Raw genomic sequence first — 144,179 nt, forward strand, 5'->3', positions numbered from 1 at the left:
TCCTCAGTAGCTCCACAAAACAGAATCCTGCAAATGCTCGTCTGACTGTGTTGTGGAGCTGATGCAGCGTTTGAGCTCTCTCTGTTTGTCATATCACACTTACTGCCTGACCTGACTCCCCCAGTAAAAAAAAAACATGAAAGACCAGCGAGTGGAAAAACCTTTCACCGGACTTGACTCTGTTGAGTCTGCTTTTCATCCAAACACTGTTCAAGAGCAGATAGATGCCGACAACAGTCCACTTCATATGTACAGTCACAATCAGCTGTTCACCTTCAATGTGGCTGAGACTCACAGTGCACAACCTCCACATGTATAACTGTGGACAACATAGGTGGCTAGAGGAAATGTCTTCTACCCATCAAGCAGCAACACTCAACTAAACTCGATCAGAAAAGACACATTTATGAATGTCAATGAACTTAAATGCATTTTAGTTAAGTTTTTTTGTTTTTAAACTGTCTTTTGTTTAAATTATTGTGTCTTTCTTTTAAACGTCTGAGTTTATTGGAAAGTACAATACAATTTAATTGAATCATATTATTATAATTATTAATAGTACTATTATTAGTATTATTATTATTGTGATATCAGTATAAAACATATGAGGACATATAATTTTAGACATCCTCCAGTGAAAATAATCTAGCAAACAGCACTGAAACACAGTGGTACTGCTTCAAATATTGCAAACAATATACTTTAGGTCCCCTCCACAGACACTTAACTTTAAACATTACATTACATCAGACCTTAAAGCCATCTGCAACATCTGTTGATGTCTCTGCAAGTCTTATCTCAAGAGCTGTTAATCTTATCACCCTTAAAATTCATACGTGTATATTTAAGGGCCTGATGAAGCGCTGTGTCGAATTTGGTGCATTTTAGACATATGATCCATTCAATGTCAATAAAATTTGAATGAACAGATGACGAGCCCCCGCAGGAGTGGCTTCTGGGATTTATCAATTTAAGTAATGCTCACAGTAATAACAACTGATCTTCCACTTCGGGGTTCTTCGTATAAGGTTGAGCTTCACTGAACTTTGAATAAACAGGTGAACAGCTCTTTGTGCAGCAGGGGTGGTGCATTATCAAGGTTCTGTGGACTGAGTCCTGCAGTTGTTCTTTACCTGCTATATTACTGCTGCTCACTTTTTTTAGTTTCAGAAAACAAGCAGCAACCAGGATTACCACAGGCCAAGCAAACAGCCCATTCCAAACAGACATGATAAGAACAGGCACTGCACTGGTAAGTTGAAAACCAGTTTAAGTACTAAAGCAGATACCCTGACCCAGGTACCCTAACCAAAGTGTTTAGGAACATCCAATAATAGCCCCTTTAATTAATTTGGGGGGTACAATGTCAGGGGAACACATGGAAGATGTGAAACTGTGGGAAAACTGTATCAATCAAACCACTGAGGGAGACAGGAGAGAAGATGTAGTGAAATAATAAAAGCTCAATATGGGTAGGATAGGGATGGTGAGGGACACGATAGATGCTCTTATTTTGTTGATTTTATCAAAAAGGATCAAACAAATCACAAAGCGGGAACATGCTCGTGGCTGGATTATTTAAGAGACAGTCAGTAAAATGAAGATGGAACCTGCCAATGTGTTTGTTGATGGTGATGATGAGATCATTTCAACAGGCATCCTCAGATTTTGAGCAGGACCATCAAGTTTTTCATTTGACCGACTTGTAGACAGGCAGTTGTGTGTTTTTCCACCTACACTCTGCTTGTTTACATTATCTCTTCACAGAACGAATGTCATTGTTTATTTAGGGAGATGACATGGATTTAAAAAAATTTTTGGTTTTAAGTGGAGCAGCAACTTCCAAGACACACTCACGTGTATCATTTAAACAGTTAACCATGTTATTCATATGTGAAGATGATGAGTCACTTTGATTCAACACAGAAAACATAGCACAGAATGTTAATGAAGCTACATTTTACAGTGCACTACTGAGTTAAAAGGTTTGGAAGTAAAACAGCATCAAGAGTAAAACATTTGTGACCTGAGATAAAATCATCAAGTTTTATAGAGCTGAGTGTCCAAGGTGAATACTCGGTCAAAAGAGTTGCCTTGGTAATGGCTGAGACACTTGACGTGTTGTAAAAAAATTTAAAGACTCAAGTTACACTAATAAATTCGCTTGCTTGGTATTTTGTTGCATCATCTGCATGGAGATTAAAATCATGAACCATAATGACTTCATCGTTCTTGACGACTGCAGCAGCAATAAACTCGAAGGACTCAAATAAAAAACATAGTGTTGGGTAGAGGCGGACCGTAAATGACAACGCAACATGCAGGAATAATGCATATGATTGGCAGCATGATGAACTCAAAGTTAATATATTTTTCAGAGGAGAGCAGTGAATTTGAATTTTAGCCAGGTTTCAGTTAAGAAAAAAAAAGAAATCTATATTCTGGGACTATTTAGGACAAATGTCTTTTTTCAGAGAGGGACCTAACATATAGCAAACACAAACTGACCAGCTTGACTGATCAGGCCTAACCAGATTATGTCTCTCTGTGTCGAGAATTATTTAAACTCTAGGTGGAGCTGTGTAAAATCTGGTGATGAACAGGTCACTGGGGACAAAAGAGCACAATCAGGGACTGATACGTAATCCCCTTGTTGAGTAGGTATGATTGGATTGGGGTTGAGAAGACAGGAGGGACCTGTGGGAGAAGCTCTTGTGGGAAACAGTTACATGAAGCTGGGATGAAGAGAGAAAGAGAGAGAGATGGTCCGGGGTGTGTGTGTGTGGGTGTGTGTGTGTGTGTGTGTGTGTTTGATATTAACAGCTGAATGGGAGGGACTGTAATGCATTCTACAATTTTGCTTATGTGTCACTTGGCTAACCTGTTTGTTGTTCTCTTTTTGTTTCAGGAGAAATGACGCCATACGAATACTATCAGTAGCTCTGATGTATGCATAGCGATGTAGCTCTGTAACCGAGGGCAGGGTTAGGTAAGTTGTTTAAAATGTTTAAAAAGAAATTCTAATATCTTTTGTGCACTCAGACTCCCGTACAGAGAGAGTCATTAGTCAATACATTAACTATTACTTTCACAATAGAGGTCTGGAGTGAAGGCCAGAAGTTGATCCATGATGTCAGGGAATGTGGCTCCAGGGAGAAACTGTGTTATTTCACTGCAGAAGTGGATGTTTTATGTTTATGGAAATCCCCAATAATTCATATTGTGGGTGTGAAGGGGGGTAAAGTGATGATGCAAGTCGGATACCAGGACGCGTAGAGGAGACGATGGCACGTTACCAGAGAGGAGTCCAGGTCAGATCATGGTAGTGGGGCTGTAGGGGCAACAAGTGGGGGCAACAGGTGGGCAGCTAGAGAAGGGTCAGCTGGGTGGGCCGACTGGTTCACGAAGCCAGCATCATATGTACATTCCTCTTGGAAACATTCAAAATGAGTTTCTCTTCTCTTGACAGTTTGTCTGTGATGACGTGGAGCAATGTGTTTGTGCGTGTTTTCATTCACCCTGACCTGGACCTCACAAACATACAGCCAGAAGTCCACTCTGCTAAAATAACACATTGAGTTTAATAATTTCATTTACAGTTAAGTTCAATGTTTAGGGTCACATTGAATAAAGTGTTTTCTATCATGTTGAGTCAGCGTGACTAAATCTAATAACTTCTGAGGGATTTAATTAAATAAAGTTCAATTTAAACATAAATATATATAATACATGCATTAAACACACAATTTATTTTAATGTTTTACGTTAACCCTAACTGGATTACAGCTGTGCTTAAACGATTATCATTGTCGGAAGTGATTTTTGTATATGTTGTGCTGTATCAGTATGTTATGAGGACAAATGACCACATTGGTTGTTTAGGCTGGAAGACAATTTGTTGTATTATTGTTTGTGCAAGTTTGATTCTGATTTGATTATATCATTGAAGAGGGACCTGCCTTTTGAATTGCACTCTGGCAGAGCTGAACAAATAAATGAAACTATATGAATGAGTAGGAGCCAAGAGGCACAGCTAAGAGGGAGTAAGAGGAAGACATATTTAACATGAAGTATTCTCCCAGACTAGACTGCCAGTAAGCTCTATTTATTCTTTTTTAACAGACCAGTGAATGAAAACCCAATGATGCAGGGAATGCCTGCTGTTATTCAAAGTTAAGGTAGAAGCTTTGCTGTTGTGTTTCACACCAATTAGCACAACAATTATATTTTATGTACACACGCAGTGTAGAAAAAGGAGTAGTGCAGAGATCCCTCCCTGAACTCCCTGAGTCATGAGCTGAAAGCCAACCATGAGCCGAGACGAGCTCCCGTCCAGAACTCCAGAACTGAAGAACCAGAGGACAGTATGATTGCATCTATAAATCCCTGAACCATGTACCTGACCATTCATACATTCACAGCTCAATGCTACAGTTGACCTGAATAGATAGAAAGGACCTGGAGTTTCTCACGGCACGTTCACCTCTGCACAACCGCTGCAAAGTGGCTTCTCTCTACAAATCTGTTGAAAGAAACAAAAACAATCCCCAGAAGTGTTGTCCGTGCATCCCAGCTTCCACTGAAATGTTCATCCAAATGATGTTGCCATAGTAACACATCAGTTTCTCATGCGCCAAAAATGTGGAGCATGAGATGTCGCAAATGGCTCAGCTTACATTGACGTGGTGTATGGTTGCCATGGTATATGAGCGAATCAAGAGCATAGATGTTATGACTATTTCATCTAAACTGGCCTCATGTGTAATGTGGCAGCAGCCACTCAACACACGCGTGAGAAGTGGCCATAATTCAGAGTGACATCTCGCACAAAATAACCTGGCGAATCAAATTAAAAGGCAACTTTGGAAAGTCATCTGCTACATGCACAAGCTTTTTTTCTTGATACATTTGTTTTCATCAGCACCTTGGAGAAATCCAGAGGTCAGCACAAACTGGCAGAAACAGAAACTATCAACTAAAAAATAAAGTCAGAATACATGTTCCCTCACACACTGTGGATATGAATCTATTCAGGATGATTGTGGTAATAAGATGATTCAAAACAGAGCTGTGTGTATTATGATTCAAAACATCGAGAAAATGTGCAGTAGCCTACTATAGACGTTTTCAGACATGAACTCAAGAGAATGTCCACACAATGGGGTCCAGACTTTCTGCAGAGTTTGCCTTTTCACATATAAAGCAGCAGCAGGTTCTCCGCTAAGCGGTGTTTAACACAGAAATGTCCGGAGCGTTCTGGTGAGAGTTGGCATGTTGAGGCAGGACGTAACTTATGAATCTGACTTCAGGGATCATGTGTTTATGTCTTTGCCAGCATCAACTGCTTGTATGGCTTCTCTTTTTCATCCTGAGATATTTGTTCTGTTTTTGTTTAGCTCCGTTTTGCGTCTGTCATGTGTTTGAAACATGATCAACACCTCACATCCCCCAAAGAATATCTACGCTTTATTCTCACATGGGCTCACTCTGAAATTATCTGAGTATTTACTAGAGGGCCAGCAGGAGAAACCCTAGAGAAAGTCTGTATCTGCTGACTCTGTGATTTAATTTAACAAGATAGTATAACAAGTATCATTGAGTCATATTAATGTATTTATCTCTTTACTTGAGCTCTGTTTAAGGACATTTTACGATTAACCTATCACTGACTGCATAATTGACCTAAATAAAACATGAAACTTGATCTGCACTTGAGGTATATTGCTATTTTTTGTTTGCTTTTAAACTATCCAGTAGTTTTAACCTGTATGACATGTGAGTGATTTTTTAACTTGCAGTTAAAATTATAAATTCAGCTTTATTTTAGGGCCTCAAACCATTTTACATTATAGATCAATTCACAATTATTTTTTTACGTAATCTTTATTGTTACTGCAAATGTAATTGAATTAAAATGGGCCATTGCACTTCAATATCAATCAATAAATACAGACCAACCTGTCCATCAAATGATTTAGATTCCCCTTCTAAAGTAGGGGCGATGTACTAAGTGGTATTATAAATGTAACTAAACTGTGTAATAGTGGCTGGTTAAATGGGTCTTTGCAGTGGAGATAGCTCCTGTGTAATCAAGCAAAAGCAAACCTGAAAAGCCGCCAAAACACTGGATTAAATGATTCTTATAACTGAAGCACATGGACCTGTGGTAGTGCTATCGGTCGACGAGAATCAACTCAATGCATTTTAACATTATTATTTATATATTATTCTGAATGTGCTCAGTTCACCCTGTAATGTAACGGCAGACTGCATTATCTAGCATGACATATAAAAAGCTGCTTTCTTATTCCCATTCATTCTAAAAGCCAATCTTACTGTAATATCAGTAAAATATAATCACATGAAAAGTCCCCACTGTCAACAGATTACAGATAGACCTGATTAGTCCCAATCCTTCCCTCAAGGTTCAAAAGCTCATATTTTAGTCACACTTGGATCAAAACTACATGTTTGCATTATAAATGATACAATATAATAAGGAGCTGTGTAGTTTCAGATGAGCAAAATGAGCACGGCTGTGTGAGTGTAATTACATCCAAACATTCAGACCGCTCCTGATGTAGTTAATTATGGTAACATTTTATTAACACAGTCTAGATGCTGTGTACTGCGTGTTAATGTATGTGTCAGTGTAATGGTAAACACAGTCTCTTTAGGAAGTACTAGTACTATAATCTGATTAGTTGTCAGCTGAAATAAAGTGTATGCCACTGTTTTTCTTCTTTCATAGTCCTGAGCAATATAAGGTGTACAGAGAAGTACTTGGAAAATAAATAGTAACAAAATCAAATTGATTTTTTTATTTATTACAGTAACTGTTGACTAAATTGTAGTAGAATTGATATTTATTATATTTGTCTGGTCTAATATGTCCTGTTTGATCGTGGTCTCATCCTCAGAGATAGTAGTCTCTCATCATTGTTTTTGGGCTGTGTATGAATAAGGCAGGCAGTCTGAAAGAACAACACATTTCCTGTTCAACTTTGTTCCCCAATTAGTTCTTTCTTTAACGCTGTGATTAGACTTAATCACTTGTGATTTTTTAAGGTCCCCCAACTGGGGATCCCCTCCCTCTGAAGTGACCCTCTTGTTAATTGTAGAGAAAAAATACACAAACTATGAATGATTTAATTTGATCATATAAATAAAGAGGTGTGGTCTATCCACTACAGAAGCAGAATAAATCCCACAACCTCGCTGCTTCCCTGGTTGAACCTCCACTGGCTGATCGGTGTGTAGCAGTCATCAGAGCGAGCAAGTCTAGCAGTGCTTTGCCTATTAAAGCTAAAAGTATACCTTTATTAGACCTAACCATACCTAGTGGAAGTGATGTCTCTCTTGCATCTAAATTTCTCTCCTTTAAATTATTAGATTTTGCTAGTTGCATTCATTTTATAATTTACTGCCCTCTTGTGGAAGAAGTTGTTTGTTGTCTAGCTTAATTGTCAGTCGTTGCATCTATTATATTACTTTTACTCACTGTCACAGTCGAGTGCGCTTGTTGATCCTTGACTCAGTTTCCACCATTCTGACATCAGGTATCTTACACACATCATCACACCCATGTGCAGATGTGTGTGGAAACTGTAGTTGCTCATTAGAAAATGACCTGGTTCTTTTCTTCCTAAGTGTTAAGAGGCAGCAGGAAATTAGCAAAATACATGGTTTTATCATCTCTGTGTTGAAGGTCTGCAGTAAGTTGGACAAATTTGAGAGAAAATATTGCTATGCAGGTTTGTGTGACTGCTTTAATGGAAAGTTCAGCAAGCAAGGGAGAGAGAGAGTTGGTGTGAGACAGTTTGGCTGTGACTGGAGCAGACGGTTTGCAGTGCGGCTGTGAAATAGCAGTAAAGTATATGTGCAGTTCAATGTGTTTGTCAGCAAATAAATGCTACAACTCCTCAGGACCCAAACCGAGCTCCTCTTCTTTCACACGTCCATCTGCCTCTCTTCTGTGAAATACTCAATAACTCTGCCCTCGGATGAATGGGCCACCTAACAAGTCAAGGATAACCTGGTGTATCTAGAGTAAATGACACCACCTCGGTATTTCATATCATGAAATATATTTACCTGGGGCTGACTACTGCACCACTTTCACTTCTTTAGTTGTCTTTATGGTTTTTAACTCTCACTCTGCATGAATGCTGCTGCTGTGGCAGTAACCAACATGAGTGTTTTTTCAATTGTTTTTCCAAATTTGCCATGGCTGTACCTAATTTAGCAACGGTTAGCCTGAGCTGCTTTACTTTTTAAATGTGAGCAGAGTTGACTCTTCTGTGCGATACCTCTCCTACCTCATTAGCCCTCCTCTCCACCGGGAAACCTGCAACTCTGAACGATTCCCCCTGTCCCTTCTTATACTATAAGTCTGTCTGGCGTGTTTAATGGTGTGTTTTCTTCTATTTCCATTGTCAATTGATAAATATTATTAAAAGATGGTTCAACAAACCCAAATTCCTCTTAGGTTGATTATATACTACTCTGTGGTAAAGGTAGGAAGTTTAATTCACCCAAGCCCTAAACATATTTAGCCTCTTCTTGGTTGACGTTTTGATTTGAAGGGCCTCACACTTTGCTCTTATCAACTGAGTTTCCAGCCACAGCAGGCTCACTATGTTTACTTCAGTCTTTAAAGGTGTAGTTCACAGAAAAATGAAAATTCTATCTACTCACCACTATGCTGATGGAGGGGTGGGTGAAGTGTTTTTGACCATAAAACACTTTTTGGTAAACAGTGTTGTAGCAAAATCCAATACAATTGAAGTTATTGGGGGAAAGATTCTTCGAACCTAAAGAAACGAAACAAACAAAAAATTAACATTAAATGCCTCCATACTGCTCCTGTGGTGTCATCCAAGTGTCCATAAGCACCGACATTCAAATTCAACTCGAAACAGCGTCAATTACAACATGTTTTTAGCCTAAATGTCCAATACTGGAAGTAGCGTTGCTACTGTTTACCATTTGCCTGCCCTTGGGTAAGAGCTTTTGTGCAGTGTGAGCAGTGCGTGCGTGCAAACGTAAAGACACAGTGTAAATGATGCCGTTTCGAGTCAAATTTGAAAGTTGGGGATTATGGACACTTAATTAAGTCAGCACATAAAAAATAAAATTAATAAATTACAAAATTTGATGATTAAAGCGCTAAAAATACTTTTGATTGACCTTCTTAGAGAAACAAATGTCAATAATGTCTTTAGTTCAAAAAAATGCACATCACTTTTGAAAAAATATAAATAAGCCATTATTGGTATAAATACAAATATATTATTATTATTACTATTATAATATGATGAAGAGAGTGAACATGTAATAATGACCAAACCCTGTTTTACTGATACTGTGTACTTGAGATTGCAGTGCAGAATAAAGCCTCCAACCAGCCTCTCCATGAGCCTCCCACAGTTAAATGAATGGGTTTTAAAGAATGACAGAAGGGACAGTTTACTGACAACAGAACAGACTGAACTCTCTCGCCCAATAAGAACCAAGTGAACTCACTCTATCCTCCATCTGCGACCCCAGCAAGAGCACGGTCTTAAACCCCCTCCACACCCTGCACACGTGAACCGTATACATCACAACTTCTGCTCAGAGTGACTCAGTCCAGCTTAGCAGATACACAGAAGCTCAAATCCCTCTTCCTTTTTAATTCGCACTCTGGCGGCGGGGTGTTAATGGCTTACACAGCAGATGTTTAGGATGCTTGCGTTTAGGTCTGTGTAAGCTGAAGCTGGCTGAGACATGCATGACAACCTGTGACTCCCATCTCTGAGGCAGAACGAGCCCCTTTCACACTGAATCACACTTGCGTCGCTCGCATGAAGCAACAGAGAACATGTGAGGACGAATGCACACACACGCACACACTCGAACTCGAACGCGTGAAGACGACATGCAAAACATTAAGTGTTAGAGAGGGGAGTGTGAAGGAGATGGAAGAGGTGACAAGAGAGAGAGTGAGCGAGCGGTGACAGCTTCCATCTGCTGAGGGGCTGCCGACAGTCTCCTCAGACAGAGGTATCCACTTGGATCATTGTGTACATATACACTCTAATGTTGTAATGATGGTATTTGACAGAAGTGTGCTCCATGGCAACAATTAGTGGGGGAGGAAAGTTGCCTCATCATGTATACGGCAATCAGCGTTATAAACAGCTGCGATTCATCTGATTGGGAGAAGAGAGGGGTTCATAACTGCAGTGAAGAGTGTGAAACCGGCAGAGCTTCACAGCCTCACCTGAGCTGAAGAGGCTGCTCTGTTTTGAAGGCTTAAAGAGATACTGAGATACCACAGTGGTTTTCTAAGTATTTTGCTCTGGATCAGTGTTGGACCAACGGACATCAATACATACAAGACATGCTGCATAGAATGTTCTTAATGAAACACATTTATACTGGTTTTAATATCACATTTACAACCAAATTGATAAAAAAAAAACATGTATGTGTGGAATATGGCTCATAGCACCACCTAGTGTGTCAAACTGTCTTTTCAGGGCCAATGCTTACGTAGATTCAACAGTTTGGGTTATCTCTTCTGGTATTTATACACATTTGAAAAGGTTAACACCCTCTGATCCCCCCCCCCTGCCCTGTCACCAGCAACCGCTCTTGAATGGGAATCTAGAAAAATCAATGCTAAAACCTCTTAACCGCCACATCTCCCACTTCCTCTCCTGCCCCCCCATGTCCTCAGACACGGCTGCTTTAGCCCCGGCTCACACACACACACACACACACAGCGTTTGAACCGCTGGCTGAGACAGGCAGCTCAGGACCACCACGCCTCAGCCCTGACTGTCTCAGCACCGACGACTGTGGTAGTGTTTCAAACCCCCTTACAGTTATCATCAAGGTGGAACTTTAGTCATTGAGACTAAAACCATTTTTTAGAACTAGGCTGTAAGCATGTTTAAATCTGCTGCAAAGTTGAGCATTTTAAAAGGGGAGTCAATGGGGATTGACTTGCTTCATCGCTCAGCCGCTGAGGTTGCCGTTTGGCACTGCTCATGCTAGGTATGTCTTAGCCCCGCCTCCAAGCACTACATTTTGAAGGCATGTTTTTTATTGTGAGCCAAAACTTGGGGCTGAAGTTACACTTTGAAATTGGAATCTGGAGAATTTGAACACAACACACAGCAAACATAAACTCCGTGGCCCTGTAATAGTTTTATTTTCCAGGAAACACTAGAGCACAGAGGGTAAAGCAGGTGTTAGGTTCTCATTGTTTTGACACTTTGACCCGGAGGTGGAGAAGGAAGGCCGCCACACTCTCTCTTTTCTCTCACGCAATAGCTGATCTTGTCATTGGTAATGTTTTCACCTGTCACAACAGCACATTGATTTTAATGAAATGGGATTTTGCCTACCACTGACAACGTGTAGTACAGGTGTGCAAAAAGCCTCCAGGATGACAGTTTAACGTCATATTCATGTCGTGTGGGAGCGATGGTAAATATGAGCTCCCCCCTCTCTAAGTACCTTTCACTTGGACGCTCAGCTGGTGAACATCACCAGAGAACACAGTCAACCTCTGCTCAGGGAGTTATCGCTGCTCTGAAGCTCAGGGTGATGTGATAGATCCTGATGTCTACGTTTTCCTGAGTTCTGACATCACTACACATTCATCTATAAATATACTGTAAAAACTGGCCCCGCACATTTTATAGAAGGTGACAAAATATGGAAATGCACTGAACTGATGTCAACTTTTATAGCAGCACACAGGGAAATATTTGATGATTTAAAATCGTATGTTGTCTGTACACAAAATAAATAAATCTATGTTCTTTTTTTAGTCCTTCAAAGACAAAGAAATGTACAAAATATTATCCTGTGTCGCAATGACGTCTTAAGTGGAAACCATTTGAAATATTCATATATAAAAATAATTTAATAACTCAAGGTAATTAAAGTCATTGTGTTTTTAATTGACTTTGTTCCTTAGTGTTATTTTAATTGATTCCTGTTGTGCACTTTTTTCAGTTATTTTGTAAAAGTGCGAAGTGATATTCAAAGCCTCTTTTTCCTGGTTTGTTCTTTCAGCCATTGCTAATGCCACAGCTTTTATCTGTCCGCATCAATTATAATAATAATGACTATAATAATAATTAGCTTAAGCTCTTTTCACTTAAATTTTTAGGAGTGGGCTGGAATAATATTTTGCAAAATCATAGTTGTCATAGGTTTAATGTGGTGGTTTTCAAACTTTTTTTTAAATCTAAAAAGATAAAGCTAAAATGCTAAAATCTTAACGCACAGCTGTATTCTTAGTCATGCGAAACCCTTGTATCCATTGTTTCTCTTTTTTAAATTTGCTCTCCTTCACACTGGCTGTCATTCAAGGTCTTCGATGTGTCTCACAATAAAAATTAATACCATCTGACAACTGCACCTACAGAGAAATTTGGGGTTTCACAGTTTTTTCAATGATTTTCAAAGGTAAAGAATTTAACTCTGTGTTGAGACTATTAGTTCATCAAAAAACATATATAAATTAAAAAGATATTCAAAATATCAGGGCTCAAGACGAACTTCTAACATTGGTTGCACTGGTGTGCTACGTTTTTCATTTAGGTGCACCAGCACATAATTTAGGTGCACACAAAATGTGTCAATTCGCCTTTAAAAGCTATAAATATCAGCAAGGAACCCTCTAAATTGGTGCTTTCTTAAAAATCTTAAGGTAGGCCCTTCACAATAATCAATGCTGTGTGTCTGCTTGTCACATTTTCAATGTGTGTAAACACATGATAAACTCTCCAGCAAATCACACAAACAGTAAATGTTGGTTCTCTTAAGGTCCTAATAACTTGATGAGTGTCAGTGGTTATTGTTAAACTGTCAAGTGAAGATGTTGAGAATGATGATGATGATGATGATGAAAATTATGAAAATGAAGAGGATGATGATGATGAACATGATGGTGATTATGAGGATGATGATGATGATGATGATGAAAATGAAGAGGATGATGATGGTGGTGATGATGATGAACATGATGATAGTGATGGTGGTGGTGATGATGACGGTGATAAAAATGATGATGATGTCATGAGGATGATGATGTGATGATGAGAATGATGAAAATGATGAGTATGATGATGATGACGATGATGATAATGGTGATAAAAATGATGATGATGATGATGATGATGATGGTAATACAAATGATGATGATGATGGCCATGATAATTATGATGGTGATAAAAATGATGATGATGATGATGATGATGTCCCTCCTGTCACACACCCAGCCTGAGGAGGAGCGCGCGCGGACGCATGACGTGAGCCCCCTCCGGCTACTGACATATCTTTTGGCTTTAAAGTGACGTCAGGGCGGATCGAGGCTGAGCAGGCAGGTCGTTCGTCAGTGTGAGGAAGAAGAGGAGCAGCAGGGGGAGACGGAGCAGCCTTCTCTCCTCTGTCAGTCACAGCCTCTCTCTATCCCCCTTCTCTCTCTCCAACTCCTCTGGAACAACTCTCATCCTCCAGGATTCTCCTCCGCCGCTTCTCCCTCGTCCTCTTTTTTCAGTTGCACCTCTTTTTCTTTCACTTTCTGCTCCTCCCTCCTCTTCCTCAACACCTCCAGAAATGTGAGTAGATAATGAGGACCCCCTGCCATCGGTGAGTTGTCTCCCGCGCGCTCCAGAGAACGGGAACATCTTCATCTGCGCCCCCTCCCCAATTCTTTCTCTTCTTCTATTCCTTTTTTTGGACTATCATCATCTTGCCTTTCAGCGATGTAGAAGAAGGTGCGCGGTCATTCCAGCGACAGGATGCCAACTACAGCAGCCTCGTGTTTCTCCAGCCGATGGTGATGAGGAGGGGGGAGACATGACAAATATGCGTAAAGGCAAAGTTTGAGGGCACCTCTTTAGGTCTCCGCTCACCTGTGCGCCCCCTCTTCTCCTTTTAAAACTGAGGAAGACCACCACCACCATCATCACCAGAACAATTATCAACTTCACAGAGACCTGACTCTTTTATTGCTCCGGCATCTTTTTTCTTTCTGTGGGATTTGTGCGCGACATTTGGAGGAATTTGATGTGCGCAACGTCGAAGGATATGTGGCGTAAACGATGTTTGCGTTAAAGACAGCTGGAGTAAGGTCCGTCTCTTGAGTGTGTGTGTGTGTGTGTGTGTGTGCCTCGTTATTTTTGATTTTGTTGTTTATGAGCTATAGTCGACTTTGGTGGAAGCCCGTGTCAATGGGAGGCTACCTGGAGGACTGAGACGGATTCGGGCAGTCGAGAAAAATGTGGATAAAACGGAGCGTTGCGCGCAGGTAAGACGCAAACATTTCTCTTTATCTGACTTTGATGTTGTAGCATTTGAATCGCACGCGCCTGTGGGGCAAGCGAAAAAAAATATTTTGCATCGTTTTGATCCTCCACTGGTCCGACAACATGTAGTGTCAGTATTTTTTTAATCTACGTCACTGCAAGTTATGAGAGTCTGCAGGAACTGGTGATTGGATTACACGCAGCAGTAATAAACACAAAACAAAACCATGTAGAGGTGAGTGTCAGTTTGCCAGAGGTGTTTAAACACACGCACTGTTTCCTCTGATACTGTTGACACCGTGGGTTATCAAGGCGCAGGCTTCATATAAGAAGCGTTTTGACCTGTTTCAAGGAAAGAAAATGATCGAAAATTCTCATCCTGTACGCTGGGGGTCGCCAGTAGTACGGCGCAGGCGGCACACACACACACACACACACATACACTCGCACACACTGCACACATGCACGCGCGCAGAGGCTCAAGCTTAGTGTCTGTCAGCTCCTCCCTACTTGTGAGAACAAACACATGCACGCGCTCTCTCTCATAGGCACCCACAAATAATTTGAGTGAAATTACACAATAAAAAACTTAGGCCAGAAAGCATGCACACAAATTAAAAAACATAAGTAAGTCTACCCCATCACACACGCACACACACACACACACATCAATAATGGAAGGAGTGGGTGTATATACACAGAGCAGTGCTTATCCGAGAAAGAGGAGAGGATGGCATGTAGACTGGGTGGATGGAGAGGTATATAAGCTTTACCCCATTCAACTAAATCCACTCACTCTGCCCCTCCTTTCCGCCTGCTCTCACACCACAATGACAGAGTCACAAAACCAAACAACAACCTGACTTTCTTTATATGATAAATAAAATCGCATCCCTAAACTGAAGCAGCAGGATGGAGACCACTCTGACTCTGACTGAGTCAGGAAGTCTCCAAACAAAAGCTCAAATTGAGCCTATTCATTCGGCGTAAAATAGGTTTAGAGGGAGGGAATGACACGCTGTGTAATGAGACCAAACCTGCCAGCGGTGAGGTTCTCTTGCCACCTGCTGGATCTCGTTCCCAACCGGTAGCTATAACTCCTGCCCCTTTCGCATTGGTGTGTTTATTATGCATGACACACACGCTGTACATCGAGGGGTTGACCCCGCAGGGTAAAGGCAGCACAGACAGAGCAGTTGTAAAAGGAGGTTAAGATAAAATGCACCCAGGTCCCACGTCTCTACCTGCATTGATCAGAGGTACAGACAAACCAATTTCCATCTGCAGGAATTTCCCTCAAATGTCAAAATGGGATGTGTGATGAGCAGCAGTGCAGCTATGGACTGAAGTCTTACAATTCACCATGTTTCAGATTTGGATTCTTGTATTGTATTCTTGTATTGTTTGTTATTATCACTTATCACCAGACATTGATGGGCGAGAGGGGGCAGGGGTGAGGGGGGGCATTGCTGAGATTGTTTTCCTCTTTATGGGTTGAGATTAATAAAAGACAAAATAAAGAGAACAAATGGGACAGTGAACATGTGCTGAGAGAGATATGTTCCTGTTGATACAGACAAAGAACAGACCACCTACTGCTCCTGTATACGTGGGCGTGAACGCTACAGCCCTGACTCCAGCAACACTGGAGAGGAGCGCTGATGAATAGATAACCGAGGAGTTTTAAAACCAAGGATTTTCAAGATGTGCTGCTGTTGTTGCTCCCCATGTATTCTGAAGCTCAAACAGAAACCGTACGGACCGGGGCAGGGTGATGAATCTGTGTTCAGTGATCAGATCGTATCTTGACATTGTTTAACCAATTCTTGTTATTTAAAACAACCATTCTTGCAAATTGTAATTAAAACATGTTTAAATATGTGAGTTTTTATGGGAATGCACAACACACAGTAAAAATAAAAAAATTTTTATACCTCTATCACTGCGCGGTTAACACATTTTAATGTTCCTGACCTTTAGGGCTGTAAATAAGTTTGAATAATCAATTAAATTGTTTATCAATTATATTAGAAGTGTCTTTAAAAATGTAAAAAGCACTTTTGCTTTATGATCAAAGTGGTGAAAACTGTAGATGTTTGCTCTTGACTGACATTTAAATATTGATTTAATGGGTAAGCACTTAGTTAAGGTGGGACTGTGGAACACAGACAGATGATTATTAGGTAAAATGAATAATCAAAATGTTGGCCTTTCAACAGTAACATTTGATTGTTCATCATTTGCTCAATGGCTTGAATAGTGTGAGTACTTCAGTAATCTCTATGGCTCTAAGCTATTACTGGGGTTGGAAATGAAAACCACGTATATTGCCGTAACATGTTTTTCATCAGCATGTCCTATAAATTGGAGTAAAATAGCACAATTAAATGTGACATTTAGTCAAAGTAATGGGTTTTCTTTAGTTTCATGAAAACACCATGCATCTCAATGAGGATACATTTAGATTTGATCTGATGTACATGCACCTGTAATGGTAGAAAATGATAATGAGCTTGAAACAGAGAGGGTCCTCACTTGAGAGTAACCTGGTTGGGATCCGTCTCTCCTTGGCTCGCAATATCTGCGCTTAATCTTTCATGGACGTCACACGGTTTTATGTTCCCCGCGGTGAGCTCTCATTCCGCTGAGACACTGGAGATGCTATCAGGCCTCGGTGCACTACAGCAGCAAAACTGAACTGGCACAGACACCAGATGCCTTTCATGAGGGCTTCATTTGTCTGTGTCCACTCACTTCCAGCAGGACTGTTCAGGACAGGTGGCTGTTTCCTTCATGTGTCCAGCTTTTTCTAGCCTGGATCAATTCTGGTATTAAATAGGGACAGAGAGGGAAACTGTGATATGTCAAGCATATCAGGTTCGTTCAAGAGACATCTAAGTCTATACTGCCACAAGAGGGGGGGCTTTGATGAATCATGAGCTTGGGTATTACATCCTCATATTGATATTTCCTGGTGATCATGTGCTTAGTATTCTGTGTGTTATCCCTGTGTTAAAAAAACTGACTAATGTCTATTCTGAATAATGTCATGGAGCAGGGCTTTGAATGTATTATACTTTATGCCGAGATGTTTTCTTCAATGAGAAAAAACTGCTCTTCCACGGCATCATTCGTCCAGTCATGATCCTCACAGCTCGCTCCACCAAAAACACCAGTAGTGGCACTGCTGTGCAAGGGGCCATCAGATATTCAGATATTCCTGTGATTTAGGTGCCATCTTAATAGCCTCGATGAGGCTTATTAACTGGGCCTCTCCGGAGCGTGATTAGCCTAATTTGCAGAGAAATAGGCTGTGTTGCTTCTCTGAGATCATATCCTCTGGAGATCCAGATGTACGTGTGTGTCTCTGTGTGTGTTTATGTGTGTGTGTGCATGTGCGTGCGTGTGGTAAACACCCTGTGCTCAGCAGTCTGTTAAATCCAGAAGGACCAGAACAGGTTGTCCCTGTGAAATACAGCGTATTAGACGAGGATGCTGGTTCATCTGACCATCGTGACAATACCACAGAGAGAGACAGACGAGAGAAGAAGAGAGAAGGTAGCTGTTTTTCAAAGACTTGTCTGTTCACTGGCATTACAGCTACTATATAGGAGATAAAGACGGGAATAACTGCGTTCAGTTCATTTTCCCACCATTATGCATAACTGCAAAGAGGATGCTTGAAATGAAAAGACTGGGATAAAGACTTGTATAGCGTTTGAAAAAAATACTAAAAGCAAAACACTCCAATTTGGGCTGTGAGCTGTTAAGTGGGCTAATAATGACACTTTCCAAACTTAAATACCCACGTTCAGATCTAATGAAATTCAAGTACAACATCCCATCACAGTTCCAACAACCCATCAGCCGGTTTGGGTTTAATGACAAGCTCTGTCCAGTTAGAGCTACAGGAGGAAAGTGTGCTTCTGTTGCACATCCATCCCACAGCGTGAGGAAACTAACAGCACAGAGCTCATACTTGATTCATGTAGTGAGGTTTGCTGGATCAATACTGCCTCTACAAAGGATCAGATTTATCCGTCATGGCCCTTTCCACTAACTGGCATTCTCAGGGCTTGGGGTGGGGCCGTCCCCGAGCTGGCAGCTTTCTACTAAAATTCTTTTTTGAAATTACTATGAAAAGAAAAAAGAAAAAAAAGAAAAGGTAATTGGTTTTAATTTTGACACAAGGCAAAACAAAAACGTTAGACGGTGAGGGCTTGGTTCGATTGGAACATTGTCTGCTTTCTCTGATTCCTTTTCTCCACATTCACATCCTCTATTCAACTCAGTTTATCTCTCTGAGAGTGTGGACTGTGAAGACTGTAGTGTGCAGTGGAAGTAATTAATGGGAAGATGCAGCACCCTTGGCTGTTACATCTTGGACCCTCACACCACATACATGTGCACACCCCTTTTTCTCTTTTGTTTGATTTCCTCTATGAGTTATGTTCCGACATATGCAGCCGTAGCAGCAGTAGATGCAACTCTGCTTTACAGGCATGTGTGTGTGTTTGTGTTTGTGCGTACGTATGTGTGTTTTGCACAGTCCAAAAACGTTTTGCAAGATTTCATAGTATATTTGCCTTCCAGAGGCCTGCACCACAGAAGCAATCCATAACTCTGTGGAACTCTTTGGAGAGCCAGCTGTGGTATTTATCTCCCTAATGCTGGATATCTACTGAGGAGAGCTTAACTTCTACACCTCAGAGCCTGCATCCTTCAACAACACAACCACATGCAGCTGATACCCTGGGAGCAAAGTAATAAACACAAGCAAGGCATAGAGACAATTCCAACTAGCACATTTTGATTTATGATGAAAGTGTGTTTAGAGGTCAAAATTATTGCACAAGTCCAGTGGAACATAGATCGTTTACTGCAGACACACACACACACACAATACTGAGTTACACCGTATGTGAATTTGATAGTTTCCTGAGGAGGGAAGTAAATCCAACAAGCTGCATTTCAGTTGAAATAAGTGTGTAATTGTAAAAAGGGATTTGTTCAAAGATTCAGAGCGACACGTCTGTCCCTTGTGTTTAGTTGTTAATCGGTGAGAGCAGGGATTGTGAACACCTGGCCAGTCTCAATGGTTATCACAGTCAGTGATATTAGTGGCATGCCACTTAGTTGCAGAAGGATCTAGGAGGATTTAGCGACCATAATCAACAAATTAGAAACACAACATATTGGGAATAAGAGATTTGGTTCCTGTGTATCTTGGCAATCGAGCTTGCCACCACAGAGCCATTTGCATGTGTGTGCGTATGTGTTTACATGCTGGGTTATATTTGCCCTGTCTCTTTGTCTGAGAGCTTGAGCACACAGCCCCCTCCAGTTCAGACAAAGACATGATTGCATATTCAACAGGCTGCAAATAGAAACACTGAGGTATCACAGCTCCTCCTGTTAGTGGATGGACGGTGAAGAACGCCCTCAGCTACACTGTTTCTTCCACAAATGTTGAAATGTAAAGCTATGAAGTTTCAATACGGGATATGAAAAGATTCAGACTTTGATTTTAACAAACACTTTTGAACCATATTCTCCAGCATTGACTTCATGCAATAATGTCGGGACTTAATCTTAAATCACAGACACCATCCTGCTGCTGTAAATACTCAAAAATGTCACAAATCTATTGATCTTAGCCAGAACATAGTGTCATTTTTTTTTAATAATGTTTACACTTGTGTTGGAATAATTGTGCTTGATAGAAAAGTATTGAGGGAAGGAAAAACCTATTGCAGATTGAGTGTCTAAATTTGTTTATTAATATATAATATGATGGCACTCAGTATCGTGCACTCCTTCCACCAAGGCCATAACAGTCCCCTTATGAAACCACATTAAAATTCACCATGCTAGTACACATTCATAAATATCAGTCCTATAAAAATGCCAGTCTTTTTTAAATTAAGATCCATGAATTATTCTCTGACAGATGAAGTAAAATGTTGAATACCCTATCTCACAATGTTACAGAAAGTGAAAAAAAAATCCTGGAACTGCCTCCTGATCTGGATCCACATCAAAATGTAATAGTTTATTCCCTGACCATCGTTACACCGCACTGTTCCACCAAGTTTCATCTGTCCAGTAGTTTTTATTATCCTACCAAGCAACAGACGGAATAATTATGTGTTACTGATATATGATAACCATATAATGCATTTTGACCAATATCTGAAGTGCTGCCAAATCACCAGCTGGTTCTGAAAAACACTCACACAAAACATGAGTTTCATCAGCTATGAATCAAACACCACGATAGTTTCCAGACATCAGGACCTTAACCTCCCCGATCTGCCCCTGTGATCTTCCCTCAGAGATGAAAGGAGCTTTATCCCTGAAAAATGTGATGAACAATGACAGAAGAGAGGTTTGAAAAAAAAGTGCAAAGCAATGGAAAAAAATAAGCAGAACTGGATTAAAATAACAATAGAGCATTTTGCTAATGGTCCTTTTTGAGCTTCTGCCACAATATGATACCGTGCGTGAGAATTGCAGTGGATAAGAAAGGTGCTGATGTCTCTGAAGAAGTCCTAATGCTTTGCATGCTGCACTGTGAGAGAACACTCATTTTTGATAACAGACGCATGCTGTCATTTTTTTCTCTCAAACTTATTAACAAACATTGAGGCCTGCAGACAGTTGTGATGAATTAGGCCTTGATTTCCTTTTGTGAATAATTCACTTTTGAGTCTAGCAAAAAGTGAAGCGCTACTTCAACATTGTGTTAAAGTTTGCTTTCAGTGTTGTAACAGATTCTATTGTGTCCAGCACTGCGGGCCAGGTGCCAGTTAAAATGAGTTTTAAATGGAATAAAAGGGACATGTAGCCTCATAATTCATAAATATGCAGCACGATTCATCCAGGTTGCAGAGAATAGCTTTCAGCATTTTGTATACTTTCTGACATTTTCAATTTGCTTTATCATTAACAGTTTATTGAGTTTATTGGTCTGGAAAGGCGGCCCTGCCATATTTTGCATGTGAATAACACATTTCTCTGAGGAGTTGGGCTTTTCTAATGGCTGTTTGTTTTCTTAAATGACAGTCGGGTGTTTCTTTCACACTGTAAGCACGAGTTTTCTCCCCTGTGTGGATTTTACTATCGTGAGCCAGTGGAGATGATTCCGGTCGATTTGGGATTATCTCTCAAGAGACCACCAGGTTAAACTAGACAGCAGTTCTGATCCACATGTGATGTGTCAATGATCAATGCATCAGAGCGGGGAGGGTTTTGAGGTGAGGTCAGGACAACTTCACATGATACTGTAGCATCGGTGAACACGTTGGACCGCTATGACTCCCAATTAATTGTACCAGCAGGGATATGCAGGTTTTTTGAAACACAAGTAAACACCCTTTCCACCTTTCTCTTTGCTAGTAGAGCAGGGAAACACAGCACACATCAGAAGAAAGCACCATGGAGACCAGAGTCAATGTTTCCATGGTTACCCTTTGGTTGTATCTTTTACTTCAGTCCCTCGTCCGAACTCAAGGATCCTGGACTATTTTTTTAAACACTTGCATCTTGCACAATATGAAGAAAGAAATTGCTGATGCACGTTGTAACCAAGAAGTAAAAAACAATAAAAAAGTAAATGTTTATTGCTGTTAACACACCGACACCCTGAAGTTCAATGTACGTCATAATGTCGCACAGGAAAAGGGGAAGCGTCAGCATCTACACTGCTAAAAAAAGAGGAAATTAGCACGTTCATCCCAGGGTCATGATTCTATCACTCGAGCTGGAGCCGATTTACTGCTTGGGACATTGATCTTTGCACTTTCTCATGTCATGTCACCATGACATCAATGTTTACGATTAACAATAAAAGAGCATATCAAGTTTGTTTATTTGTTAAAAAAATCTGTGACGGATCCGTATCAGATTTTCAATGGCACTGCATTCAGTCACTGTCCAGACACATGAGTCTGGAACAGAGTGGTAGACTGATCTGTCGACTGGGACGTCTTTGGTAAAACATCAGATGCAGATTCAGTAAAGCAGTAAGTGTCACTCAGGAAGAACATTGCTTTAAGCTATAGGTCTTGTTCTCTGGGTACACAGACAATGTGAGGTTATAAGACTTTGAAAGAGCCGAAAATACATATGGTGCTGCTACAAAAAAAGCAGTTTGTTTTCTCCCTCCGTGGTTTTATTTGTTTGCTGTCCCGAGTGTGTCAGTGTAGAAGGGGAAGGGGCACATGAGGGACAGGTGGATTAAGAGCAGCAGAGTAGTCAGGGAGTGTGTTTGAACAAGTGTCTTTCTGGAGCTTGTTGAACTGAAGCTTCTCCTCACCCCCCTTTTTTTTTTTCTTAAGTGCTTCACTTTTTCTCTGTAACCTGAAAGTCACAAACGTCCCCTAGAACTATCATCGGCTTTCTCCCGCACATGCACACAGGCGATAAAGCAGCACTGCAAAATATGTGCATATAATTCACATGCGTTAAAAGGCCACCAGAGTATTTCCATTTAATGTGCAATGTATGAAACAGTTCACAGTCAAAACAATCACATTCCATATATTGGTTAGACTGAATGCAGTACTTTCCCATTGATGCTGCTCAGATATCTGAAATAGTGTGATTACTGATGCCTTTAAATTCTACTGATCGTAATCTCTTTCTTTATGATGTTCATAGCAGCACCTGACAATCTGACTGTAAATACAATAACTCAGTTTTTCAGTTTAATATGATGGGTTACTGTCGATCTCAAACTCATTCTCTCATACTTAAAGGTTGAAACTCTCTTACCCAGTATCCCATCAATCTCAGCTGAAGGCACCAAATACTTACTATTCTTGAAGTAAGTCACCATGTCCTGTGACAGATTGGTCAACACCCACAGCTCCAACAGAGTAGAGACCAAATACTCACATACAAAAACTAACAGCATGTCAAAATGATCAGAGATTAAAATTATTATCTATTAATGATAGAAATATTAACCAGGGGTGGAAGTATTCTGTTCCTTCACTTCAGTTAATGGAACAATATAACCATGTAAAATACTCCATCACAAGTAATGGTTCTTTATGAAAAAAACACCAGTTAAAGTATGAGTATCAGCAGCAAAATGTAGTTAAATTAAAGTATAAGTGTGTTTTGGTCCAATTGACTGACATGTAATTGATATATATATCATATAGTAGTTTTGGAGTGGAGGCAGCGTAATACAGGAATGGATAGTAAAGTACAAGTACCTCCAAATTTTACTGAAGTATAGTACTAGGATAAACAGTCACTTTCCACTACTGATTTTAAAAGATTTCTTCCAATTATCCTGTCATGTGCTGCAGGTTAATTTTCCTTTGTTACCAGTGTTCAACAGTCCCTGTTCTAATTTGCACTAATTTGATCCCTAAAACATAGATATAGATATTCTAGTATCTAGAATCTGTCAGCAAAGATTTTGGGAAGGGACTCGCAGTTGCAGCCAAACCCCACTCGGGTGAGACCGCCATGACAAGCTTCAGCTTCAACTCAGTCCTTGTAATTCCTGACCAGTGAATCTGTCACGTCCGAACACTAAAGAAGCAAAGGGTTTGGAAAAAAAGTCTGTCTGAGGCGAGCCGCATGCTCTCTTTTCTGCTCATTCAACAGGGAAAACTTGATTTACTGAAAGTATTTGAAGCTGAAATGGAGAAGAAATGTGCAGTAAAAATGTAAAGTATCCTTTTTCTGTGGTTTCCTGCCTGAATCAATTTATTTTTATCCATTTGCAAATGAAAGTATGACTTTACCCCAGTGTAATACACACATCAAACACATTGCCCATGCTGATTGGTTGTAGTGCTTACAAAAAGAGCTGCAGTTCAATTGTTTGGAGCGTCCCTACTTGAGTCAATCTAGACTTTACAGCACATCTCTGCTGACCTCCTCTTGAAAACAATGATTATTCTAGGTCAAACTCTCTTAAAGCTACACACTGGAATTAATGGAAGTGGGAAGGGCAGAGAAGGACTGTTATCATGCCCTCATTTTCTCAATATGCTGCAGCAGAGGCAAAAAAAAAAAAAAAAACTGTTTTCCCACACTAATCCCTGAGGGGTCAGAGCAATTTTCACAAGATGTGAATTTATGTTTTCTATAGGACAGCAAGGCAATTATGTGATGTTAGTGTGTGTTTCAGAGTTGGTTCATGTTTACTTTGGTCAGTTTAGTATTCGGACTTTGGACAGCACAGATCCTAATACAGGATGAACCCTCCTCTACAATCGAAGGCTCAGGTCGACTGTGTGACAGTGCATGATGTCACTGACATACTGTACATCCATCAGTCTCAGCTGAGTGAGCAATGAGCTGCTGAGCAGAAGATGCATGTGCTTCCTGCTGCAGATATAAAGAGGTCCCTGCGATTTTATTTCTGCAATCAGCAATAATATGTCAGATTGTTAAAAATCTTTTATAGCTATAGATTTAGTAAAATAACTTTACTATGTTTTAGTGAAAGCTACATGTAGAGCATTAGGGGGAATTGACAGACATGCGTATACAATAATTAGGGCTTTAAAATAATACACTGTCAATAGATAACACTTGACTAGTGAAATAATAAAGACATACTATCACTTTATTAAATTTGCTCTCCAACTTATTGATTCCAAGATCATTTTCATACAGTGGGTTGTCCACTAACTAGAAGGTCGGCCATTTAATCCCAGTCTCCCCCTATTGCATGCTTAAGTGTCCTTGAGCAAGATACTGAACCCCATATTTCCCCTGACGGCTGTGCCAGCAGTGTATGATTGATGTATGATTATGCTGCACAAAGAGGCACTGTATGTGTGTGAATGGCAAAACAGTACTGTAAAGAGCTCTGAGTGGTCATCAAGACTACGAAAGCTCTATATAAATACAGACCATTTACCATATACAGCATAAAACGAGAAAAAGAAGGTTGTGGTCGGGAAGTAAGAAAACCACACAGGATTTGTATTGTATCATGTTGTGTCGTATCGTATTCTAGTGCAGTATTCTTGTGCAGTTTGATTATCTAAAGCGCACTTTTTCTCTCAGTATTCCTGTTTTATTGGTCAATTCCACATTTCCCACATGTTTTATTCAGTGGGGTCTGAGACCAGATTGTAAATCTCTAATATTTTCACATAAACCTGGAAATACTTAGAAAGTTTGAGCATTCAAAAGAATTTAAAAACACAACACAATTATGACATGAAAAATGAAGAAGAATTATTACTCTGTGATCAAATTAAAGCAAATTTAAGGCATTAGCCACTTTGACTGATGAAACTAAGGTGGATTCGTTCTACACTTGTAAGTAAATTAATCTTCATCAAGTGTTCACCTGATTTAAATAAGGCTGTGCCCGAAGTTTCCAGCACATCATTGTTGTCTAAGTGGCAAAAATCTGGAAATGTATAGCCTGTGTGTGTGTGTGTGTGTGTGTGTGTGTGTGTGTGTGTGTGTGTGCGTGTGTGTGTGTGTGTGTGTGTGTGTGTATGTTTATGTGTGCATGCAGCTTGCTTTGCCAGTGGTGCAAATCTGCACTCCTGTGTGCACTGCCCTCACAGTGAGTCATCTGGAAGAAGAGAAGTGTCCTTCTTCTATGGCCTGGATGTTATCAGAGAGTTTTTACGCCCCACAGGGGTAAGACTGCCACACAGCTTCTTCCCTGTTCTCTCTTTTCTTTCTCCATCTCTGTCGCTCTCTTAGGGTAATGCAAATGCATACTCCGTAACCCCCCACCCACCCCATCTCTATTTTAAGAGTCTTCTCCCCAGTGTGAACGGGTTGTGCTTAGGGCTGGCAGAATCAGGGAAGGTGGAATGAATGGAAACACATTGTATGTGCTCCCATCAGCACACCACTGTCTCTCTATGTATTCTCAATGCATGATCCTTTAAAGTTGTTCAGTCTAGCAACGAAGCTACTGGAGATACTTAATAGTAGATCTCAAAGTGTATGTATGAATTTAAAGAAAGACATAACCAACCCACACACCCCCTGGAGGCTTTTGAGAAAAGCAATGGCAGTATAACGTTTTACAGACAACTTAGCTATAAATAACATCTCATACAATGATCCACACAGGCACTGGAAGCCAGAGTGAATGTTTCCAGCTGGAAACATGTGTCTCTGCTGACACTATCAAAGACAAAATGAACATTGTGTTCTTACAGAGCTTCCCAATAGTCAATATAAAGTATATGGTGTTACTGTGAAGAGATGCTTGATGAATAAAAAATATAAATTCAGCATCATATTCCCAAAGTGGTTGGAAACATATGCATCATTTTCCTCATGTTCTGCTCTACTGGATTTAGTTTGTGTGCATTTAAGTGAATGTTATGTTGATGCAGAAATTGTGGGTTCAAAGTTCCTCTAAAGCAGAATTAAGACCTTAAAATTATCTCCACTGTAAACATAGCCATTGCTGAGCCGCTGATGAGCTAATCCTCACTGTGCTGAAACCAGCAGTCGAGTCTGTTTGGCTCCGTTCAAGTGTTTGGTTAAGCCCAGAGGCTTCACTCTCTGAAAGTGGTCATGATACAACAGTTGAAAACAAAAGTATGAATCACGGGTAGGTGGAGAATTCCTTTATGGTTTGTTCTTGAAGGCTTTCTTTCCATGAAAAGACGTATGCAGGAAAAGCCCCCCGTCTCTGCAAAGAAAATATTCCACGTGAAAACTGGCAACTAAACACAGCACAACCACAGTCAGTAGTGTAGTACACGATATACGCAGGTATACAGCAGATACCCACTTTTTTCAATCAGCATAGTGTGTACCCACTTCTAAATCGCCTCTTGAGTGCATCTTCCATTTGTGTCCTGCAAGCCAATTTTATGCTAAGACAGCGAAAGCATCACCCACCTTTCTCTGCCTCTGATTGGTTAGTTATAATAGGAACATCAGCGTAAGCCAATCAGAGGCAGAGTAGGGGCGGGTCATGTCTGTGTTTGTCTTCCTGGTAAAAACACTCACCTTCTCTTTACCTGATCGCCTGATTAACCAAACTCATTAAACACATGAAGCGAACTATCCAAACAAAATAATGTATGTTGATCTGCTACGTCTGTGCTGCCAGCAGCTCAGGTAGTGATGGTAGTTCAATGCCCGCCCGTCCCCCAGCCCCGTCAGAGAGGATGCTGATGGTGACAGAGATTGTACCTCTTGTATAACAATTTAAAGTGAAGACCTCTACCATGGTGAGCACTTTTTAATGGCAGAACCTTTTAAATTGTGATAATAACAAGCAGTGAAGTTATTTACTCAGTAATATTTGCAACTGTAACATTTATACTGTTATATTTACAAATTGCCCCATAACAAATAATGTTAATTTTATAATGGTGGCACTCTCTGGCCTACACTGGCCAAATACGACTGAGTGACTCAAAATGCATCATCATGTAGTTGCATCACCCTGAAGTCGGTGGGCCAGTACTGATGCAAAATCTGCATCAGAAATTAAGTGACAAATTACCCATTTCTTGGTGAACTAAATATGCAGGAGTAGTCTTACGTGTCACTGTTTATAACCCACAACAGTTATATTTTGCTGGATGGGCTGAAAAAATATTTTTCTAAGAGAATGCCCTTTTCTCCAAGCAGCACTACACAACTGACCGCAGTATTACAGACTATATCCATGTCCCCAGCGCCAGCTGTATACATTTGGCAGTGATGTGCAGCAATGAGTGGATTTGTCGGCTCATTACAGTTTGTGCATTCACAACTTTGCCTTTCTGTCGCCTGACTTACAAACACCCCTGTTGAGATCAAATGAAGTAATGGATTAGAGTTTAATGCATGTGTCTGCTTGTGTCCTTGTGTCAGGTGAAAAATGAATAAGGTTGCATGCCTGCACCACAAAATGTCTCACACTGTCTCTGCCAAAAATCAGTGTCTTTAAAAGCATACATTTTTACTGCCATAAGGAAAACAGGCAGTAAAAAGTTTTGGCATATTCATCTTAAATTTATTGCATATAATTTATTATAAAGACTCCAGAAAGCAGATGCATGCACTAGTCAGTCAAGTCCGTAAAAACAAGTTTGTTGTTGAGATGTGATCTGCCTGTGGGTGCTCATAAAGTCTCATTTTAACCTCTCGCTGTTTCTGTTTGGACCCACCAGAGAAAAACACCCACTGCAGCATGAAAGTTCATGAACTACAGTTGGCGAACCTTTTCCCCACAGGATCTTTTTTTTTTTAACTAAGGGCTGTTTTTAGAAGTGTGTGGGAGAGACATGGATACCATAGTTCACTGTGTAAATGCTCCATCAATTGCTAGTGCCACCCTGAATAAGAAACTCTGGTTAGTTTTTTGTACTCTGATATTGTTAACTTAAGGCTGAAATGCAGCACCTGTTCCAGGGCAGGGAAACCCCCACTGAGAGGTTAGAAGAAGCCAACCACTGATTCAGTCTAAATCCTGCCTGGCAGATTGCGTCTGGCATCACACGTAGCTTTTCAGCAGAGGTGGAGTCACCTTCAACAAGGCACTTTTCAATGGCACGAAAATGATCTGTACTCAGTGGCAGGGCTATGGAGACCACGCTGATAGAATTTGTGTTTATGGCAGCACGGGGACGCAGGGTGTGGGGATTGAACGAGGCATGCCTTCTTCACCTCCCTCAGGTGGGAGGCCCATCTGCTGAGGCTTCACTTCTGCAAACTCCCAAGAAGTTCTAATTAAGACCTACTTCGCACAAGTGATCACAGTGTGATGATGACACAAGAAGTGGGCCAGGGGTGCAGTGCAGGAGACAATTATTAGGTGCAATATCTGATTAGCTGCAGAGATAATAGTTTTGTTCTACTGGGTCTAAGATGATGCAAAGGAGTTCACGGAGTCAGACAATCCTTCATCAACCGCCTGTACTCACTGGAAATATGGCATTTGGCTCTAAATTTAGACTTTTTTTTCATTCCCAAATGTAGCGCTGCTTTAATGTATTCTTAACTGCTGTGCCACTTTTTGTTAAGGATGACATCTTGCGATTACTAAAACATAGAGGCTCTGTGAATCATTTTAAAAAGGCTTCAGATGAGCCTTTAAAGTTGACCTCGTTCAAACACAGACTATATCCTGCCCTTTGTTTCTTTGCTTATCTGTGCCCCACTGGCACATGGGTTGCAGAACTGCTGTGCATAAAAGCCTGCACAGCACTCGACTGCTTTGATCTTCTGTGGGGGGAAGAGCAGACTCATCAGCTACTGGGCGTTGCTGGTCTTTTTCAAGATGCCTGACATGATCCAAGCCTTGAGTACATGCATGGGATGAGTTTCCTCCTCTAGGAGATAAAATTAGCCCTGCAGTCAACAAAAGAAAATATGAGCAATCAATTGGTCAAGGGTAAAAAGAAAATCTGCACAGTTTCTAAAGATTATTTAAATAGACAACACTCCACCAAGTGAATACATTATAAATAAATATAAGAAGAATAGAATCTGCCGCATATTCATTTTAACTTTATTAGTAAGCCTAACATACTGAAATATGCCACTTCTGAGAGAGCTGATGGATTATCCTAGCACAGACAAGTTATCTTACTGTTTTTTGATGATAAGACTGATGTCGTTTCTTGAGCTGTGAAATTCAAATTGCTGCTTGCTCAGTTCTGTTAATAAGTTGGTCTGAGCTGTCTCCTTTAGATTGGGTTGAGTTGTGAAACAATTCTGTTCCGATGAAGCACTTTTCTCCATATCAATACAACACTGGTGATAGTCTGACCAAAATCTCATTGGTAGGACAAGAGCATATCGACCAACAATTCAACCAGTCCAATGGGAAACTACAGCCCAGAACAAATAGTAAATTCAATATTCTACTCCAGTCCTAAACACGTTGAACATTTCAACAACCTGAGGGCGCTCTGAACGCACTCTCACTCAAAGCAGTGTTTCCCATATGTAGACTATCTGTTCCTGCATTATACAGCCATATTCAGTACCATTTGCCACGTGCTCGCGTAACCACAAGTGGCATGAATGCATTTCTCTCTCTATCATGCTGAAAACGTGTCTTTCCCACTTTTGTCGGCGTACCTGTTTCAGAATCTTTTGTGTGGGAGAGTGATGTTCAAGTGCATGCATGTTCACCCCTGTTACCACCTTAGATTGAAAGAGTTATGTGGGAAACCCAACAGGGTAAGTTAAATGAATTTCCTGGATCGGCCGTTTATTCGGATACACAACAAAGTATAATAGGTTCTCTCCTGACCCATAATGCAAGTTGTTAACCCATCCAGTTGTTATTGCATAATCCTGCTAGTAGTACGTAACAGACAGACTAAAAAAACGAAAAACTTGACCTCATTTGCAGAAATAATAAAAACTGGGAAATATGTGTGACTGAGAACACCAGTCTAAAACTGGTCAGTGGATGACTGATAATAGAAAAGGTCATTCACATCTGACACTAAACACCATCTCTGAAGGGAGACGGGTTATGATCTATATCACCAACCACAATGCCTGACATCAGTTTCATTAGCTGAGTAAGACTGAGATAAGGAGGAAAAAGCTGGTCCGTGTGTTCTTGAGTGAAGATTATTTTTGTCACATACTGTTCCCTTGCTCACTCCACCGCAAAAATATGTTTATTACATATCAGATCGTATTGAAGCTGAGATTGTGAGATGATAAATCATCCATTTACAGACTCTGTGACTATTTTGATAATTGTTTTTCATGTGTCTCATGTGTTAGTAAAATTAATATTTTGGAAAGACAAAAAAAAAGCAATCAGAAACTGTCACTTTGACAAACATTTTCTTGAACTATTTTCTGACCTTTTACTGGCCAAAAAGGATAAATCCAAGATGTAGCTGCAGCAGATTAATCTACAATGAAAATAATAATTAGTTGCAAGCACATAATATATTCAACATAGATCAAATTATTCATTAGTAACAGTAATGTTACATTGGTGCTTCGTCTGATCGACTGTCCTGAATATACAGTAGATCTATAGTGAATGATACAGTGAGACATGTGATCCTTTATGAATTAGCATTTGCACATAAAGGTTAGTCAGCTTTGCACTGGATCACTGATGACTACATACATACACATGATGTGAGTCATACAGTGACTGAGTTTATACACTGAGAATCCTTTACTGTATTAGTAGAAAATTATACTGCATACAGTAAACTGTGTTGATGCTAAAGCACACCTAAAATTAAAAATAAGTCCTGTGTCATCATGTTTTTATAGGGTTTTTAAAAAAAATTGTTAAAATGTTAAAATTTAACTTTAATTAAGTAATGAACAGTTTAAAGTATACTTAATTTAAATTGCAACTATGAATAATTGAAAACTATAATTAAAAAAAGAACCTATTAACAATAATTTAACACTAAATAACAGTTTCAGTGCTTAATACAACAACATATTCAGGCTCCAAACCCGTCATCTACTGTGTCCCCAATGCCGGGGCCAGGGACGTCCACACTCCCAGCTAATGTGCTTGTCATAGGGTCACGCAACACAGGGCAACTATTACAGGTCACAGATCAGGCACCGCAGTGAGGCAACGGAATTGCAATTGTGGTCGTGTAGGAACTAGTGCCAGTTGGTACCTAACCCTAGCAATTTTGGTTTTAGCTTGGTGTTAACCCTTGACCAGGTGTTATTCAAACCAATTCAGGCTCTATTTGGCATTTTCCGCTTTCTTGATTCACATTATTAGAGCTGGGAGTTTTTGATTGTGTAAATCCCACATAAATTCACAGAGTGCAGACACAGCGATCCTCTAACTCTAACAGTATAGATGCCTTTTGCTGTCACAAAGCAATATAGCAGAGGAGCTGGGTGGGTGGGTGGTTGGGGGGATGTGTAATTATTTCATTGAGAGCGCCTTAGTCATTGTGCTGCTGGGAAGAAGAACACTCAGCTGCTGGTCTGGCTAAATTCACACTTCATCAAAGAGTGAAAGAGGCTGGAATCCGGCAACACTACAACAGCGGTAGAGCTCTTCACATGTCAACAATCTGACATGTGAGGTGTAGACAGCATCTCTCTTATGCAAAGCGGCCTGTATCTTCAAGGCAGAAGAGTCTGTATGAATGGCCTTTTTTTATTAATCCGCTCACTCTCTGCTCAGGCATTTGATTCGGGACTATGCTGTGAGTCTTTCACACACTTCAAAGGCTACTTTTCATTTTGGTCTTTTGATGGCTTTCTGTTGGTTATGTGAGGTTTCCAATTTCAAGGGCAGGTAAATGGTATTAAGTACTGTGTGCTATGGATTACTGAGTCATTTTTCCCCCTGTTTGCGCAGCAGCACAGTGTGGGTTTTGAAGAGGAAAGTGACAGGGAATCAAAAAAAAAAAAGTACCCTTGTTTGCAGCATTAGCGTGACGGACAGCGTTTGCTCTAACCGCTGGCAAAGTCTCCAGGTCTAAATCTTATATTAAAAGTTTTGTTTTAAAAGTTTTTACCCTCGTGTGCAAGTCTGCACTTTTTGGACAGCCCTTTTTTGGCCATAGGCATGTTGTAAATATTGTTGCAGAATGTTGTTCATTTATGACTAACTCTAAAATGCAATTTAGCTGTATAAATCAGAGCTTGAGTCATATGCCAATGATATTTTATTAAAGCGGGGAACCCTAATTATGTGCTGCAGACTGCGGTTCTCAACCGTGAAGTTCATGTGTTTAATTTGGAGTGCCTGTCAAGGACTAATCCTAACCCCCCTGACAGTGGCATTTGTAGGAAGCTGCAGAATAAGTTGGAAGTAGATTTACTGAATATAGTACAGCTTAAACTGGCACTGAAGAGAGAGAGAGAAGTCAAGCTTGGTGAACCCTCCTCCAGCGCTTTTTCGTATTTGGACTGAGAAGTATAATCCAAATATATTGCTCCGAAATATCACATCTTACACATACTGTTACATCACCAGCTCTCTGTTGAAACTGTACATGGCTGGAGTTTGATGAAGGACAGCAGAAACATACATTGCGCGCGCACACACACACAAGCACACACACAAGCACACACACATTTGGTGATATTAAACATATAAGGACCAACAATGTAGCTTTAGCGAACATGTTGCTTATTCTGCATCAAGGATCTGTGTCTTGCCTTTCTCTCTTTTATTGTTTCTCTTATTCTCTCCACCTTTACTTTTCTTCACGACCACAAGGACTGTCGATCTTACTGGGAGACTTGTGAAGTTTATCTGAATGGAGGCAGGACAATTGCTGCATCGCTAAGAGCCGATTTTTACACCACTATCCTTGATCGAACACTATTTAACTTCCTTTCACTGTGGACAGCCAAACCAAAACCATAACCTTAACTAATCTTAAACAGTAACTCAAATGTGACGTTTAACCTCATTGGGACCTGGCTTTGGTCCCCATGAGGTGAACTGGTCCTGACAAAGTCAGTGTTAATGCTGGAAAAGGTTCTAAAGAGGTAACAAAATGAGTTACAACCACACACACACACATACATTTCCAAGTATTCTGTTCAACACTGGCTGTATAGAAATATGTATGTGTAATTTGTTGCTAGACACTACAGGAGTGTATATGCATGTGATGCATTGAGATTTTAGTTTGTGTCTGTGAGCAGAAGCCCGGGCTGCTTCTTTCATCAGCTGTCCATCAACTGCAGGTTAAAAACATCACTCAGGCTCTTCTTTACCTGACCTTCACACCCAAGTCCTCCAGGGCAACAGAGAAGCCAATTAGTGGTTCGCTCCTCAACATCACAAAGTAACTGTATTCCTTGTACGTTTGCATCTGGAATGGCATTGGCATACTGACATCCGGGACCTGAATATAGCCCATTGGCTCACTGAATCCTTCCCACATAGTGCATGTAAAGTAGCTCAAAGTTAATTTTAACGTTGTCCAGTTCTCAAATTAACATGTGCATGGGAATATTCCCTCCTACACAACATTTCCTCCATGAATATCCATCAGCCTGGATTCACTGTAGGAACTGAATGTACAATCACAATGCTTTGTGTTGATAGAAATGTGAGGTGGGGGTTGTTGGAGCTCAGAATCGGGGGATGTCACAATCTCCACTAACGGGATTTCTTGCCATATTGTTAGGGCTTAACTATATTCCAAAGTTAGTAATAATGGTATGATGCAGCATGTGATCATAAAATAGGACACCAGACACACATTCCCACCAGAAAGCAATCTGCTATGCTGTGAATACTGCACTTTATCTGCCATCTGTGCCATATATTTCCAAATTATATTTTCATTATGTGGGATGTCAATGTGAATTACAGAGAGAGTTCTTACATTATGAAACTACAAGTCTCTGGGAATATTATTGGCAGTCCATTTTATCCACCCCATGTGCTGGAACTACATCACTTTTCTGTGTGTTTGTTTAAGTACCAAAACCAAGAGAGTACTTTACATTGCAAACTGGACAATCCAAGTAAAAATGTCTTACCATGTCCCTTGCTGGCTTATTTAAAATGAATTTTAGAAACAATTCAATAACTGTTCATTATAAATTTACAGATATGTATGTGAATGTATTTTGAACAAACATTTAATAATTGAAGATCATGACCAAAGAAAAAATAGTTGAGCTACTTATTTTAACATTATTCAGAACAGGATGAAAACCGTAGAGTCTCATGTTACTGGCACCAGACAGCTGGACTAACAGCTAGTGACATGCAGGAAAGGGAGCACTGTGTAGCCAAGATATAAAACATTGGACTGTGGACTGACAGAGTGGGGACCACAGTGAGCATCTTGCCCAGGTCAGTGCTCATGGCACAACATGGCGGCGAGGAACTGGAAATGTGAACATTATATCTAGTTTCTCTTATCACCACTTGTTACTGGCTAGCTTACACCCAAACAATGTACTGTATATATGATATACAATTTTTTTAGCATGTTACCAATTAGTGTCGTCAGTTAAATACTCTAAAACCACTGTGCACACAGACGTCCTTTACTCCTCAACTTGTTGGCTTTAACTTTAGATTGACTATCAGCTAATTAACATCTTATTGTGTAAATGCTGCACTACATCAGTAGCAATTTATTACAATGAGGATGCAAGCTGAACAAATAAACCAGAATAGTAAATGTTATCATCCTCCAGACCAAGTTTGAACATGAAAACAGATTAAAACATTGTGTTGTGAACAGAGGAATGGATAAAGCTTATTCACCATAAAGTACATGTTGAAGAACAATTAGTTGAAGTTTTTAAAACTGATGTTTGGCTTGAAGAGTGAACTAGAAGCTGTTATATTTGGTGCTGTGCTGGCCAACAGCTGTTATGATTTTGGATACATTCCTCAGCCTTTAATGGTGAGCTACTTGAGAGCTTTGATCTTGATTGTGACACTAAAGAATACGTTGGTGCAGCAGTAAAAAATGAATAAAACCAGTTACATCACTGCTTACTAGGCAAAAAGGGAAGTGTCACTTTTTTATTTGAAATTCTGTAGCACCAAAGATTCTTTCTATGATGTGTTCAAGAGAGTAAAAGTGACAAGTTTTTATATACATACACCCATTTTTAGAAAGTCAGCTTTATTTAAACCTTTAGTAACATGACCTTCGGTAATCGAGTAAAAGCAAGGTGCTTTATATGGTCATCATAATTGTATCTTTTTCCCTCCTCCTTCAAATCATACGATTCATGAGTAACAGACACCTCTCTTATCAGATGTTGAAATAATGTGTCAGGGGAGTTCAAATTGAATTACCTCAAGTGTGCTGATTGGGGATGTTCCAGGATCTCAGGTTGTGGCTCTAACACTCACAAGACAAATTATTACCCATATTTTTAACTGCAATAATGCACTGACCTTGTCAAGGCTCTTTCATGACCACATTAGTCACCATTTAGTGCTCAATTAATATGCCATTGTAAATTTTTTCTCAGTTGGTGGTTTTTAGGTTGCAAAGAACTCAAATGTGGGGGGGGGGGGGGTAATAAAAAACATGGATCAGAATGACTGAGTCTAAAGTCCAGTTATTATTCTTCAAGTCTTTATCACGTTGGACAGAGACAGTGTCTTGACAGTAACATAAAGGGCAGAAAAAATTTCATAAAGAAGTACTGCTGTCGCTCTAAGAATCAGATTTGAATTCATTATGATGCAACCCACAAATCCTAAAGTATGTTATACGACTAGAGTCTGCCACTTCACTGAGGTGACAAGCCAACATTTCTGTCAGGCAGTCATTTTATGAAGTCTGCAAAGAGCCATAGATTTATCTTTTTTCCTACATTAAACCCACAATCCCAGGTTTGGTTTGGATTTGGATGTACAAGTCAGGGCCAGTTCAAAGGATAGATTGAATTTCTGATAAAAGTAAATGTCCCAGTAATTCAATTTTTTCAAATCCTCAGCAGAGCCATAATAATCCATCAGATTACTTGTGTTTACTTGGCATAGTGTAGTCTAAGTCTGTGTCATTTCCTGAAACTCAAATAGATTTTCGAGTGTCTTATGACTAAAGTACTAACAGAAATATGGTTTGTCTTTTCAACTGTAAATGCATTATAACTGGATGATATAAAAGAGATTTGTAAAAATATAATTTGGTAATTATATGGTCGATAGACATTGTGATGTTGCATCTGACAGTCGATGAGCCCATTCACACTTTCCCATCTATCATCACCTCTGTGATGCTACTAAAAGGAGTCCTCGTGTGGGCTTAAATTGGCCAAGGACAGCAGAGATGAAAGATAGCCCATAATGAGCTTTCTTCCTTAGGAATCAATGTGTAGCTTTGTACCCGAGGGTTGTCTTTAAAATCAGTCTACTTCAGGTTCCTGGCCTGAACAGCCAACCTATCTATCACTTATCCATCTTTTTAGAGAGGAGTGAGGCTCACACGGTAACAAAGGGCATTTCAGGAAACATTCTGGTAGTGAATAAATCAATGCCGTGGATGTATGGTTGAAGATTTCTTGCATAAACTTGTCATGCTGTGTCTTCTGCTGGCTTAGCGTGTTACCTTCCCGATCATTGCACTGCATAATCAAATTGCCCTTTGGGAATCAGATGACTTTGTGTCTGCAGGAGATAATACAGAATATGATGATCAGCTAAACCAGGTCTGACCTTGTGTGTCAGTGTAATCATCTGTGGATTGATATGAATCTGTAACATCAAGGATAAGTCCTTCCTGCTTTTGACAGCAGAGCGCAAAGAGTGCAAATCCATAATCTTTCCCATGTTTTACAACATTTACTTTGTGTCTGACCTTTAAACTGTAATTCGAGAAGCACTTTACAAAGATAATTATTATTGAAGCTTAATTAAGTAGGAGTCTAAGAAGTTGTGGAGTAGAACGTTGCCAACAGTGCAAATAAATGCAGAAGTAAATTTAGGTCCTTAAAGGGAACTTGATTTGTATGGTTTGAACATGTACTTAATTGTGTTTGAATCTAAAACAGTTTCCCTAATTTACTCTCTCCTTCCTCTGCAGTCCATCTGCTTTGAGGCCAGGCAGCTGTGTGGGGCACCGGGTTTGGATCCTGCTGGCCATGACCCACCTCACCCTGGACTTCTCAGTGTGTAGCCCTCTCAGCCAGGGTCTGGGGATCAAACTCACACCCAAATCGGTGCCTCGCTCAAGGCCTCGCTTGCAGCCCCTCTGGGACACACCCAATAAGCTTCACTGGAGAACAGTGAGTCCATTGGCCCACCGGCTCTTCAACCCTATCCCTCCACTCAAAGACAACAGGGCAGGGATTGGGCCAAAAGTCAAGGGTCAACAACATCGGAAACCGACACATAAAGGAAAAGAAGCATGTAAGGATTGCCAGTTGAGATATTCTCAAATGCAGACAGGTGGTCCTTCAGCTGTTATAGCAGAAGCTCCAGCAGCTTTATCCAGTGGGAACAGAGGAGACACAATGAGGTTGTTACTAAGAGCCAGAAGGCAGCTGAAATGGGACAGCTTTGACAAGTCTCAGGAGGGCCGGACTACCACGGTGGCCGGATTTATCGACTGGGGACCAACAGGTACAGATAGCATAGATGGCGATGACAAACCAGAGCCGAATGTAACGCTGTTCGCCAGGGTCTCATCTACCACAGTGGCCACAACCACTAGTACGACAACCAGGCCCCCCCAAAGGACGTTCACTGTAGTTACTACACAAGAGCCCAAGAGGCCAAGCCCCACCAAGACCCCTATCAGCTCGGGGACTGTCAAACCATCAAAGCCATATGGGGACACACCAGGTAAGACATTGAAATCAGCTGCACAGCTGATCACTCAGTGTACATTTCATTGTTCATATTAATGAGATAAAGAAATACTTGTTTTTCTGCCATTTGTGCATTTTTCTCCCCAGGCACCCTGTGCAAACATATGTCTTTAATACAAAACAGATACAGTGCTGTGAAGATGTTCCCTCAAAGTCAACAGTGTTTGGTTGCCTTAGGTTGGTTAGTTGCCCAACAGTGCTCAAAGTTTAGTTCTGCATGCTGTCATTTTGACTAAACAGTAGTTCAATTCATCTATAAGCAGATATATCATAAACAATAAAACAAATAAGAAACACTATGGATTAAAGGTGGTGTCTCGAGATTTAGTTATCTACATAAACAGACGTTTCCAAGGCTATTATTACATTAGATATGCACAAGAATACATCTACAATTTTTAACAAATTCATAAATGGGCCCATCCCTGTATGCCAACAGCCCAGATGGACCCACAGAGTAATCCAAACTCAAAACAAACCGACCGGATTAGAAATGTTCAGTTTTGCCTATTTTTACCAAAATCACCTCATCAGCTGATTGCATGTTGTTTCATCTATTCATGTATGTTGTTATGTAGGTTTGTACATAGTCAGAAAGCTAAAGACAGTCTAGATAAAAGAAGATAACTGAACAACAAATCTGTTTAAATTGCACACCAGTCGCATAGATGCAGAATTCTCACCCACCAACATCACCACAGAGACTCATGGTTTGATCGCCTCTAGTCGTACCTCTAGCTTGGCTGCATGTTTCAACACAGTTGGTGTGTGTTCACATGTGGGAGGCTGGTGTGGGACCACATTTTCTATCATTTTATCATTTATGTTGGCAGGCGAAGAGACGCATCATATGTGTCATGGAGGTGGCAGAACAAACATCATTTCCATATTGGGGTACATTGCAAGATCAGATTAAGTTTAGGAATACTTCTACTGTTATTTTCATAATAATTGGTTTTCTGGTATCTGTTCCCTGTAATAATATTGCTGAACTAACTATTTTTGGCTTTGTACTACAGTGAATGACAAAGAGTAACATGATTTTGCAACTTATCCATTACCATACTGCTTAAATACTGTATGCGGGCATTTTTATGGACTGTCCCCCTGTGCTGGGGACATACAGAGCCAGGATATTAGATTTACCATTTCATTAAGTCCATGTGGGACGTGGCTTTTTAAATGGGCCATACAGGTAGTCATAAAACATAAGTCATGTTTAACAACTTCTGAACAAGCGCTATGCTAATTGAGCCGTTCCCATTTGGTGCATTAATATAAATGTCATAAAATTAGGCAGCCAACAGTGAGGGTGATCAAAAGTCCTTGGCCACCTCCTATTCAATTACTGTAAAAAGTGTTTTTTTAAAGCACAGAGGAATGTGAGGAAGTGTGTAGAGCTGACGTCCAGAACAAAATATCTATTTTAACTCAATTAGCCGAAGTCACAAGACATTTCATTTGTGCTGTTTTTAATTATTTCACTTAATTATGCTGGTTTTATGGATCTAAAGAGTTTGGTGGTCCTAAATGCATAATTTTCTATTCAATTATATTAATTAATTCCCTTAATAAATGTGTAATACCGTAATGCTGCTATTCAGTTAAAAATACAAGCACTAGGCCCTGGATTGTTGCTAAAAGCAAACAAGGATCTGATTGTTGATCTTACTGTGTTCTCTCAGTTTCTCTCCATTTAAAGAATACAAAGAGTTTTTATGTTCCTCATAGATAAACATACAGTATGTATAAGGAGACAATGTGAGGTGTAGATATTGAATGTGGAATGAAATAACAGTGTGTAATTGTCTTGTCAGTGTCAGTTGATCTCTTCATTATGTGTTGATGGGGAGGCGAGTGTGAGACCACCTGTGAGTCAAAATTATGGCTTGATGTTGTATCCGGGAGGAAATCAGTCGCCGCTTCGGAGCTGATGACGGGAAAATAAAAGTCAGATTGGTCCGACTGGATCCACATTGTCAATAATATAAGCAGACTGTGTTCCATTAGAATAACTTCTCAAAACCTTTTAAAACTTTGCTATGCCTGTGTCTGCCTCATACTGACCCCAAGGTAAGATATAATTACCACAGCGATGGCACATCATTGGTGATGAAATGAAGCTATTAGTGAAGGAAAGGTACTTCACTTTGTCTCTGTCTCTTACTTTCATTTGTCCGGCTTTGTCTTTGAGGATTTTTAGAGATACATTACATTCAACTTTTGTCTGATTAATGCAAACTCAGATTAGAAAAAACAAATGCAAATGCCTTAAATTGATTATCGCAATCAAGGTAAGGGGATATTAAGAGCTCACATAATTACACTCACCTACATTTCTGCTAGTGTGATTTATTATGTTATATTTGGTTGATTTCAAGAAGACAGTTCTTAGTTAAACTAGGCCTTCTGTTCTGATCGTCAACTCTATCACGTAAGAATACATTGCATGCAGAAGTAATTGCTGGGATCTGGGAACATGACTGCATCAGGGTTTGAGCAATAAGCATTCAAGGTCTTTTCAGATAAAACACAACAGCACTGTGAAACCCATTCTTTTCAATGGCATGTGCTGGACCACACTCAAAGGTCACTAATTAACAGGAACTGCCACTGCAGGGCCATGCAATTCTCAAGGAAGGGAAAGCTGATATTGTATGTTAGAGTGCAGCATGGGCCACATTTTTGTGCCCGACCCTGTGCAAGCCCAAGAGGAAACTAACCAAGCCTGGTCCAAACCTGACAGGATTTCTGTTTTATGTGTCTGAACCAGATTCCGAACCCAGTGCAATGAAAATAAGCTGCATTGACTTTGTTTAATTCTGTCCCAGACACATGGTTATTGCTTGTTTTCCCTAATTACAGACATATGCAGTGTAGAAATAAATCAGCCCAGCCAACTTGACTGACCCGACCTAAATTACACTTTGTCTGAAGCCGACCTGGCCCAACAGGCTCAGGTTGAGTAAGCACATTCTAGTGTGTGTCTGAGTTCCACTAGTTTACATGACACGTACACATTTTTACAACACATTTCGAATCAAGAAAGACATCAGGTGTGCTTTAACAGTCAGTTAGGTAAAATACATAAGCCAAAAAACAGAAATCTATTTTGGCCAGCATAGTGCAGACCAAGAGGGATGTGCGCTAACCCTTTCCATCTGAAGGGGCCTTCAGTCAGTCTTCAGTGCTTGTTGGCTGAATTTGCACTTTTTGTTTTACAACCTATTGTCATTCTGATGCACCCACAAAGAAGATGAAGTGTTAACTGGATCAAAGAGAAATATTTAGTACCATTTTATCCTCAGGACATCATTGTAGCGTGTTCGTTTCCCACAGAGCTGCATGTTTACATTTTTAATGTAAACTTCCTTTTAAAAAGCACAATGTTAAATGTAGTGGTCAAATGAGTTGACTTTTAAAAATGTGCAAAGACTGTGCATGCATTATGTATGTTTGCGTTTGTGCACGTTCAGTCCTGAATCTGCAGCATGTTGAGGTATATGGCGTATGGGTTTCCCTCCATCGTTGCGTGTTGTCGGCCAAGTGAACCGATTTCTCATCTGGTTTAATGGTTGACACGTTTACAATTTGAGCATTCACATAAAAGCAGGGAAGATTGCAAATCATGCAACTCCATGGAAACCTGAGTGATCTGTGCCACTGTGACCTGGGGCACTTTCAGTTGCAATGTTATTAAACTCAGGGTTCGGGTTAGTATCCATTTCTCCTAAAACTTTTCCCTCTGACTCTCTCATTCAGTGTGAGCTGAGAGTAAACCTCTGGGGGAAATGAACCCAGTCACACTGACATCCACAGCACTCACAGCTAATTGTGATCTCAAAGCACTGATGTAGAAATGACAGTTGGCTCATGTCTGCATTAAATACAGAGCTGAGACCAAGATTTATTATTGTTTTTCTTTTTTTTTTTACTGTGGATTCAGTTAACTGGAAAAAATTGCTTGTCTCTTAAATGTCAAAAAATAATGAAAAGCGCAAGTCAAGTTGCCAAAGCCCAAATTTATGTGCTGACATCGTTTAATCAGCTGGATCAAAAAATTTCAAACTTTTTAATTTGCATCTGATAAATAACCAAAGTAATTATCAGCTAATAAAATATTTGTCTGTTTGTGTCATCCATCCTTCTGCTGGTTTTCTTTTCCTCCTCATCCTGTGAGCACAAGGTATGTAGTCATAGCTAAAGATCATGTGTTCCCTTATAGAATTAAAATATATATGTTAGAAAAGAATACTCATTATTTCTGCATCAGTGTTTGAGCCGAGGTCAGAAACTGTATATCTTTCACCGTCAGCCCTGCAGTAACTATGAGGTTACAGTATGTGAGGTCACCCCTTGCAATAAATGGACTGTGTAAATTAATTCACTATGATTCATGAATACTGTAGGCAACCATCATAAATACAGGCCATTAGTGTACTTTGTTTCAGGCCCATATGGCATGTGTGTATCATGACCACAATCATCTCATGCCCTGTGTGTGTGTGTGTGTGTGTGTGTGTGTGTGTATACATCACTGTCAATGCAAGGATGCAGGTGGATTTATGTGTAAGGTGGCAGAGAGGAAGAGAGGACCACAGGGACTGAGTCTAAAAGGTCTGTCTAACATGGAAGAAGATAGAGAACAGTATCCAGAATCTTCAAGGTTCCAGCTCTACTGTGATCCTCAATAAATGTTAATACACAAAGTCATGATGTGTCTTTGACAGCCTGTTGAGCAGGTTTCACCGTGAAGATAGAAAGGAAACGAGGAAATGCAAGCTTCAGAGCACAGTGGAAAAGCTGTCGAAGTGTCCTGCCTTTCTAAAATGAAACGTCTCCTCACATTAAGCCAGCTGTTGCCACACACACACACAAGCACACACACACACACACACACACACACACACACACACACTTTGGACAGCAAGAATTTGATCATTTCGAGCCTCCCTTTCAAATTACTTGCTTTTTACCAGCTAGGCCCTATACCACAAATACATCAATACTGCTGTGATTCAGGGCTTTCAGTCATTTATTCACTTTACCTTTGCAGACAGAATATTATAGTTTTTCTCAGGCAGAAATGATGGCTGATGCAAGCTGACGTTATTTGACAGTGACCACGTATTAACTTGCACAGAAAGGTCAAAAGGATGTAGTCATGATCAAGCTTGTATAGACAGATTGTCTCCTTAAATAAATGTGTGTTGCGGTCGGCCAGCACGCAGAAATAAGCCATTTACTTTAAACAGTATTTTCATGGCTGTGTTTGGCTTGGTCTGTTTGTTTTTCTTATACTGTGACATTTTGCCGACCACTTTGGCTCAGTTGGAAACCCGCTACGTAGTGACACAGAGAAATTCACAGCTTGTCTGTGTTGCACGTGTTGACTGTGGGCTATGTGTCTTAACTCCCACACACTGTTTGCAGTGATAGCGATGGACAGCAAAAGGAACATTTATTCCGGTTACTGTGGAAAATCACCTCTCACAGTAAAAAGATTGTTGCAGAGAGAACAGGTTGAAAGGCCTTGAGCAGATAACCTGTACATGTTTTCTATCATCTTTTTTGCTCTATGCACATGCACAGCTTTCTATTAGTTAGTGTACACACATACTGTAGGTCTCAGTTCAAGTTTAATGGCTTTCAGCCTGAAGTGGCTCTAATTCTCTGGCAAAACTATTAATCTGAATTCCATTAATTTTTGTGGAGGTGTAGGGTATGACCCAAACAGAAGCCTGGGGGAGGATCCAGAATTTGCTATTTCTTTGCAGCATTTCCCACATCATTATTTAAAACGATGGTGGTAGAGGAACTGCATGCACACATTGGAAAAACGACAAGTGACACTCAGAATAAAGAGTGAAAGATACAATCTCATGTGAGAGAAAACTGTATTGCATGCCACAACTGCAGTTGAAACTCTGAGATTTTAATGTCTGCGTGGATGGTAAAAATCTATAGAACACAGCAAAGGTTAGGTTACAAATAAATCGCCATACAGCTATATAATGCAGCAACAGAAAAAAACACCAGGTTAGAGATCTCTTATGTTCTTAGGAGTGCTCAAAATGTTTGGTTCATGATGAACCTGTGGCAGGACACATTTAAATATGGCGAGCTGACACAGTCTAGATTATAGAAAAAAAACTCTATACAAAATTTGACATGATGAAATCGGGCATTAGCCTTGGTGTAGGTTTGCACCCTCTCAGCGCCCCTCTAGTGTTATATACTGTTTAGTGAGTTTGCCACAAGTTTATTCTACATCCTCAACATCAGAATCTATCTCGTGCACTTCTGAGTCAGTTTGGATACAAGTTTGTCTGGATGCTGCAGCTCTGAGTGGACAACTTCTGTTGAGCCTGTTCTCGCAACACTCTGACCGTCATACAGGAGCTCTCAGATGATTGCCTTTGCACAGTACACAAAGAACACACACACAGGGAGGGGGGGTGGTGGTTATAGCTGTGATGCCTCCAGATGCTCGCTGATTGTTCCTGGTGATTGTGCTGCTAGTAACTGTGACCCCCCTCTACTCCACACAGATGGAGCTGTCAGCTCCATTAAGGATATGAGATGATTAAAACTGCAGTCAGCAAAGCCACAACTGATAACTTGGGTCTTGCTTGACGCAGGGTTAAATATTGCAGGTCAGTTTGGAGTAAGCGAAAGGTACTGAGTGTTTCTGAAAGACGGATTGAAGCTTTAATATCTGTCGTCATGAAACAGACACAAGAGTTAGAAGTTTGGAATAAAAGTTGACAACCAGTGAGGGAGTCATCAGGTATTTAAAACAAATAGATCCATCTGGCAGCAATTCACATGGAGTTTATGAAAGGAGTGGAGGGTTAAATGAATGGAGTAAATAAGTAAGTCAATATCCACTGTAGAACAGAGTGAGCACATGTAAAATGTATGTTAAGTGTCTCAGGAATCTATTTTTAAAGAAGCGAACATTGTATTGCATCATTTTGACCTGCGGTAGACCTGTAGAGGCGTAATGCAGCCTCTTCAACAGTGAGAGACACACATAGAGACAGAGAGAAACCACTTTTCCCAACGGTTACCATGGCAATCCAATAAATGTGCCATTACTCTCTGTATTGACTCTCAATAAAGTGGGTAAAAATGAATATCCTTTTCTAGAGCGTTAAATCTGGGCTTAAATGCTGATGCCTGGTGACAGGCGTGCAGAGTCAAAGCCCCTTTCCCTGATTTACAGAAAACCCAGCCAAGAGGAGATGAAGGGGCCAGACTGAGCAGATGCTGTTTCAATTTCGGTTTCTCCGCTGCACAGCTCTTTCTTCATGGCTTGACACATCTGCCCAAAGGAAGTGCAGATGTTGACTGAGGCACTATTTTGGATACAGGAGATTGTTCTGTCAGTCAGAAGTGATGGGGCTGCATTTTATTACCCCCCTATTCAAAATATTAATTTATTTATAGCTTTTAAAAGACTTTCACTTTTGTGTTGCAGTGTGTTGCAGAGCCTGTTCACAAGAAATCAACTGAGCTTTTGTTTGGTGAGAAAAAAAAACCCTCCTGTCAACAACATGACAGTGCACAGATTTCAGGATGGTTGATTGAAGCCGCTTCAGCAGCAACGCCATCTTACACCCACCTGAAAATTGCAGTCATTTTCATCTGTTAACAGGATGAGCTGTTCCTACACAGGCAGGCACACAGGACAAGCATATCAGGGTTAGTCTGATGTGATGGGTTTGGTGCAAATTCAATGCTTTTTCCACTTTGGTTTATCTTTTATTACCCAGGGAAAAATCCAAGCAAACTTACATTCATCTCTTGTAACGATGTGACACATAGACTGTGTAGAAAGATGGACTAGAGGAGCAAGGTCCTGTTGATACACAAACACCATTGCATTGTCAGTCTCAGCTGTCAATCATGATGGGTCACACATTTTTATTGAATTAGATAATTTAACTAATTAAATAACTCATTAGAACCAAACACATCATAAAAATCTAAACTTACTTCAGTGCAATAAGAACTACAGAAACCGAAACCATCTTTGAGGTAAGTTTATTTGATGTGTGCTTTGACTTTTTTTTGGTCCATGTCCCATCTGCTAACATGGAGAAGCAGGGATTTTTATTCATTATCCATACTTCAGCCAGCCACCAGGTGGCAATCGAGATGCTTAGGCTTCACTTTGGGATACTTTTGAGATGTTTGGGGCAGGAAGATAAATACAGTCAGAAGGTCCTGTGCTCAGGGCTAAAGCATATTCCTGTGAGAGAAAGATTGCCATGCAATTAACATGGAGCTGCTACTACCACCGCACAGACTGCTGCAGTGGTTGGGTTGGATCGATGTCAGATCATAATCAAACCACTGTTATTTTGGAGGTGGACCGAGACCACCTCCTCTCAAGGGTCTCAGTGCGGTTATATTTCTCAGTGTCAAAACATTAAAACGTGGAGGTGTATAAACATCCTAAGGGAGGCCATCATTGAAGCTGTACACTCCTACCTTCTCTTTTCTTTGGCCGTTCTAGCGTTTGCAGTCCAGTCTGGCTGAATTATGCACCGATGCCTTTGAAAGAAAAGGCATGTCGAGTAATTGTTTCTGATCTCTCCCTCTTCAACTTTCCCCCCCCCCCTCTCTCTCTCTCTCTCTGGCCAGCTCACCCTCACCCAGCACAGTCTTCTTCCATAATTGTTTTAGATTGCTTGGTTACTCAGTGGAAATCTGCCCAGATTGACACCCTGACACCAGCTTTAATTGCCAATTCCAAACTATCAGCAGCGTTTGATGGAAGTCTTCCCTCAACCTGGCCTGCTCAGGTGTCCGCTTGTGGGAGAGACTGTCCTGGATGGGTCGTGCAGCGTATTAGTGTGTATTGAATACTCCTGTACAAATGTGCTGTGTGGTGTGTGGGAGTCGAGTGGCCCAACCTTTGTAAGCTGTAACTCTGTTGTACTAATGAGGGGCCTTTCCCACATTTGTCAGGAGCTTTTAAGCCAACGCTGAGTGGGTGTAGGCACCATTAGCCCTAAATGTGCTTCACACTACATGCAGGCGTTCAGGTGTAACACAAACACACACATACACAAACACACACACACTAAAGGCTCCAAACCATTTGACAATAACTCATGTATGCATGCATAAAATTTCGTAAAAGTTTCATCATATTGTGCATTTTGCAGAGCACAAACTGCCTGTGCTTCAGGTGTTTTACATATAATTCACCAGGTAAATTGCAACTACTCATTCAGGAATTCAGCAAGGTCATAAACTGTATAAACAAAGTATAAATAACTGCAGTGTCAAGGATGGATTGTCTGTTAAACATTACTGTATAACAGGCCATAACAAAATGTACTCATTTGTTATTTTAACATTCCACCTGTGGCCTCAAGTACATCATTTTAATAGAATAGTTTTAATTGCAGGGTGTGTCTATCATCACAACAGAAATATTGTCAAACATTATAAGTGTGTCGTAGACATTGCTTCTGCTTTATAATGGTTGTGTTTATTCGTGCAGCCAGTATGCATTCAGGCAGGGTAAGAAAATGCATTAGTGCACCCTGAGCTATAGTATTTATTCATGTGACATGTCACAGTAGACAAAGCACAGGTGTAAATTATAAAATGAATGATGGCTGAATTCCATTTAGCTGCTTCAGGGTCCCCGGTATCGTGCACACTGCCTCGCTATCACACTGTATTGGCTGACTGTGACACTTGGATATAACATCCGTCGTTAATTTTGACAATTTAAAACGTCTGCTGTAAAAAAAAAAGTTCAGTTGTCTCTAATTCAAAGCATTAAAATGTTCCTCATCACGATAATAAAAATATAATCACATGTTGGTTTACTGGAAGTGCTTTGTATGAAAAGCTGTTGATGATACTGCAGGTTTGTAATTGCCGCCATAAGAATCTGATAGATGACCCACTTAGGAAGTTTTTGTTAGTTTTAGATCAGAAATTTTGTGTTTCCACCTAAAAAACCTTCACAAATAAGAGACTTGCAACCAGTACATTCTTTTTATCAATCCTCGTGTAAGTCATAAATTAGGAAAAGTGTTCTCACATGGTCGCATTATAACTGCAGATCGTTTTAGTCACCAAATGACAAATTGAATGAACCAGATACAGAAATAAACTCTGCAACAGTATAATACATTTCATCAACACCGTACTAATTTCCACTTGACAGCTCAGGAAATGTGTTGAGCTGTAAATATGATGCTCATTTCTGACTGCAGTTATGAAGACTCAGGTCTGAGCTCACAGCAGTAATAATAAATTGTTCTTCTTTGCAACTTGGGGGGAGCGGAACAAACTCTAAATACAATGTTGACATTTAATCACCCCGTTAAGTCCTCATGGTGAACGTGTTAGTAAAATGAACACATCCAGCCACTCAAGTTCAATATGCATGCTTCTTTAAGTAACGTTTTGGTGTCCTTCAACTTCTATGCTGCTTTAATCTCCGACATTTTCACCAGCTACTCTCTTACTTTGTGTGCCTGCTGTTTGAGCAGGTTGTGTTCAGTGGGATTATCAGAGCTTTTTCACTGGAAACACCTGCCTGCTGTTTCTGGAAACATATTAGATTAACACCACTCAGTAGTGCGCATACAAACAGTCTCCTCACGAAACCACATTTAAACTCCCTAGATTCAGATTTACATTTTGTCCTGCACCAAATTACACACACTTATAATTATCAGTCGACTTAACATGGCAGATTTTTCATCAAGATCAATGAATTGACAAAATTGTTGAAGAAAATAAAAAAAATTGCTTGCAATGTTAGAGAAAGTGATAAAAATAATCTGGATCCACCTCCTGCCATCAAGTTTTGTGGTAATCCTGCTTGCAAACAAATTGACAGGGGTGAAACCATAACCACCTTGGTGGAATTAATGATTTTTTTAAGCAATATTTCGGACAATACCAAGATAATCTGATGTGACTGTGGTAAAAACACAGTGATGAGTTTTTAAGGTGCTACAAACCAAACAATAACTGTCACACTCATTTATTAAATGCATGCCAAGTTTCTGTGTCTAAATTATGAATCTTTTAGTAAAAGTAGGTATTTAGGGGAGATTTTATCTAACTGCTATGACATGTTCATCAAACTGTCATGGCAGAGAAGGTGAAAAATCTCATTTATTCCCTGCTGCGAGCGCTGATGTGGTCTCTAATCCTGCTGCCACAGAGGTCATGAGTGAGCTGTCCCTTCTCTCTGCATCCCTTTCTGTCACTCCCTTTTTCTCTGTCCCTTTCTCTCCCTCTCTCTCTATCTCTCAGCCTCCTTTTGTTTGGCAAGGACTTGACCAAACAAAACCGAGCTGGGTATCTCTAAAGCAAGGTGACTGCCAAAGGTGATTTTTCACCCTGACTGCCAGGACACAATGAGTTTTAGATGGACAGGCCAAATTCTCCTCCCTCCAACTGGCAGTTGTGGATGAAAATAGCACTGGCCTCTTGCACTGAGATTTGTCACCCATATCATTATCTGCTCTCGTATCCCTGCACCCTTAAATGTATTGCCCTGAAAATGAGGTTATAATGGACTTAATGTTGGTGTTTGTGTTTCAGGGCCTCACTTTCTCTGGTTCATTTGTTTTATTTAAGAACTACACTTGGAATGGATGCACCCTTTTGGCTCCAAATGGCAGAATGAAATAACTCTTAAAGTGCTATTTAGTCTTAAATACCCTTAAAACATGGGACATAGCATCGGGCCAATTGGAATCCTCTGGTAAATTACACACTGGCAAAGCTGCTGAACATATGTTGTGTGCTCACTGACATTACATTCACTAGTCGGTTGTAATTTAATGTTTAAATATATTGTAATTTTCACCGGTCTCTTGCATGGACAGAGGAGAAGTGTCTACAAGTGGCACGGACAGAACAAAAACTATCGAGCCTCGTAATGTGATTTAATCAGTTGTGGTGTTGGAGGACAAAGTGCAGCTCTGGATTTGAAATCTACTGACTGAATTGCCCTCTTTCACTTTGACACTAACGTAAAATGAAACGATTCTCAGCAGAGACTTCAGCTATTGATCAAGGTCAGGGGCGAGCTCTATTATGCCTGAACTCAGACAGATGTTAACTTCTAACCGAACTTAACAGCCTTGATGTCGGCCGGAGACGGGCAGAGCGGATGACAGAGGGCTGGGAGGGGATAGGAGAGAAATGCAAATGATTCCCTGGATAAGTTAATGTGCCTTTGCCGTGGCAACAGACTCTAAATGCACTGGGGAGGTAAGGTTTCTCTGAGCCGGCCAGAGATATCATTAATCCAAAGCTGACCTGGCCTGCCTTCAGCGAGGCCCTGCCCACAGAAGTTTATTATCCAAGAGGAGGCTGTCCAGGCAGCAGCGAGGCCGAGGAGAGACCATGTGCTTTTCCAAAATGACCGAGCGGCATTTCCTTTTAAGTATTCCTGAAGACAAATTGGCTTGGATCAGCAGTTAGGCAGCTGGCTGATGAAGAGGTGAGATGTATAAGGCCCACGTGGGCATTTTCATCATGAAGGCTTTTCTTTTCTTTTTTTTTTTCCTGCTGCGGCACGTCACCTGCTGCAGTGTGTCATTGTGTCCTAGTCGCTCTCACGCTCTATCACTCACCCACACACACTCTCTCTCACACACACACACACACACACACACACACACACACACACAGCACAGCACACTAACCATTCAGTACAGTGCAATAGATTTGCACTAATCCTCACTTCAGACATGTACAGCGCAGTTTTGTTTGTGGATTACTCGTCTCTGGCAAAAGTGAGAGATCAGCACACAGGGGAGTCTTAAGAGTTTAAATAAGAACAATGCTTTTGTACTTTAGTCATGCAGAACAAAGGGAGCGGGCAGAGAACAGTTGGTCCACTTTCATATCTGTTAACTGGTTAAGATACAGTGCACAAGCAAGACACTGCATTCAAAGAATTTTCATATTTAATGGCTTAGTTCTGTCTAGGAAAGCTCAGTATGTCAAAGTCGGACTTTAACTTTAATACCTGGAATATTTCACATTTTGGTTACATGCATGTCTACATTGGTTTGACTTGTGACTGTGCAGAGATTGGTGGGTTTAAAAATCCCTGAATTAAACAACAATTGTTGAAATGCATCAATCCTTCGAGAGTTTAAACTAAAGTGTTTATAAAATATTGAGGATCTGAACACTTGGTGGGTATTTATACGAGAAGCTCAGGCACTGTTGAATGTTTGCTGTTGTTGAGATATTTAGTTTAACGGCAGATTATTGTATTACCACAGAAATAACGTATGGAAAATTGAAATGTCAATTTAGAATTAGGTTGATACATGAAACATGATAACATGATGTGGGTTGGGCTGCATGTTGTTGCAATTCTGTTCTATACAATTTTTTGCATTATAGGCCGAACAATTTTTGATCACTCAAGCATTTAATCAGTCCTTATTCTTGTTTCATCAGCCATTTCTACTTTCAGCCTTTCATGAGTTTTTCATTCTGAAAAAAAATGCCTTTGTCAAATATTTGCATCATTATTTTGGTATAGAAAGAGTCTTTTAAATGTAAAGTATGGATGAATACTGACAGTGTCTTCAATTTGTCTTACATCCTTTTGTCTCTTTTTCTGTCCTTAAATATTAAGAACTGCATTATCTCCAATTAATTGCCCAATTAAAATAGTGGAATTGCTTGTATGTGTTCTCATTCCTCTCTACTGCATTTACATGCCTTGCCTCCCTTATCAAGCACTCAAACTCAGAACCATCATATCAATATATCTTATCAATCAATATTTAATGTGATGCACCACATTAAATTGATTTGCTGTCATTTGACATAAGGTAAAAATCTACATAGATTATACAGAGATCACTGAGATGAGTAAAGGTTATAAAAAAAGAGCTCTTGTGTGAGGCTGCTGGTGAAAGAGTCATTTGGGAAGATAATAGAGAATGTATGTCATATGCTATCTTACCAGTTAAATAGGAAATATATATTATATTTAAAAATGATAAACGGTATTAATTTGGTGAAGTTCCCTCTTGTGATGACAAGATTGATAACTTTTAAGTACTTACAGAAATGTTAGACATGAACTTAGTCATCAATTACAGTTGGCTGTACTGTAATGGAATAATTCATATCACTATTACATGATGCATAGCAGAGGATGACATGTCATGAATACTTGCTAAAGAGTGTCATCCTCTCATTCTACAGTGAGCTATGTGGAGTGAGGTGGGTTTGTACAGACCACAGAATGGAAGAGAAGAGAAGTTGAGTGCAGGACGATGAAAACATTCCCTCCATGAAATGATTGTAATCCTCTGCTCTTGTGTTTCTGTGTCTTTTTGCAGGTTTGGCAGTTCACCAGATAATCACAATCACTGTGTCTCTCATTATGGTTATCGCAGCCTTGATCACAACACTCGTCCTTAAAAACTGGTAGGAAAGATTCCTTTACTTTTTTCACTCATCAACACATCATACCTTTACACGCTCGCTGTCACAAATCCTTACAGACAGCCAAAGGTACAAGGTATGATTTTATGTTTGGTTCTTGTCTTTGGTGCGTGTTTTTGTAGCTGTGCACAGTCGGGAAATGGTCGCCACAATAGCCATCAGCGCAAGATCCACCAGCAGGAGGAGAGTTGCCAAAATCTGACAGACTTCACACCGGCCCGGGTGCCCAGCAAGGTGGACATATTCACTGCCTACAATGACAGCCTGCAGTGCTCACATGAGTGCGTTCGGACTGCCGTGCCCATCTACACTGATGAGATGATTCAGCAGACGCCTGTCTACAAGAGTGCATACAACGGAAACAGGTATGCCGGCCCAGGAACATCTGTGGCACTAAAGGTGCTGAGTACCAAGCGCACGAGTTTCTACCAAACCGATAATTGTAAAACTGTACTGGTGCCTAAACATGCCAGAAAAGAAGAGAAAAGCAGAATAGGACAGTTGACGATTACAGCTCCTTTTTTTTAATCAGGCAAATTGGAAATTGAAATTTAAGTATAGTTTTCTTAAATATGAAAAATATAAATAAAATATTAAAATAAAATATAAATAAAACATGAACCAACTACCACAATTTGACAGCTTCAGTGTTTAAAGGCCACACAAACGCAAACACGGAGCATCCCTCTGATTTCAAATGTATCTGTGTTGACAGATGCTTCATACAAGTTTGCGGCAGCTACTAGCTAACAGTAGCTTAACGTAACGGGCTGCCAGAGCCATGTAGAGTGTGTGTTGTCACCAGAGTTAAATGTAATGTTAACTGGACACGTGCTGTAATGGTACTGCCATACAAGCCAGTAGATTTTAATTTCTTTTATTGTATTTTGTGAAGCACTTTGTAACCTTCTTTAGATGCTATATAAATAAAGTTATTATTATTATAATGTTTAAGTTGCCTGTTAGAAGGGCAGCTATTTCAGTAGAGAGCTCGGGCACCAAAATCTGTTGAATCCTTTAACCATGCTGTCCTCCATTACATTCAAAATCATAACTGTTATTATCCAGTGAGTCTCAATCTACACATAAAAATCAAACGTTGGTTGTTGTGTAATGGGCCAGTTTATAGATGGAAGCCAATGGGATGTGAAGTCTCTATGGTGTCATTTTCTAAATAATCTTGCTGACAGCCTTTCATAAAGAAAATTGGCGCAGTGTATACACGTTATATATATTTATATATGTATATGGAAATCTGAACTTCAAAACACCTCCCTTCACTCTGAGTTTAAATTGTTCTGTCTGAGGGTGAAGACGCGTCGCTCTTAGTCTTTCAAACTGTCAAGGCAGGTGTGTTTGGCATAATGATCTGGGGTTGTGGGTTTAAACCATCATTATATTTGCTCTGTGCTTTTGTACTCCTTAAAGTGTTCATTGTGTGAGGGGATAACAGTGGCAGACATCTAAGCTGCTGGGCCAGCATGGTCACACTTACTCTTTGTATCCAAACCCTTTAACACATTCATTACACTGGCAGTAAATAGCTGGAAATAGACCAGAGTGTCTGGTTTGTTAGTTTAAAGTCGTGGAAGGATGGAAGGACCTCCTCAAAGAAGTGATTAGCTCTGTGTGTTTCTCTGTGACCAATGGTACAGTGTCGACTGTGGCAGTAAAAGCTAACCAGGGAGTTTATAAGGCCTAAGCTTAATGTAATAAGATCAAACTGCATCATGTTCATCAAAGTCTATCTATCTTCTCGCACATTAACCCTACAGGCCCTCCCCCACCGAACGTCAGCTGATTCCTGTGGCCTTCGTGTCGGAGAAATGGTTCGAGATCTCCTGTTGACGAGCCGAAAGGCCTTGTTCTTTTCGTGTGGGCGGAAGAGACTCCCTGAAAGCACGCTCTGGTGGGTACTGTGCCACTCTGTCCCCCCTTGCAGACCATCATATGAGCAGTGGCCACCTCGATCCCCGTGGTGATGCTGCCCCACTTTGGGAATAGAAGGGAACTTGGCATATGTTTGTTATTTGTGACTTGATTATGGCCTCCTCCCATTCTCTGTGCAGTGATGAAGAAATCCTGTTCACTGCAGGATCAGCAGGCTATAATTAAGATAAGAGACTAATTATGTGTACATCAGTATTAATAAACTGCATAATCACAGTTAAGGATTTCACTCCGCATCGTTGAAACATTTCCATTAATATTTATTTTGCCACTCTCTCTAAGCACGAGCATATTGATTTGAACATTTCAAGGAGTAAAGGAGCGTTTTCACTTGACTTGTGACACATTTTTATGCACGGCTAATGTATGCCTGAACAGACTGCATTTGAAATTCAAAGTGTGAAAGTTAAGCACATGCTCCGGCCCCACAGTGTTGCTGGAAGCCCGGAGGGAGGCGTAACGTCTGCTATTGACCCAGATTTTAAAAGGAATAGATTGCCTGCAGGTAGCGTACTGGGAGGACAGCGTCTCTCCATTGTCTGGACACACATTAGTCTCAGTCAGCGCTGCTCTCCACTGCACGCTCAGTGCTGCTGTCTTAAAAGACATAAGATTCTTTATTATCTCACCAGACCTAATGTATTTCTACAGCAGACCTTAAAACAGTGCACTCTCAACACAGCCTCGTCGTTTCAAGAAAGACATGGGGCTGCATGTTTTTTTGGCCTGATCTGGATACCAGTCCCCCCCCTTAAATCAGTGCAAAAGTAGGTTAGCTTTGAAAATCCTGTCTGTGTTGCAGAGTTGTCTCTTTGAGCCGGGCCCACAATGAGGGATAATTGTGTTTTTGTTCTTTGCATCTCCACAGGATCCAGCTGGAAATGAGAAACACAACAACAGCTTCTTTTGTAAAGTAGTGTAATCACTCTTTGGACACTGGTGAAGATATTTATTTTTCTAGAGATGACAAGCGGAGCAGCTACAAAGCTGCCTCTCCATATTTCCAGGAACGTGCAGTCATTTAGATATAAATTACATGTAGGTATATTTACAGGACATTTGGGACGAGACTGTGGTCTTCACAGATGTCTCAAGAAAAAAAAAAAAACACTGGACATTTGGAAAAGGAACTTAAGGAGCTGCTGCGGCTGGAAGACAGTATTTATGAACAATGTGCCAATAATGCCACTATGTGCCACAACCTGGATAGACGGACATTTCAACAACTGAAGGACTAAACAAAGAACGCTATATTAACCCTGTAATGACTCCAACTGCATTGTTTTCTTTTTTGTTTGGTCCCTTTTTTTAAAGAGATGTGACAGTTTAAAAAAAATGCTTCAAGATGTATTTGAATTTGTTTTGAGATAGTTTTAAGAATTGTGTTGCAAAAGAGTCTTAAAGATATTTATACAAAGCACTATTCTATTAGTTGGAGGGAAGAGAGATGGTGGAAAAAACAGAAACGGTATATGCTTTATCTAACAGTTGATTTTCAAACATCGTTTCTACAGGTCCCATTTTAGGAACAAAAATTGTTATGTCTATTTTTTTACACAGTAGAGTCTGCCACAGCCCTAACAGTGGAGGTCTGAAGCACTTGGTACTCCACACTGTTAATTAAATAACCCCCCCACCTACCCATTCACCCCCACAGCTTAGATTATAACAAAAAAAATCATCTGAATACACCTGGTGCGAAAACAACGTCTGCTCCAACCGCTCATTGTGTACGCTCCAAACCTGATTTGGGTTTTATAGAAAAACACACAAAAGCTTTCTGTGGCGCAGGCTCATAGCTTCAATGAATCCCAATGCAGCACATTCATGTACAGGATGAGTAAGGACACGGCCGCAAAACACACTGCACGGAGCTGGACAGGACACACATACTGCCTCAGGTCTGTCTAGCTCTTTTGCACCGTATGTGTTGGTCTTAGCCTCGGCAGCTGTTTGGGATGAATTCTAATGACTTTTTATGATTCATATCTGAGCTGCGACGCTAAAAAAGGGCGGAATAGATTCAATTTGAGCTCCACATTCATGTGATAATTTGCATAAATAGGAAAGAGATTGAAAAAACTAATCCCTTCACAGATAGTACATTAATATCTCTCCTCCCAACTTCCAGATTAGTTCAAATTATTTTTGAAACCTCAAAGTCTGATTTACGGTGAGAAAGTCATAAAGAACATGAACCAATTTGTCGAAGATGGAGCATAAAATTATCTCCAGTTTTTCAGCTGATGCCGAAGAGAAGGAAGCTGTGACAGAGGTGCTGCAGAAAGGGGCTCCCATCTGGATTTAAAGGGATCTGCATCAAGTGTTTTAAACACAGGCTGCAGGCAGGAAGGAATTCCCTCACTGAGTGTGTAGTTAAAGGTTAGTGAGCTCTATTCTGAGCCCAGATCCTCTCAATAATTGAGGACAACATTTCTAGCATATCAGAATTTCTGCTAACACAGCCAGTGCACAAATTAGTGCGCAAGGGAGCAGAGCGAAAGTACAAAAATTAAAAACAACTCTGTCAGTGCATCATGGAAGCAAGAGGATTATGACGAGCCCGTCAGCCGCTGCCAAATTGGTTAAAACTATCTCTTAAGTCAAGGTGAGGGGACTCCGTGGTCAGGAAGGGACAGTAACGTTCTCCTGAGAGTTTTCTTGCTCCAGTAATTTTATTATCAATCTCCGAAAGACACATTACCTTTATGCTATGAAGCTTTTGAGGAAGCCGCCTCTCAATCTACCTTCTATTGTGCTGTGGGTTTGTACAAAGCACAATTCTGTAATTGTAAATGTTTCTTGGTTGCAGACAGCAATATGTACAGATGAAGCAGGTGGGATTTATCAATGTGGAGCTCCAGGAATTGGCGTTGGTGGCGTTTTAAGGCAGGTTTTCGGTTCCTTGAAGGATTTGAGTATAACGGGCCTTCCCAGTGAGGTCAGCAGCCGTATATGTGAGCCAATCAGGAGGTGCCGAGACGGCCTGGGACAAACACTGTGGTGCAAAAACTCCTGATTTTGCCCATTCACAACATGACAGCCACACCTATGAATGACCCATACCAGTTCAGCCTCGCGCGTGTCAGGCTACGGAGTTGCTTCTTTGACATAACATATATTTTTCTGAATGAAGAGTGTTATATCACTTAGTCAGAGGGTTACAAAAACTTACTGTATATTATAACACGTGTAAATGTATTTTCTATATATTTGCTTCTATTTGTGTACAGGTGTGTTCTATTTTTCAAGACCCCACCCGTTTTTGGGGAGGTCTCAGCTAGGTCGGGGATAGTGTCTTTGTTTACATGTGTAACTACAGTAATTTCTTTCAAAACACAAAAACTAACCTTGTGCCAAGCTTCCTACCTGCACTTTCAAGCAGTACTTGTATTATATCTTTAGCTAATCAGTATAATACTTCAGTAGACGCTGCAATAGAGACTGGGGAGTGATTTCCAGGTGGTACGTGTGAAAGGCACAGTGCTGCTTGGTTCTAAGGCGTGTTGTTATCATATCTCAAGCTGTGCTGTATTTACGGTTGGCTGGGAAACCAATGACTTGCTGTTCTTGAAATTCATCTCGACATTAATTCTAATATACAGCGCTCCATCCCACAAATGAAAAAAAAAAAAAACAGTGTGAATCCAGTAGCTGCCAAGAAACCGACGAAAGTTGATCAATACTGGGTTGTATTAATTTGTCATATTTATCATTTTGCTACAACTGCCCCACACAATGTATGATATTTCATTCATACTTTACTGTAATGACTGTGAAGACTAATATTAGCATTTATGAGCATATGAAATAATCAGGGCGAGGCGGCTACATGGGGAATTGTGTAAGGATGGCGGTGTGTGAATTACTCTTTGTCTGCATTTTCATTTTTAATGCAACAGATATATTGACCTATTTCAGAAATGCCAAGATCAGATAAAATGCATTGATGTGGAAACCCATTCAACAAAGGATGTAAAGGATGATTCTGGCTTATTATGACTTTGGCCTTATTGTTTACCATGTGAGCATCTGTAGGCTGCGCTGGTCTTTTTTAGATGTTTAATCCACCACTGTGGTGCAGACTGAAATATCTCCATTATTATTAGCAAACCCCCTGAAAATGAAGTCTGGCAGGGTAAAAATACAAGCACACAACTGTGATGAGTCAAACTTAATCCTTTAAAGTGTGATGGATGTATACAACAGATACTTTGTGTAAGGATTTTACTGTTTGCCCTCATTTTCTCTGCTCATGTTATTTTTTGCCTCGTCAGACTTTGGTCTCAGCAATTAACTTGGTGAGATCAATTTTATCATTAATGAAAGGAATGGCATTTAGTGCTAAGTGTTAAAACAAGACCCAAGTTGCACTAAACCAGAATTATCCTTTGAAGCTTTCAGAGTGAAGACTGAGAGATCTGTTCTCCCTATCATGAAGTACAGTCGTTCCCTGTTTCACCTGAACTCTCAGAAAAATCAAGGAGGTACCTGTGGTTTCTGCACTAATAACACTGTACCCAATAATTGTAAAATATAAATGTTACCCAATTGAAAATCATTGAGGTTTGACACCAAGCTTATGATGATTGTGTGAGACTGAGTTCTGATTCTTTGAAACTTACAAAATCATATGATTGAAGCTTTTGTTTGAATTTCATTCTGTGTCTCATACTGTGGGGTTTCAAGGGTTTTACTTCAGTTTGCCTTGTTTGCATTGTTAGCATTTCTCATTAAGGTGGACATGCCTTTAGTGAGCAGCTCTCGATTCACCTCACATTCCTGAAGGACATTCAGACAAGGAAAAATGTAATTTGCAGCTTATAAATTTATTCGGAGACATCGGCATACATCAGCCTTTTCCCTTTTTACCTTTGTCTGAAATCAAACTGATATGTAAGGAAATGCCTTACTGCTCTCTTGCCTTTTCAGTTCATATTTCTGGATGGCTGATGAGTGTGGTGCATTATATAGCTAAGAGGGAGGAAAATGATTCCACTCGGCTGGTCAGATTTGATTCAGGAAATATTATGTGAGAGCAGCGCAGGAGGAGAAGGCAGCAAGACGGGGGGGGGCTCGTAGGGAAGTCTTAAACAGACACCAAAGACTTGATATGCCTTTTTCACAACGTATGAATATTTCGCGGCTGCCATTTCTGTCTCTGCACCAACCCACTAAACCTATGCTCCCTTCAGCACAAACAAGCTATCAATCAGCGAGGCTTTTCCTGTCAAGATGAAGGATGCGCTGCGCACTCGTTTGCAGAGGCTGTGATTCCTGTTGGCATGTCAGACATACAGAGTGGAACTTATTGACATATGTGTTGTTTGGATTAGATGCTGACTGAACATCTCCAAGGCAGAGGTTTGTTTTTAGTTTTTTTTCCTCCATATCACCGGAAGCGTTCGCATGAGGGGAGAGGAATCAGTGTATCGACCCTGTTTAAACATGGCCTACAGGCGCCTGATTAACCTAGAAACACGTCTCACAGCTGGCACCATTGGTTACATAGTGAAAATATTCATATAAGTCTAAACTGCAGGTTCCTCAACAAAACAAGGCAAGACTCAGCAGGAAGAATAAAATATTAGATGTGACAATGAAAGGTTAAACTCAGAGGAAACGACAAAGTTTATCTTCCTAGACTGATGTGTATCTTACTTAATCCATCTTTTAGGCAGAAAAAAAACTGTAGCTCCTCACTCTGCTTCTCTCATCATTTCAGATAAATCACATACTGTGCGCTTACTGTATCTAAAGCAGAGGGCTCGACTCTCCTCTGGGGTCATGTTTTTACTTTTCTATTCACAAGAGGTAAGGCGCTGTCGCTGTCCGTGCTTATCAATATGTCAAAAAACTTGAAAAAGGGAAAAACAACACTTGGTTTGCGGCATTTCAATTCTCCCATAAACCCTCTTGCTAGATGGTGACTAGCTTTGCCAAATCTGCTGTGGCAGCATTCAATCTGCGTAGAGGACCTCCGATGCTGAGCGATTCCTCCAGGACAAAGATATGAGTAACACTGCGCGGAGATTTGGGATAACATGGAAAATATCAATTTATGGCAGGTCGCTCTTTAAAAGTTAATCAAGATTAAAATGACCGGAGGTGTAAAAAAACACATTCACTTTACATTACAGGAAGTGTTATAGATTTTTTTCCCTTTGTTTTGAGGGGAGGGCGTTTCACATGTGAACACATTGATTTGTTCATTGAAATTGACTTACAATCACAATTCATACCAACCATGAAGGAACTGACTCGAGTTGTGTTGTCGCCATAAAAATGAAGAGTTTGTACTTTGTGACTCTTAAACTTTTTATATTTGTGTTTAATATATCAATGAGTACCTCTGTTAACTTTTGTATAAGACCTATGATTATAGTATATACAAACACTTACACGCACCCACACACACATACACACACCTCCACGAAAAGGACTCCAGTCTGTCTCTGTGACGGCTAAATGTTGTATAACTTTTATTTTGTGTCTTATGAACCACATCTCTTCCTTTTGTAGTTATTGGTAAACGTTTCGATTTCCAGGTGACTTTGATTTGGTTACTCTTGTACTACTAAGCTCTGTATTTGCAAGCACTGTAAATGCGATTCTCATTGGATTCGTCCTCTGTACATTTAGTACTCTGATGTTGCTATTAATAAAATGTAAAACAACATGGGCTTGTGCTATAGGGAGTTTGTTGGACTGAGTTGCGGGGGGGGGGGGGGGGGGGGGGGGTGATCAGGGCAAACAGCACAAAATAAAAGATTTGAATATGAAATCAAGCTCTGTGTGTGTTTCTCATTTTTTAAGCTGCACTTCTTACACCAACTAAAACTCATATATATATATATGTATAAGTTTTTTTAATTAAAAAAAGTATGACCTTCAAATGGCTTAAATGTAACTTCCCACCTTTCATGAAGGGGATCATTAAATATAGTAATATTGCTTCTTCCCTCCCTGTCTCCACACCCCCAGAGCACCACCTGCAGACGTGCAAAACAACCTGAGCAAAATGTGTTTCCTCAAGTCATAAATAACCATATTAGAATTCGATTAATCTAATTACGAGTAAATGTCATGGTTCCCAATGTGTGGCTCAATAACGTAAAGCACACTATTAGTGGATTCATTTGTCTCTAATTTGTAATTGGCTTGGAGCATCACGTCACGGGTCTAATTCTGATCAGCCAGCGGTCACTGACAGTGGAACATCAGCACTTGTTTGAAACACTTGATATACATATGATGTTATTGTCAATATTTTTATATGGTCATTATGATCTGTTTATTGGCTCCATCGCTGAAAAAAGTCTGGCACCATGGTCCGTCTGGATAAAATGTTCCGAAATGAGCAGTGACATATTAGTAGAGAGCCGTAAGTGCTGCAAAAGCTATTTTTCTAGCTGATTAAAGTGTGAAAGGTCTCCTCAGCCAGCTTCTCTTCCTATCTAGAGCAGTCAACCATTAATAATAGCATTGATTAAAGCTTTGTGAGCACAACCCCTCCTTGTTTAGTATTCCCTTCACAATGGTTTTGCAGGCTGAGTGAAGAATCTGTGAAGGTAAATATGTTGCAAGATGTGGGAGCTTGTAGACTTAATGTGAGAACAAAAATCTGAGTGTGTATGCTTTATGTTTCACTTGTATAATACAATCAACCGGATAACTCAACAAAACCAATGAGGGAGGTAGGGAGATTGGAACTTATATATTCATAAATGTTCATTCATTCATTCATCTATGTATTCATTATCTATACCGCCTATTCCTTTAGGGTGGTGCAGGGGTGAGAGGTGGGTTACACATTGGACTGGTCTCCAGCCTATGACAGGACCACTCACATTCACACCTTAGCTCAATTTAGAGTTTCCAATCAAACCAACTTCAATATGCATGTTTTTGGACTGTGGGTCTAAGACAGAGTAACCGGTGAAAACCCATGCAAACATGGGAAAAACATGCAAACTCTATACCAAACCAATTTGTACCAGGAACTTTCTTGCTTAGTGGCAACAATGCTGCCGCTATCAACAAATCTGTAGATTGATATTGTAATACATACAGCAGCTGCAAACTTGTTATCTATCTTTTTTTTTAAAATCAGAAATCAGAAACTTAAAGTGCACTCATATTCTGACCTTTAAGGTAAATGCAAAAGGAAACACAGGGGCAAACAAACATGGACGGAGTCAGTTCCTCATACACACATTCACAGCTGATTATATTGATGAGTCAATAAATGTTAATTTCCCAAAGTAGCCAGTGAGTGTTTTTCCATTTAACAACCTTCTAACATTCCATGTAACCTTTCCATCTTCTGGTCAGATGCATATCCCTCGAATCTCTGAGTTGTCGTTTTCTTTCTGTCTCGCCTTTTACTTTTCTCTCACTTAATGTTTTTAAGATCACCTGAAGATAAAGTTCTCCCCTCCTGTTTGACGAATAGGCACAGGCAGAATGAGTCCTCTTCCATGCTCCCTAAAGCCGGCTGCCTCCTCAGGGAGGCCTGCCAGGCCGCATTAGCATGAGGCCAGTTGGATCAGTCTGCACTGACTGTGACAAGCCTGGAGCCCCCTTCGCTCCTCATACATTAAATAGAATTATCTAGCCCTGCCTGAACAGACGGACCCGATCAATGGGGTGGGCAGCACATGCCAACAGCTGCAAGGGAGTTACCTCAGTGTGGTGAGATTAATTCACGCTGCAGACCTGGACCTTTCAAAGACTCTGCCACCACCAAGTCCAGACAGCGCAGTCAAAGTCAATTAGCTCCATGGTTGTATGGCGTGGAGTGGACCAGCTGAGACAAGTGCAGGCAGGGCTAAGACGACTACGAAACTATCCAATTCAAAGATCTGTTTCTCATGAAATTGCACAGCCATGATAAAGGTGATTGGCAGCCTCCATCCAGGTTTAGGAGATAACTAGTGTTAGTGCCTAGATTAATTACGATTATATAAACCCTGCTTCTTCCTGAATGAAAGAGGCTGTTTCCTTGTGCTCCATATGTGGAAGTAAACTTACCACACATTTTTCTACTTTGTGCCAGGAAGTATAGAAACTTTAGCTCTGGTTACCATTTGGTTGGGCAGCAACAGCTGTTGTGCTGGAGATTGCAAGATGAAGTTTTCCATCCTGCAAGTTTCGTCCCACATCTGGTATGATTGTCCTTCTTTAACAGAGGGGGTCCAAAGGGTCTCTGCATGATAAACTGGCAGGATAAAGGCTATCTAATGCATGCTTGGTCCTTCTGTATTATATACTGAAAGATGGCACTGCTTTCTAGAAAGAGTGTTCTTGCTACTGGCAACACTAACCCAGAGTTCTAACTGGTGCTTCATTGATTGCAGAGTTATAAGATAACAATACAATCCAGGTACAGAACCTGGGTTAGCATGTCAAGTACAAAATGCGGACATGTTTTAGGACATGGCATCTTTAGATCCCTGATAATCTCAGCAGAGAGCAAATGAGACGATGGGTGTTGTGTCATCCTATGTTTGCCACAGGACCAAGATCCCTTGAGTGTTCTTCCACTAGTATCAGAACCTTGTATCCTCACAGAAGTCATTCAAGGGAGAATCTCTATTACTCATCAAACAGATCCTCATCTTGAAACTAAATGGCAGCAGTGTCTCAGCCTGTGGCCTCAGAAGAACTTACCAAATGTGTTGTCTTTTTGAGTTTGTGATAGTGGTCACAGGTACACAATTTGGAAAGTGCAGCCTCAGCATTAAACATACCCAGATATACTGCACAACTGATTTGTACATTTTTGTCAAGGAAAAGGACTTTGCAGTAATATGCAAGATACCTGATCACAGAGGTGGAAGCTGGGTCACAAACAGCTTGACAAGCTCACTCACAACAAGCTATAGTCAGTTACACATCAGAGAAAAAGTCCAAAACAAGCTGCTCTCCCCTCGGACACAGTCACACCAACAATAATGAGAGAAACGATGAGGAACATCGGCTAGTAACATAACTATCTTCTAAAGATAGTTAGCCTGCTACTGCCACAGGTAGCAGTAAAACACAATATTGATGTAAACAGGCCACATCAGATTTATGAAAAAAAATTCAACCACTACTGATTTGTGTTAATAAGTGGTCTTTTTTGATAGATATATTTCTATTTAGGAGTCAACTGGATGCACTATTTGCCCATCACACCTCAGCACCATCCAGTCTCCACTATTTGAACTCTTTCAGATTTTCTGCCTTCAACAAATGGTAACTGGAAGATCCAAATCCAAGATTCAGAATGCCCTTTGAAAAATCTAGAGGTGACACTACAGACATTTATTTCATCTTTTCTAAAAATTGCGGTTAGAGCTTAATCGCTCACAGGAGACCAAAAAGATATTCTATGACCCTGATAATGAGCTTTCAGAAAAAGGACAAGGAGCACCACATTATTAACACAATGCTTATGCTCAAATTCTATGCTGTAAAAACACACTCGTCTGTAGTGCCCCAAGTAATGCATTGTTGAGTCTGAAAATGGCAAAACATTTTCGGGTGACAGACTAACTTAATGTCTATCACTTAGAAAAGCTCGGAGATGCCAAAGGGTGAGAGAAACCAGACAGAGAAGGAGACAGACAGCACAGATTTGGGCTTTCAGGGCCATTTCTTCAACAAACTTGTAACCACAGGCATCGGAGCCATAAAAAATGACAGTTTAATTCCTTTTGCAACTGGAAGAAAGACTCCAAAACATGCTAGAACGCAGACCTTGGAGTTGCCATGGGTGATTTGTGGTGATGTCATCCAGCTAAAATAGCTCCTCATTAGCACCTCTGAAGCAGGTCGTATGATTAATCGTCACCAAAGATTTACAATCCAATTAGAGAGTGTCTGGGTGTGGAACAAATGACTCACCTTTGAGGGAAACACATCAATGAACAGACCCAAATGGGCTTTTTTGGGGCAATTTTTGTGCATCGAGCTGATTGATGCTGAAGTGGATGGACGACGTCTCCAGAATGACAACGTTTTGTCAGCTCCACAGGCAATCACTCAGCATGCTGGCAGACTTGTCATGGAGACATGGCATGTCAGTAGATTCACAGTTTCTGCTTGACATCAAACACTTAGTTGAAGTGATTTTACATTACATTCTGTCAAAGACCAGCAACGAAAAATTGGGTCTAAGTTTGAGCAGACTGGTGAGTGTGCATGCACACATGTGCCTGCGAATGCATTTCCCTGGGAATGACTAATTTAGCAGCGATCAAGTCTCCGCTCTCCAGCCTCGCCTGAAGTTTTAATCCCCACATTTGCATGGCTAAACATAGATCAGCCTCTGCACGTCCGCACTGGATATCAACTCGAGGAATATAAATGCTTGTTTTGACTGCACATTGAAAATGTTGATTAAACATTCATGAGCTCCCTGCTCCTTTGTCTCTGCGGCGGCCTCTCAGACATTACCTGTATATGATACAGTGAGACAGTATATGCACAGGTTCCCAGCTGGAGGGAAACAGATTCAGGGTTTTGTTTTTTATCCGTGTTGGGCCAGGCACCTCTATGTTCCAAGCGATTCAATTCCTTGCAAATGGGCTTTTCCAAGAGCATCTTTGCTGAGTTTAAGGAGAGAGCTCACAGACGCGGAACAGATGCAATAACCGCCGACTCGCTGGCAGATAGAATAGCTTTATCACACACTACTTGCACTGTTGAGTTGAGGGTATCCTATCTTTCTGGCATCTGCAGACACACAGAAATATAAAAAGACACAAAAATGCTAAAGAAGAGATGGTGAGACACATAACAATAGGAGTGCTGCTAGTTTTGTAGCAATAATTTTACACTACAATATTGTAATATCCATTTAATTAAGCAGTGTGTGTGTGTGTGTGTGTGTGTGTGTTATATGGCTGGTAACAGTAGCTGACACAGAACACATCCAAGCAGCTGGCCAGGCCTCCTGCTTGGCAGAGATTCTTAGCTGAAGGTGACTGCATTGTTGGCTAAGAACGCGGCCAACGCTGCAGAAGAAATATCTTAAGTCATATGTTAGCATAAAATAAATGAATGAAGGGATCAATACATGTATCAATCAATACATTCTGTTTTTGTGTTGCCAGAAAAATACCCAGTGCATAAATAGTATACAGGCAATATCAGGGTTTTAGAGTCCATGTATTTAGATATCTGTGTTGTTATGTGCATAAAAACACAATATCCCAGTTTCAGAAGACTGCACATTTAAAGCTGTACATTTATAGATACTGTGGTAGGAGACGTCATACTGGATGTCAGCAGGTGTGTACTGTTTTATAATCAGCTAAATCAGCCAGCTTGTTTACCCTGAGGATGTTCTGTGACTACATCCATTGTCGGTGCAGACTGACGTTCAATAGTCAAGTCAATTTTGACCTTCCTCTAAGCATCTATACTGAAGTTTACAAGTGGTCCTAACGTGATGCATTTTCAAGGACTATTAACAATCAGGAGTGGTACTGGCTGGAGGTCCACACGCACGCACACACGCTCAATACTGGCCAAGAGACTTCAGGGTGATGCAACTACATGATGATGCATTTTTCGATTCATGTTTGAATTTCTATCTAGGCCAAAATTATTTGTGTTTTTTTAATGAGTTTGGTTAATCAGTAGGTCAGGTAAAGAGCAGGTGATACCAGGAAGACAAACACAGATATGACCCGCTCTACTCTGTCTCTGATTTGCTTACTACTGTATACATAATGTCCAAAAGTTGGCCTGGGGAATGAAATGATCATCCGCAAGACAGTGAGACTAAAAAGCTAAATCTGTATTTCTTATACTTAGAAAGAGCTGTAGCTTGACTCAGAATTTCACTGACTACCTGATCGTCTCTGACACACACCCTACTGCGTCTGTTGTCCCACCTCAGTCAGGATCAGTCACGTTCATGCTGAGTCACCAAAACACCAAAAGAGAACTGGCAAGAAAAAAACTGCACTTGACTTATAAGGATCAAACACAGCATGAAAAGCAACAACTTTATATTCACACATGCACATGCAACGTGTCATTACTCAGAGTCAGACCTGTTAGTGGTGATATGGAAGTTTAAAACTCCAGGTGGCGGACCCTGCAGGCTACAAGGTTTATTACAGTAAATAATATAAACATAACACATATAGGAAGCATAGAACTAACAATGTGACTACAAGGAAGGTATGAAAAATGTAAAGTTTTTCCTGAAGGTGGTAATAGAGGACGATCACGTTAAGAGTGTAAAACTAAAGATGGATGACAGGACAGCTCCCATAAAGTGCAGCCAAAGCGTCAAAATTGCCCCCTGGTGGCTGGCTGCAGTATAGGTCATAAACCCTGTCTCCTCTATGTTAAAGGACAAGACATGTGCAAAATTGATTGACACCTGAGACTGACATTTAATCAGAAGAGCAGATCCATCCCATGATCGCTAATGCCCAGACTATGGCTCTAATTTACGTCATTGGAGCTTATTTTGGCTTCTGAATAGTGTGAGGAAGTGGAGACATGTCGTGCATTTTTATATATAGAGACTATGGTGTGAACACCCCCTGCCCAGGTGACAGTACTTGTTACAACTTGACAGTTTGGCCTGTGGGTGGAAGCCATAAACTGTATATAAAGATGGACTGAGTGACAGCTCCACAAAAGTAAACGTAAAGCGTTTTAATTGCTGCCTGGTGTTTGGCTGCAGTATAGGTCATAAAGTCTGCCTCCCCTATGTTAGTGGATGGGACATGGACTAAACTAAAAGGTACACATTACATACATTTTTCTCAAAGATGGTTGTTGTCATTTTGTGTATTTCTTATCATACTAATGATTGTTCAAGTGTTAATTTTCCCAGTTAGTTTAGTTTTAATTTGTTATTTCATGTTCACCAGAGTGAAACATCACGATTGACTGTGTACACAGCTCCCCCTCTTACTATCGCTCTAAATGCACCAAATAGTGGCTTTTGACATTTAAGCTTGATTTGTGGATAGTGGGAGGAAGTACAAATCCTTTGTTGATATTTATATACAGTCTATGGGATTTGCTGGGATATGAAGAAAAATCTGCAAAACAAAAAAATATACGCACACATATATAGACATATATATGTATTACTGATCTGAATGATATGTCATATAAACATAAATACATATGTTACTTAATGTTTATCCATCCTATGGATACTGAGATAATTGTTAATAGTAAAACATGAAACTCCAAAAAGGTAATAATAGAATTTATGTGATTTATGTTCCCTTTTCCAGTTATTTGCTAATATATGTGCATCATATGGATCCAGTATAAATTAAATAAGCAGCAGATATATAAGTATTTGATGATATCATTATCCTCAGGCTTGTCATTAGTCAAACAGCAAAGATGAGCAGAAAAATTAACAATGCAAACGTCATGGTGAGAGGTCGATCACAATGAGGCAGTTATTGTTTGGTTGGTGTCCAATATGGCTGCTGAATTATAATATGTTGTCTGGAGACAGTTCTGTGAGCAGGCAGCAATGTGGGAATAGTACAGGAACTATATCAGCAGTTAGCAGCAGCTCACTGGAATACGGAGAAGTCACCTCCTGTGGGTATTGATTTTCCTCCCCTGCGAATGTTAAATGTTTATTAAAAGAGTTCAGCAGCAGCAGGAGAGGCGGGGTGCCCTGAGGTGATATCCTCTTCTCTCAGTGAGTACGCCTTTACCACCACCACTTCATTCCCTCCCTTTGAGCGAACACAGATTGACTCCAGGATAGCCAAGGAATACACCTTTTCCCATCTATCTTGTGGGTACGATCTGCTTTCCTCATCACCCTGATGTGCCTTTTCACCACACAGGACTTTGATTGCCTCCTCTCAGCCCAGTGGCTCTGAATAGCAAGACAGGCAGGTTAGGAGTCCAACTAACATTACAGGGAGCAGGGGGAAGAATGGGGCCGAATGAGAGAGCTGCAGCTACAGTAGAATCACTGTCGGCTGTCTGAGGCTTGTTTTCTTACTCAGCTGATGGAAGACGACTTCATTCTCTGTGGATAAATTCTCTTTCAAACTGGCAGGATATGATCAAGGAGCCAGAAGTGACAGAATGTCTGGATTTGATTTTAAAAGTTTATGCAGAACATAGTTTACTTTTCTTATTTTTAATGATTTAAGCATAATGCTAGTATCCGAGTGCATCACCTCTCCATTGATCCATAAACTGAAAATAAATCTTCAAGCATCCATTGCAGCAAATGAAAGACACAGAAATAAACTGCACATCTAAAAATGTACAGTTGTAAACACGCTCTCAGATGGATCAAATTTCATAATCAACAAAACCACATCCCTAAGTAACAAACTTTGCGGGTCATATTTTCTACTAAAGTACATATTTGACCCTGGTTTCAACTTGAGAGGGTTAAATGAGATCAAAGCTGCTTCTGCTGTTAATATTTCAAAATGAGCGAGGAAGAGAAGTTGCACTTTGCTATGAGCCTAAAGCTTTCATGTCGGTTTTGTTCATTGTACCGTTTGCTGCTGATGAAAAACACAGCCACTGGAGGATGTTAGAATTAAGCAAACTGAGCATATACACGTTGATGCAACACATGTTTAACATTGCGTGTTTGTTCGTGTGTAAGACGATGGAAGGAATTAAGAGGAGCAGGAGGCAGCCATTTAGATGCTGTTAAATCAGCTCAAATTACACATTACAGCTCAATTAAGAGGTCTTTATGATTAATGATGGTGACGATTTACACAGCTTTATAAATATATCCAATATATGAACTGAATAGTCAAACAAAATGCACAATTTCCCCTGTCATTCTCCTGCGTGTCTACGTGTGTTGTGTTCTTTTATGAGATGAATTTGCTTCGTCTGACATATTTCCATCCAGATGCTAATTACCAGGAGGCAACAGACGAGGTGACACACTGTGATTATAATCACAGATAAGTTGGAGATTTTCATATTTTGCAGACAGTGTCTCGCCAACTTGACCTTTCTGCTATTTTCCTGGGACCGCCCTGTTTATGATCAATACGGCAGCTGCCCTGCTGAGGAACCGACCCTGTGCTCAGAATCCCTCACAGCGTCTGATACAAGATATTTTGAAATTAATATCTGGATGCTCTTACTGACTGGGCTCCTACTGTGATCAGATGCTCACAATTCACACCTATGGTCAGTTTAGAGTCTCCAATTTACCCGACCCCATTCGACATGGCTTTGGACTGTGGGAGGAAGCCGGAACACCCAGAGAAGCCCGACGCAAACGCAGGGAAAACATGGAAACTCTAACAAGCTCAACCAGGATTCACACCGGGAACGTTCTTGCTGTGCGGTGTCATCACTAACCACTGCACCTACCAACCAATATCAGATAATACAGAAGGAAACTTTCATGTAATTCATCCAATATGGTCTAAATAGTCAGGTATTTTGCCCAAGAATTGTACAAAAAAGTAGTGCATCTCAATGGCAGTTCTCGTGAATTGGCTCCAAGTACTTCATTTATCATGCACCTGCAAAGTTCAAACCTGTGTATGAACTGTATTTCACACAGTTTTGGAGCAACCACAGACACTCAGAGAGGCAGAGTTTTTGTTTTAAAGTGTGCCATCAGAAGTTTAAATGAATCACAGCTTTCTGTAGGCCTGGTGTGAGGCCATACACTCAGAGCAGTGCCTCCCCTGAACTAGAAAAAACTCCAGTGAACATCATGTCGGTTTTGTTCGGAAAGTTTGAGCTTTCAAAGTCATTACATTAGGTTTCATCAGTGGCAGCTGGTGAGAACATTAATTGCCAATCAGTTGATCCCAGCAGTTTGCAGGGGTTAAGACCATCTCATCTACTTAATGTCATCCACTGCCTCTCCCTCCACGCATTGATTGAATGTTGTTTAATTACCAACCAACTGTAGAGACTCAATGAACTATTAAATAACTTAATGATTTGGCACTTTCCCCCCCAATAGCTCGGATCCAGCAAAGCGGCCCCCAACACATATTATACAAATGACTACCAGTGGAGGTGTATCAGCCCTGTGCTGCTGTTCTCACAGCAAACACATGGTAATTGTGTTGCTGTGAACCTCAGAGGCCTTGTAAGCACCTCAGAGATCCTAAACACTCTGGAAAATATTTTATCCTAGATTTGCTCTTTAAAGGCCTTTAAAAACACATAAGTCATTTATTTCTTCAGCTTTGACACCGTCCCCTGAGCTTGTAACAATCTGAGCCTTTCAAATTCGCCTACTTTGCACTGCCAACCCACCCCCACCCTCAGAGGTGCTGTATCACCAGATTGAACAGGAATGTTGCAGGCTTTATGGATCGGTGATGAGATGACTGCCATCGAGCCGGCTGTGACCCGCTGGCTCAACGCTTAAAGCAGAACTCCCAGATGCTGCTTCTGCTACCTGCTCGCTTTGAGAGTTTAAGTGGAAAATGGAGAGTTGTGTATTATTTAAGAGATCTAACAGGCAGCAGGAGTAAGTCGGTGCCACTGGAGAGATGTCGCTCCCATCCACATAGTGGCTGAAGGTGGCTTTCATCCAGCTAAAGAGATCTCTGTACGCTGCATACAGTGCGCCTGCATCTCCACTAACAGTGATTCAATGCAAATGTATGAACATCTCACATAAATCATTCACACGCCTCTCTGATCTCATGCTGGACTAAAAGGGAGTGCAGAATGTACACACACATATTGAAGGACTGCACTGGGGCCTCTCCATTTTTCATCATTATTTCAACATTAGCCACAAATAGCTGCATAATAACATTACTGCTTACCACTAAGTAGCCCACTGTTCAGTCAGCTAACAGAAACGAGCAGGTTTTTCTTGTTTATGTGATGTTTATTTATCATTAGCTTCCTGAGTTGGATTTCCAAGAATATTACACAAGCAGTGAAACACTTTGCTTTGACTGGTGAGTCTTTGTTTTGTTGTTTGATTGGCCCTGAATGCAGCATGTCGGCCCAAAGAGCTGGTCTTGTGATAATTGATCATTATTGACAGTTATGGGACTAAGGGACTTGTTAAGTATTAATATGTATTGACATTATTTTAGACATGTAAAGGACATAAAGAATCACTTTTCCCGTCAGAGTCGATGAGACACGTTTTTAAAAGATGGAAATGTTGGATTGAACATTACATCTGTAAGTCCATCATTTCATGCAGGCTTCTGTCTTCTGTTTTTCTGTGTTTTCTTGCACACCCCCAGTCTTTTTATTCTATTTGGCAAGTTAGGTTTTCCTTTATTAAATCTTTTGGTCCCTTTTTAAACTGATTTGTTTTTGCTAAAATTGCTTGGAGAGATTAAACTCCCACTGTAAGATTGTTTTCATTGTTTATATGGGCCGTGAAAAAACAATAATATAAAAAATGAAAGAAATATAACAATATCATTCATAAATCATTTTAAAGGCATGAACACGATCATCACAAATCAGTCTCAAAGTTATATATCACTAATTATTCTGCCTCAAATATAACTGAACTGACTTATTGCTTTAATCTCCATAAGTTTATAACAAAAATGGAATTAAATGTTAGTCTTTAAATATATTAAAATCATTGTTGTTTTTACACTTGTTTTTTAAGATATTAAGGCATGACAAGTTTGCTTTGAACATGCTAGTAGGTTATTTGATATTTGGTCAATCCAGAGTCACTATTAAGTTAAGTTCATATTTACTGTGCATATATGAAATTGTTCTCAATGCTTTTTTTTCTCCTTTGGTTTAGGAATTTTATGACTTCAGGTTTACTCAAGTTTTTCTTTATCTAATAATTTCATTGATAGATCTTTATGATTTCAACATAATCGATCATTCATCCATTTTCTCCATGCAGCTCATGTGACGTCAGGTCATAGTGGAGGCAGGCTAAGCAGGGTATTCCTCATGTTTCTCTACCCAAAAAGGTTCCAGCTCCTCTTTGGGGATCCCAGGGTTTTCCAGATGGGATATATAATCCCTCCAATGAGTTCTTGGTCTACTCCGCGGTCTGCTCCCAGTGCGACGTGCACAGAAAATCTCCAAAGGAAGGCCTAATGCCTGCACGACCTCACCCAGCTCCTATTGACGAAAAGGAGCAGCAGCTCTGCTCAAGACTGTATCAACATTTCTGTATTGATGCCTCTGATAGAGTCATGTCAGAGATCAATACACACTGATTCTCAATGATCCAGCAGCAGTTAAGCAGGGTTGAGCTTAATAGCAGCTCCAGATACATTTTCAAATGAAAAACCAAGGCATGTGCTTACTCATTTAAAAATCTAACCAAGCAAACACACTCAGAGTTTAAAAGTTAAACTGGATGAAATTAGGTTTTCTCCTCTAATTGTTTTTTCTCTCTTTTCTAATCTCTCTTTGATGCACTCCACATATTTTAATTGCCAAAGTCTTCACGGCACTTCTCAATGATTTTGTTCAACTGCCATGTTTGCTTTAGCATTTATGAACAACTCAGTGCTAATCAAAAAGCCAAGAAAGAAGAGAAAATCATTTCCACGAGCTGAGTGTAAAAGATGCACACGGTCACATGGAGGGTCCAAACCCCAGTGGGTGTCGTTGCTCGTCTAAAGGCAACGGGTGCCGGTCTTTTGGAAGCTATCCAGATATGTTTGTTCTCTCCCTCCTAATGTCCACGAAAGACAGAGAAGGTGAGTCATCCATCCTCAGCCCTTTCCTTAATGCTGCAGCTCAGTCTAACCATCTATTCCTCTTTTTTGCACCACAGAAAAGCTATCCATTCATCCTCACTCTGCTTCAGCATGACCATCCATCCATCTTCAGCAGGCTGCAACAAAGCATTAGCAATAATGCCCCATACATCTTTGAAGGGTTCAGAGTACAAAGTAGGATGTATAGTTTAAAGTTTGTTTCAAAAACTATTTCCTCATCTAGTCATTATCATCATATTTCACAACCTGAATATGACAAAGACAATAGTGAGGTTGCTCTTTGAATTTTCTGAGCTTTTGGATACAGACGTTTACGTGCACTAGACGCAGATTTATCTACTCCAGATACATGTGAGTGTTGTGTCTTCCTAAATACTCAGTATTTATTACATATGCTTGTACAGCATGCAGCGGCCCATCCTCCTGTAACTATACCCCCTGGCTGCAGCTGTGTTGTCTCCCCCTCAGCCTGTTAATAACATGCTTTACATCTGCAGGGCAACAAAGTGTGGTGCAGATGTAGTTATTATACACTCACAGAATATTAAGCGTTTTGTTTGAGAGAGATTCTACTAAGAAACTAAGGGGAAAAAGGGTTTTCATTCCTCGTTGATATCTCAAATTGCTCCATAGTTTTAATAATAGCCTCTGACAGTCTAACAACCAAAATATTGGCAGCATGCTCGGTTGGTGATGTGCAGTGTATTTATCAGTTTTTTGATCACATAAAGTTAGTGGGAATAATTCCTCCCAAAATGAGGCAACATTTTAACCTTTAAAATCAAAAGTTGGATCGAAGTGCTTGATTTTCTGTATGTGCATGGTATCATCACTCGCAGCAGCACTGAGTTCACTGCAGCCGAACTGCTCTTACACCCCGGCCACAACAGATACGTGAGCGGCACATGGACTGGAACATCTTGCTTTTCATTTCGACCCCCATGTTATCGGGTTAGAGCAGCCACACTCCCTTAGATGCACCTGAGCGTTACAGTTCTTCAAGAGAGTCTGGGTCTCGCCTTCTTTCTCCACGTACTGTGGGGGGTTCAAAGCAAAATAGTCAGTGAAAATGATCTTTCACCAAAAATGTCTATCTGTCGAATATGTCCACTCAATAATCCACTCATTTGTTTTGTCAAATATTTGCAGGACTGTGAGATGCACAGCTTCATACTGTGTGCAGTCATGCAAACAGGTGTCTGTGTTTCTCCACAGAAAGGGACAGGGCCGGCTCTGTTTCCTGAGGAGGTTTGGGTCCTTTAACAACTGCAGGAAACTGCTGCTGATGTTTTACCAGTCTGTTGCTGTGAGCATCCTTTATGCTGTGGTGTGCTGGAGAGGCAGCATGAGAAGAGAGATGCTAAGCGGCTGGACAGACTGGTGAGGAGAGCCGGCTCTGTGCTGGGCACAGAGCTGGAATCCAGACCCTAAACAAACTGCTGGACATTATGGACAATAGTGACCACCCCCTGCACAGCCCACTGACTGGGCAGAAGAGCACATTTAGTGGCAGACTGCTGTCTCAGTCCTGCTCAACAGACAGACTAAGGAGTCTTTCATCCCCCAGGTCATACAACTGTACAAATCCTCTCAGATATGGTGACATGAGAGTGATTAACACATTAATCATGTCACTAGGCTGCCAGAGCATCACCATAACTGCCTGTGTTTGTCTTTATTTGATTTCATATTTTTATATCTTGTCTATTAATTTAAGTTTTACTCTTGCACTGTTTTCACTTTTTTTTTTAAATACACTTACATCTGCTGTACCATCATTTTACAGGCTATGTTAGTTTAATGCACAACTTTGAATAGCTTAAGTTATTTCTCTTTAAATCTATTATTATTAAGTATTGAAGCCAAATTCATATTATTCATATTTGGCTTCAATGCTTTGCCTGGGTTCTTTGTGTCTTTCAATCAAACAGTGTAAATGTCACTGTTTCTAGTTGAATTGGAATGTTGGGGCTTTCGGACACTTGGATGATGCCTTCATACTGCTCCTGTGGTTAGGAGCAGTATGAAGGCAGTTTATATTTTTTTCTGTAGTTTTATTATGTCTGAAGAAGTGATCACCAGTTACTTCAATTGAATCAGCTTGGGCTGCAACACTGTTTACCCTTGAAACTCCAAAAGTGTTTTGTGGACTCAAACACTTCATCCCCCCCCCCCCATCTGCATAGTGGTGAGTAGATAATGAGTGAATTTACATTTTTCAGTGAACTCTCCCTTAAAGAAGAAATATAAAAGAAGATACTAAGTTCCCCTGCCTGTGATCTCCACAGCTCAAAACTAATAGGCTGGTCACCTTACTGTCATGTTGTGATTTTGGAAAAAGTAAGTAGCTCAATACTGGCTTATAGGAGGTTAGCAGATCACAGATATAGGCAGAAGCCTGACTGTTCAAGGCATTAACAAATACAAGTAAAATCTACAAATAGATTCTAAAACTCGCAGAGAACCAGTGAATGGCAGGAGGATTGGTGTAATGTGGTCATCTCTCTAGCTAGTAAGTATTAAAAGCCTGGCAGCATCGTTTTGACTCGTCAGGTCTCCAGCTGATTTAAGAAGCCTTATACATAAATATAAACCTTTATATAAAAAGTTTGGTTTACGTTCAACAACACTGAAATATTTGAACTGGGTCACTCATAGCGTGTCACTCTAGAGGGAAGGAGGCAGGTTCATCGTAAAGAAAAGAACCATCAGGTGCATTTATCCGGCGGTTTTGTTTACTGGCCTGCTGAGCAGTAGGCAAAGAACCAATAACATGCGGTTTTGTGCATCAACAAAGTGAACACATCGCTTGAAGGAAGAAAAGCAACATTGTCTTTGACCTAGATTACTGCAGAGTGTCTCCTTTAAGTAGCCTCCTTCTCATCTTTTATGTCAGTGCAGGGATGCAAATTTGCTAGTATCTCAAGCAGGTAGAAGAATAAAACTTGCATCGAGTACCTGAGTACATAAAAGTCAGGGACTAATGTAGCGGCATTTTCCTCCCAACATTATTCCCTAAAGCTGTGCTGGTAGTTCCTTCATTCCCTCCCTTATCTTCCCTGACTCCCAGCCTTTTGCTATTATAATGCAGGGAGGGAGAGTAGAAAGTATTGAAAGCCTTATTTTCAGCGGCTGGTGTGTGTGTCTCTGTTGAGTTTTTCCTAATTACCTCCCAGAGGAGCGCTACTGCTGTCAGACAGAAAGAGAGGCGGGTTAGAAGAGCAAGACAGAAGAGGGGAGACAATGTAGGGGATAGGATGGGATGAAATATAGTCACGACAGCCACATAGACAACAGGAAAACAGCAATACACAGCGGAAACTGAGCAAGTGAAAGGGATTTAAGTTTCATATGATCTTCCATTTAGCCCTCTCTGCCATGTTGACTGTCACTTCAGCTTTGGAAAACATGTAAAACGCCTCCACCTCCAGCATTGACTTTTAAAAATAAGTGGAGCCACTGAGTCTGAAATAAATTAACAGGGTTAAAGCATAGGCGACATGAAGAGTAAGTATTTCATCACGTTGTAGATGTGTGACAGTGAAAGGCTGGTGTCATGTAGAAACATTGAACGGCAAGTTAATAGCATCAGAAAAGCACCATCCACGCCTGTGTGGGTTAACCCTGACAGATCCAGAGGCAAAACAGAAAGGACCTCAACAGGCATTGATCTGCAAATACAATGGTGCTTTCACATTCCACATTCTGTCCAGTCATTTAAAGTCAGATTGTGTACTTTTGCGGTTGTTGTGGTCACAAGTTGTAGCTGTTAAGTGTAAGTCAGTGAATTTAAAAATATTAGTAGTGTCTCAATTCATGGGTTGCATCCTTCAGTGGCTACATTTGAAGACCTAATGCGTCACAGTGGAGCATGTACACTATCCCATTTATAAGGCTCCTTCAAATAAATGCGTACTTCATCCCTGGGAAACGAAGGCTCCAATGGGAACATACTTTCCGTCCCAACCTTTCCCAGAATGCATTTTTTAAAGAGGTATTGGCACCATTGAGTGCCCAATAACTGTTCAATTTTTGAGTATCACACTTCAACTGAAAAGCTAATAGTGCACTTGTAAAAAAAAAAGGGGGGGATTCAAATGTTCCTGTTGTGGACCACAGCAGCTTTTTTAATAAGCAACAGCATTGAGGGTGGGACGATCTGGTGATACCGATCACTGAAAGCCTCTGCAGACCAGACTGTCTCATTTTGGTTGGACCTTTGTAGTCTATGGTCCACGAGGGAGGGTGGGCTGGGTAAACTGTGTCCTGGTCGGAGCCCCTGAATAGATTCACAGCTATTGTCATAGATCGTAGTGCAAATTTGTCTGCTGGTCTTTCTGTGCAGTCCCAAAGAGTCAATGTACTGACTGTAATGCATTAACCTTGCAATGGATGCACCAACTGTGAGTTTTACTGGAAGTGTTTGCACCTGCAAGGCTGTGTTTACTGGGAGTGTTTGCATTCAGCTCAGACTTTGTCTAATCTCAAGAGCTCACCAGGAACTCCAAGTTTTTTCATTTTTCCACCACTCCCTCTGCATTTTTCTCTCCTGTGTGTTTATGAAGCAGATAAAACCCCACATGAAACCACTGAGATAAACAGAGCCGGCCCTAAGACAAATTTAATTTGGGGGCACCTCATCGCTCGGTGATGCCGATGCTGGTGCTTTGCGTGAAAAGGAGGGCCTGGTATGGAGTCAAATTCTCAGCCTGAATTATCGCACCAGTCCGCCCATGATCGACTGTCTAACTGACAGTAATAAACCAGTAGTATTCACTTATATTAAATCTGCTTATTGTCCACTTTCTGGTTAGTTGACATTAAGATGTAATATTCTGGCTTTCTTCTTCGTAGCTTTCTCTGTTTTGATCCAACAATCATAAAATTCTACGATTGTACGAGACAGATAATAAAACTCAAAGGTGTTTGTGTGTCACAGTAGAAAATTTGATATGGGAGAAGCCATGTTTCTCCTGATCAGAAGATGAATTGACTCGAGTTATTACACTCTTCCCTGTGTTTACCCCAAACTAGGTTACTGGAGTAACAAGGTCAAGACTGCAGCTCTCTGTTCATGGAATTGAGGCCACTAAAAGTAGAGACACCACACTGTCAGCGAAGAGAACTCTGCATTTAGGCTTATGGAAATGATAATACATGTTATATTGAACTTCAATATACAACATCAAATATCACTGGAGCAGCCAATGGTTTTTTTAAATTTAAAAATAAACATATGTGTAATGAGTCCTGTGTAAATATGGCCTCAGAGGTTTTTAGTAAAACTCGTTCCCACTTAGAATTAATATGAGGCTGTGAAAGTGAAGTGCTGTTGCAAAAGGGGAATAAGGAGGGATTCCATTGCTCAATAGTCTAATTTTGCTGATCAAGACCAAAAAGCTCCGGGTACCATCACCTGCTTGAATGCCACATTTCTCCAAATGCACCGCTTTAATGAGCTTTGTTAAAGCTGTTGTTCATAGCGCTAAAAAGTAAGGTAATTCAAGTGTCTGTCTATAAACCATGTACAAAATATATGAAAATGAATTGCAGTGAATTGCATGGGGTCAATCATCACACCGAGCACACAATGAAAATATAACCAACAGTCAGGGACTGGCAGTTTTCTGCCTTTGTGTCTAATACATAATGTTCTTAAATCAAGCTTTATTGGCAGCTGTAAGCTTCTCCAAGGACGTGTACTGTCAGTAAATTCAGGCGTTGTCACTTTGTCAGCAAATTAACATTTCCTATTAAAGCTTCTGGCGGGAGCCGGAGAGAAGATATAGTGCATACACAAGCCAAAGCAAACAAGGAAAAGGTATAGTAACAGAAAAAAAAATATATATATATATTTGTAAATTGATGATTTATCTAAAAACAGCGTTTTTCTCTCATTTGTAGCCTCTATAGGCCTTTTTCACAGCAGAAATTCTAACTTAATTTAGAACAGGGTTGGGGAGAGTCCAGCCTCTGGGCCGTATGTAGCCCACAAGACAGTTTGATTTGGCCCATGAGACAATTCATAAACAAAAACAATTCTCATGGCAGCAATTACTTTTTTCTGTAATATAAAAAAAAGCATAAGTCAAATAACATCTCTCCCTTACCTGTTGTAGCTGTAGCATTAAAGCGCTGTTGCACTTCACACTTGTATATTTTGTTCAGACCTCCACATGGAACCATGTCTGCATGACAAAACAAACACTTTCATTAAGTTGACCCTAAAGGCTACAAGAGCATTCAAGCCTGATTTGGACTTCACTGCACATATATCTGTTTTCATCGATATCTTTACCTTTCTGTGCAAAGACATTTTTCTCTTGGAGTCTGTTGGAAATAATCTCAGCATAGTAATAATCGGAGCTGTGTATATTCATGTGCTGCATACTAACATGGGAGGGGGTCCTGTTGTTATAGCAGATCAGGGGAGCAGATTTATCTGGTAATTAGTGAAGTCCTGTCTTGATTCTCCTACAATTATCCTGCTCCAGCCTCTTTTCTCAGTCTGCACTCTAATACACCAGGGAGCCTCAGTGTCTCACCAGTGCAACATCACAACTGAACTTGAAAGTTACTTTGTAGTTTTCAGCTGTTGCAGTGTAGAATATGGGACACAGGTTAAATTCCAAATGCAGAAAATAGTTGTTGGTGTTTTATCTTAAGTCAACCAGGTGCAGCAATATCTAGGATGAACTGGTAAAAAAAAAAAAAGATATAAATGTTATAATCTATTATTATATAATTATAATATAATCTTATTTATCAATAAGCCATTTGCAATTTACTTTTGCTAACCACACACATACCTTGAACAATAACCACATGCACAGTTTAGAAAAATGAGTCCCATTTATCACATCGTATAACAATGTGTGTATTTGTGTCACATTCTGCATGTATTCTAACTCTCCTGTTGGTCAAATCCACCTGTGCAAATGCATTCACTCAGTGTCAGGAAGACAGAGACAGACTGCTTCAGTTTCCCATCATGACACTCAGTCACTGTTCTTCATAATATTGGGAGATTGAATAAAATAAAGATGTCAGTAGTGCTCACTGTTTACTTGACTATTTAATCATAACAGAGTTCAGTCATGTTGGGGTAAGTGGATACAATATAACAGTGACATTGAATATTTTGATGATTTAATTACATTTAAATATACCGCTGTCATGTGAGGGAAAAAGCGAATTAAAGCGTTACTGGTTGTTCTAACTCAAATGTACTCACAACATACAGTGTATAAGTACATCTTCCTTAAAATATATTTATTTGTTTTGTTTGGGTTTTTTATACTTTGTACTAATTTCAAGGTAATGTTTTGTTATTTTAAGTTTTTTTGATTTTGATTATATGTTAATTCAAGGAAAGCTGTGATACAAGTCCAAAAACATGAAACTGAGCTTCATGGAGGAGTTTCCACTGCAGGATAATCAGTGTGGATGATTTCAAGGTGGATTTCTCCTTTGTGAATTTACTCATGGAAATGAAATGGGATTGGGCAGAGGTATTTATTTATTAATATATCAAACGAGGGGCATTACCTCGGTGGCATATTATTTTCTCTTATCCCAGTGCCCCCCCTCCCCTCCCCTCGACAGGCGGCATTAGTAAATGTGTGCTGACAGCAGAGGTTACCTTGAGCAGGCCGCTGGACCTGGGGGCTGTATGTCTTCATTTACCCCAGTATCTGCAGATGCCAGGGAAAAGGGAAAGTTATTTTCTGTTTCTGGCCCATGGGGAAAACTGAGGCTAACGATCTTGGCCATGTTGATTGTTACCTTGCTCCTAGAATAGCACTTTACTTTTATGAGCAAGGGCCAGGGAATGCAAGCAGGAGGGATGGGGAGGGATGGGTGGGGTGAGTCTCCGGCAGATTCAGAGGTGGAGGTTGGGGTTGGATGTGTTCGGGTCGCGGGCTGGATGCACTCTTGCACAGTGGGGGAGAGCTTTGAACCCAGGCTCAGTGAGAAGTCAGCTGTATGGTGTGATTACACTGTGCCTGTGTGTCCACCTATTAATCATCTGGATTATTTAGGTCAACCCTAATGCAAACACCTTCCATGAAGTTATTAAACTGTGTCCAGTAATAGTCCATAGGTTAGTGTGGCTTAACACTGCTTCCTGTGAGCTTATTCTACAATTTTATGCATTGGAACCTCCAGGGCAGATACAACCTCGTAGACAATTTGATCCAACCTGCAATATAATTCATGAGGGCAACAAAAGATCTCGGACATAGAAAACTAAAATATCTGATGATAGCGACTAACATGTCCTTCAGCATGATCCATAAATACTTGTGGAGGTTTGTACTTTAGTCTTGGACACTATCACACTTTGTGGCAGTAGAGTATGGTTGATTTCTGCGTGGTCTGGTGTCGCAGCTTTAACTGGTTTGTCACTGCGCTAAGGTCAAACTTGTATTGCCGTAGAAATGGGGTTCCAGTGGTGTTTCTGTTTCATATGATACTATTGTATAATGGTGATCATACCATGTACATTGGCTTATTACCAGTATTGAAAGACTGATAATACCCATTTTTTGAAAAAGAAATCAACAGTGTGGGATCACTTTGGGTTTCTCAAAACTGGATATAGCTGCAAAGTGGCTGGTTTGGGAGGGAGCAACTGAAAATGTTTATCCATCTTTGAGAAAAGAGATTAAAGTAATTTTGCTGTTTCTGACTCTGATCCCTGAATTTTGTTTTGTGAATATCTAAAAATCAACCATAAAAAGAAATCCACATCACAACTAGCGGAAAGGAAATCTTCATCCACATGACCTGATTAACAAAATATATCCGACCAGTCAAGAACACCAAAATGACTGGAAACGCTCAAACAAGCATGCTGGGCCAGTAGGTGGCAATAAACTCTCCATGAATAAATACCGGAGAAGATCATAGAGCTGTTTCTCCTTTGGCTGTAATAACAAAACAATAGTAAAAGTGGGAATGTTGTCCCGAACCTAAGTCTGAATAAAGACCGTTTTTAAAGTGATTTCTTAGTCTTACACTTGAACCTTTGGCTGTGATCCAGTGTTACATAAAGAAACTGCTGCAGGGCCTGACTTAAGTGTGTCTGAATTACTCAGGTTGCTGTGATGCACCTACAGTAAATTGGCAACAATTTTGATATAGCACTTGTGACTGCATTTTTCTCTGCTTTCACATGTTTTACAACCCAAATAATTGATTAATAGAGAAAAATCCTAATTTTGATGATTATATAACAGTCAAAGGGGACATTTGTCTGACTTGAGTACTTGTTATAATACTTTAATATGATGGATGGATGGATGGAAGGGAAGATAGATAGATATATAGATAGATAGATAGGTAGGTAGATAGATACAGTAGATAGATAGATAGATAGATAGATAGATAGTTAGAAAGTGAGGTGTGAGCTTGAAATCAAATCCTTGACACTGTCCGCTGTTTGACGCTGACATATTGTCCTTATCTGCCTTGAACAGAGCTGTGCCCTCCAGCTCTTCCTTTTTCATTATAATGGAAAAGATAAAGACCATATGTAGATTGTAGAGAGCAGGAGTCTCATCCACAGAGCCAAAATGAAGGGTTATTACAGTTAAATACAGCCTGACACTCTGTCTGTTAATCCTTGGGGCGGCCATTACGAAGAAAACTAATAGGCACACCAGTAATCAGGGCCAAATTCACTGTCTCATCTTGGCCTGAAAAGCAGCTCTAAATAGCACTATAACAATCACTGTGAGATGATCTCCCCCCAATATTTAGTAAGAATTACAGACTTTATAATTGGGTCATCAGATTTTTTAAAGCTAATAAGCTCAACCTTGAAAACAAGAAATGATGGTGGTTAAAGTCAAAACCATTTGGTGGAGATTCGACATTCTTTACAACTTTTCTTCACGGTGCAGTGATACTAATTTTAGCTGCAAACTTGTAATTAGAACTATCAGTGTAAACCAAATACAGAGAAAATGGAGTATAGTCGCTATTATTGTTGTTGTTGTGTTTGGCCAACAGTGGGCATGTACAAAGTTAGCTGTGATTGTTTTCCAAATGCTCTGGTTTATATCTACACATAGATACACAGAAACTTTGTTTTTGAAGCTCTGCACTTTTGAAGATGTTTGTAAAAATCTCAACAACAATCCTTACATTAGTATGGATAGGGTGTTGGTTGTAAACCGCAGCAGCCAGTTAGCAAAAAAAGCTCTGATAAACCCACAATGCCGGGACACAAAAGGTTAGACGACAAAATGAAAAAAATTAATGGCTATATTTCCAACATAGTGGAGCAATTATAACAACAAACGCCAACCAAATAACATTTTTTACTAACTGTTTCTATTACAACTTTATAAGGTATTAATATGTCATGACCACACTTACAGCATGCTACACTGCCCCCAAGTGGCAGAGCAAAAATAACTATTATATTATGTTATGGACCAAAAAATATGCAAACATTATATTCATTGGTCTTTGAACCTGTATTGTATTAAACAACATTACCTTGTTTATTTGTTTTATTGACAACTTGCTAATTATCACACCAAATATTCTACCAAATATATAGGGACACTTTGGAGAAGGCATTTTCCTGTTTTAATATGTTTTCCACAAAATGCTTACAACAGAAGAAGAGGCTGTTAGATATGTTTGTAATCTTAGGTGTCCATATACTTTTGGACACACAGCTTATATCAGAATGTCAGATAAAAGGGAGAGCATTCTAAAAAAAGTCTATCTTTGTCTGATGAATCACTCAGTCGACATTTAACTCATTTTAGCCAAGATGTCTGCAGACTCATGAAAATGGAAAAGTATCTGAAGAAATTCTACAAAATGCCAAGCGGGTAAACACAAGGTGAGTTTTATTCACTGTCCAAAGAGGCACAAATGCACACGAAGTTGGAAAGCGCCTGTCATTCAGATCTCCCCTGATGTGCTGCTGTTAGTGAACTCAATTTATTGAATTGAGTTTGATTTTAATTTGCATCCCAATTTGACCCTGGCACCTCTGACGAAACGTCAGGGAGCTTTTGTTGCTCCTCAGTTTGTTCTCAGTCAGTTATTCATGAGTACTCTGAATACCAATGGCATTACTCCTCCAGATGCTGAGAGGTCAGCACATTTCAGACATTCTCATTGTTTATAGGCTAAAAGTGTGTGAGGTTTTCAATTTGATTCCGCAATTGTTTTTGAAAAGCAGCTTGCCTCTTTGCTGACAGATGCACATCACCCTCCAGTGTAAAACAAAATATGTGACTTGTTAACAAGTGAAAAGAATATGTCAAAACCGAAGTCAAGATTTGCCTTTTTCAAGCACTATAGATGAAATGTTATGGTAAGTGATTTCTCAGTTGTTTTATCATAAGTTACTTTCTGTGTACTTTCTCTCAACTTAACTTACACTGACCTACATTCCCCAGCATGCCCTTTGGCAAACCCCAGAGAGTGTGCTGGAATGAATAATGTTTAATGTAGGTAGCGGATGTCACTGTGCTGCTGGAGTTTTTCCTTTTGAAAAAGCCACCCTTCTCAAGTCACCCTTCCTGCTCAACATGCATCTTGTCAGCATACTGCATTGCATTCTGGTCTTTGTTCACTACCATAAGTGGGAAAACAGGTCTAGTATCTTTACATCATTCATTACGTGAGAGCATCAAACATTAGTGTGCCAGGAAATCAGAAATCAGTCCTGAAATCCACTTTGATCCAGACCGAGATATCTCATGGATAACTGCATGAATTACTCCATCATTTATTACAGCTATTTGTGATCCCCAGAGGATGAATTCTACCATCTGTTGGGAGCCACTGATTTATAATCTGGTCGGTCAAATTTTTTGTTTAACCTATGATGTACGACAACATTGTCATGAATTTGCACAAAAAGTTTGTAAATGATCATGGTTGTGATATGAAGTAATGTACAGACTATAGGGCTTCCCTCACACTACCAGCAGAATGATATGTATGAGTGGCTCAACAACCAATGGAGTGCCTTGAACATCCTAAAAACGCATGGCTAGATTTCCATGACATTTTCTGTGGATGTTTATAGTTTCCAGAAGATAAATGTGGGTGCTCTTGAGACCCTTTGGTGACACTCCATCTGTATGCAAGTGCTACTGGAAATTAATGGACAGGTTGCTATAAAATTCGATACTTTCAAAGAAACCAGAGGATTTACATGTTTTCGGACTAATAACCTACTCTAGTATGGTCTGTGTTTCCTCAAACCTGCCTCCTAAGCCACACAGACATCCATCTGTTTCCACAAGCTGCATAGCACTAATCATGATGAGTAAGAGGACTTTTATGAGTGAATTGGTAGTTCCTTTTTTTAAAAGCTGCCAGAAGAACTGGCCTTGGTCTTAAATCATCATCATTTTCTCGAACCCAATTATACAGCAGCTACTGGAAATATTGTGATCTTTCATTAATATGTCCAGTTATTGGCAGGGTTGAATGCTGCAGCTGCTCCCACACTTCCAAAATATTTGGAATTTTGGATTCTCCCTCTTATCGTTTCATAGCCAGCTGAGCATGAAAGAGATTTGTGAATGTCTTGTTGTTGTAAGGCTGACTGCAGAAGCCCCCACAGCTGCAAGTTTCTCTGCAGTGTAGTATGAGTAGTTTTATCTTTACACTAATTCTTTTCCATCCCTTACACTTTTGGTTGCTGTGTTTTATAGCTGTCAGAGAGGAAAACTGCCTGAGAAGTAAAGGTGAAATAATCATTTGTTCAAGTAGACCACATACATTTTTTGGCTACGTGCATTCGGGCCCTTTTAGAGGACGTTGAGTGCTGTTTCAGGTCATTGTTTCCTTTAAGATATTCTCTGCATGCACATGAGGGCCGGAATTTAGTGCTACGATAATGTGCTGTGCTGGAATTACTGTCTGTGTCCCTCTGTGGCTTTACTGGAAAACCCAAAGCATGGTCCCTTCTGCTCGCCAGCCACATGCCAAGCCCCTGTACATCCCCCTTGGCCTTTTTTTCAGTTATTATGTGCTCTTTCCCTTTCCTCCCTCTCTGGTTCTCCATGAGTCCCCTAGGCAGCGGCAGGTGCACTTTGGGGGCTATCGATGGTCTTTGCCAGGAGTTTGAATGAAGCCTTTATAGACTGGCTTTCAATGTCTCCCCTGTGCTATCATAGAAAAACCACTATCATCATGGTTATGATCTACAGCTCTCCGATTGTAGCCTCTCCCCGCCAGACAGGGGGCTTAAAAAGACCTCCTGGGGGTTGTGATGGTCCATTTCAATCAGGCACATGAATCATCCCCCCCCGCTGACCAGCCATAGAGACAGAAACTGCATGTTACTTCAATGCAGCCAGGTTACAGTGACAGGGAACAAGATGGACACAGGAGTATGACAGCTGGCTTTCAGTGGAATAACTGCAGAATTAAGCTGGTGAGCTGAGAGGAGAAGAAACATGAGTGAGCACAGCCTGTCATTGTCACCAGTCCAGCATAACACCAGGGCTGTTGTAAACCCAGAGATGCCACTTCGCTCTTTAAAAATCTGCAACAGTTTTTTATCTACACAAACATGTTATGCAACTATCAGCGATTGCTATGCAACAGTGATCCAACCTATTTTCAGCTCATGAAAGCTTTTCTATGGATTCAGTGTCCTTAGGTGCAAATAGAAAAGCATCTGCAACACAGGACAGAATATGTTTCACAGAAATGTAAAGTATATGGTCTATGTAAAATCACTGCACCAGAATTGATTGCATGAGATATAGTCACAGTGATAGACAAAGAAATGGATGTCTGGCAGTACAGTATCTTATAATGAAATATTGCTTCACTCACTGGATGCAGACGACTTCACCTGCAGGTGCTACAGATGTTCATGATCTCCAGAGGCTGAATCCTAATGACTTTGGGGATCCCCTCTCATTTCATCTAATGCTTTTCATGCTTCTGTAATATCAACTGTTAGAAAGTGATTGATTGTAGTGATTGTTAAAATATACAGAGGAGAACGCGGGAGAAGCAGCCGCTACACATTTTTCTGTCGTATTATTGTTGCTATTATTTGGTAATTTACGGTATATATATATATATATATATATATATATATATATAATGTGATCTGTCAGGGTGTTCAGTGTGTTCAGTGGAATAAGTTTAGAGCAGAACTGGGGGTTAAGTGATGGCAAACATGATGCACAATGAGTAGACACTAGGTGATGATATTAATAGTGTTGCTGACTATTGTAATTAATATTCTTTTCAGGGCAAGCCCCTGTAATTTTATGTGTTGCACCAGTCTGGACCTGAGAGTCTTCCACTCTGAGCATGTGACAAGCAATTTTACCTGTGTAACATCAGTACTCCGTCTTTTAGCATGTCAACATGCTAATATTAGCATTTAGCTAATTCAGGGTAACAGAAATATCATATGTCAATAATCAACCACAGATGAGACACAAATGAGCAAAATCTATCAAAAAACTGTCTAAATGGTGCAATTTTGTTGAACCACCACTACATGAACTGCATATTGTTTCATATTTTAATTTAGCTTCAATACCCTTTCATTCATGTCCATCTCTTTTTTGGATCATGTATTTAATTACACATTAATTTATCTGATTCATGCACATCACTCCCAAAAGATTCCTAAAATATGCTGGAACAGTAACTAAGATGTGGTTAAAATCTGAAACTCTCGATTAAGCTTTGTTAATATTTAATGACAAATTGTTTTGTTCAAATAAATTCAACCACTACTGTTGTTCTCTTGCAAACATAATCTTAACCTAATATGTGCACATCCTTGGCCTGCTTCTGTTTTCCCTGTCTAAGTTTGTATTGACTTCATCAGTAGGCTGGCTAAACTAATTGTAGAGAATTGACAAACAGAAAGCCATCTTGTACCACGACCGAAGTCCATGAAATTACCAGAACTGAAATTGAAATCATAATCTTGGGATCAGGTATGTTTCTTGATTATGTGATGACGTCAGGGAACAGTTTGGTGTCAATAGTCAGCAGGTCAATATGTAATGATGGAAATACAGTAGATGCTTCAGCCCTTATGAGCTTCAGGTCAGCTATACTATCGATTGTTACAATCAATTAAAATCTACTGAACAAAACCAGAAAATCCCTTGTTTCATTTAATGACTTTAATTTAAAACATTTGATGGAGCAAAAATACCCACGATGGTCAGCAGTCGAGTAAACACCAACAACAAAGTGGTATCAGTCGAGGAAGATGGACACAGCAACTGATGTTTCCTCAATACTTTAATCACGAAAGGTTTTTTAATGAGCAGCTATTTTTAACTAATTCAAAAGCCTAACACGTTCTTTCATATCTCTAGTTGTATCTATCATAGTTGTTGTATCTATTCAGGTTTTGTAAGAAGGCTGTCTTCAAATTTTACAACATGTTTATCCAGAGGACACAGTGCTGCATACTGTGAATACTGGAACATAGTACTTATAACAAAAGAAACTTGCAGTGGTAACAAAAAGTGCAGGTGGCATCATATGCCTCAATACTAATTTAAAGGATTTCTATTACACCTTAATCTCAGAACTAAGGTTAATGTTTCACATTGTAATTTAGGTAATGCACTTAAGAATGTTATATGATATCCTGCCATCATCATCTACGTGTGCTGCCTTTACCTATACTTGACAGCAATTGGTTCATAGACAGGCCGGCTTTTAACGTTGGCATGTTGTAAATTAATCAATTATATTCACCAACTTTATAGAAGTGCATAGAAGATGTAAAACGTTTTCTTTCTGTTTGACTGGAGAGGATGAATAGGTTCACTCATTTCTTTGCCACTGTAATACAAAATGCAAATCCTCGGCCTTCAAAAATTATATCATCAGAAACGAAGACTACAAGCAATCCTGCTAGCTGCTTCCACTTCTTTTTCCTCTTCTATTGTTTAATACTGTCTCAACTTCCTGCAATTGGTCCAAAAGTCTGATGTGTAATCACACTGCAAACGAACCCAACCATGATTTGATTTAATCCAGACTGAGACTGCCACAAATGATGGTACGTTAGTCTGAATCGTCTGAGGCACCTTTCACACCAGATATATTGATTTGGCTTAAACTGAAGAGTCTGAAGGTCCAGAAAAACACGTAAGGAAACAAGGAAAGTGTGAAAGTGCCCGAAGACAGCCATGTGGCCACTGACGATAAAGTTACTGACGGCGACCATCAACCTGAGGCAAGTAGACCTAATGCTAGTGATAGCAGCTAACAGTACAGAAGACATGCAGGGGCCAGGTGGCTGTAGGTTTGTTACATAAGCATGAGGTTAGTTTGTTTGTGAATATTGGCTATAAAAATAATATTGTATTGATTGAGTGATTGGTATTCACAATTATAAAAAAAAACTAATTGAACCCAATTGTATATGTAAATGATATACATATCATTTATATATACAATTATTAATAAGGGGAAGAAAACCAAAAACATTTTAATTGGCATTTTTTTGCAGCAGTGTGCTTTTTCCTGATGGTATGTGGACAGAACTCAGTGGTCAGATGGTTAATCCATGCACTTAGGAATGAGCATTCCCCTTCATCTTTCGTTCTATATTCATGGGGCTCCTTTAACCATATGCAGGGACTACTTCTAATTCCATCCTCATTGCCAATGCCATTTTATAGGGGGAACAAGCCTCAGAAGGGCAATTTGTAAATTATTAATTGATTGCACTGATGCACTGCAGTGATGATGAAGATGGAGGCTTTTAGGAGCTCCTGACAACCTCCTCTCCCATCCACTGTAACCTTAGGATTCAAGACCTTGATCGAGAAACAATACAAGCAAAAGCCAAATTGCAGATTTGCCTTAAAACTGGGGATAGGAAACTATATTGAGTAGAAGTTTCTGAGAACAAGTACCCCTGCCACCCACAGTGCGTCACAACAATCTTTTATCGCAGGGACATTGCCCTCTATCAAACCAGTTACCCATCAACCGTCACTCCAGTTGAGCGCTGGCACAGGCACTCAATCACCGGCGCCTCTGTGGATTTCCCAAATGTACTAATCCTGCCAAAGACTCCATCGCCTTATTAAAGTGCAGTCGCAGAGGCGGTGCTGTCACGAGCTGGGATACAGCAGCCTCAGGGAGGAGAATGGGAAGCCAGTGACAAGCAAATTCATTAAACCACTTTTGTTGATGGTGTTGTAAAATGGGAGTGTGAGATGCTGCACAAAGGTCGTCGGCTCATCTGCTTTTGTTGTAAGGGAAGGATTTGAATGACTGAAGAGGCTGGAGGCTATGTCTTGACCCTTCACTTGCATCCAGCAGGTTTATTGATTGTTTATAGTGATTGTTGTTGTGTTTGAACCAGGCGGGGCAGGTCATGTGATTAACACCTAACAACTTTGTGTTTTAAATTTTTATTGAATAAAAAAAATGGTCCTGCATTATTGTGTTTATTATCACATTATTAATCTCTGCCTAATCTGTTTTTAATGACAGTATCAGCAGCACTTATGTGAAATCCTTTGGCGGCTCTGGAGGAAACTTTCGGAAGTCTTAGTAAAAACCACCAGGCAGCAAATGCGTCACTAAAATAGCCAGAAAGGAACTCGGAGGAGCATGTACCTCCACCAAGGCTCATGCCTGATCTCGACATGTTAAAGAAAGTGAAAGGTCCAAGGGTTCCTCTCTTGAATAATCCTGCTGACAGACATGCAGACAGACAGACAGCATTGAAAACATAAGCTCTTTGGTGAAGCTAATGAAGTTGAAGCAATGAATGATTATGGAGAATGTTGGAACTTGACCCAGACTAAACATCAGGGAACTCTGGCTTCTGTTGCAGTGCATGTGTCTATTCCTTTTCTAATCTGTCTCCTTCAGTTTAGTGGAAGGTCATCAACTCTGCCAAGGCGCTTATGTTCTTTGTCTGTTTGTAGAATTACTCACAAACCACAGAACCAATTTCCATTAAATTGGGGGTGGGGGTGGAGGAGAGGGGCATGATGTAAGTAAGAACTTGCGGAATTTTGGAGTAGATCTGGATTAATAGATGGATTCTTTCTTTAACATGGCTGATAGGGGTTGGCCTTGGTATGGACTCTACAAGCACCCATCCAGTTAATACATTCCTTGATTACTCTACACTACATAACTAGATTGGCCTTTTTCATTAATTCGTACAAAATGAGTGTTACGTTTCCTGAACTACTGAGGAAAATCTAAATCAGTATGTCCACACGTATACATGTACGTAACTGACACCATTCCAGAGAAGTCTCCACTATTCATGTTCGTCACTAATCAACAGTGCCTGATGGCCAATACGGTAAGTCCCAAGGGTCAAATGTGTCAGTGCTTGCACTGCTAAATGCACAGTGAGCTGCACTCTGACACTCATCCAGTGCAGAGTGGGTTTGTGCAACTGACTAGATGTTGTAATGTGACCACTGAGCAGCTGAAAGCTGTTGTCATGCACGATCAGTGAAATGCCCAGACGCTCTTGCACACCCACTACTTAAGCTAAAAAAAAATTTAAAGGCGCTTCCCTTTTCTTATCTTATCTTACTACATGGAGGTGCTTGAGTTGAGCACAGGGCTGTGGATAAGTTGCTTGACAACATGACATCCATCAGGGTATCCACCTTTTTTTTGTCACGTTTCATTTCACCCTGATCAATAAATTGTTTGTAAAATTTGTTTTGATTCAAGCTGAGCACAGAGTGGCATCTGAGCATCGCATCAAGCTGATTGCTCATCATGTTGTCATTACAACATGACAACTGTGCTATCCAACAGCATTGGAAAATTGCACTCATAATGCAGTTCACAGGATTTGACATCAAGCAGTGTGCATACTGAGGATTTAGTTAGTTAACAGAAAGTCTCATGTGACCTTTTAAGATAAATATTGTTATAACTGAGCAACGTTTGTGTAAAAGCATGAGTGTGGATTATAAAGAAGGAATGAACTGCAGTGCACAGTGCAGAGTCATTTTGATGCACAAGCTGTTATGTTCAGTCTGTGGTCTGTCGCCATATTCAGTGTGCAAAGGATTAGAAAATCTGCAAGGAATCCCTCTGCTCTGGTCCAAACCGCTCATTATAAAACAAACAAATGTTGACATTTTGAACACGCAGCAAAATACATATAATCAAGGGATTAATTACTCACGTTAAGATACTTAATTGATCCTCGAGTGATGAAAACGATTGGTTCTACTCTGTGTGCTTAAGCACACTGTGCATAAAGTGCAAGCGCAGCTAAGTACAGTAATTGCCAGGCAGCAGCAATGCAATAACTGCATAATTGGTCTGTGTTCGCACTGGCACATATAGAACGTCACATATGATATTTTAAACTAAGGGGCCTTTTTGCCAGGAGCCCAGAGCAGAGCAAGGTGAGAGGGAAAAAAAAAATAGGCTGCAATTATGGTTTGAACTCTTTATGTGTGCTCACGGCATAATTAATCAACCTTTACTGTACAGGGGTCACGAAGAGGTAATGGTCGTCACTTAAGTATTGAAATATGTGTACAGATGAAAAGCCACCAAGTGACCATCTGTCAGTGACCCCTGACCTTTCCCCCCCTTCCACTTTCAACTCTTTAATTATAAAGTCCTGGAAAGAAACTCATTAGTGAAATAAATTGGCTCCACACTATAGGCTGTGTCACCTGTTTGGCTGATAATGTCATTTATTTGCACAGTTTCAGGTCATTAAATACACCGTCGGTGGATTTTTGTTTCATAGCGAGCTTTGCAGGACACTCCATCTGTGTCTCACAAATAGAAGAAGCAGGGGGGCTGCTGAGTGGGGGCGGGCGAATTGTAAACATGCGTGCGTGCCAGATTCCTGCCAGTGAATATCAAATGGTAAATGGTGAAAGCGGGTGATACATAATAAGAGCTGACATATTTGTTGAGGCATGTTGTTTCCATACTGGATGAAAGTCTTTGTCGGAGTTTTACTAAAAGAATTATGATCTGTTCTTTTGGTTGGATATTGGACCAGATAATCAACCTTATGGATCACAAATTAATGGAAACTCACTGAAAGGCAAAATGCTTCATCAATATGCCACAGCTGATATTAAAATCTGTCCTTCTAGACTCAATGGTAGATAAATTCACTATTATGAATTTAATGTGAAAAACATCTGCATAATGATAAACAAACAAGGGATAACTGACTCTCTCTCTCTCTCTACGTGTGTGTGTGTCAGGTTTTGTGCAGGTTTCAACAAGTTAAATTAAACAATTTAAGACCGTAATGACTGAAATTTTGGATCTCTGTCAAATACGACACATATGAAAGAATATTGGAGTCCCAGAATCACTTTCACTTCCCACTAAGTAGCCTTGTCAAGAATAACCCTCAAAATGTCACAAAGGACAGTGACAGCAGGTTTTTCTTTCCCACAACTAAGCTGACTGTGCTGTGATAAATTTGCACAGGGTGTTTCGGTCATCAGTTTCATGTTGGTCTTTTTTGTACTTTTATCACAGCGTGCAAGTATCTGTATATTTGAGAAAGAACTGTAACACAGACACATTACAAACAATAACTCTGATTTTTAAACCTAAAATATGTAGGTTTGTTGTCTTCACCACTCTTCAGATGAAAATGAACTTCAGTGTAAATAATGATTTTGGATTGGGTAATGTGTTGAAGTTTTATTCACGTAACGCTAACCAAGTGAAGAATTGTGAGCTAACTTGTTGGCTCACAGTGTGTTTTTCCTGCATCATACATCATTTGTCCCAGAATTATAGCAGAGACGGGCAAAGCCACGATTGAAGGAAAGAGGATATACAGCAATTAAAAGGTGATCAAAATGAAATGTCCCATTGTGTTGAACAACATTTGGAATTTCTTTGGGTTTGAACATTGTTTTAAGCAGTTTGGATAATATAGGTAAACAACTAGTGGTTTTCAGACATTTGAATAGGGAGTTATTAGACTATTTTAAAAAAATAACTTTTTAAGACCCTGACCCAAAAAAACTGCCTTTTACTTGCCCCCAGCAGAAAATGGCATGAGAGTTAAATACCAGAACAGGGCAGTAATACATACAGTATCACGATTATCATTTATTACTACAAAGGATTAGTAATTACATCTCAGTTACTAACCTCCATTACTTTTCACAGTCTTACTTACTAGTTTGAATGGAGGGTTTGGGGCAATGTATATATATATATATATTTGAGGAAATTATGTTTCTGGAGACTGATGATGTCTTTAGCAGATGTGTTTATCATCAATGCCAGATGCAAGATGAGAGAAACTGGGTAGATGAGCTGTACAGACATTTATAAATCTGAGCTGTCCTTGGAGAAAGGTGGATTATAATCCTAGTGAAAGGGACAAATACATCGAAACCTTCTTAACCATTGTGTTGGCATCTTCTTAACCATTGTGTTGGCATCTTTATCTGTCTCCAACAATGTCAGAGTGCATTCTTGCAGATATATTTTGTACCTTTTCTCCATCTGATATCTGTGTGGCCTCCAAACATCCTGGGAACCAGAGGCCTTTCTTATACAAGAGAAAGGATTAGGAGGTTAACAAAATAAAGATGTGAGAGATCTGCTGGGCTTGTATGCACGTATGGGCTCTGTGTTCCAGCATTATACATTTGGAATAAAACAATGGATGAGACATTAAAATCCTATTACATACTTAGTTTCTTTCAACTAAATTATATGAATTGTAGTTTTCTTTACCCTAGAAAAGGCCCTTTATATTTAAACACATAAATTTCTACATCGAGGGGGTCCTCTCTATGGAGGCTGCCATGTTTTTTACATTAGTCCAGACTGGACAAACTAAACACCTTTCGGGTTTTTATGACAACTGAAGGATACCACTGTTTATTTTTCATGTTTGGATGGGGAGGGTGAGGTGAGGGGTGTTCAGCTGCAACATGCAATTTCAACACTAGATGTCACTAAATTCTACACACTGTACCTTTAAAGGAAGTTTATTTGCTGTATTATCCATATAAAACAAATGTGTGAATCTAATCATATGTGTATCATGTCAGTGAGTTTGAATTTTGATTGTGATCTACCTCCACATACTGTCGTTTGTGTTGATAAGTGGGACAAACCACAATTCCTGTTATCTGTAGAATCCCAACATGCACCTGTGTCTTTAACCTCATACACTATATTTTGCCTCACGTCTCTTTCTCTGAATGTCTCCTTCACAGTTTGAAATAAATCCAAACTGTTTATAGATGGAAATCACCAAATGGTACAAAAAGCATCCCAAAATTTAACAAGCTGTCCAAATATTTTTCTACTCACCTAATTAAAGAAAAAGTAGCCCAACTAGGGTTGTAACCACCTGGCAACACTGTCAACTAGCTGCTAGCTTTGTCTGTCTGCTACTGTTGCCTGGCACGTAGCATCTGTCACAGCCATTTAAAGTTCCTCCACTCAAAAACAGCTGCCTGCAACTCCTGGAAACAATGATAATAAGAGTGGAGACCAAAACAATTGGCCGATAATCCTCTGTGGGATTATTAATGAATTCATTGTTGGTATAAAAATACGAAAAAAGAGAAGCTTAATGTGCAAAGAATCAAACAAACCAGCACTTTTGCATTAAATTGGGATTTTGATATTGACTGACTGGTTACATTCTTTGTGCTCGCTCCGTAGTTATCATCATCTATAAAACTTTCTTCCTCACTCCCACTCATTGCTGCTACAAATTAATTTTATATTTCTATTATCCAGTCTCTGTCTTATTTAGTTGAGCAATATGCCATATTAGCTTGAATGACACTGAGTTCGAGCACTTAATGGTTTTGAAATAAGCACCAAGCCATATGCAATTAATAATAATGTTGCGAGCGGGCTCCTCCAATTAAGCGTGTTTATAAAATGTCTGCCTTTAATAGGCTGAGAGAAACTGTGACAAAGACAGCACTGAGTCTCTAATCATTCTGTCAACGCTTCCTTCGCACAACTTCACATGCAAAAGTTTATGACGAACTTCTCTCGCAACCAGACAACAGTATGTTGCACTGACAGCTTTACCTTGTGGAAGTTGTTACGGTTCCTAAGCCGTCTTTAAGTTTCACAGCCTCATTGTACTGTTGTTGTCCGCAGGGAAAAGCCAAATGAGGATTTGGAGAGCAGCGAGGAATATTGACAGCCCGAGACTCGACTGATCAATGCTTCCAAACATCGAATAAATACACAGTACTTTTTTGTTTGCTTGTGAATGAAATATATAATTTTTGAGAATACCTGTGCAGATTATTTTCCACATTCTATTCTTATTTCAAATGAGTAAGAAGACTCTCATCCCCCACAATAAATCCAAGGGCTGTAGACAGACACGTACATCTCGATGATAGCGGATATATGATAATCACGTATTTTCACCATGAGCAATGGTTCCAGTGTACGCATCAAAAAAAAGAAAAAAAAAAGAAAAACCAAAATGGTTCAATTCACTCATTTGCATCAACAGTATAATGTCACCATGCTTCAATTAACCTTACTGCAATGGGCAACCTTGTCCTAGTTTGTGAGCTAAGCAGGCCTCTGCCTTCTGAGAGGATTTCTAAGTCAGTGGTAGGAGATTGGGAGGGGGGTGAGGAAAGGTTGGCCTCAGGTCTCTCCACTGAAAGCCTGGGTTGGGTTGCACCTGAGCAAGGCAACAAAGATCAGGATATAAGCTACATCTGTACTACTATGTTTTCGTTTCTACATTGTTTTCAAATTAACATGATCTCTGTCCACATGGTGTTCCCGCTCCGTGGGTGTTAACAGTAAGGAATGCGTGTCACAGGAATTGTTGCTCATTGCTTGAATAATAGCTAATCTCCTATGCATGTACTGTAAGTGGTTGTATTATTGTAAAATGCAGAATTTAGCGGCACAATAGCAGTTATCAAAGAGAACAGCAGCAGTTACCTTTGTAATTGATTATTTATGTTGCATTCTGCACTGGTAGCTAAGGCTGATTCTGGTTATTAAGTTCTTAGGGGGGTCATGTGAAAGGAACCTGAAGAATCAGTGAATACTATGTTTTGTCCAAAAAGACCCAATCAGCAAGCAGCGTCTCAGTGTCTGCCCCCCCCAGACAAAAACGCAGCCCAAGAGTTTTCAGACTAAAACAGAGCAGAGTGGATGCAAAAATGGAGCAGTGTGAGGGAATCTAGAGCACCTAAGGAAGGCAAGAAAGGTCAGGATTTAGATGCCAATTTAGCTTGTTTGTGTCTTGTTTAAAGTGCATTTATGTAATAATTATATATTAATGTGTGTGTGTGTGTGGGTAAATAAATTAAGTTAAGTGCCAAAAGCACTTGGTCGTATGTTGGAACAAAACACATCTTGTTCCTCACTATGACACCTGCCAACCCATCATCGATCCACATGTGAACCCCTGATCATCCCTCATTTTCAAACCCATCCATCCCAAATATATGCACTCAAGTTTATCTTACCACATATATTAGACTTAAACCAAGTAAGAAGTAAATGACAAGGCTAAATGAAATATATTTCCGAAATAAAAATTTCACACCAACAAATACAACTTCATATGAAAGATAAACAAAATAATTTACAACTTCCATGGAATCATACATCCTAGCCTAGCTTTTGATTCTTTCTTCTACAACCCAACATTTCTAGCTGTTTGACTTATTGCTCTACCATTAATAAAAAGCATCTTGCGATCAGTGTTGGAAGAAGCAGATTTATACGATAACAAGAAGGGGCAACATGCAAGCAGCAGCATTCTTAACAAGACTAAGCCATAAACCTTGTGTATAGATGGAGTATGTGTGATGAGGACATACAGTTTGTAATTGAAAACTACTGTGGAACTGCAATATGCTCATGATCATATTCATGATGCCGTGATGTATTTACATTCTGCTGAGTGTCGGCCAGTTCCAGCCCTTTATCTGTTTGCACAGTGACTCGATCGGACATTACACTTTGTACTATACAGTTGGCAGGGTGAGGTCTGTCACATGTCCGCTTCCACTGGTTCACACATTTGCATTGACACATACATCTCCCCTGGGTAATGTCAAGAAAAGTTCAGTGCTGCGGTGCGTTTTTGAAAGCAGCTTTCTCCCTCACACACAACACAGCCTCAACCTGTGTTACAAAAAGATGTGTGTGTGTCATGCTCGCAGGGCAGCACTGGCGACATTTTGTTGCCCCCCGCCCCCCCAAAAAAACTAGATTTGACAATAGGCGCTTTAAAAAAAAATCACGGATACTCTTTTTTTCACCTAGGCAGTTCAAGGCAAAATGAGTGCAGTCTGTGGGGGAGTGAGCAGGGAGGACATGCGGCAGGAAAATACGGCACGGTACAAGGACACCAGACACGCAATATGTGCCAGCCCCAATGCCGAAGTAGCGGGGACAAACATCCTGCAGATGCCAGTCGTTTTGTTTGGTACCTCCGGTGCTGTTATAAAGAAGTACTATGATATCTGGAGAATTTTGGCATCGACTTGGTACAAAAGTATCAGTTCTTATGACATTCCTGTTTCAGTCTGAGACAAATGTGCTAATATATATCATGTGACTGTCGGAAGAGGAGAGTAAGTTGCAGGATTAATGTCGGCAGTCAGTTAACTGACTTTTCAGAGTCTCCTCTCGAGCTAAACCCAAACAGTTATCAGTGTTTTAGTGAACAAGTGATTGAATCCAGCCTCTGAATGATTCCCTGCTATGTAGTGGAGCGAGCAGGGAGCTGTAGTAACGTTAGGTGAGCACAAAGAGAGAATGAGTTCTTCAGTTTGGAAATGATTGGATTTGCTGACGAGAATCTGTCTGATGTATCACAGCAGAGTGACACGTACACTGTGTGTAAACAAATAACCACTGCTGTCTCCACTGACCTAGCAACTGTTGCACATACACTGGTCAACTGCCATAGAATGTATGATACGTGTGCTAACACCTGTACTATGAGGTCAGCAGAGTACTACTCTGGATGTAGAGTCTTTTTTGACGCTGGGCAGGAGGGAGTGGGTGGGTCTTTTCTAAAAAGATTCTTGTCACACTTTGTTTAATCGAACCTCAGTATTTTAGAAACCAGACAATTCTTTAGCATTTCTTGGACTTCTTGTCTGGTCTTTTTTTCTTCTCGTGGCAAGTGGGCCTAAAGAAAATCTCGATGTCAGTGAAATATTTCTTGCAAATGGAATACTCTGTACTCACACAACACAATGTTTTACATGACTCAGCCTTTATGCAAACATTCTGCTTACTAAAAGAGTTACTATGCATCGGTGGGCATGTTTACTGTACCATCTTGCAAACAGAAGATGTACTTTCTAAAATCTTTGTGGATTGTTTTCACGCAGGCTGAGCTGAGGCTGTGGAATTTGTCAAGCAGGGATTGTTGTGGAATCTATTTACTCTTCATTAGATGCATAGACTCTGCGACTACGTGAGCTGGTGTATGAGTGCACGTGAACAGCTTCTTGGCTCGTGTGTTGTGTGAGCGCTGCTCAGGGACAAGCACTTGACAGAGAGTAAATTCCAGTGGTTTAAGGATGATGAGAAGCCCTGAGTGTGAAGGAGGCTTCATCTGTCTCTTTGGTCGTGTTTGCTGAGCTGGTGGTTTCTACCTTAATAACTCAACCCCCGTGTACAAAGAACTGGACCCTCCTGACAGGGATCAGCTCCATCCACACGAGGGAGGGCGCAGAGTGGAGTGGGGAGATGTGAGAAATCGCAGTGTGGTTAGAAAACACTGAATCACTTAAGTGAAGTGCTTACTTGCCCTGCGAATAGGCTTTCCAAAGCAGGGGCAGATTGTCAAGCAGGGAAGAAACTGTGGTTAAATTCTCTGTGTGAGTATAAAATCACTCACTTTTTCTGGTTTTTATAGGTCAAGGAAAATGACCTGAAGCCATTGAAAGACCACAGTGTCTCCAAATGACCTCCAACATGGCTTGAGCAGTTTCGTGTTAGTAACAGGTTGACGTCCTTGTTGATACTGAAATATCTGCAATAAGCTTATGTCAGTCAATATATTCAATCAATATATTAGCCTGGCTGACCTATTACTACAGTTCCAGTATAGCTCGGAGGGTGTACTAATTTATTTTCTCTGATGAGCTCACATGAAACAACACACAAATCTCTGGACCACAACTGACACAAACCTGTATGCATGAAAAGTGCAAATTAATAAATGAAATTCAATACTGATGAATACGTTTCAGTCAAATGCTGGTGATGCATAAAGAGTTATGGGGTCAAAAACCTTTTTATATAAACCATCAAAACATTTCTATATATACAAGCAATCTGAGAATTGTGTTTCATTATCCAAGACGAGATGACTAGATGTCACCAAAAAATAACTTTGACTAAATAAACATGAAATATTATTGGAATAAATTAGGCTAAACAGCTATTTTTTCAAACAACCTAAATGGCTGTTACACATAGACTTTAACTGCACACACCAATCAGTGTCGAGCTGAGCAGATGGAAATCTGGAGCCTAGTGTTGACATCCTTACTTTAACATTTCAGGGGATTGCTCTGTGTTGAAAAAAAATGATGACAGAAGACGCAAAACAAATTGATGTGTTCCTAATCTGCATATTGATTGGGAACTTCATCAGGCATCCCTAATGAGTACACAAAAAACCCTCGGAAAATGAGATTGGTGATGATTAAGTTGCCATTCAGAATCATACGTAGCTCTCCAAATCAAGACTCACACATATTTATGTATAATCGATTGAAATGTTCCCGCGTGTCTATGACTGAGAGCTGCTCCCTGCAGATGTTTAGGAGCTGATGTAAATCACAACCTTATGTCATGTTTTTAATTCTCGGATCAGCACCGTGTCCGGTTTTACAGATGTTGCTGAATGACTGTGTACCTCATCATATTGACAGAACGACTTGTGTTGATGGTTCAAGTCGAATTTCTTTCTTTTGTTCCCACATTATCATGAAGAGGAATAAAAAGCAGTCTACCGCTAAGCTAGCAGCTCTGTTAGGCTTTATTTAGGCAAAAATGTCACTTTGTTGCCATGCTCAAAATGACAATACCAACATGGTGAAGATAGGCAGTTTATTTGCAAGAGTCATAAAGTATTAAACAAATTGACATTTTGACTTGGGAATTTAACTCTTGTACCAAACTGTACAGTAGTCATTTAATTTTGAACATAAAACCTCAACCTTGTGGGAGCACTATAGTGAGCAGAGTGCATCCTCTTGGTAAGAATGCTGGAATAGGGGTTGTGAAGGAGTTGCAGCATCCCCACTGGTAAGTGGGTGTAACTGTAGACAACTCATTTAAAAACACTTTTATTTTCAACTTTACTTACTAACATTTTGTTGTGTAGTAGTAGGCCTAACATTTTTTAAACTTATTATCTTTTATAATATTTTATTTTTATATATTTGTCTAAAATAATTATATTTGATTACTTTAATTTACCTAAAGCCAATTTTACCAAGTGTTGTAGTGCAACATCTTTTCAAACTGGTTTAAACTGTCCATTCAAATCACTCAAAATTCATAAATGTTGCACTGCTGCGCTGCTTTTAATCACAATCAACAAATGCTGTAATAAATGTTCTTAGAAATCCAAAGTTTAAATATTTTATCCTGGGACAAAGTGGCAAACTTGAACATCCTACATTTCCATCCCCAGAGCAATGCATGCAGCATAACTAAAACTGTGGCAAGCCTTTTTCATTGCATCATAATGCCAACAAACACACGAAAACATTGAGGAAAAAAGAAAGAATACTGGCTACCTGTACTGACAAATCCTTTGGCTCTGGGGGGATTCCACCGTAAAGAATGGACATTTTTTAGAGAATTGTAAGGATTTCTGCCATGCAGTGTAGTTAGTGTGTCCTCATTCCCTTGTGTGTTGTAATCCCATACCTAAGAAAGGCTTTTTACTCCCTGGGCATATATGTCCCATGGTGTCCCTGAATCAACCATTGCTGCAACAAACCAATTAAGTGCTGTTCTGGAGTCCCAGCTCCACTTGACTGTCAGCCATGGTTTTTACTTCCTTCTCCCTTCCCGGTAGTAGCAAAATAGTAGCAGTGTTGGAACTGAGTGCTTATACCATACACAGTGAGGGAGCCACCACCACGGCCTCATGATAATGACCTGTGATATCTAGCGTAGCCTAATAAATGAATGAACACTTAAGGGTCTAATTGACAACTGCCTTCTGTTTCCTGAAATTACCCCAAGCCACTGTGGAGTGTTGCCATGAAATGTACTCATACATAATCACTTACTCAAGACACAAATGTCTGTCTGTACGTGGAACAGACGTCTTGTGAACTGTTCATCTTATCAGCCTCACACTTGGCAAGTGTACTCTTAGTTCCCAGCAGAGGTTCAGTGTCAAATTTGGTTTGATTTGAATAAGATGTGAATAAGTCCATGGGGTCGGGGCTTAGCAGGCAGTGTGGACTGTGTTGAACATAGTCTTTTTCAATGTCCTGGGATGAACAGCACTGTTTGGCAACTGGTGCTAAGATCATTTTGATAGTTTGTTATTTGTATTTCTCCATATCAGACTGACACAGACATGCAAGTGTGTCACTGGAGCTGATCTCTGGCATAGCAACAACTTTCATAGAATTTTGCTATTTTTCCAGAGTGTAAAAGCTAAAATTTTGTTTTGTTGCTGCAATGCTTTATACTGAGCGGAATTAAAGAGCTTTCATTTAGAAAACTTGGCTCTGAAGATTATGTCTATGCTCAATAGACCTGTGAAATAGCCAACATGCAATGTAAAACATAAAAACACCAGTTTAGTTTATCATTCAAACATATATTAACTGTACATGTGAACAATTTTAGTTTCATTTTATGAAAAACATTGACTCGACTGTTTTTTTTAGTTTTGACTATACAGACTAATAAAGTGATAACAGCCATATATATATATATAATCTAGATCTACAGATCTAGATGAAGACAAGAACAGTTATTTTAGCAAATAAGTTTTGACTGATCCTACACTAACCTCTTCAGTCATCGTTTCTCCTCCTCTTATCCTCCCCACTCCAGTGTTCTCCTCACTCTTCTCTTCTCCAGTCATCTCTCCTCTCTGTTCTCCTCTCTAGTCATCTCTCCTATCTTTTCTCCTCACCTCTCCTCTCTTCTCCAATCATCTCTCCTATCTTTTCTCCTCACCTCTCCACTCTAGTCATCTTTTCTCTCTTTTCTCCTCTCCCCTCCTCTCTTCTCCAGTCATCTTTTTTGCTTGTCGCCATAGCATAACAGTTTTATTATTATTATTAGACCAGTTTACGATTCAGTTTATTGGGGGCGATGACTATTATGACTCCTGCCTCAAAGACTTGAGTAACATAAGTAATCCATTGTTAATTTTGCCAGGTTGTGACCTTTTAGGTAATTGTCTAATGTTCGATATATTCGACCATTACTTGCTCGTCAGCAGTGTTCCAATCTTGGTCTGGTTTCTACAAGATGATGTATGACTATAGATTAGACAGGCGGTGTTTCCACATTAAAGAGAAGACACCTGTCACGGAGCTCCATTTCTCACAGATGACGGTTCAGTAAAATTACGGGCTTCAAGTTCACCTGAGGTACCATGAGGTCAGGAGTAACATGGAAACTGTCAACTACAAGTGAATCACAGAAATCCACCCAATCTGACCAGTGAATACCGTGTCACTACCTGATATATCAGTGTGACATCTGCTGTATACTTAGTTTTTATATGTATTTCAAATATTTGTGCTGCTTTCGGAGAAACGTGACCATATACATTTCAGGCTTTTTTTCTAGCTTGTCAGAATTTCTGCAGAACAGGAAAAGTGTTCCACCGAAAGGTTACCGGCTAAAAACAACTGTCCATGTGAGCAACTGAGGTGGGCACAAAGTCAGGAGAGTGGATGTTTTGTTTTTTTTATACAGAAATAATCTGCTCACCATGGCAACAACAGTGCTGTATAGCCCGAGGCCAGCTCAGTGGTTTGGCTTCGCAGTGCCAGTATAGTGGGCAGCCAGTCACTGCCTGGCCAGAAAAGACTGTCACTGCAACATCACAACTCAAAGCTCTCTCAGCCCCCTCTCACTTCCTTCTCTTCACATTTGGTAAATGTTGTACTGGCACTTGGTTACTGTCAAGGGCATTTAAACTCCATAATAGCTCCCTACCTAAAATAAATGAAGATATATGAAAATAAAACTTCCTGTAATCCATCAACTAGATTAGGATCTGTTTTGAATAGGTGTCATTTTTAAATGAAATTTTATTTTAACCCCACTGCCAGTTAAATATTAGTTGATCCCTTCCTTTGTGTTTTTTGGTCACCGTCAATACGCTCTCAGGTAGTGTCGTGTTTTGAATCATAGTGTGACCAGTCCTGTTAAATGAAGCTGTACAATATCAGAACTTGCTCAGGTGAAAAAATGTAACCCCAGTGACTTCCCCTCCATCTTAAGGGCTCCTTCATGGGTCACTACAGGTCAAGTGCAGCAAGTCACCTGAACCTAAGCAATGACATTTACTGCTGTCCAGAGCTCAGGGAACACTTGGTGATCTAAGAGAGGCATGGAGGAGATTATGCAGCAACAACAAAGAACATGTCCTCTCTTGGGGAATTGACAACCTCTCATTTAATATTGAATGTCTTCACCTTTACCTGATGGCCGGAGCAGACCTTCCACTGCAATAAAATGTAGCATTCTCTACTGATGGATAATGTTTTTTTTCCCTATCCTTATTCCAGAGTGTGGTCTTTAAGTTTGAGAGCAGGACTTAGTGATTTCATGTTAAGATTTTGTAATGCTTTCACTCAAAACCCAGCTGGCTCTTAGATAATTCCTGCTAGTCCTTAGATATGCTCTGCATGTGCTGAAACTGTGCGCTCACACTCAGATTTCTTGCACTTCATCTATAGCTCTTCTTCGCTATGCATGCATATATGTTTTCCACTGCTGTTTTGTGCAACAAATCTGTCAACATTGTCTAACCAATGATCAGATATAGTGATGATGTATGAAATTGTCTCATCCTCACTGTGGTTGCCTTAGCTCTACTTCTTTGAGATTCCTGTATGGGCAGTTACTTTAACCGGGTTCATGCTCTCCCACCCTTCATGGCTTTCTTATCACACTGGGTTCCCTTTGTTGTGTCTGAAGAAACACAAAGAGACCTTCATGGAACAGGAACCAGCAGTTCCTTGGTCAACATGGAGCAGCAAAATCAAGGATCTCGAGTAAAGAAAGACAACAAGGGGCGGGACAATTTGGGGAATTCTGACAGACTTGTTGCAAAAATCCAGAAGAAAAAAGAAGAAAAAATCTAAAAACAGAGCAGATTTCTTCACAGAAATCTACTTAATCTACTACAGCAGTGCTACAATAGGAACATTTTCATGTTGTAGATAATAGGACAAAGAACATCTCTGACTTTCCAGCAGTCAAACGTTTTTCACCCCTCAGGTTGTAAATGAGAGGACATAATACACTTTGAGTGAGAGCAAAACTAAAACATGTAGGTAACAATATGCAAATTCAAAGAATTAACACTTGATAAAAAGTCCCAACTAAATTTATTCCAGATTCTGCTACTTCTTTTATATGTGCACAGATGTCTACAGTGAAAATGTGTTGTATAAACCGTTTCTTAGCTGTTTGAGATACAAACATTTCTACAATGTTTATAGTACTAATTTAACAAATATTGATATATTTATTTATAATATATAAACCTTTTCATATTGCTGTATTTGTCTATACTTGGGTTAGGGTTTTATTGAATTAAATGGTTCTAACTCACTTTTTCTGATCATTAAAATTTTAGTAGTCAAACTCAAATTTCCCTCTAAAATGTATTCTTATTTCTACATAATTACAAAAATAGAATTTTCTTGCTAAAATGTCAGTTTAAATTCACACCGAATTAAATCTGGTAATTGTTTTTAATGAGAAAATGTCGAGATGTGAGAGTCTGTATTCTGCATGTGCTACAAATTTGATTAAGATGTGAGTAAATGTGCTTGTATTTAGTTTACAGTTTTGACAAGTCTCTGTAATTGACATTTATTATGAATGCTGCTAATTTGTCAGCTGGTGATTGTGGAGTGTAAACTTTAACCACCGTTGTAGCTGCTGCAAACAATGTCATTTTTTAATAACAAGGTTAAATTAACACAGTCCATGAAACAGACTGAGTCCTCATCCCAGCAGCTCTGTGACAGCTAAAGGCTTAATAACAGTGAATGGGGCTGCTGGCCTGAGCCAAAAGCTGCAGTAGGGAGCAGGGAAGAGAAGTGATGTTTTACAGCTTCCACTGTTATTAATAGAACTTTATTAATTACTCACTGAGGTATTAAATATAGCACAGACAACAGGCCTCGGCTCAGCTGGAGCACGGCGGCCACGCAGCGCTGCTGACCGTGGAGCTGGGCCTGGAACAGCTGCTCAGTCCTGCAAACACCTGAGTCCACAATGGGCCGAGCAGACATGGCTCATCCTGCCCTCCATCAGCATTGGATTAGCTCTGGATTTGCCTGCTCCTTGGCCAGGCACGATTCAATGTCTCCGCAAATCTGCTAGCTTCTGAAGATCTGTTCATTTGCTGTGTCTCTGCACTTCCACCTCTTGTAAATGGTGGATTCAGGGTGAAAGCTCCCTTTCTATTGTTGGTTATTTATTAGATTTGGAAAAAAAAAAAAAAACTGGATAAGGGGACCTAAAGTTACTCTTAACAATAAAAAAGATTGGAAATATTACGTAAAATGTTTTAATTATTTTACTACTACTATGAACTGGTGCTGCTATCAACTTTAACATCATTACATCTGTACATATTGCTCCTATTATTTTCTTTACTTCCTCTCCTCGATCCCTCTGCTCACCCCAACAGATTGAGGCTGATGGTTGTCCACACTGAGTCTGCTTCTGTTGGAGGTGTCTTCTTCTACATTTATGAAGTATTGCTCATTGTGGGGACTGTTGGGTATCTGTAATATTGTAATATCTCCCTTATCATGTACAGTGCGTTGAGATAATGTATATTTGATTCAAAATAAAAAAATCGAATGATAAAAAGCTATCCACATGGATATTAATGGTTAAATAAGAGCTTAAAGTGGTAAGCTTTGCTAAAAGGACCACAATTCTGCAACAAAACTTTCTAGACATTCATTTATCTTAGAATATGGAAAATAAGCTCCAGGATAACATTTCCATTTTTAAGAAAAGGTCAATGAGACACACCTTCAATAAATGATGATAGCCGAGCTGCAGCTTCTCTAACTCAGCAGTCTCTATAAAATAAAAACTTTAGAATTCATCTTAAAAAACAACCTACATAGTGAATAGCTGCATCCAAAGAATATATTGAATGGGTATTGCATTAATCCATAATTGGCAGAATTAAATCAAACTGTTATCTAAAGAATACTCCTAATATCAGCTTCTTTTGTTAGTATGTCTTTACAACATTATGCATGGGATTGTACTTAAATACAGAATAGGAACATAACAGTATTTTTCTTTTTCTTCTGTTCTTCATTATACAGGGTTGCCAACTCTCATCTCTCAAATTAATCCCTTAATTCTCACGCCAAGCAAGAGGAAGAAACAAAGCCACTCACCAAAAAATGTAATTATATGCAGCCCATAATAATAATAATAATAATAATAATAATAATATTAGGCTTTCTGTGCACACAGGACTATGTCTGAACAACAGGCAACATAAGTAAAAGCCCAAAGTCTGAGTGGCTTTATTTGACAGAGTGCACACGTCTGAGTCTCCATAAAAACACCTTTAGTTTTACCTCACTTTGTTTCTTATCTTTGACATGTTGAAATGTCCATAAAAATGAACCACTCCTGCTTATTTGAAACTCAAATAATAATCATCATCATGTATCTACATCTTATCTGTAAGACAGTCCCATTGTATTATGGCTTCATATAACTGCCAAGGAGTCAGAAGTAGTTGTAGTTTAAAAATGTATGATTCTGAATCCCAGTGCAGCTACACCAGAGCCTGTCTGTAAACTAAACAGCTTCATTTAAGTTGTTTTGAAGTTTATTGCAATTGTTGTAATTTGAAGAAACGTATCAAGGCCCCGAGGTGTAGCCTTGTGTAACCATGTGTGATTATCTAAATCATATTGTTATGAGTTGAGAGGTTCATTAATATAAATGTTCCTTGTTTGACAAGGCAGAGACACCGGCTACTATTTATTACAGCAACAATCTACTGTGATTTTAGGCAACATATTGTTTTAGACATATCATTTCAAATATCAAACAGCCATTCTAGTAATAAATATTGTTGTTTATGGATTCTTGATTTTCATTAATTCCTCAATCTAACTAATCTTGACCAGTGGCTGGTTGCTGTGCAGAAAATACAGGATTTATTTTTGACTATTTTTAAACAGGCAACAATGTACACGAGTTAAAAGTTGAAATGCAAGGCACATTTCTTTGCCGTTTGCTATTATCAGCTCAATGGCCTCCTGATGAAAACTACTGACACTAAATAATTGTGTAAAAAACGTTATATTTGGTTTAGTACAGAAAACAGGAAATGCAACAAAATACGCCCACTTGCAGCAGAGGCACTTAAGCCCTCATCCTCGAATTCATAATTGTTGTATGACCTATACATGTGGCCACTGAAATGCTGACAGCAGTTACAGTCACTAAAATGCAGCAGCTCTTACAGCAGATGGTATAAATACAGATATTGCCTGTCAGGTACAGCAAAATGCTTTTATCCTTTGACAGACAGAGCAGAATGTACACGTTGCCTTCATCACTGGGCTAATGTGCCAGACTACATTAAAGCCATTCCACAATCTGCATTTGCTGAATATGCATCAGGCAGAGGAGGGCATGTCCTGTGTGGGTGCAGCATCTGTGTCTTTGTTTCCAGTGAGTGGACCTTTTCTGATGCCCAGTGACAAGAACCAAGGTTCACATCACCGGCAGGTTTTCCGTAAATGGGAAACACATCTGTAACATTGTTGAGGAACACAATGCTCGCTACACGACATGAACAAATATCAGCAAGGAAATGTGCCATACTTAACCTCTGAACTGGACATTATTGGAAATTGGCACTCACCCATCAGTTATTCCATGCGATTACTTTTGTTAACAATTTGAAAAAGACACTCACATGAAATGACTGGGTATTATGGTGTGAAGAGAATCTACAGAAAATCTAGAATGGCACTCAGTAGAGTGTATACCTCCACAAAGGACCAACAGTTCCTTTAGATTCAATCAAGCTACACCAAATTTGACTCATGATATATGATTTCCCTGGGACATTGATGAAAATGTCAAAAAAATCACTTTTGCTAAATTCAAGACTCAGCAAAACAACCTCCTGGATTCGCCCCAAAAGGTAATGGGTTCTTTCTTGGCCCATATCCCATTCTTTTACCAATCTGCACGGTAGGTTTTGTGTAATCCTGCTGACAAACAAACCAAATGGAATGGCACTCAGTAGAGCACATACCTCCGCCAGCGCCCGACAGCCCCATTAAATTCAGTCAAGCTGCACCAAGGCTCAGAGATATCAGTTTTTCAGCAATATCCATGAACTTTTCTCTGGGAAACTGCTGGAAAATGCAATGTCATAAAAAATGAAAAAAACAACTCCTGGATCTGCCCCCTGATTTGGATCCGCACCAAATTGTCATGTGTTCTTCCCTGACCTATACCACATCCTTCCACCAAGTCTGATGGTCTCCTTGCTTATAAAACAAACAAACATACAAACCAACCAACAAACGAACAGCAGTGAAACAATTACCTCTTTGTTGGAGGTGTTAAATCGTTTCAGCATCAAGTCATTACCCACAATACTCTTTCAGTGTTTAATGTTCTCTACAAATGACACAAAGAGATGTGAAAATAACCAACATCCCAGACCACTCTCAGAAGACCCTCACCCACTCACTGAAATTGCCTGTATTCTTCAGCCTTGGTGGTAAACTCCATTTCTGTAACCTGTTGTGGAATTCGATGAAGAATCAATGAAATTGCAAAGGCCTCCACACTGGCTGTAGTGCTCTCATGTATTGATCGGAGCTTGTCTGTGAATGTAGTCAATAACCTGTAACTGGGGACCACAGGCGGGACAATCAGCTTGCTCCCCAAAGGCTTCTCCAATGTGGTTACCACATAAGCTTGCCATTAACAGATGATTGCGTGGCTTGTGAAACGCTCGATAACAAATCTAAAGGTGGCTGTAATGATAAAAGTTACTTTGTTGGTTTGGCCACATGAAGTCTCACAATCCTAAAGGCCACCGTGCCTGGAAAAAGGACATAATGTAATCGATGAAGTTTATTGAGATATTACATCTATTGACCTATTTCAGCAACCGATAGGAACAACAGCCCTTTAGTTAAACAGGCAACAACACATAGTCATAACATATTTGATAATACTATAGAAAATGTTAGGATGCTACTCTTTTTCTTCTCTAGTTGAGATTGATGAGACCTCGTGGCAGATACATTTATTGTTATAGTCTTAGACATTATATTGTCAACTGTTTTAGTTCTTTAATGTAAGTTGAAGTTGTGATCACGATTTGGCAACATGTGAATCAATAACAGCAGGATTACTCAAACCAGCCAAATACATTGAGTGAGGATCTGGATCAAGAATTCCTTTTTTCACTTTCTTTTGAACTGTGAGATGGGACGTTAAGACGAGGTATCTGCTCTGATTTCAAACTGCTTCCACAATTTTTATGACTTTTCTTCTTGTTTACTCAGTAGAGGTAGAGGCAAGTAGACCAAGACCAAACAGTCCCCTTACATTAAATCGGGCCGCACCAAGAGAAATCTCTTGCAAGAAAAGAAAAAAAATCCTGAATTTGCCCCTTTGTCCTTATCTGCCCCCAAATTTAATCGGTTTGTATCCTTCCGCTAAGTTTTGTGGAAATCAGCTCAGTAGTTTCTGCCTAATCCTGCTGGGAAACAAAACCCACAAAACCCACAGGAGTGTAAACATAAACTCCTTGGCAGAGGTAATTAAGAAATTGTTGAAAAACTTTTTTGAATGCTTTTAACCTGGTTTTATAGTTGGTAACATTTCCTGCAAACTCCACCTCACACTAATAATTGATCACACATTAAACCGACAGGAGAGGTGGTTCAATTTTTAAAGATGGCTTCAGGGGTTGCCTGGGTGATGCTCAGGAGAAAACACAGGCCCATCACTGCAGTGAGCTGCATTCAGCCTGCAGCTGTGGTGTTTCTGGTTTGACCAGCTGCTCATACAAACGTGGTTAGCAAAGTTAATGCTCACAGACGGGATGCCAGTGGGGGATCATGTCCTCACCACTGTACACAGGAGGGCTGGGATCTGGGATGGACAACATAGACCTCCGCAGACACGTGACACATTACAAGCACGACAATGTGTATCACGCATCCAACTGTACCATGCACAGGGCAATAAAAGGAGCTGGTGGTGTATGTGGAACTAGTCATTATAAAATGGGAGCAATTGGGAGAAATTCTAAATATATTTAACCATTAACTGGCTACAAAGGGAAACAGAAAACGCAAAAGAAATTGAGTTGATTTTATTTTGTTGTGTTGTTTGTGTCTTTTAATAATATGCACTGTAAATTAAAGTAGCAGCAACAGTTCTTTAATATATAGGCGTCTTTTTTATTACTATTTTTTGTTTGTTATTGCGATAACAAGGCTGCTTTCAAACATGCACTGAACTCCAAATAATCTCCCGAAAATTATCCGAAGGTGCTGTTTGTGAGAGCACAAATTCTCTGGAGTTTTTCCTTCCAGCCCCCAAGTAAAAACTCCAGATAAAGTCCAAATGAGCGCATGTGAGTACACAGCAGGAGATGATCTGAGCGTGTGGGGGAGCTGATGACGTTTTAAACACGCAACATACACAAAACTGGAAGAAACACAAGGAATACAAATATCTCAGGATGAAACAGAGGAGCCAAACACGTAGAAGACACAGACACATTCTCTGCAGCAGAATTTAGACATTATGCCCCGCCTCTGCCTGCTGTGCCGGCCCTCACTTTAACTCTCTGGAGATATTTCTGTTGTTGTGAATGCATCTGACAAGAGAATCTCCTGTTGGTTTATTCATATGTAAAAGGTAAAGGTAAAAAGCTCGGATCCAATTATTCCGACAAGTTCCAGCATTTATGTCTGAATAAAACTGAAGTGAATTGAGGTACTAATGAATTTGTTTGGAGTTGTAGATATGTTTTGAAAACTAATAATAAACCTAAATCTACTTAAAATCATGCAACATAGCAGATATGTGCTCATTGTATGATAGGTTCAGATAAACTATAATTAAACTTTTTTTTTGATGATCCCTATCAGTGCTTCATGATGCATGTCACTGCAGGGATCACACACGAGCAGATGGATGGTTGTAGCAGAAGGTGCTCCCCTGATAACTGCAGGCTTTAAAAACCTCATACTCACCTTACCAGAAAAAGACTACGTAGGTCAATCCATACTCTCAGGAAACCTAAGTTGCAGGAGGTTAACTTTCCTAAGCCCTGTTGATTCAGGCGTGCACAAATTGTCAGCGCTCAGAGGTTACACCTATACTCAATAGATCATCTCAGTCTGGCTCTAAAGCCATTTTCTTTCCTCTAAAGACTTTGTCTGACGCCCCTAAATCTGAAACTAGCAACCCACTCAATGAGCGATCATCATTCAATGATGTCAGCCACTAAATCCACTGAAAGTGGCCTGACAGCCAGACTTTGACACAGTCGACTGCTCTGATGCAGTTAGCAGGTGTAGGCCACATTTGCTGTTAATTTAACTGCATTGCCTTAATTTAATTTGATTTTTAAAAATCTGATAGATCTCAGGGTTGTTTATCACCACAGTGCGACATGTTCTCTCTAATTATTATGTAGTATTGTTTGTGCGAGTCCGTGTTCAACAGTGGGTGCAATTTTTTTTTTTCTTCCCAGGCAATTATTTCTCTAGTGTGTTTATTCATCTCACTGTTTCTGCAACTTGTGTCTAATAAATATGTATGATTAAAGTAACCAGGTCTTTTGTTACTTCATGTAGAACTAATTAGAATTTAATGACAGCTTTTAAATGCTGCAGAATCTGTTCGACAACCAATTAATCACAATTTTATGAGCAATATATCGCTACGTTTATCACTTAGGTTATGACAACATGAATACATTTGTGAACGATGCTGCTGCACTCTTACTTCCTGCTCCTCTTTAGCAAACAACCTACTCTTTTTCCTTTTGCCCTTCAAAGACACTTACTTGTTTATTAAACGTCTATGAGTCTGCTTGATTATTGCACTGAATGTAAAAAAAACTTCAATCTACATCAAACTGTATGACAATTATGATTGGATTGGAGCTACATTTGACATGTTAAAGGACCACTCATCAATGGGAACGACTAAAGCTACTGGTAGCTGTAACAGCTCGATTGCATAGATTTTTCTCAGCATGTCCAAGCCACAGGGGAATCTGCCCGAGCTCACATGGAACCGCATCTTGTGTGAAATATCGGTCAATGACCCAGTCAATTTCATAACCCTGGCCACAGAGTGCGGTAGAGATTAACTCTATGGGCCGCTGTTGAAGCAGAACTGCATATTTTCAACCAGGGATGTAATCACTGCAGTGTATTATGTATTTTCAGGCATTTGTCTTATTTGTGGGGAGTGATGGGAAATATAGGAGGGGAGGAAAGCTACATCCAAGAAATCATTGAGAAAATCCAAGAAAACACGGAGACAATTAAGGTGCTTTAAATCCTTGAGTGTCTCCAATCGCTACAATTAACCTCAGAAATCATTCATCATTATCATGCATCATAATTTCGATTTATGCTTTCTGAAGATTGTATTATCCCAGATGACACCACATATTAATGACCATAAATCTGGTTATTGAAGTCATCATTATCAAAGACATCAGATAACAGTTGTCTATGCATTCATGAGTCCTAAACAGTAACTTTTACCAGTGAAGTAAGCAATATTTTAAGATTAAAAAAAACAAAAAAAACAATGTTGAGCTCACAATATTATACAGTGAATTAATGAAAATATTATAATTCCTGTTTACATCCCTCAAACCCCCTAAATCTACTGAACTGCCTCGGAACTGTCAGGGACGTTCTTTGAGTTTAAGGTTCAATCGTCTCACTTTCTCTGAAGAGTCACCACAGCGTTTGAAATCATTCGGCTCAGAAGGTTACCCTTTATCCAAACAATATAAAGGTGTAAAACAAAGGGAAGTCCAGAGGACCAGAGGATGGACAGTAAGATTCAGCCAAAGAATGCATTGGGCAGTGTGTGTGAATGTATAGTTGAACCAGTAAATATAGATGTAGTGTTATAGTGTCAAGAGGGCAACAGAGGGCAACTGGTTGCAAAACAAAGTCAGTTTCTATAGAGATGAGGTCTTAAAAAATGCCTCTCACTTGATCGATCACATCAGTAAAGCTTTTCGAATGGATTTTATGGTCTCAATTGCTAGTTTAAAGTCTTCTCCAATGCATCATGATAATCATCTGTTCCTTTTAGAGTACAATAGACGGTAAAGCTTGGTAAGAATTGGGGCATTGGGTATAGCATGTGATTGATGACTGCTACCTTACAATGGGTGCACGTCGTAACTGTAGGTGGGGGGGCGTGCAATGTCCTTAAGCTCCAAGTCTGGTTCCAACTCCAATCCTTCAAATATGGTTACTTCTGGTTTTAAAAAACCAAGATGGTGCCAGAACAAAATGGAAAACTCAAAAGTTCAAGAAAAAAAAAGCCACTGGATAAAACACCACACTTTCTGAGTTGTTGGTTTAATTTTTCTGGAGTTTCTATATTTAGATAAAAGAGCAGAGATAACTGATCACCATCTTTTCTGGTTAAGATTTTTTTTTTAAGGAGAAGTCTGTTGAATTCATGGACAGTTTCAACATGGCTGGCATCTCTACAGCTGTGTTAGAGGAGCTTAATTCAGTCACGTTGTGCTGGCATATTGTTCAGACATTAATGATTCTGCACGCAGCCGTTTGATGGTGGCTATGCAGTTGCTTAATTAGCTGAAGTGGTTTGCGTTTACTTAGTTATATTGTTTGGCCATGCAGCTGTGGTGAGTGGTGGACAGTGGTGGTCCAGATCTAATGTTTAACAGGCACAGTGTGTTCAATCAGTGTTAAGCAAATGTTAATAAAGATGTAAATAATTGTCTGCGCTCCATTAATCAACACACAACTGTATCCTGTGGTGAATGTAAGCTCTAAGTTAATGAGTGGACATGTTGCAGAAACTCAGATCATATATGAGTAGCTGCAGCCACCTCTCCAGCCTTCTGGTGTATGCATACAGTATTGTATGCATGAGGAAGAACTGTCAGCAATTAAATGTGTAATGTTTTCTTAGGAATATAGAAATATCCAACACAGTTTATTATCCACAGAAAGGGTTAGTGACCTGCATGTGGGATCTCAAGCAGAATTTCAGCCATTTAATTTGACCTTCCCAGATATTATTTAAGCGATTTCACATCATTACCAGGCAATGTAAGATAACAAACCCAAATTTCACACAGTAAGAGAGGGAGTGTGTGTGACATTACAATGGACAGAGCCAATGATGGAGTATCTCTTCTTACCCCCAACTTGAGTGCGCCACAAGGTGGTGGCTGAAAAACCTAATGCCTGGTTTGCACTCGCTATTTCCGTCCTTGTACGAGGCGCCGTGCCCCAGAACTAACGCTGTTTCCACTGGTGCAAACCATTGAAACGCATTATTTCTGCTGGTCGCGCACCTTCCAGGTTTTATCACTTGCCGTGCATGACACGTCTAGCGCAACATGGATTGAACTAAAGGACAGAGTCTACAAGCAGGTCAGCCTCCGCAGACATCTCCATGACTCCATGACATTCATGTGGCAGTGGCTGCTGGGGGGGGGGGGGTATTAGAGAAAACTCAGAAGGAAACACGCCACTGCCAAAACTGTTCTGTTTGTTTCTTCTTTGGTTTTTTTCGGGAGCGTGTGTTTGTATTTTCCCAGCGCCTCAAACGTGAATATAGAATGGAAAGGTGTTGTGTTGGCGTCACAGTTGCCAGTATTTCTCACTTTATTCCAGTGTGTTTTCTGTGTCATTCTGTCAAGGTTGTAAATTAAAAGCTACCATGACCCACAGTTAGAATGCCATCAGTAATCAAATCTTTATAATCAGATGTGTATTGATCTGCAAAGGACTTGGATAAGGATTTTAAAAGAGGCGTAAACAAACTTAAGCAACACAAAACAGCAACATATTTATTTGTATGATTGTATGTACTGACAGTCCTTCAAAGCTTATTAAAGCCCTGAAGACAGCACAGAATATGACTGAGCCGTGCACCAGCTTCTTTTATCCTCATTTCAAACAGGCAGGCTCATTATTATTTTGCTTTGACATGGATGAAAGTAAGATGACTTGAATCTCTGCCTTGTCACTGTCGTCCTCATAAAACAGGCAACCATCACAAATACACTAAAGAAAATACCCTATATTTATTCTTTCAGCTCAGTGCAGGTCCATGTATGCCATCACAAGATGTGTTTTTTTTCATACCAGGGGACATAACTTCCTGAGTAATGATTTACCTACTGAGACGTCTGAAGTAATTTATCAGTTAGATGATTAGAGATCTTAGTCTTCGATTTGAGTCATCTCTGTGCTGCTGTTTACCTTTTCCTGTCCTCCAGGGCACAGATAGGAATCGCAGAAAAAAAGATCTATTTTTCTCCATCAGATAGCACTATTTCAATTTGGGAAGCTCTGCTGCTGTTTTAGCTGTGCTTCAATGGCTGAGGGAGGGGTTTTCCAAATCTTTGTTGGTGAGATTCCACCCACAGAATACTACAACCTCTAAGAAGTTTACAGTGTGATGTTAAAAATCATTATTGTGGTTGAATGCAGTGTGTATTGCATATGCGTGGCTGTGGCTCAGGAGGCAGTGGTTTGATTCCCAGCTCTACCTGTCTACATTTTGAAGTGTCCTTGAGCAAAATACTTAACTCCAAATTGTCCCAGACTGTTGTGCCAAAAGCATATGAATAGTGTGTTACAGAAGAAATGCTGTATTAATCAAACAATTGAATGTATTTGTATGGCTGTATGAATGTGTGTGTGAATGGGTAAAAGTGACTCGTACTGTGAAATGCTTTGAGTGGTCAGTAAGACTGGAAAAGTGCCAAATTGATACGGACCATTTACATTATGTAAACACCAGGTGGAACGTTAATGGCTGTGTTTATATATTTATACCCATTATGGTCACCAATTTTTTTAATGTTGTGGCTGATCTTTGTATTTTCTGTGACAGAACAGAAACAGCCTAGTAAATCCAAAGCTGTTTTTTGTTTTTAAAAAGCATGCAGGCGGAAGTGGTGTGAAAAGTTATATTATTGAGACTGATAGAGATGGTGCTCTTCTAAATCAAGAAACACAGTGGGTTGAGATGCAGATGCACTTGCCCCCTTTTTCATTCCAAACACACACACGGTTTTCCTGTTGATTCATTAAGCCTTCAGAAGGATGAGACTGTTTCGCTCAAGTAATAAAAATTTTCAACTCTTGCCAATACATCTTCACATCCCTGGGCTAATTTGTGACTTGTCATGTCTCCTCACAGCTTTCCATTGACTGTTTGTACAATCCCACTGCATGTAAAATTCACAGTGCATGCATCTTAATCCCACTTTTTGATGAATCCATTCAAGTTTAATGGTGTTTCTGTGCTGCCTCTGCTGTGTTTTTATGCCCGCAGTAATTGCCTCAAGGTTTGGTGGCAGTTGGGGAGAAGTAGATATCATAGATAAAATGCTTTGTGCTTGTGCTAAATCAGTACTGTAAGATTGACGATATAATGCTCCACACGAGGTCCAAAATTAGTACTTGCTACCAACAGTGAGTAAAAATATAAGTTGAGTAATAAAAAAACTAAAATGGCACTCAGTAGAGCGCAGAGTTCCACCAAGCCCCAACAGTCCCCTTAAATTCAATCAAGCCCCACCAAGTTTCAGACACTCATAGATATCATTCCTTGAAGTATGCATGATGCATCATCAAGATCCATGAATTATTTCTTGAAAAATGCATACAAATCTGTCAATGTTAAAGACAGTGCACAAAAAAATCCTTGATCCAACCCCCTGATCCAAATCTGCACCCAAATTTAGTGGGTTCTTTTCTCACCCATACTGCATCCTTCTACCAAGTTCCTTTGCAAAGCGCTGCGGAAGAATTCCACAGTGTCCATTAGGTTAAATGCAGCAGATTAAAAAGTGCAGATGATGACCTTAACTCCTTGGCAGAGGTAATTAGGCTGCTGGTATTGGCCTCCTTCACTAGTAACTTTTCTTCCTAGTAACTTAGGGGCGGCAGTAGCTCAGTCCATAGAGTCTTGGCTTGGGAACCGGAGGGTGTAGTATGGAAGGTGGACTGATAGCTGGAGAGGTGCCAGTTCACCTATGGGCACTGCCGAGAACCCCCCAATTGCTTGCGGGGCGCCTCTCTGGGGCTGCCCATCACCCCACCATCTCTCTGCACATTGCATGTCTATGAGCCCTTTGTGTGTGCTTGTGTGTGTGTGTGTGTGGGGGGGGGGGGGGGGGGGAATTTCCCCTTGAGGGATTAATAAAGGATCTCTTCTTCTTGACAGATCACGATTGTTAATTGTTTGATTGACCACCACTGTCACTAGAGCTCACTGCTACAGAATCATGTCATGTTTGAAACAGAAGAAGTCTATCGACGTTAACCTATAGCAGTCAGCACTAACAGCTAACCAGCACTACCAGAGTCTGCTATTTTATTAGAGTTTTCACTGGCAGCATTTCTCTATATCTTAAAAGAAAAGTATTCTAACAAATCAAACATGTAATTCAACACAATGGTGACTTGCCTGAGCTTTTAGTTAGATGTGGAGGGCTGACACATCTCTCTCCTTGCTCTCTTAGATCTAAGCTGGGTTTACTTTGCTCTATCTCAGCTCCCTCTCAGTAACAGCCTTTCAGTAACTACTATACTGCAACCTGAGCTTATGCTCTTTATGGCTGACTGATGTTACTGACACTAATACCATTCAATGAGACTGTGGCTGTATGTACCATTATTATAGCAGTACTCTTACACAAAGGGAGAGACTCACTTCCCACGACAAACCAACTAAGAGACGATGAGTCTCACTAATAGACTCACATAAACAGGTGTAGTTAAGGCTAATTTATGCTCAACATTAAATGGAAGTATGTGGACAGTGACGGTTATGTCATTTGAAATGGACGCGTCTCTTTTCGTACATAAAGGCAGCATAAATGAGCCTTTAGGCTGGTGTTACATGATTGTGTAAAGCACAGGAGAAAAGCAAACTCTCACTGCTAAGTCAGTTATCTTTATTAATTTAAACAATTCTTATGTGTTTATTTACCTCCATGGATAGACTGGAAGCATGAATTAGGAATGAAAATACTGTGGGAGGGAGAGATCAGAAGAGAGAAGTGAGGAGGCAAGAAGAGAGACAAAGATGAGATAAAAGTCTGGTCGGGTCACAAATTGGCCTAATATTCCAAAATAATAAATGAAAATATAAAGATCCTTCCTGAAGGTGACACCTGCTGTGCAAAAAGTGGACTGAGGGAATGTTTCAGTCAGATTCACAAAGATGTGCTTGATAATTGAACATGAAGCACCTGGTGACGCACAGATATATTTGAAACTAGCCGTTGTTTGACTGCTTGCTCGACCCCATGCCAAGCACAGGCTACGAAAAGCTGCACAGTCCATCCAAGGAACATATGTCGGAATGAGTTGAATTATAATTAGAGCTGCTGCATTATGTTCAGATTGGAGACATATTCAGCAATGTGAAAACACAACCACCCACCCACCCACTGCATTATTCATAAATGTTAAAATTCTCACCCATATAGACGCCAAACTTACTGGCAGTTTTGGCAATGTGGATTATGCCACTTTCCCATTGTGGCACGGCTGAGATATTGAACTGATAAATTAAGTGCTGTGTCATTTGCAGAGTATAAATGGAATGAACCCCAGAATAGAGAGGTCTTTCATCTTTTCTGATAAGACCGTCCTGATTACATCTAAATGTAGAGCAACATTTAGAGGACTATCAATCAAGTGGAACCATGAAAAAGGGGGTGGGGACTGACGGAATTATGCCCCAAAATGGCCTCCCTCCCTTTAATTTCCTGTGACAGTACGCATTAGCTCTCATCAGCACCTCACTGCCATTAGACTGGCAAATGATAATGGCTACTGCCTCCACTAGCAGTAGAGGGGGAGCTAATGTAGCGTTTTCATGGTATTTCCGTCTCACATCCCACCCCTGCGATGCCGCTTTTGCATCTCTGCCTCTTTTAAGTGTCTTCTTAGACTTGTTCCACTCTATCAGATTCCATTCATTCTCCCTCTTCTGAGCCTCATCTGCCTCTCAGGCCCCCAGGGCGTGCCTTTAAAACGTCTTTTTTGTGTACTCCCCCCACTAAGTACAGTAACCAGGGTCAGTCAAGCTTCAGACTAACTCAGTGTTTGAGGGCCCTCACACAAAGAAGGAGAGAGTTGTGTCATGTTTGCTTCAGCTCTTCTCCTTTGCCGTCTTAGAGGGATGATAGATTGTTGTTTCTTGTAGCAGGATAAGAAGATGGTGTGTTTGTGTGTGTTTCAGATTCAGACAAAGACATATGCTGTGGGCCACTGAAAGATGTGTAAGGTATCTATAACAACTGCAGGAGTTATGAATTGCATCAAAGAGTGTTTCCCATCATTGATGATGAGGTTTGTCCCAGTTTAGATCCCCCCATCGGACACCTAATTAGCATCTGCATCTGGTTAGCATTGTCATTTAATCGTACACACACTACAATGGCATTCTGTCGGTGGCATACATTGTAAGTCCACCATTATGCATGTATGAGTGTTTACGCTGCAGATATGATGTCTTCAATCATTGAATTTAAAGCCTATCTCCATTTATCACCAGTGTAACTAATGGCCCAGATGATTGATTGCAGTAATACTGTGTCTATCACTAGGTCCTTAAGTCCTCTTACTGTATATTGTGTTGGTAACCCATCTCATCTATCTCCCCCATCCCAGCGCCCTGCTGGGTGATACACAGCACATTTTCCATGACCGTGGCCATACACTGTGTCATATTTAATGGGGACTTGCTGCCACTTGTGACAGGGGAAATGCATATGAAAGCAATTTTCTGTGTTGTTTGGTGGGTGACATCAAACACTTCCTCGCTTGATTTGTCTGCATCCACAGAGAGGTTGGGTTCTTTTTAATAAGAAGATGAGAAGTCCTTGGGGATTTCCCCCCACCCCCCCACTCCCCCCTGCATCCCCCACCTTCTGCTTAATGGCCAACATAAAAAGTCTGCAGATTCCTCCAGAAAGCAGCAAATCTTTATAACTTACAGGTTTGTACATAATTGTGATATGGATTCCCTTGAAATAATTTGACAAATACTTTTTCTTTTAGATTTCCACTTAGTCCATACGAGTTAATGGTAGAACGTTCAACCTAAATTTTTCATCATGTCATCAAAGAATACCCATGTGGACAGACAATTTGGGACAGGTTCAGAGAAAAAGCTTAGAATGATATACAGTTTTGCATCGGGAGCATTTATGTAATTTTTCTTTTGCACTGCACATGCTTTTAATTGAAGAAAACATCAGGCTCATGTCAGGACACAGATAATGAAATGTCCGTCTGGTTCTGCTCTTCTAAATTTCTATGGATTAGACTTGAGAAAGCACTTAAGTACGTGGGATCATTGTATGCAAAAAATCTGATTTCATCTAGTGGAAAAAAAGGCAGTTAGTAAAATAATATAAACATGGTGGGCATCCAAAATATGCAAATTTTTTCGAACACGTGCATTTTTTCAAGTTACATGTATTTGACTAATTAATCAGCCAAATTCAAAAAAATCTATGCCTCAGGCCTTCCTTCTCTCTGAGATGACATAAATATCCATTCCTGACAAATGTTACACTGCACAGCACAGTAACACGGCACGGGAGTCAAAGGCTAAATGTCATGATGTCTGAGCATGTCATGAGGTCATTGAGCATGTCCCAGTCACAATGAAGACGTTCCCCATGAACCGAGGGCCACAGCTCATGTGAAGAGACGGTTTAATGCCCTTATTACAATGGGAGGGACAGTTGTTAGTGGGATCAATCAACAGGCACAAGGCACCGACAAGACCAGTGACCTTTGTACATGCGAAGCATAAGAAGTGGCCACCCTGTTAAACTGAGGGGATATTTGATTCTAAATCTAGTATGAAAGTGTGAAAGCAAAAACAGGGACGCAATCCAAGCATATCTGAGTCTGTGCCTGCACTACAATTCATCCTATCTCACGATACCTTTACATAAAGAAAACCAAAGTTATTCTGTAAATCACGTCTCTCTTATGTCCAAATCGACAAAAAGCTTGAAGAAGCTTTGCTCCAGTTTGGTGACTCCTGTTTTTTTACAAAGTCGCACTCTTGAGAAATGGTTCACCACAGCACCCATCTAGTCCGCCCACATGAGGATTTAAAAAGTGTCAGCATTATGCATTAAACATTATGTTCTCAAAATAAAGACCACATCTTGGAATCCTGTTACATCCCAAAGCCAAAGCAGTTTCAGAGTGTGTCCTCAGATTTCTGGCGGAATCCAACTTGGGAGCATAAAAAAACTCCACTGCCAACTTTGAGAAAACATTCAAACCTCGTGGACTGCAGCTAGTGACATAAAGATACAGTGACTGTTTATTTTGTCACATATTTACAGCCATCAGCGCATACTCACATTGCACAAACAAGTAGGCTCGATACAACTGCTCTCCATCCAGTGTGAGTAGTGCTGGAAGATTAACTTAAAACAACTCGAGTGGCCAGTAGCTACTTTGTAAATGTTGAAAAGTTTTATAATCAGCAGTAGAAGCAAAGCAATTCATCACTGTTTTCTTCAAATGTGCAAAAACACTACTTTTACCTCCATGATTGAGGCTCAATCACAGCTCAATCTAGTTTACAATTGGATATTAACTCAATATTTACAAATGTTACATATTATATGTGACAATATACACTTCAGTTGATTGTTCTTACTGTTTGGTTCAGCCATTTCCCATCATCCCATTCACTTTCTGTAAGCAATCATCTCTTTTCTATTCTATTAAACTCTTTCACTTCAACGCTGTTGTTTTTAAAAGCAGCAGCTACAGTGAGAAGACTTTGCATCTCGTGCCTATGTAGGTGATGTGATGAGAAAATAAAGTGGGACACAGAGTGTAATTATTGAACATTGTAAGTTTAGGTCGAGAGTTAATTTCACTGATTGTAGTTCTCGCAGTGGTCTGTAAAAGGCCAGGGAAAGAGGCATTCATTACTTTTACACTGAGGTAATCTTTTATTACCCCGTGTTTACAGACCTATTTATCCTTGATTGAGAACCTGCATATGTAGAACTATAAACTAAATCACAGACTACATTCTGACACTTGATAATGAGAGCCCAGATAGAACTGAAGAGGATGGTTTACGAGATCACGCGATGCATTAATGATACAGGCAGAACGGCTGCTGCAGGACTTAAATGATGTAGTGCAGGTGTTAAAGTGTCAATGTCTTTTCATCGGCAGTTTGAAAGACTGGTGGAACAGATTAATGCACTGATGCAAACACTTTATCATGGACATGGCTGAAAAAACAATCATTTGTGTTCAGCAAAAGAAAAACATGATGACCACTTTGCATTTTTTGTTGCTGCATCACAGTAAATGCTGAATTGTTGTTCACAGTTATTGTAGCAATAAGAATACAAAAAGAATTGGCAGTAATCTATTACAGCACTGGCACAATGTGAAGACAGCCAACTGGAAAAAGTGACGAACTTATCAATTATTCACTTAAATCGCAAGAATAATTTTCCTGTGAATCATGTTTACGAAGGAAAATCTGAATCTATGATAGGAATGGCAGACACTAACACTACTAATAAATACTACTACAAATTTCATTAATAACAGTCGAATGCTTTACATAACAACTCACATCTTCTATCTCATCTCATTGATGTGGAATGTATAAACATATTTTTGTGCCATCACTACATCCTGTCACCAAAAAGGTAGAAGGCTTAATATGATAGTATTACCTGATTTTGAGTCAAAAGGCCTTTGCACACTTGTCTTGTTTTTTTCAATTAATTTGTACATTATTCATATTTTTCAAACGTCTATCCAGTAAATGCAATAAAAGAAGAGGAGCAAAGTGGTAGAAAAATTGTTAATTTGTCAAATATTTTTATTCAATAAATCTATAATAAACTGATTCTGATATTTGCCTTTAGCCATTGCTTACTTTAGCTCTACTAAAAACCGATTCTGTGTGTTTTCCCAAAAAATATAAAGATCACATTTATCATTATGCTATTGGATAGTAAATGTGTATAAAGGTCAGGCTATCAGGCCATGAACTCACACAACCTGCAAACTTTCATCAGAAGGATGTGATGCAGCCGATAATTCATGCTCGGATCAATCAAAAGGAGACTCAACTCCTGTCAAAGAAAATGAATGAACCAAATGCTTAAAGTGACTAGCTAAGCACATCAAAAGGTGCCTCTAAGTTATTCGCTATCTCCTGCAGTTTATCTGTGTTGCAGATGATGTGCAAATGTCTTGAACCAAAGCAGAAAAAGGATGTGAGCATGAGGAGGCTGGTGATGAGTCTCAAACATACACGCGTACATTCCCACTTGAAGGTCACTCTGTGAGGAGGAGCAGGAGGAGCACAGAACCGACCCTTGTAAAATTTACAGCAATATTTCAGTCGAGTGGGGGAGGGAGAATTACCAGGCTGAGTTATGGAGGAGAGCAGTTGCTCAGAACGATTCACAGGAGACTTATTTAGGTTTGGTTGGGTTATTAGGTTCTGATACAACAAGAATCTTTCCACTGAAAATGAGAATTTAATGGTGTGTTTACAGGCTTTGGACAGGAAGGCTCAACGAATTCAAGTCTATTTCATTATTAACCGAATGAGTCATACGCACATCTGGTATACCTGCGTTTTTTTCAATGTACATCAAAGTATCTTGGCGTGTTTCTCGCAGTAATCAGGTTATCTCTGTTGCGTCGCTGTGCTATTCAGCCACCATCAGGCTTGACAGGTAGGGGACATCATTACCACTGGCTTCAAAGCGAGAGAAAAAAAAAACATATCTCGCCCTTTGAAATACAATTCTGCAGGCGGTCAGAGTGAATCTCCCTAACACCAGTGAACAGAGACGTTTTAATCAGCATGTCCTCATCTCATATCTCTTGTCATGAACAGCAGATAACATTAACAGAGATCACCGACAGCTGCTGCCCCGGGGGTACGATGTCGAGTCTGTGCCCTCAAGTTTGTTGGGAACACGGAAGATGACATATTGTGACGACAAGAGAAATGTAGAGCGATGAATGTGACTTCAAAGAAGGACGCAGATGTTATATGAGCATTGAAGACAAACAAAACATGTAGTGACTGAACAGGGAGAAAGACAGTGTCACTGGCCTCGAAACACACTGTGTGCGCTTTCAAATTTGAAGGTGCTAGAGTGCGTCAACATATGACACACGGTGATGCTTTGGTATGAAAAAGTCAGAGGGTGGCAAAAATGATTGCGACTTACAATTAGTGCATCCGACATCTAAGAGAGGCCATTTAGGACTCTGAAGGACACTTTGGAATACAGATGGGGAAGACTAAGGAGGACTAAGGACTTTTCTGATCTTGATGACCATGCAAAGCTCTCAGTTATTCTATTCACCCATTCACACACACATTCATACAGTGCATCCATGTGAAGCACTTTGTTTATTACTCACACAGCTGTCAGGGGCAATTTGGGTTTCGGAATCTTGCCCAAGGACACTTTGGCACACACACTGGAGGAGCCGGGACCTCCTGGCCTTCTGGTCAGTTGACAACCGACTCTCCCACCTGAGCCACAGCAGCCATGTGCATTTACATATGGGCCTCCTGTATGCTGCATTACTATCATTCATAGATTTTAGGCCTCCTGACAAATGTAAACCTCTTGTTTTAGCTGTTTTCTTTCCAGCTGCTCAGTGCTCCACTATGTTCACCATCTGGTTACTGATTTTTTTGTGTCTTCTGATGCCGGCGGTTTTCTTTTTTTGCTTAACACAGTTGCCTGCAGGAAGAGGGAACCATGCTGAAATGAATGATAAGAGTGAACAAAAACAAAAAGTTGCAGGAAATAAAAAAGTTAATGAGCTAAAAGATGCAAAGTAGTTTTGAAAAGAACTGCAGAGTCTGGAGAAAATGTTTTGTTCTTCGCTACCATCGAATCCTTTATATTACACACCACATTTCAGCAAAAGTACAGATAAAAGCAGCTTCAATGGATATGCGAGTGAAATCTCTTGATTTATGTTAAAACCTTCTGCTTTAAATATTTCATGTGAAGTTAAGTGAGCAAATGACGGACAGAATTTTATACATCACAGCTCAGACCCTGAACCTCATGAGGAACAATGGTTTACGCAACAAAAGGTGAGTCAGGTACTAAAAGAGATTTTAAAATAATGACACTTTCCTCCAGTAACAGACTTGTGTGAGTGTATTCATGGCAGCAGATAGGGACCTGCAGAATATCGTGCCTTTAAAGCCACTGTGACATTATTTTGAAAGCACAAGAAAATCACATTTCCAGCTAGCATCTCCCCGACCACCATTTCTCCACAGATAAATACATTTACAGTAAAGAAATCAACCAAGATATAATTCCCTCTATTTGAAAATGAACTTAAGAACATGAGAATTTCTACTTTATGTTTCTTTATTTAAGTATTTCTGTTTCAATACCTTTATTTAAATTGCAGCAGTATTGGTGTGTCTGTTACCTCTGTTCTCTGAGGTGATAGATTCCTCCTGCCTGTTCATCTCTGCTCTCAGCCTCTGACTGTGCCTTCATGGGGATTTTCAACTGTGACCAGGGCAGTTCACAGTTCTGTCAGCACGTTACAGCATCTATCATAACTGTTTTACTTGCAACAGACACTCGCTGTGCATTTTTCTGAAGGAGAGATGGCAGCTGTGCAGGCCACAGATGATTCAATTAACTGTGGCGATTTGGAAAATGACTGTATATTATAAACATTATTCTGTACCATTCCTCCTCCACACACTGGTGAAAGATTCTTTAAAAATTTAAACTAAAATGAAACTGCTGATTTCAGATGTGAAATTTGACCACACCTTAAATATCTTACTTAAATCAGAGAAACCCCAAATGTTTCTGCAATGATTCCTAACATGTTATCAAAATTGTACAGTATAACCATAACCTTTAATATGAATAACTATAGATATTTCACACAGATGCAAGCACATACTGTATATATAGAACTTGAACTTAGAAAATGAATTGACTGTGAAAGGTTCATATTGGTAAATCAGTCTGGCTTAAACCTTGATACACATCATAATGCTCCTTCAGGTCTTATGCTTCTGCATGAACAGGATTCAAGCTTGCTGGGCTACAGAGACAGCAGGGTAACAAAGTTCCACTGTCAACTGTGGCTTAGAAGCAAAGGAGAGTTGTTATGATTGTTGTGATTGTTACATATGATATATCTGTTACTACTTTAAATGATTACAGAAAATAATCAAATTCAAAAAGGTAATGAAATCCAAGCACATATAATACAATATTTGTGAATATACAGATTCTGTAAATGAGGGACATGATTATGGGATGTGAATCCCTCTGGTTTCCATTCCTAGTTTTACTGATCATGTCAAGCTTTGGTCTCCTGCAGGTAAACGATCTGTGTGCACAATGAATGAAATTCATCAGTTTACCTGGATTCACATAGCGATAGCTGCTATTGAGATAATTGAGATACTGAGATTAGACAAAATGGTGTCTAGCCTTAAAACACCTACAAAACAATCACTGTTTGTGTTTTGTGAGGAGAAACGTTTGACTTGTGTGATAGAAGAAATGAGACGGAATGTAAACAGTGTACAGCTAATGGAAGATGGAGTCTTGGCCCACTTATCTGCTGTCTGCATCAGAAGCCCAAAAATATTGGCAGTTGCCCCCAGAGGCTAATGCGTCATCTGACAATAGTCGATGTGCTCCGAGATTAATTTCTCAAGGAACTGTGACTTTTAAATCTAAAGTAATACACATGCAACAGATTCGGACAGGAACACAGACTAAAAAGTTAAAGAGAAGTTCTCGTGTGAGATTAAGAACTGCATTGCATGCCACAACTGCAGCTGAAACAATGAGGTTTAGCCATCTACGTGGATGGTAAAAACATTATTGACCAAAGCACAAGCAATCAGGTGGTAAATAGCGCTGCACCCACCAAGTAAGAGATTTCTTATGTTAGAAAGAGGAGTGTAAAAAAAGTTTTGTCCAATATGAAACTATGGCATGACTAAGTTAGATATAGGGCATGCTGCCTCAGTCTAGATAACTAATAGGAAACACTGTATTGTAGATCTCATTAGGCCTCATAGAACAGCAGCCATGTCTGGATCATTGTCAAGTGTCCCTCAGCTATTAAGAGCCTTTTTTGAGCGTCCCAGAGGAATTATTTCAGAATCCTTCACAGAACTCTTTTCAGAACTGAACTTGTGCAGCACATTCACATCCCACCCACTGACCTCTGAAGCTTGATAGGTCACCACGGTCGAAACACTCGATGACTTAAAGTCAAATTAAAGCCTTAAGAGATATCAGAGAAGGAACTTATTCTTGACACCTTTCCAACCCTCTTTATCCCACCTGTCCTCATTGCAGCACAAGCTGCTGATTTAATCATTCACATTGACCGGCTGCTGGCTGGGTATTTGACTTTGTCTCCTCTATTCGCCGTCAACTGTTTATTTTCCGCCTGGTCAGAGTGGCAGCTACTTTGCCTTCTGCCACACTTGTCAGCGAGCAGAGACTTGCCATGTCAATATCTCTTAGTCCCGAGCAGATACACATCTAAAGGGCAGCACTGTGAGCTGGGGAGGGTTGATCAATTTTATCTGACATAATTTATACAGAGTAAATAATGAACTGGCCTCCCTGTATTAAACATTCACAGAAAAATCATTCAGCATTGGGACAAGGTGGGTTCAGGTCACAACTTCCTTGGCTTTAATAAGCTTTGCAAGTGACTTTGAGCAGTGGGTCCACAGATACCTGAATGATGGGCAGCCTGCCATTTTACAAATCACACTTGTTGACACATTAATTGAATCACTGGCTGTAATAAACACTCAGAGGACTTAAGCTGAGCAAACCAAAACACTGTTCTGTTGGTAAGTTAAATAGTTTGAAGTTATTTTTACATTTAATCAGCTGAACTCAGTCTGTACTATTATATTCAAAATTCATTATTATTATTTATTAATTATTAATTAAAGTTATAGGTATCTTAATTTAATAATGTGTTTTATTCTGAACTCCCTCAGGATTGTTATCAAATTTTTTCACACACACACACACACTTAATCAAACTTCTGTTGTCACTTCCAAAAACTCTCTCTGTACTTAGAAGTCCTGAGTAAAGCGAGACTTTATTTGAAAATTTCCAAAACATGTTTATTGTACAGTGCCTGGTCAAACTAAAGAAGTGGCTGCATTCTTAGCAAGAATGAATCACTGCAACATAATAACAGTAAGGTCTGATTGGAGGTTGGATGCCCAACATGTGAAGGGTCATTCAATATTTTACTAAAACCAAAAAGCTTTTAAATCTCAATAATGACTCACCTCATTCATATTCAATATTCAGCTGAAAACATCTTTCACATTTACTCATAGTCTTCATTCCTCTAAGAGGTTTCACAGCTGATGCATTAAAGCTCTGTAATCAGAAAAAAAGAAAAAAAGGCATCATAATCTATACAGTTTAGAGACAGTTCCTCTGCCAGTCGCGGCATCTTTCAACTGAATATCAATAGTTTCATGTCAGTTTCTAACTTTTTATTATTTCCATGAAAATACATTTTGTCTTCATCCTTTTGTAACAGACCCAGCTCAGCAATATTTTTTATTTTGCCTTAAATCCCTCGAACTATAAATAATTGGTTCTTCCATATGGGACAAAGCTTTTGGTTAAGGGGAGTTGGACAATTTTTATTCTGCAGTAAATTAATGATATGAGATTATAAAATGTAATTCCCCCAACAAAGTCACAGGGATACAATGACTGTGTTCAACATGCAGGGTAATTTTATACAAACACATTAAACCCTTTATTACCAAGATAATGCTACACAGTATTCATTTAACCTGAACCATTCTGCTGTTTTGTTTACTGCCACAGTAACACACATTATCATAAACCTGACTATCAACTCCATGATCCACAAGCTGTTGTATCAGTTTTTCTATAGCCTATTTATTTTTGAAGACAAAAGCCCATTGTCTGGAAAAGTAAAACTCTTCCAAATGAGATGTTGCAAAATGTAACCTTGTGTTGTTGTTTTTTTTGTGCTTTGAAAGTATGATTGTATGTTAAGTGGGCTTTGATTGAGCCAAGATGAAAGGGTAGAATAAAAAGAGAAGGAACAGAGATGGTAGAGAAAGGGATGGGTGGACACCATCACAAAAACTATGGCACCTAAGGGGTGGCAGGACTTCAAATTGTGTGGTTGGGTGGGTTTGACTCCTGTGGCCTCCGTCCTTGGTTATAATTTAGCATTTTGACTTACCTGAAATGGCCAGTGCTCTCTATGGAATTGGATTTCTCTGTTCTATAAGCACAGACCTTGACAATTCATACCGTGACTTGTTTGTGACATGGATGTTTTTGTGCCCAGAAATAAGGAATTTTCACACAGAGCTTATTATTCATACTGTGGTTTCCCATGATAAGCGAACATGGCTCTTGGACCCTTCTCTTTGCAGAAAAAAAATTACATTTATATAGCTGTTTAAGATTCATGACAGGACCATGGTATTCATATCAGTGTATAGAGGCAACACTCCAGCAATGGTGCAACACCACTGCCTCTACTTCTACAGTAGCAATAACGGCATTCAGTTCAATCACTGAGCAGAAAACATTGCTAGTAGATAAACTGGAATTCATGATCAACTGTTCCACTGGACCCTCTCTGTTTCCACCAGTTTAATTACTGTGATTGTGCTGGAGCAAGCCTGTAAATCTCCATTAAATACATAGTTATTCTAAACCCACACAGGTGAAAGTTATCTTTACAGCACACAAACAAAAAACAGTGCACTTCATTTCATAGTCTAGAGTTTTCTTATCTAAAGTCTCTGAAAATTGGAAGTGCCTGGCTTCAGTGAGGATTTTGGGAGAGCATCCAACCAAAATCTTTCCTTGAATCACTACTACTGGGCATATGCCAGAGTACATGTAGCATGACTGTGTAAAGAGAGAGGACAGCAGGCCTTGGAAAGTGGAGCAAAGCCAGCTTGGGGGGAAAAAAAACAAATCTAGTAACTTTTTAATTGAACATTTCATCATAGAGGTAATACACTCTATGCTTCGTCTAGCACCATAATTCTAGATAAATATAATTCAAACATTTAAGATACCTCTTAAAGACTTTTTACAATGCACATGAAGCTTAAGCAAGGCCCCAACACTCTCTGTTGGCCTGCAGCCACCGACCAGCCTGATGGACAACCAGCCGGTGACAGAACTAGATAAGTCCTCGATTGATCGCTCTGAGGCCACAGGCCTTACAGACTTCGACTCAAGTTCTAAATTTACTTGAAGGAGATAGCAGAGCCAGGCTGTAAGAAGACACCCGTAATGTAGATGAAATAGACGTACAGATCTCTGACAGAGTTACTGATGAGGTAGAGTGCTAAACAGGTCACAGCCAGGTGACAACAATGGTGCTTGTCCATGTTTTGGATCCATCTCCTCTCCCTCCATCTTCCTGAGGATCACTTTCTCGACCCGTCTCATAAGGGATGTGCCACCAGGATGTCAGAGTGATAAATAGGTCTGGTTACAAGCCAGAAGATGCGGTCTGCCTCTGCCAATTGTAAGCAGACCACATCAGATCCAACTGCATAGCAGAGGAACCTTGTGCTGCTTTTACGAGAGGCAGTAATTTTCCATTAGTTATGGAAAGGAATTCATTTAGGAAGACACAGTAAATTAGTTTTCATTTACTGTGTGTGGCACAAATATTAGTCTTTTATTTAAAGTGAAATAGTATCCAATCAGTGTTGTCCACCTTTGCATATAATGCAGTGTGTTTGGTTGCATATTGCAGTAGTGCTGAATGGAATACATGCTGTGTATAGGTAACACAGATCACAGTACACACAAGAACAGAATATGTGAATGTATTTATTATAATTTCTGTTCATGTTTTTATTAAATCATCACATTTTTTAATACCCTATTTAGTGCAGTCATTGTTTCCCACAATGCATCGCAAAAACTAGTGTACAACTGAGCACTATATACCATCATGCATCATGCTGGTGGCAATGAGACGACAGGAGAGAGGTCAGCATGTCCTGTCGTACAAATGTAAATAAGAGTGTGAAAATATATTAAAAATTTAGCGTGGGATTTTCCCCTGTTGTTGTTGTACGTCATAATCCTGCAACAATGCAAATACAAAGCAATGATGTTATTACCAGTGAAGAGAAAGTTTTGTCTGAAAGCATTTTTTCTTTTGCTAATGAGCTCACTATATAGTGTTCTACATAGAAATCACTATATAGTGAAGTAGGGGTTAGTGAGTGGGTGATGGGTGATTTTGGACACAGCCCATGTCTGCTGTGAAAAACCCTTAAATCACTATAGAAAGTTTTAATGTCCCAATGTTTAGTGAGAACGATTGTGTCCCACTATGCAATGTGAAAAGCTGCATACAACTGATGGTCACTACCTGAGGAACATATACCATCATGCATTGTGCTTACGCTAAACAAAGGGAAAATGTCTGACAGACGATAGGAGAGAGTACTGTGTAGCGATGCCACTAGTAAGACCAGTTTTTAGAGCAGTGAAGATTAAGAGATTTCTGCAATTTAGTAATATTTCCTGCTAGAAGGTCCCACGAGTAAAAGAGGGATGTGTACATGCATTCCTAGATTTGTGATTAAGATCTGTGTTGGGAATCACTTCTGACATCACTTCTTAGATAATAAAATAAATTCTATTAAATGTATTCTCTGTATGCATTTGTTTTATTCAGTTTTTTCAAAATTGTATCCGAACATGTCTTGTAATGCTATATATAAACAAAATTGTTCTATGTTTGAACACATTTTGAAGCCTCAGATGTAAGTCAATGAAAAGCAGCAGCCTTGATTGAAAGTTGGAGTAGACACTAAATAATTTCTATTTATTCAAGTGGGAAAAGAAGGTCAATATATTATAACATTTATATGCCACGTTTTAATTAAGCGATAACAAAAATGACTATAATGAGTAGTGTCCAAAAGCTGTTTTTAAAATTTTGTAAATGCATAAAACTTTGTATACAGTAAGTATGGAGGGGATGGACACAGACTCACTGCCACCTCACAACGCCTCCCCAAGGATGTAACCTTGTGTGTTTTATCTACATCGAGCCCATTGGGTACCTAATCATAAACATGAACTTATGCTCTTACCCACGTCATGTTGTATATCTTGATACTTTTTTCCAACTTATAGAAAACTTGGAAACCAAATGACCATGAGACTTTAAGGCTCTGGCTGTTTATCTTTGCTGTTTACCTCATTCGCAAGACACCCAGGCTGCTGTAGCCTTGGTTGCTATGGTTACTGCTGATGGGGAATGAGCAGATGAGCAGAGATAAACAATGAACTGTTGTTTATAGTAAATTACGTGTCAGTGTGACCTGTGTGGCAGAGCTTGGTCTAATACAGCATAAAGAATGGCCTCAAACAATAAAGACCTAAATAATAAAGGGAAAAACCTAAACATAAAAGCAGAGGCTTGTCCACATATGAAAAGAGGATACCGGTTAAATAATTCAACTAATATTCTAAAGAACTGTAGTATTTAATATGTTCCATGTTTTTCCATAGCTATGTTAATTCTAGACATGTATTGGCAAATGGTTTAAGAAAACGGTACAATGGTACAGTCAACTGAACAGTATGTGAATAAATAAAATGAATAAAATGCATATACACACACAGGCTAAAAACTGCAGTTTATTTATTCAACCTATATGCATTAATAAGCCTTATACTTTATTCAATTTAGGAGTATAAAAACTGGCGGGGTGTTTCCTCTCAGCAGAATTAATCAGATTATCATTTACGTTAATTATAACCTATTTAATTACTCTTACAATAACAGAGGTGTGATCACGCTGCAGTCCTCATCACTCATACTAAAAGTGTCCTCCAGTCTGTTACTGCTGAGGCAAAGGGGACACGTGTGTCAATGAGCAAAGATAAAAGTGAAGATGGGAGAAAGAGAGAAAGTGGGTTTTTTTGGAGCAGCTTGTGGGGCGTTTTCTCGGAGAGTACTCTGTGTGAAGCTCTAATTTGAGCCTCTCGCTCTTTGCTCAGAAACAGGATGGGTGGGGCTGGCAGCAGGTAAGCTATACCCACAGCAATAGAGGGACGAGATGAAGACAACGCACAGACAGATGGCTGATGAAGCTGTACATGCAATGACTCAAATCAATCAATCAATCAAATTTTATTTGTACAGCCCGTATTCACAAATTACAATTTTTCTCATAGGGCTTGACAAGGTGTGACATCCTCTGCCCTTAACCCTCAACAAGAGTGAGGAAAACCTACCCAAAAAAATGACTAATAGGGGAAATAACATAGAAACCTCAGAGAGGTTGAGGGATCCCTCTTCCAGGACGGACAGAAGTGCAATAGATGCCGCGTGTGAATCAAGAACATCAGCAAAATAAGACTATTTTCAACAATGATTAGAAGAAACAGTTTGTAACACAATGGAAAAGTGTAGTATTTATACATAAGATTTGTCTGATAGAGATGATGGGAGCAGCATTGATAATGAATTGTAGAGAACCCTCAAATTTGATGTTTTAAATGAATATGACAACTTATGCTATTCATGCTAACAGAAGAAAATCTATTGGATTCAAGGGAAATGACTGCCTGATATGGGAACAGGTCTTATTGTTGGGTGTGTCATGTCAGAATCTATTTTTCGGTCTATTTTTGTCTTTTGACGTGATCACTGGTGATTAGGTCATCAGATAATAGTACATTGATGGCATTAAACGGCCAAAGAATGCATCAGTCAACACAATGGTCAGCGATAAACCATCGCTCGCAGTCCTTCACAACTTGGGTAATGTATGTTATAGGAGAGGAGGCGTCAGTGAACTACTACTTTGTTCCACCTGACAGCACCAACAACCTCATCACTCCTATGCTTTGCTTTAACCATGACTTTTGTACAACCTTAACTATTTATTGATTACTGTAACCAATAGCGCACTACACATACTGAACCTGTCCGTTAGTAATGTTCTGTTCTTTTGTCCTGTTTTAATGCTCCGGAGCTACTTCAGAATTATTCCTTGTCCTTGGTGAGTCCTCCTCAATCTTTGTCAGTTGCCAACCTTTGCTGTAGTTTATCCAAGTAAGTAGAAGAAGTCAAACTGCAGACTGACATGACAAATATCACATGTCCAAACCTGGCACTGAAAATTGTCTGGCTACTAACAATACACATGCCAAGTGTGAAGCAGATTAGATGAACAGTTCTCGAGATATGTGTTCCATATACAAACAGACAGACTTTTGAAGGAATCAGCGGGTAGATAATGATTACCTTATTTTAAATTACTTCATCCACTTTTTTCGAAAACTAAAACTTAATCCGTTTCTATGCATAAACAGAACAAACCATCACTTTTAAACAACTTCAACCACATTTGTCATTGTTGCTTAGATATCTCTTAAAAAAAGCTACTGACATTGCCATCGACCTCATACTTTGTGTTTAGTACTAATTACTAAACTAAGATAATAAACATAACTAATATTATAAATGTATGAAATGGAAAATGTCATTATGTGTCATTATTTTCCACTTTCGGACGAATGCATGTCTGTTTTTCACTTTCCAGCAGTGTTGTGAAGACTTAATCCATCTCCATTCTAAACACGCTGTGTGCTCAATTCACTATGTTAAAATATAATCTCACCAGCTCCATTCAGACACAGCATTTTTCCTCTCTGCAACATGGAGCAGTGGAATCAATGCAAAATCTGAGGATAATGTTTCCGCTGACTTAACGACATTTCATGTATTTTTAAACCCTTGTTTACATCACAGTGAAAACATTTCGTGATTGTCTTCCTGTGTGAAATAAAGAGCTAACCATTGTGCACTTGTGCCTCTTGACCCAAGCAAGTAGAGGACACACGGGAAGAAGAAAGAGGGTGATTAGAGCAGAACAGCAGCACAACCACCACACCAAGTCTTCTCAGCCCCCTTAAGGCTGCCCATAACAGACCCAGATGGTCTGCTTAATAGCCCCACATACTTTTCAATCAGCAAGGAGTGACAGACACATACAAGGCCAGGTTAACCCAGGTTAACGGGGGAGTATTTCCACCGGGGGTGAACTCCTTTGACTTCAGACAATTTCAAACCACTCCCATTTAAGACTGCAGCAATGTACCTTTTTTCCCCAAGAAGTCCCGGGGAGGTAAATAGATGGTATAGTAAAAGATTGGTCATTGTTTTCTTTCCTTTACCTTTTCTTATCCAACAACAGCCTCTGTGCTTAAGGGATTGATTATGGCTCCCATAAGACCTTTGTTTGCACACTCTCTGATCCCCTAATAGAAGTGAAGTTGGCTGCAAAAAGAAAAAAGGAAATTGCAGAGCATTTAGCTCTGACGCTTGTGTGTGAAGGGTAAGGGATAAAGGCTTTAGTGGAGAAGATAAATAACCCCCTCTGTTCCCTCAGAAGCACCAATCTAAGAGTTTAAATTAAGAGAATCTTCGGCCGTTGAATGAACAACTAAATAAGCAAAGTCCTTTTAACCCTGTGACATTTGGATCCATAAATTGAGGGTGGTTTTTCCCCCCTCATTTTACCACATTGGTCAACCATGATGCATGTGGTGGTTAAAGAAGATTCTTTTTTTTATATACTGACAACTTGTTGTCATCCAACTCACTAATCAGGTGTCATGAAGTCTGGCTCCCAGAAAATCCGTTCATTCCACACACGCAAGAATAGGTTTACAGCATTTGCTTTGCTTTCTTGGCCTGTAGGAAAGTGTGAGGTGATCTGAGTAGGTTGTCTCTAATGAACACTTTAAATAATAGAGCAAGCCTGTTTATTTTGTCTGCAATGAAACACGTTCTCTGGAGCAGCCCGTTGAGCTGTTCAACATTCAGGATGTTTAGGATTTTGCTGAATCATCTGGCTGTCGCACGTTATAACACAGAATCAGCATCAGAGATGAGCCGAGTCTGCCCTGCGATGTTCTGAGTGTTCACTTTTCCAGAAGAAGAGGACAACTGTGAAGACATGGAGCTTTCATTTAGTGCAAACGTCTGTTCAATGCTTCAGGAAGTGATATGTACGGAATTCACCACAGTTGACTATTTTCATATGTGGGGATGAACACAGGAGAAGCCAGGTAAAGGGTCATAACTAGGCATTCTGGGGCACCAGCCCCCACATGACTGGTCAACACTTAACTTTGGTGATGACACTCTACATGCTCTGGCAGCACAAAACGTTAGCCTTCAGTTAGCTACCTCAAACTCAAGTCGACACGACAACAAAATGACTAAAGCTAAACAGTCAGAAGCAGGGCTGAATTTCAGACGAAAGGATTCCGACAGTGGGACAGGCAGTAAATGTTTGAAAAATGTTCAGAGTAAAGGGAGGAACACCACAAACATCATGAAGCACCTGACGACACATGGATACATTAGAAAATAGAGGGATGCTCCGTTTGTGTGACCTCATGACAAACACATCAGCCTCAGTGTGGGCATCTCTGGCCTCAGCACTGGGGCCGGCTCATGATGAGGGTCTCCAGGCTGAAGAAAAGAAAGTCCAACAAGCTTGTCATTCTCCTGTGTGTGTGTGTGTGTGTGTGTATACGGTGTGTGTGTGTGTGTGTGTGTGTGTGTGTGTGTGTGTGTGTGTGTGTGTGTGTGTGTGTGTGTGTGTGTGTGTGCATCCATCTGCCTATGTCAGTGTCATTCACTTTATGGGCACTGTTTCTCTTCTGGGACTGTTGTTCCAGGAAACTTGTGTGTGCTGTAACTCTGTGTTCTCTCATAAATCTGGCATTATTCTGCTCAGACGACTGAACACGACCATCTAGTCTCATATGATTCAGGCAAACAAGCCACTCTGTCCATGCTTTAACCATGGTCCCGAAGACCGAGCATCATTAAACCCCCTCCCCACAACTCCTACCGCCCACACACACAACACAAACACGCACACACCCATTTTGGAGAGAAATTGAGGTTGCTGTGTCAGTGGCCTGGCGGTGAGGATCCTTGTACCAGGGGAGTAATTGAGATGGCCGGTGAAAGGGGGAGCGAGGCTTAGACAACCATCCACTCAAGTTCCTGGCTGCCGTCCAATTACACCCAGCAGCCTCCACTACCTCCTGAACTCCAATTATAGTCGGCAAAGCTCGGCTGGTCAGAGAACCTGTCACCCCGAACGCTCCCTCCTCCCTGCCCTCCCCCCCATGGCTGCCAACAAGAAATAGCAAAGTCAAAGACAATGTGTGATGTCCTTTGGTGCCTCAATGTGTATGTGTGTGTGTGTGTGAGAGAGAGAGAGAGAGAGAGAGAGAGAGGGGGGGGGGGGGGCAGATGTTTTGAACAAAAGTAAAAAAAATGCAGTGTTTAATGAACCTTGGCTACAAGTCTAATCCAAAATACTTAGGGGCTTCTACAGTCCAACATGAATGAGAGAGGATGCTGCACTTTTCATAGAGAGATGTTAAAAAAGATCCTCATGTTGGCACAGGAACAGATAGACACACTGGCATGTAGAGCATTTACAGAATTAGTAACTATGGTCAGACATGAACCTCTGAAAATGTCTTTTCACATATGAAGAACACAATAGTATATTGTCCGAGTCAGACGCGTTAACAACAACAGGAAGATGTCCGGGACACTCAGTCAGGAGGTAGGACATGACGTATTGACTGCAAAAATGTTATTGTCTTTCCAAGATGACACTTTATCACCATTCTCTATGTGTTTGGCTCCTTTTAACAACCAATCAAGGACATCTCATTGAGATTTTAGTTTCACTTCTTTTGCGTGTTAGATACGTCATCAACACAAACACTGGAAATGAGGGTTTCAATTGGCGATTCTCTGACTAATTACTGGACAATTTCTGGGCAGGAAGCCGGACATTGTCAAGAACATCCGGAGCACCTGACAAGGTCATTTGTATTGTCACTTAAAGACTCTCTGGAAAATGGCATGAAAATATCCAGACTTGAGTGCATGTCGGAGAGAAAGTGTTTCTTACTGTTACATTGTAGTTATCCTCCAGTGCTTTCAGAGAGAAATACTGCTCCTGCTATGACTTGGCAGATTTGATATAAAAAAACATTTGAATACACTGAGTTTGTCTTATTGATAGTGGCATACAGTAAGTTTTACTTGTGTCAAGAAGAAAAGAAGGCAAGAAAACCAATTGAAAGTGCTGAGACACAGCTTTGACTTGACAAAGGATCTTGTCTCACCTTCCTTTGAATTCATACTTTTTTAAAGAAGTCAAAAGTGAGAAATTATTATTTTCAGTGCTTTTCGATGGTGTACAGCATGCAGACTTTGAATGGAAAAGGCACAAAAACAAGTTGGAATGAAGATCTCTTTTTACATTAAACTATAATGTAGTATGGTTGAGTATTGATGATGAAACAATACATTTACAACTCTTCTATAATAACATGTTAAGTGATTATCACTAACAGTATGAACATTATTAAAAGGTCATTTTTCTTTTACAATGGTTCCTAGCAGCCCTTATAATTTGATAAACTGAAAACAATCTAAGTCTGAATCTTTGTAAAAATTCCAAAATGAAGATGAACACTTCAAGGATTACTAATTTCTGATGGATCTGTTGTAGGCTGTTCATAGAAACAATTCATAGAAACTAAATTTGGATTATTAAAGTCTCTTAAACTGGTGGATGTCCTTTAACTGACACTTTTGTCTCTTTATCGCTTTAGTTCCTCTTTAAATCCTGGCAACCGTCCAATTAAACCCAGCAGCCTCCACCTCCTCCTGAACTCCAATTACAGTCAGCGTCTCTGTCAGCGAAGCTTTACTGGTCAAACATGAACTGAGGACCCATTTAACCATAAGTGTCCTGGAACAGGACTGCAGAGTATCCAGATCAAAACATATTTAGTAACAATCAATTCAAATCTAAAAATGACTAAACATTCATGATTGCTAATGACTAACATTTGCTAATAACAGAAATAAACCAATTAATTAAGACCAACTGCAGCAGATAAAAAGGATATTAACTTAAGTTATTAATAAATTGTCATGATTTTCTGACTTTCTGTCACAAGGTTCTCTCTGATCCCCTGTCAGCTGTAGATGTTAATAAGGCATTAAAAATGTATTTTAGTCCATATCTGGCTGAGAAGGTCCACCGCCAAATTCTGCGTCTTCCTGATTTGTTCAACTGCCAGAAAGACAAAATAAAATGGAGCAGCCTCAAACTGAAACACAGGACATTTGTGCAGCAACAGTATTTCTGAGTCGAGAGCGTTTTCAGGGCAGATTTGCACTTGAGCAACAATCATTCTGAGAGCAAGGGCCGCGTTTTGAGACAAAGCACCACAGAATCTGAACATGATATGAAGAAATAATGCTCTCAAAATTAAAGAGGATATTCCTTTTACAGATAAAGTAGTGGGCAGTGAAACAATGAGCTGAAATTAATTATAAAGCTCCATAAAGGTGAGGGGAGCTGTCACCACTTCAGGTGATAAGTCCATGAAGGTTCATCACTTGACACAGTGACCCCTCTCACACTGTCACACTGATTTAATTGGTTCAGGTGAAGCTAACATGAAGCTGCAGCAGCTGTCCTGGCTCTAGAGTCATACTGCTCATGGATTTAGTCATTGTGGTGAGAATATTAAAATTAGCCACAGTAGTGTATGGTCAGAGTTTAGTAGTTTCACTTCAAAGTCTGTGTATCAACTGAAAGCTGTGGGAAGATGTAGCTAGCAGGAGCTAAAATTAAAGGGATAATTCACCCAAAATTGAAAATTCAGTCATTATCTTCTCACCCCTCCATCAGCATAGTGTTGAGTAGATTATGAGTGAATTAAAATTGTTGGGTGAACTATCCCTTTAAAGGGGGACCAAGTGTGTATTTGTTTGGCATCACAAGTGCTTTAAAGTACATTTGCTCCAAATATCAGCATTGCAGGCACTGACGTAAACATCAGGTACTTTATGTCTGTATGCCGCATGTTCTCTTCAAGGTCCCTGTCGGTTTAAAGTTTCATGAGGCTCCTAATTATTTAATGAAGCTCAATTAACTCAGACCTACATTACTTGCTGTATGTATAGATAGATAATATTGAGGCCAGCATGAACCAGAAGCTCCAGTAATATCATGCATTCAAGTGACATTACTCCAAACATCATGAGCTGGATCAGCCAGTGAGCCTTGATTCTTCCTTTTGAATTGGAAGACTGTATTATGTCGTTTACCTGCCCAGCAACAAACTGCTGGTGAAGAGAAACAAGCAGCTATAGAGTCAGATATTATCCTCAGAGGTTGGTGGAGAGTTAATAGAAGAGTGATACTGGACTTAGAGCAAAATTGATTTATAGTCAGGTTTTTTTCTACCTGACCAATATAACTGTGTCTGCTGGGTTCATATGGAAATAGACAATATGAACAATCTAAACATTGTTTTACTGCACCATCCTGCAGACATACAGGATACTGATGAGAGCAGTAAATGTGAAGAGAACTCTGACCAGTGTACACACTGTAAAACAAAACAAATAATATTAACTGATCAGATTAACTTAAGCAACAAAGAGCCACTGTTTTCAGGCGCAGATGCAAATTGCCATAAAACCCCTGGGAATCCGAAAGGAATTTATTCAGAAATGCACAGCAAATGTTAAATTATGCTATTAGCATTTACAACTTCACGAAAGATTCTTTATTGCTTTGTTGTTGAAGGTTTATTGTTCTCTCAACTTGTTTCCCTCCCTGAATTTCATTTTCTTAAATTGAACAAGATCTTTAAGTCATAGCCCGAGGAATCCTCTGAGATTTCCATCTGTATAAAACTGTATCTCATCGTTTGTTGTGCATTGTTGTATGAATGTGTAGTTGTTACCGTCTTCTTTTCCTTCTATTGCAGGTTTCATTTGTCCCTTGGGACTCATAACCAATCCCAACATTTTGATTGAT

General features: G+C 40.0%; 1 protein-coding gene across 1 annotated transcript; it reads left to right on the forward strand.

Moving 5' to 3' along the window:
• The first annotated feature begins 13,355 nt into the window (after window positions 1-13,355).
• Window positions 13,356-61,647, forward strand: ajap1 (adherens junctions associated protein 1). Its single transcript, XM_069526996.1, has 6 exons — window positions 13,356-14,314; window positions 37,757-38,517; window positions 52,913-53,000; window positions 53,141-53,383; window positions 54,794-54,927; window positions 55,837-61,647. The coding sequence occupies exons 1-5, from the start codon at window positions 14,286-14,288 to the stop codon at window positions 54,864-54,866; spliced, it is 1,194 nt and encodes a 397-aa protein (XP_069383097.1). The 5' UTR covers window positions 13,356-14,285; the 3' UTR covers window positions 54,867-54,927; window positions 55,837-61,647.
• Window positions 61,648-144,179: the final 82,532 nt, after the last annotated feature.

The sequence above is a fragment of the Paralichthys olivaceus genome, chromosome 6, assembly GCF_024713975.1.
Source record: "Paralichthys olivaceus isolate ysfri-2021 chromosome 6, ASM2471397v2, whole genome shotgun sequence".
In the NCBI taxonomy this organism is placed as follows: Eukaryota; Metazoa; Chordata; class Actinopteri; order Pleuronectiformes; family Paralichthyidae; genus Paralichthys; species Paralichthys olivaceus.

Bases quoted from the DNA above. Each gene is read 5' to 3' on its own strand.
- ajap1 (XM_069526996.1), top strand. From the start codon at position 14,286: ATGTGGATAAAACGGAGCGTTGCGCGCAG. The intron at 38,518-52,912 runs GTAAGACATTGA...GTCTTTTTGCAG, and splicing joins GCCATATGGGGACACACCAG to GTTTGGCAGTTCACCAGATA. The intron at 53,001-53,140 runs GTAGGAAAGATT...GTGTTTTTGTAG, and splicing joins ACACTCGTCCTTAAAAACTG to CTGTGCACAGTCGGGAAATG.